Raw genomic sequence first — 144,179 nt, 5'->3', positions numbered from 1 at the left:
TGAGCGACCCAGGTGCCCCTCTGAGTTTCCCTAGTTAAAAACAATGAAAGCTAATTTTAACCAATGTAGGTAGAACAGAAAATTTGTTTTTCTTTAAACACTGGCCTCAAAGATGTGTACAACAATGTTCATGGCAGCCACATTAATTTATTATTATTAATATTATTATTAATAAGAGCCACATCTGGACCCAACCCACAGGGCTGTGCCCAATGGAATGGACACAGGGATTGCAATATGTACATTCCTCCGGTGGAAAACAGCATCTAAATGAGAGTGAAGGACAGACAACGACACAGAACACGGAGGCTTCTCAACTGCAAAATGAAGAGGCCCAACACCATAGAGCACTATATGATTCCACTTTCTTCAAGTTCACAACACAGGCAAAACTAGCGAGTAGTGTGAAAAGTCAGGATAGTGATTTCCTTCAAGGGACAGCAGTGACTGACAAGGCACCTGAAGGGAAATGAAGGGTTTCTAAGGTTTTGTTTATTGATATGCATCCTGGTAAGGATCGATCTTCTTAGTGAAAATCAATCAACGTATACTCTTACGATTTGTGCAGTCTTATGCGTGTGTGTCCTTTTTCAATAAACAATTTTATGTAATACCGTGTGGCTTCAATATTGCTAGGAAGGCTGAAAAACCAGGTGAGGGCTTCACAGCTGGGAATAAAAGCATGCTACAGAATTGGCTGGCCAAGGATGCTGCTGCCATCACTTGACTACCCAGCCATGGACCTCTCCACTAGTCCCTACTGCTCTCCCTGCCCCAGGGCTGACCCCTATGAAGCTCCCTCCCACCTTGCCTCCTGACTGCAAGGCTGGTATAGCTGTGTCTGATGGGTGGATCTGGTTTCTGGAATTTACAACTTCTGTACAGAGAAACCACAGGGAGACACATAAGGCACAAAAGACAGATACTAGGCAGGTATCTGGAAGGCAAATGTCTTCTACCACATCTGCATGGGACTCTGTTCTGGGATAGACACTGATTCAAATAACTTGAGAAAACTTCAGGCCTGGTACCAGATATGCGGAACAACATAAAAGATGTTTTAGGAGATGTTTTGGTCCTAAAGAAGGTCTAGAGAAAGAAGGTCTAGAGAAAGGTCACCAGGTAGGGGGTCCAAGTTGCATCGAGGCAGGGGTGGCTTGGAATCGGATCATTAAATGGCACAACTGATTACAAAGAAAGCCATATTGGCTCTTTGGGATGGTCTGTTAATGGCCATTTTAAAAATTAATTTTTATTTTAAAATAGTTTTAAATTTTTTTTAATGTTTTATTTATTTCTAGGAGAGAGAGAGAGAGAGACAGCGTGAGCAGGGGAGGGTCAGAGAGAGAGGGAGTCACAGACTCTGAAACAGGCTCCAGGCTCTGAGCTGGCAGTCAGCACAGAGCCCGACGTGGGACTCGAACCCACGAACCGCGAGATCATGACCCAAGTGAAAGTCGGACGCTCAACCGACCAAGCCACCCAGGCGCCCCTTAAAATAGTTTTAGACTTAACAGAAAAGTTGTGAAGATAGTACAGAGTTGCCATATCCCCCAAATCTATTTTCCCCTTTTTCATTAACATTTTATTTTAGTAGTGTGTATTTGTCACAAATAATGAACAAACACTGATGCATTATTTTTAAGTAAAGCTCATACTTTATTCAGATTTTCTAATGTCCTTTTTCTGTTTCAGGATCCCATCCTGGATACTGTATTATCTTTAGTCCCCACGTGTCCGTGGGTACCTTGTGGCTGGAATGAGTCCTCACTTTCCTTGTTTTTGATGACAGTTTTGAGTAGTGGTCAAAAAATCCACCAGTTGGGGTCTGTCTGACATTTTTCCCATAGTTAGACCACAGTTATGGGTTTGAAGGAGGAAGACCACAGGTGAGGTGCCCTTCTCTTCACATCACACCAAGGGGCTTTATCACTGTTGACGTTGGCCTTGACCACCTCGCTTGTGTTCATCAGGCTTCCCCACTGTGCAGTTTCTCTTCTCCCCTTTCCATACTCTGCTCTTTGGAAAGAAGTCACCAAGTGCAGCCCTCAAGGTGGGAAGGGTACCTACCTAAGTTATCTGGAATTCATGAATAGGGGAAGTTGATAATCTTTTTTTTTATCACTTTCTAACATGTGGGATGTTTTATATCCCAAATAACTAGTGAATCAGATACAGCGTTTTGACTTTTTTTTTTTTTACCTTGCTAGGTAGTTAGTATTTATCTTAAAAATAACCCATGAATCCAGAGAAGATCAGAGGTGACTGTGTTTTAGTACTTTGATTCCAGGTCTTGTAATGTTAAACCCAGACGTAAGCAACTGGAGTTGTTTATTAGATGTCAGGGGAGGAAAAACATGTATTTAGCAAATACTGAAGAGGGGTTTCAATTACATCAACATTTTAGATGTTTCATATGTTTTCACGGTTGGGTTTTATGGAAATTTCTTAGTTTATATTATATAAAGTCTTTTAATTATGACGAGATGAATACAGTCTTTACCAGATTTAATATTGCTACAGAGAAATGTAAGATGCTACTTTTGGGGGATGGGGGATTAGATTACCTTTAAAAGATTTACAGATTTGTAGTGAGTGCATGATCCCAACCTTTACTCTGTTTGAAATCTGGGCCTATCACCGTGCTACCAAAAAAAAATTTTGTATGCAGCACCATCGTCATTACAAAACTCTACTCATATCTTTACATATTGTGAATTTGCATACAAAAGTTTACTAACATCATTTCTGAATAAGTTTCAGTTTTTGTACTTAAAACCATGCACTTTTTCTTAAAGTATATTCAAATTGGTCTAAATCATATCATAAACGTCTTGTATCTGAGTTTTCTCTTTAATGTCCTGATGATGAGAGCAGGTGCTTTAAAACTGAGGTGCGCAGCCTGGAAGAAACTGTCCTCAGAGCCGGGGCAGGCGGGGATCCTCTGGCCAGATGCAAGAAGGCTCCAGAGATGGGAATGGAGAAGCAAAGCTTCAGCTGTTAGGCTTCCGACCTGTAAATCTGAAGGCCAAGGTTAACAGGAACTAAAATTTCAGTCAAGAGAATGGGCTGAAAACCTAGCAATCGGGGGCTTAGCCCCAAGCGGCAGATGTGTGTTGGAACTTCCTTCCTCTTTTCTGGGCCTCCCATAAGCTCCTGGGTGGTCCTGAACTTGGCAGTGATGCCAGGTGAAACAGATGCCTCACCCTTGGGTTAAAAAGTTGACTTTTGCCTTCTCCATCCCTCACCCCGAGGCATTGCAGTAAACCCTACTGAGAGCAGCCTGCCTCCCGCAGGCACAACAGAATTAGTGTGAGTTCTTGGAATCTGACTGGCATCCTAGAAATAAGAGAATTCTTAGGAAAGACTGAAAAGAAGGTTAATCCAGTCTTTTGGCCATTTTCCAGTCCTGAAATTGTAAAAGTCAACACAGCTGAATTTTAAAACAAGAGCCCCCATTCTTTTACACCCCACCATCTCTGGGGAGCAACCTTTGATATTTCAGACTTGGATGGAAATTAGTTAATTGCGAGGCCTGCTCACATTACTCGGAATAAAAACATGTTTTGGAAATAATGCTTGAAAATACCTTTAGGGTAGCACATGGAATCGTTGACTTTTTAAGATTTGCTTATCATGCATTTAGTGAGCGGCAGTTGGACATGGGTCTGATTTTACGGGTTTCAAGAGAGGCTTTATGGCATTCTCAGTCTGGAAAAATAGATTCTTAGTATTTAGTCAGGAAGGTGAGGGAAGTCAGGAGATGGTGGGAGCCGAATGTGCATTTGGAAACTCCCAGGTAGGTTAAAGAACACGTTAAGCTTAAGCTTTAATACCCATAAGTATCCCGACAAAAGTTTGAATCTGGACTGTTAGAATAAGTCATGTCTCTGTGTGACTAGTAATCACATGCATGACCAGCAATCACACAGGTTTTTAGCATAGCACTTATGGGGTGTAAGGNAGAATCTGAAACAGGCTCCAGGCTCTGAGCTGGCAGTACAGAGCCCGATGCAAGGCTCGAACCCACGAACTGTGTGATCATGACCTGAGTCAAAGTTGTACGCTTAATCGACCAAGCCACCCAGGTGCCCCTTAAATGTTTTCTGATTTATTTCTGAGAGAGAGAGAGAGAGAGAGAGACAGCGTGAGCAGGGAAGGGTCAGAGAGAGAGGGAGACACAGAATCTGAAACAGGCTCCAGGCTCTGAGCTAGCTGTCAGGACAGAGCCCGATGCAGGGCTCGAACCCATGAACTGTGTGATCATGACCTGAGCCGAAGTCAGACACTTAACGGACTGAGCCACCCAGGCGCCCCTCTACTTAGCATTTTAAATAGGTTTTGAACACAAATAAGGCACAGGTAATATGGAATACAGAAGACCACTGTATACTGTTCCATAAACCTTCTCAAATGTTACCACGGCTAATCTTCCTGTCAGAAGCATCGGGAAGAAGTCTTGCAGAGCCCTCTGGCCCTTTGTCACCATCTGCCTCTGTGGGAAAGTGAAGCCTCTGGGGGCAGGGAAAGGGTGGCAAGGAGGAAAGCTTTTAGGTTCAAGGAGCATAAGATGGGTCAGGGCAACTTCTCCCATCTAAGCATCCTACGAGGAGTTGGAGAAGACAGAGCCGCCGGGAGTCTATTCCTGTCCCCATTCTAAATCAGCAGAGACTGAACACTTCCACGCCCTCTATCAGTTCAGGGACATTGTCTTCCTAGGCTGTCTACTTTCCGTAGCCCGTGGCTCCCTGGACAGACGGGAAAGCAGGCAGAGAGCACTGAGGAGATGAAACACGGACCCTGGTTGTGATTGCGTCGCTTGAGCAATCACATCATAAAACCGTTATAGTATCTTTATGAGCTGATTACTGGTCGTGGCTCCAGGATTCGGCTTCCCAAACCGGCTTTGAGTCAACGAGAACTACGAGTCTACAAGCCATGCAGCAATCTGGGTGGCCATGCACCGTGCTGGGAAGGAAGGTGTGCACAGAGGACCGCAGCTACAGGCCCTGCCTTCACGAATATAAGGCCAAATTGAATGAAACAGAAAATAAATAATCTCTTCAATAAACATCTCTTCAAATGCTAAGACGTTTTGGGTATTAATAAGTGACATTAGTGAGGCCTAAATGTATCAGGAAATGGGCAACTGGGCTGACAAGGGGATAAGAAATTAAGTTGCAGAAAGAAAGACCAAAAGATAAAGGTTTTGTTTTCAAAAAACCAGAAGACTGTGAAGGGCATAGGGGGTGTGCATATGGGGATCTGTACAGGTGGGGCAGAGTAGTGTGATTGCTCTTTTCAAATATTTGAAAGCATGTGTGGAAAAGCCTTACTCTGTGTCCTTAAGGCCAACACCAGAATACGCGCAGGAAGCTGAGATAGGAGGAGGGACTCCCCCTGAGCCTTCCATTGGCTCCTGGGCCTTCTCCACCCCTGTGCAGTTAGGTAGGACCACGTGAGCAGCTCTGGTCATTGGGGTATGGGTGGCAGTGACACGTGTCTCTTCCAGACAAGGCATAAGAGATGTGGGCTGTTTATTACTGCAGCAAATCCTATCATATCCTAACTGATACACAAATTATGTGAAAGGATAATTGAGACCAAAAAACCCTTAGTGGTAGAACTAGTTACACAGATAATTTACTATTCATGTTGCCTTTGTCTAGAAATGTTCAAAGCGAGGCTGAATGTGGAACATATAGTAGAAATTTCTGACATGGGTGAATAGATTTGTTTACTTCTGGGGTAAAAAAAAGGGGGGGCAGTTAAGGGCCTTACCTTTAACTAATACATAAAAATAAATAACGTTAAAACATTTAGAACTTAGAAATCTTGAGTTAAACGGTACATACCTCCAGACAGATATTACTTTCAGATAGCAAACAATTTTCTAAATTTAAAAGAAAAGGAAAATATCGGTCAATTTGACTGTTAAAATTCTGTAGATCATATAATGCCATTATGAAACCAAAAGGCAAACAGCTGAGGAAAATATATACCCCAAATATGATAAAATCTCAATATTCTTACTGCACTAGTGGCTTGATCAAGTAACTAACAAAAATAGAAGACCTTAACAGGTAAACTGACAAAAGACATGAACAAAAGGTACACAAAGCCATAACGAGCCATGAAAAAATTGGAATCATCATTGACAATTTTGACTGTTACCAAAAAAATGACACAATGTTGGTGAAGGCGCAGTAAAATAAGCATTCCTCTTTCACAAAGCCGAGAAGAGCAAAAACTGAAATGATCTTTCTGGAGTGACATTTATAATACATATTCACATTTGGTCTTGCAGCTCCACTTCTAGAAACTTATACTGAGGTATTAAGTGATTTCCACGCAAGCATTATATACAATGGTGAAAAAATGTATATAAATACCCGGCAATCAGAGAAAAGCAAATAAATTAGAGATGAAACACTATGCAGTCATTAAAAGCCACATACGACAATATGGAAAGATGAAATAGAAAATGCTTCATGAAGCAATATCAAGAAGGCAAATACATACATACATACATACACATTGTGTGTGTACATGTGTGTACACACACACATGGTATGATTCTAATTTGTAACAAGATACGTAAGCATGAAGACAACACCAAAAGTATTAATGTTTTGGGGCCCCTGGGTGGCTCAGTCGGTTAAGCGTCCAACTCGATTTCAGCTCAGGTCATGATCTCACTGTGTGTGATTTTGGATCCCACATCGGGCTCTGTATTCATAGCATGGATCCTGCTTGGGATTCTCTCTCTCTCTCTCTGCTCTTCCCTGGATCTCTCTCTTTCTCAAAATAAATAAAGACAAGCATTTTAAAAAGTATTAACATTTTATTTTTTGTTTATTTTAAAATTCTCTATTCACTTCTGACTATTCAAATTTTCTTCAGTATAGGACATTGCTTTAATAATTAGAAAAAATGTGTTTGAACATAATTGATAGCACTTGCTGCCTGAAGGGAGTGGTAAAAAGCATCCCTCACTCATTTTGGATGGGTGTGTATATTCCTACAAACTTTCTAAAAGGCAGCAAGTGCCCTAAAATGCTCGTATCTGTGACTCTTCTTGACTTGTATCACTTGTGGCTAGCTATCCTAAGAATTACCCTCCAATGAAAACTAAGATGTTATTTTCAATGTTATTTATAGTGGTGGAAATTGGGGAACTTAAATGTCATAAGTAATGGAATAATTAAATATATTAGGATCTAGAATAAGATATTGTGCAGTCCAGTCACTAAAAATAATGTCTACACAGCACTTTCAGTGACCTGGGAATACACAATGCAATATTAAACTTATAAAAGAAAATTACACATACTCACAAATATGTATTCATAATATGGTCTCAGATATAGGAGGAAAATACGCATTAAAAAATTGTGAGTGGTTGGATTATGGACAATTTTTTTTGGTTTCTCTTTGCTTTTCATACTCCTAAGTTTTTACATCGAGCATATATTTCTATAAGTCAAATTTTTAAAGAATTACAATGCAAAAATAAAAAGACCAAGCTTCTACCATCATTACTGTGTTTTAACATTATTTTCTACACTGAGAAAGAGAAAGGACAGGCCGTCAGCCCACTGAAGTCACCTGCACACTGCTAGAATTGTTCACATCTCGACCTCTGGACACCGGACTTACTGGAAGCATCTGACAGAGGTGACCCCACCCAGGCTTCCTGAACACTTTCTTTCTCTGCTTCCCCTCCCCTTAGGTCACACTTTCTCATACTCCTTCGCTGGTCCCTTGCTATCTCCTAACTGGCAACCGCTGGACTGCTACAGGTCTCTGCCCTTGGCTGCTTCCTTGTTTGCATCCCCTTTCCAGACAATCCCATCTACTTTCATGGGTTTAAACAGCATCTCTACACTGATGTATCCAATGCATGTCTCCAGTCCAGAACGGGCCCCTGGCTCCTATCAGACTCTTGCCAATGAACGTGCCTTCTGGACATCTCCACTTGGATTGCTAATAACCTGTACATGTCCCACATCGAACTCCTGGCTTCTCCTCCATCCTTCGAGGAAACCATCAGACCTACCAAAACCTGCTCTGCCTGCAACATCTCCCTATTGAGGATGCAGCAACCTCACTCTCCCAGCGTCTCAAGCCCAAAGCTTGGAATTCTCTATTCCCTCGAACCCTATCTCCAAACGTTCAACAAGCTTTTCCAGTCCTACCTGCACGGTACATCCAGAATGGGACCGCTCTCTACACCTCCACCATGACAGCTCCGGGCTCCCTGGTGACACCTCCCAGCTGGGTCTTTGTGAGATCTGCTCTCCCAGCTCCCCTGTCTCCCTTCAGTCTTCTAGACACAGCAGCAGAATGAACCCTCCTTCCCTCAAACCCTCACCGCTGGCATCTCACTTGGAGCGCGAGTCAAGGTTCTACGATAGCCTGGAAAGTTCCGCCATGGCCTGGCCGTCTACCAGCTCCCCTAGCTCCTCAGCTCTGGCCTCCTTGCCAAACTTCCAGTATCCAAACCTGGCCCCGCCTCAGGGACTCTGCACTCACTCTTCCTTCACTGCAACACTGGGCAGACAGATGTCCGCAAGCTAGCTCTGGTCTCTGCCCAAAATGCCACCTTCCCCGTGAGGTCTTACCTGCTTGCCCACCATCAGGCAGAACATCTAAGGCCTCTCCCCCTTCCTCATTCCTCTATAGAGCAGGAATCTCTAGCTGGCACACTGCATGTTTTCTTGCTGATTATTTACTGTCTTTTTTCTCCTATGAGGACAGAGACACCACTGTATTCTCAGGGCCTGGAAGAGTGTCTGGTGTGTAAAAAGCATTCAAATATTCACTGCATAAGTGGGGGGCGGCTATAAATGGTGAGCAGAACACTGACCTGGTTTTCAGGACACCTCGTACCCACAGACAACTATTGGGAACTTGGTAGTGAGTGTGACTGTCGTTGCCTTAACTCTCAAACATCAAACGTACTGCTCCCTTGCAAACAGTGAGAAGCATAAAACCAACTAAAGGAAGCTTCTGCCTTCTCCTGGGCAAGTGGATGGCTTCTGTTCCTTCACTGATTTTCTGTTCTTGAGAACAGTACGGGTGCATAGCTTCGATGCTGTGCACTGCTCCAGTCCCCAAGGGGCGTCCTAAGGGGTGTGGTGGGCTAAGGACTCCCAGCAGGAAATTGTCTTGTTTGTTTTCTGAGAAGCCTTAAGTCATTGGGACCGCTGAGGTGATCTCCAGGATGGTTCCAAAGAATGACATAAAGCTTATGCCTGTCCCACTCATGGAGTAATTGCCACTGTGGACCAGGCGCTTTATATCCATTGTCTCTAACGCATACAACAATACCGAGTATCATCATGCACATTTTCCTGAGGCAACAAACACTGAGAGCAAATGCTCTGGCTAAGCCTCAAGACTGTGCTCTCCTTCTACTATCTTCTATGCCTCCCCAAGTTTGGACCTAGTATCCCTGATTCTTTATGTCCTGAAGAATGACCTTGTTAGCTAGTTACAAATAATTTTCAAGATATACACGTTGATGCACTGAACCCTTACCACCTAGATTTAAGCCATACAGAAAACAAAAATTTGAGTCAACATGAAAAACACCCAATTAGCTCATTCATACGTTCATTCACACATTCATTCCACACATATTTAGAGCCCCTACTGTGTGCTGGCACCATGCAAGGCACTAGAGATACAGCATCTAACAAAAACAAAAAAATTCTGCTTTCATTTAGTTTGCGTTTTATTGATGAAAACAATCAGCATAATGAATGAGCAAATATACAGTAGGTATGTCGGAAGGAGGTGAGGCTCAAAGTAGAACAGGGAAAGAGCATGAGGTGCGCAGCGTGGAAATGGGTTTTTTCAAGCTTGTTTAAAACCTAGCAAGAGTAACACGTACTTTCTTATCCGGTTAAACTTTCAAAAGTCAAATGTCCCTAGGAAGTCCCAATCAATGAAACTATGGAAGAATATGTCAAAGGTTCCTGCCGGAGTCAAACACATGCACCCACGAGGAAAGGAGCTACTGTGTGCTGAATGTCTCAACAGCGCAAGGAATTTGCCTTCAAAGTTTTCTTGGACAAAGACGCCTCTGAGCTCACATTCTTTCCTACGGAGTATAATGATGCTTTGCAAGAAGGGGAAACCATTTAGAAGCGGAATCAATGCAGGGCTTCTTGGGGACAGAGAGACACTGGCGACCAAGAGTGTTTGCACTGCACACGGAGCCAATATGGGGACTCAGGCACATGCTGGCATATCATGAACATGGACGGCGTCACTGAAACGACTCCTTGGCCTGATCGATCACTGGCGCCATAAAACCTTAGGACAATGACTACAACACACGGACAAATATCATAGGTTGATTCCTCTTTGGTTTAGTAAGTCCACATACAACAAGAAAATTGGAAAAGAGTGAAAAACGTAATGTCAAGTGTTCTCACAGTGGGATTACTGTTTTCCCAAGGGTTTTTTTTTCCTGCTCAGTAAAGGGTTTAATGTTTTACTATTTTTCTCTTTTAACCAGTCCATTAAAAAGTCTCCCTTTCTTGTAAAACATTAAGAGTGGGCAGGAGTTCATCGTTCCTATGTGTCCAAATCCCCTAGTATTTTCATGAAGAAACAATACCCAAGACGGGGGAGTATCGCAAAGTGTCACCACCCTCGCCCAGTATCACAAAGCTGTCAAGGGCGGGGCTGGGGCGGGGCTCGGGCTCAGGGCTGTGTGCAGCTCCGGCCTCTTTACCAACTAACAAGCACCACAGGGCTGTCATTAAAAATAAAATACCATAGAGGGATGCTTGGGTGGCTCAGTCGGTTAGGCATCTGACACTTGATTTCGACTCAGGTCATAGTCTCACAGTTTCATGGGTTCAAGCCCCGCGTCAGGTTCTGCACTGAAAGCACAGAGCCTGCTAGGGATTCTCTCTCCTCCCCCCCCCCCCACCCTTCCCCCACCTGCACTGTCTCCGTCTCTCTCAAAATAAAGAAATAAACTTAAAAAAAAATACCATAGACACCTAACTGAATACGTAGGGCTGACCCTTAATTATGATCTGAAAACGACTCATTCCTTTTATACAGAAGCCCCCTCTGTGCCAGGCAGCCTGCTAACAGTGGGGTGACTGTGAAGAAGGCCAGCACAATCCCTGTCCACAGGAGCCTGTGGTCTAGCGAGGAAGGCAGACAATTAAATAGGTAATAAAAATGAAGCACAATGATGTTCCCATAGGGGAAGTACAGGGCATTGTGGGAACAAGACAGATTTAAATCTCATGTGTGTGTGTGTGCGCGCGCGCGCGTGTATGTGCATGAGTGTGCATGTGCGTGCACTTGGTCGGCTGGCAGGTGTAGAGAAAGCCTCACCCATCACTGGCCCTCAAAACAGACCCTACTGTATTCTCAATCTTGCCATCCATCCAGACTCCCGAGCAAGGACGCTGGGAGTCACCTTGACTTCTCTTGCTCCGTCACCGTCCTATCCAGGAAATCGTCACGTTCTGGTGGTCAGATGCTTATCATTCTTGAGGCTGCCTCCCTCCTCCAGCGCTAACACCATCTGGCCCAGATCTCACCCCAGCTACCAGCAGAGTCTCACAGCTCCCCTCCTGGGGTTCCGTCTTGCTGTCTTCAATTCTGTCCTCTGTCAATTCATCTGCCTAAAGTGCCACTCTGACCATGTGGCTTCCCCACTGAAAACTTTTTTAAAAGTTTCTTTCTAATATTTATTTTTGAGAGAGAGAAAGACGGAATGTGAGCAGGAGAGGGGCAGAGAGTGAGGGAGACATGGAATTGGAAGCAGGCTCCCGACTCTGAGCTGTCAGCACAGAGCCCAACACAGGGCTCGAACTCGTGAACCACAATATCGTGACCTGAACTGAAGTCAGACGGTTAACCGACAGAGCCACCCAGGCGCCCGTCCACTGAAAATTCTTGATGGCTTCCTGTTGGCTAATGAAGGATGAAGCCCAAACTTATCAATACGGCCCCAGAGCATCCAGGAGTCAGCCTGCTCTAGTTTTCAGCTTCCTCCTGGCCTCTGATCTCCTTCACTTTACGCCCACAATGCCCTCCTCAGAACGCAGACTGCTCTCTGTTGTGACTTGGGGATGTCTCTGCCTTCACTGACGCCCCCTCCCCCCACCCCAGCTCTGGTTGGAGACAGGCTGATGTTCATCCTCCTTGACTCAATCCAGGCATCCTTCTTCAGGAAACCTTCCCCAGCTGCCCCTTCCCAAAAGCTGCATTAGGACTGCTTCTCTCTGTCACATAATACCTGGCATAGTCCACGTGCAATTATAGCCATTCATCCATGGCTCAGTTTCCCTCCCTAGCCTTTGGCTCCCTAGAGGACAGGAATTGCCTCTCTCACCTTTGCATGCTTAGCACCTTGCATGGTCCCGACACACAAAAGGACATCAGTGCATGTTTGTTTATTTTTTAAAAATTTTTAATGTTTTATTTATTTTTGAGAGAGAGAGAGAAAGAGACAGACAGCATCAACAGGGAGGGTCAGAGAGAGAGAGAGACAGAATCCGAAGATGGGCTCCAGGCTCTGAGTTGTCAGCACAGAGCCCAATGTGGGGCTCAAACCCACGAACTGTGAGATCATGACCTGAGCTGAAGTCTGACATTTAAACGACTGAGCCACTAAGGCGCCCCGGTGCGTGTTTGTGTAATGCATGAATGCTTGTATTCCTCGTGGGCAGTGCTCAGCCCAGCGGCAGCCCAAAGTGATAACGATTATATGTGGAAGTAAAACAATGGGGTTTTGGTTTCCCAAATCTGGAATAATTGATTTAAGTTTCCTCAAGTTACTGGTTTTGGTAAGATAGATAATAACACCTAAAAGCTGTCTACATTATCAAAAGATAATGGTTCTCACTGCTTTACTACTGAAGAGGTATCAATGTGTACACTGGTGACTTATGTGAAGTCCTAAAAACTGGCCCCGCACTGGTCCCGGGTCACAGCCTAATGGCTTCTCGAACAGTGTGAGACAAACTGGTAACAGCCTGGCACCTGGGCAGGGCTCCTTGTGACACACTGCCTGGTGATGTCACCGTCCAAAAGAGCAGATAGCCACAATGACACACCTTCACCTTCCTTTCTCTGAGTAGGTTTACCCATCTTCCAAATTAGTTGCTATTTTATAAACACTTGCGGAAACACTGAAAGAGGCCACTGGAAGGAAAGAGGCCTCAGAAAGTGTTTCGAGAGAAAGCTGAGGGCAGCCAGACTTTGAAATAGTCACCAAAGGGAGTGAACTACCGACTGATAATCTGCAAATTTTATAAATGAACATGGACCGTTCTCCAACCAGAAGTACTCTGAACTTCAGACTGCAAACTATACAAGTGTGAAGAAGAAAATGACCAGCCAATCCCTACAAATGCAAACATATATACTAGTGATCTTAATATAGCATATATAGCTATATCTATAGCTTAATATAGCATATGTCCTTTCACGTCACCCCCAGTGAGTGTTTGCAGGATTTGTATACCGTACTTCAGTGGTGTTTATTTATAATATGGGTGTGGAGTAAAATTTCACATCACAACACATTACATGCTTCCATGCGGGCCTTTCCTTCCTGCCTAGAGCTATTTCTACCTTCCTTTCCAACCCCAAATTTAAAAAGTGTATCCCGTCAAGTTGTGACACATTGTTACCTGAGTGGCAAAGAACTTGCTAATTAGAAGTAACCTTCGTTTCCTCCAAGCACATCCGTTAGGTAACAAATTGAATCTACTCTTTGTACTTCTGTAACCTTGAAAAAAAGGTGGGGAAGTTGCTCACCAAAACCATTGGGTTGCTCCCAAGAAGGCTCAGACATATTTTAAAAAACAGTTTTTAAGTGAAGTATTGCTTTTAACTTACAAAAAGGAAACGGTATAGGCTGGTGCAGAACTAATCTAAAAAAAGGTCTTTGGTGAAAAAGCTTCCTGCCCTTAAACACGAAGGCTGTGTGCTGGTGTGTATCCATTCATCTATCGATGGACACTTAGGTTGCTTCCATATCTTAGCTACTGTAAACAATGCTACTCTACACATAGGGGTGAGTATACTTCTTCAAATTCGTGTTTTCATTTTGTTTGGGTAAATACCCAATAGTGGCATTGCTGGATGGTATGGTATTTCTGTTTTTAATCTTTAAGGAAACTCCACACTGTTTTCCACCGTGGCCGTGTCAATTTATATCACTACCAATAGTGCGCAAGGGTTCCTTTTCCCCCACATCCTCGCCAGCACTTGTTCTTTCTCATCTTTGTGATACTAGGCATTCTGACAGGTGCAACGGGATATCTCATTGTGGCTTTGATTTGTATTTCCCTGATTATTAGTAATGGTGAGCATCTTTTCATGTATCTGTTGGCTATCTGTCTGTCTTTTTCAGAATAAATGTCTATTCAGATCTTCTGCTCATTTTTCAGCCAGATTATTTGCATTTTTGGTATTGAGTTGTGGAAGTTCTTTATATATTTTGGATATTAACCCCTAGTGGATATGTCATTTACAAATGTCTTCTCCCATTCAGTAGGTTGACTTTTCATTTTGTAGATGGTTTCCTTCTCTGTGCAAAAGCTTTTTTATTTTGGTGTAGTCCTGATCATTTATTTTTGTTTCCCTGACCTGAGGAGACCTATATAGAAAAACGATGCTAAGGCATCTGATGTTAAAGAGATTACTGCCCATGTTTTCTTCTTTTTTTAAATTTTTTAATGTTTTATTTATTTTTTGAGAGAGAGAGAGAGACAGCATGAGCAGGGGAGGGTTAGAGAGAGAGGGAGATACAGACTCTGAAGACAGGCTCCAGGCTCTGAGCTGTCAGCACAGAGCCCAACGCGGGGCTCGAACCCATGAACCGTGAGATCATGACCTGAGCCGAAGTCGGCCATTTAACCAACTGAGCCACCTAGGTGCCCCTACTGCCCACGTTTTCTTCTAGGAGGTTTATGGTTTCAGGTCTCACACTTCGGTCTAATCCATTTTGAGTTTATTTTTGTGTCTGGTGTAAAAAGTAGTCCAGTTTCATTCTTTTGCATGTAGCTATCCAGTTTTCCCTGCACCATCTACTGAAGGGACTGTATTTTCCCCATTGTATATTCTTGCCTTCTTCATTGTAGATTAATGGAGGATGGTTCTTTTGTCTTAAGGAAAGGGTTAGGGGAGGGAGACCTGGGTATGTATACGTGTTGTAGGAGTGGTATGAGATAAGTGGGGGAAAAGATATTTGCAGTACAATTTTAGCTATAATGAGCTTATTTCTTAGTTACATTGGCTAGGATCATTAAATAACAGAAATAACTATTTCTGTAATTGTGTTCGTATTTTCCTTCAAACAAAATACAAAAATAGCTAAGAGGTAAAAAAGTATCCATGGAGGGCTTATGGATATGCCACTGTAGGTATAATGACAGCATAAAGTAAAACTTTATTTATACGTCAAACAAAAAGAATAGATCATGATGACCCATAAATGTGTCTTTCCAGTGTATTCATCCTATATCTGTGAATTAACATTCTTCCCAAAATTAAGATTAGGACCATGCAGTCCTGATGCAATTAGCCAGAAGGTCACCATCAAAAGTAGCTGTAAAAGTATCTCTCAGATTTAAGTACTCCTTTTCACAGCCCAACTAATGAACACAAACTGAAGCTATGCTTATTTATGCCATAACTACTAGGCGATAACTAGTCAACCCATTAAAGTAAAAACTGGGAATAATCTGAAAAGTTTAGATGTCTAGATTCCTAAGAACAAATAAGGCAAGTTAACCATTGAGGGAGATTCTACATGTGATGTTGAGCTCTCTCTTTCTGACTAGAGTCAAATTTGATGATGTGAGGGGGTAATAGTTTCATTAAAGACATGAACAGGAAAAAAAAATCCTATTATTTGGTGCGGAACAGTCGTGTATTAGAAATAGTGATGGGGGCACCTGGGTGGCTCAGTCGGTTAAGCCTTCGACTTCGGCTCAGGTCATTATCTCATGGTTCGTGAGTTTGAGCCCCGCGTCGGGCTCTGCGCTGATAGTGCAGAGCCTGGAGCCAGTTTCAGATTCTGTGTCTCCCTCTCTCTCTATGTCCTCCATCCTTTGCTATGTGCTGTCTCTCTCTCTCTCTCTCAAAAATAAGTAACATTAAAAACTTTTCAAAAAAGAAATAGTGATGCAAATTTTTATCTTTCCCCTGGATATTGGCCCGCTGACACAGCTGTAAGTGACCTTTGAGCTGGAGGTCCATGCAAAGTGAGACATCCATGGTCTGATCACAGGCTAGTGGGATAAAGCCCTTCTTTGGATTTGGCAAATGCACTTGTGAGATATCTGACAGATTACACATGGTTTGTCGTTGTTTTTGAAGTGTTTAAGAACAGCTTTATTATTTACTTTTTGAATTGTTTTTAATTCCAGTAGTTAGTGGTGTTACATTAGTTTCAAGNCCCCCCCGCCCACCTGCTCTCTGGTGTTCATCAATGCGTTCTCTATAGTTAAGAGTTTGTTTCTTGCTTTGTCACTCTCTCACTCTCCTTTTTTCCTTTACTTATTTGTTTTGTTTCTTAAATTTGAGTGAAATCATATGGTTTTTGTCTTTCTCTGACTGACTTAGATTTCATGATTCTAATAGTTGCTCCAATGCATACTTAAGTTTGCAGAAAATTCTGATATTCCAAACATACTGGAAGTTATATTGACCCAAATAGGCAAAGCAGTCAATAGTTTATGGCAGTAAAGCCTCAAATCTCTTTAATCAAAAGTATATAAACAGTTCCCCCAGGAGCCTTTTCTATACACCTTCAGAGAATTTACTGCCCTCAATTTTCTTATTCAAATGGGGAAGGTCAACTTATTGTTGATTTTATTTTAAGGTCCCCTTTTATCACCAAAACGTTTTCCTCTACAGCACGGGGGAGAAAATGTGTCGAAACAGAGGTAGTAAAAAAAGAATCTACAAGGGAACAAGGGGCCATATTGAGCACATATTGAAAGAAAATCTTTCCGGAAAGGCCATCGAAAGGTCACATGGAAAAGTAGTCCAGGAAAGACAGGAGCATAAATGATACCTAAATATAAAGTCAGTGTGAGGAACAGTTCAAAGTATTTTGATAAAAGAAGGATAAAATAAAGAAGCTAGGGTGCCCTACAGGAGTAAAAACAAAGCAGTCACTCTTAACCTACTTTAAAGAAAATAAATAGGGAGATTTTTCTAAAGAAAAAATAGCAAAAGGCGAAATTAGCTATCATAACTTGTTACAGCTCTTAATTCTAGTGGAGCGAACATTAAGTTCTGCCGTGGAGAGGAGGCCTATCCGAAGGGGCACTGGAAGATGAGGAGATTGCAGAGGGAGGTGAAGTACAATCGGGAAAAAGGGATGAGGCAGCCTGAGTCAACCCCACAGAATCCCTCCTTGAAATGTTTAGGGACAGTAGTGGTGACTACCACAGCATGACAAATAAGTTGAAATGTATGCGATCCCAACCAAAGATAAAAACAAACAAGTAAAGGTCAACAAAAGTTAGGGTCTACACCTACCCAGTGAGCTGACCATTTTTAGCATGATTTCCATTTTCGCCTTCAAGATCTGGCCACATGATGGGTCTAATTCAGATGATAGAATTCCATGGCTTTTCTAATAGGATTGCTACCCTACCCACAGCAGGCTTCAGACAGTCAATCAGAATCAGAAGTACCCTGATTCTTCCAGTTCTCTGACCCATTACTCAGTACTAGAGCCCAGTCAACCAACCGTCACACAGAACCCTCTCCCTGGCTTGCCTTCCACCCACCAAAACCAACTCAGATCTTGTCCCTGAAGGAGCTCTGGTAGGGAGCTCCATTCTTCTTGGAGTGAGCCCAGTCGTCAGTGCAGAGAGAGCTATCTCTGGGCCCTTCTCTCTGCAGAGATAAACCTCTGATCTCCCCTGTGGGGTGAAGGGTGGAATGCTGGGAATTCTGTGAGAATCTGGGTGGAGGAAACGCTACCGTGTTCCCCAGAGACTTTGACTCATACCCTTCCCTGTCTCTGGGTCACCCCTGGCTGCACCCGCATCTGTGGGCATCCTCCAGACTGTAACATCAGCTACCACTTGCGTCTGCCATCATCTCTGTCACCAATGGCTCCCCTTTCTCTTATCCTTGCAGAGTGAAGCTTTTCAAATCTCTAAGCCTCTTTTGGTGGATCCCTCTCAGGAGGGGGCCGCGTGAACATGGACAATCACACACTTTAACCAAAAGTCCCACTAAGTTATTAGCACTTTTCAGCATCTATAATGAATACAATGCTTTTTGGTCACTGGTGCTATTGTTTCTGTGCTTTGCTTTGCCAAGTAGATTTTAAGTTTTCAGGCCCCCGGGCTATTTAGAAGTCTTAACATTAGTGGTGATGGCCAGAGAACAGCTACACCAAAACCCACGTGGCTCATTTTTGAGTCTCATAAAGAAAATCAGGTTTCTGAGCGTAAGCATTCCTTTGTTCACCATTCAGCCTGCGGCACCCTACTCTACTCACTTTCTACCTAATGCCCTGGCCATTCCTCCAGCTCCGCCTCTTCGCCTGATCCTCCCATGCCTTTGATGTTGGTGCTCCTCAGGGATTGTGCCCTGGCCTCTCTTTTCTCACTCTGCACGGGGACAGTCTCACTCACTCCCCTGGTTTCAAGAAACCTCTACGTGCTGAAGACTCCCATGCTTATGTTCCTCAGATTAGATATGCACCTATATCTACCTACGCGTGTCTGCTTGGATGCCTCAAATTTCACATGGTCCCCACCCATCTGTAGCTCTTTCTGAGTTCCCTAGGTCAGTGAGCATCACCACCTGCCACCCAGATCAGAAACCTGGGCTCTATGCCCCATGTCTCCCCCTTTCTCACCTACCCATCCCAACCCAATCCAATCATCCAAGTCCATCCCCAGCCCTCACGATCTGACCTCGACTTACTTCTCCAGCCTCATTTTTTTTTGATGATTCCCATCTCATAGGCACCATGCTCTGTGTTTATTTCCTTCGATGCGCATGGCTCTCCATTAGCCCCGGACCTTTGTGGATATTATTGTCTCTGCCTCGAAGATTATTCCTTCCATCCCCATGTTCTCAATCCACCATCTTTACCTCATTCTTCCTTCAGATCCCTGCATGGAAAGGACTCCAGAAGTCTCTCTGGCCACCCTACCCTCCATCTATTTTGGACTCACTATCTCCTATGGATTCTATAGCACTCTATACTTCCTCATCATGAGTTTTATCATGGAGGAGTGTAATTGCCTCTTTGTCTGTATCCCCCACTTACCTGTAAGCTCGGGGTGTACAATGCCCACGCTCACCTGTTCATTGTTTTCATTGCACTCCAGGGCCCAAGACATGGTGTATAATCCATATACCCTTGTGGCCTGAAGCCATGAAAGAATAAACCAATATTTCATGGACTTTCATTTTAATCTTTGCTTTCCTAATAACTTTTGATTTCTAACATAAAACATTCAAAAGACGAATGATTATCAAGACTAATGCTTTTTTTTTAAATGCCAGAGGTTTGCTTGTTTATTTATTCCAACATATTCAATTTTTTCCTTATGTGATTGACCCGAGAAAGAGAGCCACGCTAATCAGTGAAGTCCCAGATGGGCCAAACAAGGGATTCTACCACTTTCTTGAGTGACCTCCCATGAAGAGATTGCAAAGGTATGGAGATTCTTTGGGAACTGGGAAATAAGTTGTGGCATCTCTTAAGCAAGACTTCTAGATGCAGGTATAGATTTTTAGCCCCCTGGCCAGATGTCCTTACACTACACAATGTTTGTATTTTCCCTAAAGCTATTTCTTGGAAATTAAAGAAAGTGTAGAGATTCATAACTAACATACATTTTTTAAACTATCAGATGACTATGCATAAAAGTATTAGTTGGTTCTTTGTCTTCAAGATTTCCGTGTGTGTGTGTGCGTGTGTTAGGAGGGGACAAGTGGATTAAAATCTTTGTTTATAATTTTAAAAACCCAGACTTTTTATTTTTTAGGATTCTGCAGTCTTTTTTTATGGACCATTATTGGAGGTCAAAGGCTGAAATTGGTGCCTATGTAGATTTCAGAAGAAAGTTCCCCCAAAGGGGTGAAAACCAGAAACCATTTACAAATTAATTCTGATGATTCAGTTTATTAATGAAAATGACAATAAACATTGGGCTGTTCTTTGCCTTACTCAGCACTTAGAAGAAAACAGGTGATTGCTCAGAAAAAAAAAAAAATCAAGGCAAGCTGATCTCGATGAACAGTTGGAAATAGTAGAGGGAAAATGGTTTTTGGCATCAGATTAGACTGTCCCCTAAACTCGCGTCTTCCTCTCTCTGAGATTCATTCTACCAATCTTTAAAATTGTGGTAATAATGCTCCATTTTAGTGGTAGCACTAGAGACATTGCATGAAAATACATGGTGTCTTGTGGCAATGCAGTAAATGGAAGCCAGTATTTCCTTTTTTAGTCTAACAATTTAGCAGGGAGATGAGCCTGTTGCAGATCTAGTGTGTAACTGTCTCCCTGTAAAACGTTTCACAAAGCAAGGCTGCTCATGGTAGCCTTGTGCAAAAGGGAACCATGAAGTGAAATTACAGCACATTCAACTCAATTAAACAAATAGCCCCAAATTCTGTGGGGACAGATCACTACCCACTTGAAGACTCATTTCTAGGGGCCTGTCACAAGGCTTTGTCATTGGCTCCGTTCCATTCAAAGCTTTTACCAGTGACTTGGAAGAAGAACAGAATTGGGAGGTGTAGGTACTGTTATTATTTGTATTAATTATTTATCTTTTGCACACGTCTGTCGTCTTCATTAAAAGACGATACAGAAACGACAGAGTGATACGTAAAGGGTCCTGAATATAAGAAAGGAAGACAGAAGTCCCTGAAGGAATGTCAAAGAACCTTCTAGCACTACCCCATGCAAGCTCTGTTCAGTCTCCTTGCATGATGGCTGCATATTCCTTCTGGTGGTCAACCAGCTTCAGGAATACTTGATATTTCTTGTTATAGTATCTTTTATCCTCAAGTCCAGGGAACACGACTTTCCCAGCTTTGCTCCTTCTAGCCATTGCTTCGGGTACAGAAGGGACATCCCCTAAGCACAGGGACCCAGAATAGCTCAGAATTCTTGCTCAGGCCTCCACACAGGAAACGAGTGCTGATACAGCGCCCTGCCACCCCCATGGCCTCTGTAATGAGGTGGGTCCCAAAAGCAATGGCTTGAACTGTGGCCAGGGAGAGCATGCCAAGATCATTGAGGTCCTGAGACAGGTAACATTTTAAAAACTGAGACAGGGTATTAAGTAATATTAGGGAATTATTTTTAATTTTTAAAAGTATGCTGAAAGGGTATAATGGTTATCTAAAAGAATATCTTTATTTTCTGGGTCAAAATATCAAAATATGTGTATATGTCACTGAAATGTTATAATGTCTGTGTGCTTATACATAAACAATTTAATAGTCAAATAACGTACAGGGGTGTGTGTGTGTGTGTGTGTGTGTGTGTAATGAAGACCAAGAAAAACCCCCAGAACTGAAGGACATGACTTTGCATATTGAAACAGCCCACTCAAAAAATAAAACCACATGAATATATATCATAATGAAGTATTTGAATACTGGAGATTAAAAACTATCCTAAAAATTACCAGAGAGAAAATATAGGTTACGTGTGAGGCATGAAGAATGAGAACGGCATCAGGCATCTCACAGCAACTAAGGGAACTGGAATATAATCCTGGGGGAAAAAATGAAATTGTTACCCACCCAAACTGTCAATTAGGCGTAAAGGTAGATTCAAGACATTTTCAGACATAGAAGATATGAAAAGATCTATTGGGTCAAATGATTTTCAACCAGGGCTCTAAGGCATTCAGTTGGGAAATGATAGTCACTTTAGCAAATGGTGATGGAACACAAAGGTAGACCCCTACCTCACACCATGCACAAAAATTAACCCAAAATGGGCAAACAATCTAAATATAAGACCTACTCCGTAACACTTCTAGAAGAAAGCAGTGGCAATTCTCCACGGCCTTAAATTTGACAAAGGATTCTTAGACATGACACTAAAAACCAAAACAACAAAAGAAAACTAGATAAGTTGGACTTCTTCAAAATTAAAAAATATTGTGGATCAAAGAACATTAACCACAAAACAAAAAGCAATCTATAAAATGGGAAAGAACATTTACAAGTGGTATATCTGATAAAGGCCTACCATCTATAATATATAAAGAACTTTTACAACTAAACAACAAAAAGGCAAACAACCCAATTTTAAAAATAGGCATAGGGTTTGAATAGACAGTTCTCCAAAGAAGATATACAAATACCTAACAAGTACATGGAACAATGTTCAACATCATCAGTCATGAAGGAAATACAAATCAAAATCAAAATGAAATACTACTTCACACCCACTATGATGCCTATAACTTAAGAAAATGGAGAATAACAAGTATTAGTGAGAATACAGAGAAGTTAGAGCTCTTGTTCATCGCTGGTAGGAATGTAAGATGGTTCAGCTGCTATGACAAATAGGTTGGCAGTTCCTCAAAATGTTAAATAGAATTACCATATGATTCAACAATTCCACTCCTAGGTACGTACCTCAAGTAACTGACAGCAGGTATTCAAACAAACGCTCAGGCACGAATATTCAGAGCAATCGCCAAAAGGTGGAAACAACCCAGATGTTTGTCAATGGATAAATGAATCAACAGATTGTGGTGTATACACACAATAGAATATTATTAAGTCACAAAAAGGAATGAAGTACCCATCCATGCTACAATATGGCCGACTCGGGAAAACATTATGCTAAGTGGTTGCTGGTTGCTAAGGCTGGGGTAGGGGAAACTGCTCAGTGGGGACAGGACTTGCTTTTGGGGTTGGAAATATTTTACACTTAGGTAGAGGGGATGGTTGCACAGCATTAGGAATGCCCTAAGTGACAATGAATTTTTCACTTTAAGATGTTTAATTGTGTTACGTGAATTTTACCTCAGTAAAAAAAATTCATGTATCTTTTCTAAGGATGATGCCACTGGAGGATTTCCTCCAATAAAAGAAGTAATAAATTTTAAAAAAATGAGGGAGATGTGAGATCCAGGAATCAGGGGGTTGAATCAAGGAGGCTAAAGGATCTGTTAGATGACAAGACATGGAGATCACATGCCAAGTGTGCGGCAGGCCTGATGTGCACCCAGTCCAGGTGGGAGTTTGATAGAAGGTCCCAAGGAGAGGTCCCTAAGAGCAGAAAATCACTAGATCCCCTAACTTTTGTATGCAAAAAAGATTTATAAAACTGGTAGAGAAAAGGGGTGCCTGAGTGGCTCAGTCAGTTGAGAGTCCAACTTCAGCTCAGGTCATGACATGATCTCATGGTTCATGGGTTCCAGCCCCACGTCAGGCTCTATCCTGACAGCTCAGAGCCCGGACCCTGCTTCAGATTCTGTGTCTCCCTCTCTCACTGCCCTTCTCCCACTCACGCTCTGTATCTCTCTCTCAAAATAAATATTAAAAACACTTAAAAATTTTTTAAAAAAACTGGTAGAGAATTTGGGGTGGGAATTAGTGAGAATACATGAAAAGCTTACAAAAAAATTACAAATTCTAGCGAGAAATGTAAAAGTATACTGTATGACTCAGTTATAAATAGCATTTTCCTAGTCATTGAAGATTTGAACATTGAATATTTATATAGCCAAAATTACAATATAATTATCTAATTATATTGGGAGCATATGGGAAAGGACGTGTGTGTGTGTGTGTGCGCGTGTGTGTGTGTGGTGTGATGTTGACAGGAGAGTTAAAGGGAGTTCAATCCTAATGTTGCAAACTCAAAAGGTAATGATTATAGCTGAAAAAATATCTAGAAGCACCAGGATTAGAATGTTATTTAGAGAGTGGAAGGTAAATGCCTATAGAATCCATTTAAGGAGTTCCAAGCAGTTGCCTTTGGGATGAGGGAAAAGCAAGCACTTCTCAGAACTTTCTGGCACATATAAAAGTTGAGTTTTTAATAACTAAATTAAAAGAAAAAATTTAATGCAAAAATAGGTTGGGTGGGTGCACACTGCATCATGACCCCATTGTGGGACTTGGGTTAGGGACAAAATGAGATCAGGGACCGAGGACCCTTGAGGGGACTAGAGAGGATTTCATCTTTTGCTTTTTTTAAAAAATAATGCTCGACTGAGTGTTATGTGGAAACTAATTTGACAATAAACTATTTGAAAAAAATAAAAATTAAAAAAATAAAAAAATAAAAAAAAATAATGCTCGAAAGACGAAATGTTCACAATTATTAATTCCAGGTTGTAGGAAAGTTGGTAAATTGCTTTGGGATTTGTTCAATCTGTACTTTTCAGTATAGCTAACATTTCTTCAATTAACATATTTTCATGAACTCTGTAATCAGTTACATAATTGAGGATGGAGAGCTACCTGCAAGGCAGTTTACACGCAACTGCTGAGCTACTAGTTTAAAATGAAGGGTCTTTTAAAAAATGTCCGCAGAATTCATAGATATCTGGCATCCTGATCAAGGGATGTATAACAATGGCCCCACTGGGCTCTGTCTTAGTTCTCTGGACCGTATCTGGGGGGCTGCAGTCTCTTCTAAGGTGGTGCATATTCAGGGGACGTTGATGAGGGACACGGGACACGGGCATCCCTGGGCGATGCTTGCAGACGTCTCTGGAAGACCGTCATCTACAAGAGGGGCTGAGGCATGACTGGCCCAGCACAAGTGGTCCTTATTACTGAACACATTTTTTGATCACTTCTATGAGGATGCTGTGATCGCATTTAAATTTCTACTTACCTAAATGCAATTTTTTATACTTGTTTTCTCCTTTAGCGAAACATAAATTACAAAGAAAACCAGGAATCTGTTCAAAAGAGCAATTTCCAAGGTATCACACTGATAGAATTTGGATTCGGTCTTCTGCATTTATCTGCATTATAATTACTGATCGCTGATAACGGCAACCTAATGCTTGACCAGCAGTATAGAGTATTGCTTTCAGTTTTTTAGAGTGGTTCCGAAATCACAAAAACATGCAATGTTTTTGGTCTTGTTGCTTATTTCACAGATCTTTGGAAGCCATTTTTTCTTAATTTAAAAAGGGCTTAGTAAGGAGCAGTAAAAGTATGAACTTAGTACAATGGATAACACACTTTTTCTTATAAAGATATCCATCTGCTTATACACACATACACATGTACATTATATGGATTAAATTACTAGAGGAAATAAAATTTTTAGAAGTTGGAATGTTTTCTGATTAGTAAGCATATCAGCTAGCTTTAGACCATTAATTTTACTTACTATATTAGCTGATTGAAGCCTAAGCTTCAGAATAGTGGAGGATAAATATTAAACTGATTGCAGTAAAAGGGTTTCTCCTTTATTCCCTCTTCTGGAAATAAGGGGAGAGAGATGTAAAGAGAAAATACAAAGTCCCCCTACCCCAGTGCATCGCCATGAAGTAACCAGCTCACAATTCTGAATACCCCCTAGAAAAAGATCATCTCACCCGAACTTCTACATAACATGAATCAGGCAGAGCATACAAGTATCCGTATTTAACTAAGGGTGTATAAATCCGTTTCCCTGGGATCGATATGCCCCGTGGTAAGCTACTTCTTGCCTCTTCAATCAGATTCAATAAACGAAAACTGTTTTTGCGTAACTTTCTAGGAATATGTCCATCATACAAGACAAGGTAAATCTGTGGAAGGAAGCTTCCCAATCACACTGGGCATGTTAAGGAGGCAGAACTGGCTTTTCTAGCGTTTGAATTTCTCTGGCCAAAAAATACAGGTGCGGACTGCCTGCCCCTGTGTTCCTAACCTAGCCTCCCGGTCTCTGCCTTCGTCAAAAGGGTGTTTGAAACAGGGGCAGGCGGGGTGCGGCGGTCCTCCGACACGCCTGCGCGCACGTTTCTTTTTTTTTATTCTTTCTTTTTTTTTTTTTACTTTATAATGCATAGTTTAGTTCTAAATAAGCATGCAACAAAGAAAGCAGTTATGGAGGAATTGGCTACTTTCTAATGAAAATATAGGCAAAAACAAACAAACAACAACAAAAACCACCCCAAACTATAAAATCCCAGAGATCAGGCCTTATACCAGGAGCCAGCCCTGTCCTTTCTCCTGTTTTTAATCAATTAATTTATTTTTCACNCCGCAGGCTTCGGTGCCTGGAGCATCAAGACTCCGCATCCACGCACGTGCAAGGAGGAGATTCCACTCCTCCTCTTCCACACCGGTTGTGCACACACCCACGCCGGGTGGTCGGATGCTGGGCAGCTCTTGGACTGAGCTGGGGGAGGCCCCCGCTGAGGGCCTGGCAGGCGATGCACAGGCCCCACCCCCGTCCCCGGCCGCGGGACGAAGGGCTCCTACCTTCGCTTCCCGCCTGCGTCCTCGCTCCCGGGGGACCCGGGCTCCCGCCGCCGCCGCGCGCCCCGGCCGGCTTCCCCGGTCCCCCTTATCCCAAGCACCGGTCGTGCACGGCAACGGCCCCAGCGCGGGGGCTGCAGCCTCCGAAGGGATGCAACCCAGCTGCCGGCAGAGTCGCTGAGGATGAAACCTGCGACAGGTTTGGCGACCCGGAGGCGCGACGCTCAGCCTCGGCTGCAGAAACCGGCGGGGTCTGCTGCCCCCTGCGGGCCCCGGCGCGCGCGCGCTTTGCTCAGAAGCGTTCCAGAAAGCGGAGCGCAGCCCGGGCACGTCCGGAGTGAAGGCCGCGTGCGCGCTTCTGCGGGCTGGGGTTAAGTGTCCCCGCGTCGGAGCCGTTGCCCCAGGCGCTGGGATCGCCCATCGAGGGGTGGTTTCAGGGCTGCGCCTCTGGAAACTCCAAGCTCTGCATGAAGCCAGCTTTCCACACATTGAGCACTTAACATAATCTACTTTACCTCCTCCGAAGCCCCAAGCCTCTGCAAAATCGGGCTTACGAAGAAGTTTCCTTGGAAGAAAATGTTGGCTGTGCCGATTCCTCGCCCGGTAGTTGTTGGCCGCATCGAACTGATGCCCTTAAACGCACTGATGGCTCTGAACAGTCCATCAGGAAGGAGATTGAAAAGGGAAGGTTCAAACTGAACGGATTTCTACTTGCGCACCGAGGCGCCCTCTGCAGGTTTGGGGATATAAAAGAGAAATAAAATGAGCGGTGTGTGTCTTCCAGGACTCACACTCCGCTTGCTGATGTTCATCCTACAAGCAGAAAGCAAACTGAACTCTGCACAGCCAAGAGGCAAACTCGGTACAAGAAACTAACATGTGAAGACCTGAGTAGATAGTCCGGGGACAGTGGCCCCGGAGTAAGTCGTTCTAGGCAGCACCTTTTAGGAAGTGGACCCGGATTTGGAATCTGCTTCGTCTACCTGTCCGGGGCTTTGCCTCATTGCTGCAAATGCAGCAGGTGCTCTATAAATGCTTATTTATGATTGATGCAATGGTTGATGACTTCGGTGATACTGAGAAGCTGGAGGCTTTCTGCAGCAGTGAGGCCGAAAGGTCTGGCTGGGGCATTCAGTGCCCTGTCAGCCAATCCCTGCCCCATCCAGCCTCACTAGCTGTGTGACACTGGACCAGTTATGAACCTCTCCTCATTCCTTGGCCAGCAAAATGCAAATGATAATAACAGTACCTCCTTCTTAGAGTCGGGATGAGGAGTCAATGAAATAACGTATGTAAAGTGCTTAGGGCGGAGCCTAGTACCAAGCCAGTGCTCAATCTTAAGTGTTACCATTATCCTTTCTGTTACAGCGGCTGCTCCTTCTTCCCCAAAGTTGCAATGCACTAGTTAAAAGCAGTCACTCGAAACCCAGATATCTGGGTGGGAACCTGGCTCTGCCGATATCCACTGGCGTAATGCTGGACAAGTGAGTTTCAATTTCCTGAGCTATAAAGTGGCAATGATTATAATTGCAAAGAATATGATGATTATTTCATGATGTGGAGTTTTACTGTACTTAATTCATAGAGTTGATTGTGCCCAGCGCAGAGTGGACAAGCCTACAGTAAGTGGTAGCCAGTAGTAAAACAATTTTTTTGTTTCATTTTTGTCTAATTATTTTTAAAGGGGGGAGGGGCAGAGACAGGAAGATAGAGAGTCGCAAGTAGACTCCAAGCCGTCAGCACAGAGCCCGATGCGGGGATCCATCCCACAAACCCATGAGATCATGACCTGAGCCAAAAATCAAGTGTCAGATGCTTAACTGACTGAATCACCCAGGTGCCCCAAAATAAATTTTTTTGAAAGGCTATGTTTAGACTAATGACCAATGCTTAATTGTCCTCTGAGGGAATATTAATGTCTTTGTTCTCATTTCACTTTTCCATCCATTTGCTAAGCAGAACGTTAACTCTGAGCAAATTGCCGGTGTCTGAACTCTGTGATACGAAGGTCCGTAACTGTGTTCAGCACTTTGTCTGAGCCCGAAGGGCCTTGAGGACTTTTGCTGATTGATGACTGGTGATTATGGCCTGGGTGGGTGGAAAGCCTGGTCAGAGAAACCAAACACAGTAAACTTTTAGCTCCTGCAATTATTCAGATGTGGTGCTTGGTGTTGAGAAGTTGGTCACATAAAACTGAGGAGTATTTGCAATGATCTGGCACTCCTTGGTGACAGGGAAGGATTGTGGAATGAACAGGGCTAGAGACCCATGGCGGGAAGCCTGCAGTCAGATATTTGGGGGCCATCCCTTGTGTGTACACTCTTTCGGGGCAATATCCAAACACGTTACTGAATTGGAACGCCAACTTAGCAGATTCCTTTTACTCTCTGGCCGCCCGCAGAGACTCAGGAAGCCAGGCTGGAATGATTCAGAAAAGGGTATTTAAAAGTCCAGGGAACGACTTTCTGTTTCCATGCTCTGGGGCTAAGCACCAGAGAAACTGTTCATTTATGAAGGTCAAATGATCTTAAAAAAGAAGAGCCTTACCTCCTTTTCTGCACATGTGACAACATGTTCTTGTTTAAGGAGCCCGGAGCTCCCCGTTTGTGGTGTACCCGACTTAAAGTCACAGCCTTTAGGCTAAAATGTACAGTATTTACCAGCACCCNAGATGCCTTCAACAGCCAAGCAGGTAAAGCGAATCCTGATGAGAGCCAAATACAATCTTTATTTTATTTTTTATGTTCACTTATTTTATTTATTAAAAATTTTTTAGCATATATCCATTTTTGAGAGACAGAGAGAGACGGAGCATGAGCAGGGGAGGGGCAGAGAGAGAGAGGGAGACACAGAATCCGAAGCAGGCTCCAGGCTCTGAGCTGTCAGCACAGAGCCTGACATGGGGCTCGGGCCCACGAGCTGTGAGATCATGGCCTGAGTCAAAGTGGGACATTTAACTGACTGAGCCACCAGACACACTAATGTTCACTTATTTTTGAGAGAGAAAGAGCGAGAGAGAGTGTGCATAAGCAGACGAGGGGCAGAGAGGGGAACAGAGGATCTGAAGTGGGCTATTCGCTTAGAGACCAATGCAAGGCTCAAACCCACGAACCATAAGATCATGACCTGAGCTGAAGTCAGATGCTTAACCCACTGAGCCACCCAGGCGCCCCACCGAGTACAACTTTTAAAAGCATAGTCACTAGCACACAAAGTCATTGTCACTCCTGCCAGCCACACAGAACCACATCCACTGTCACTCTTTCCTCTGAACTGTCTCTACTCCTCCAGACTCAGTCAGAGGAGCTCAGACCTGGCAGATGTTTCCAGAAGGGACGAAAGTGCCGGGGGCCAAATAGCTGGCCTGCCCACTGGGCTAGGGCGCCCATGAAGCTGTGATCAGAACGGGCTATGGTTCATTCTCCTAAGAGGCCAGAGGGGTCGCAGGCTCCAGAGTCCAGACCACCTCTCTGGGCAGCCAGTCCTGGGGCCCCTCTCAGCCTCCATGAGGAGGCTCACGGACTGGCTCAAAACGTCCCTACCTCCTCTCATCTCCTGTCAGATGAGTGTCTGACTCCTGATTTTGGTTCAGGTCATGACCTCACGGTTTGTGAGTTCGAGCCCCACGTCAGGCTCTGCGCTGACACTGTAGAGCCTGCTTGGGATTCTCTCTCTCCTCTCTCTGCCCCTCCCTCGCTCATGCTCACTCTCCCTCTCAAAATAAATAAATACTAAAAATTTTTTTTTCTTAAAAAAGAAAACAGGTCAACATGCTTTCCTAGATTTGACTATCACCCTGAAAATGTATCTTTTGGTATTAATAATAAGCTATGCGGGCTGAAACTTTTACAATCTATCAATAATAAAATGTAAGGGAAGGAATGAATTATGTTTCTATTCTCTCATGGATTCTGACATTACAAAACCATTGTTATATGAGGATTCAATAAAAAATTAGCCAAAAATCTTAGGGAAAGAGCATTACGGAGATGGCTCACGAATTTAACAAAACTGTGCTATTTTCCTAGGTTTCTTATATATTTAGTGACAGCAGTGGACAGGGTGAACTTTCGTGGAGGGCCAGACCCTTGAGATCAGTACCGTTGACACACCCAGCTTTACAGCCCTCGCTTCCTTTGGCTTCTCTAAACCTCCGGTCAGTTCTCCTCTCCAGCTAACCGGTCCCGTGACCTGGAGAGATGGCTGTTTCTCTGCAACCTCCCGTGGGCCCTCTTTCTTCCGTCAGGGCATTCTCACCCCCCTCTCATTCCGATGCCATGCTCCCGCCGCAACCCCAGATTCTGCATCTCCAGCCCACACCTCTTTCCTGGACTCTAGGGCCAGGCAGTGAATATTTTATGCACCTGCTGGACCACTCCGCTCCACGGTGCCGTGCAAATGTACCGAGGCCAACAGTCAAGTTAGTGGGCGCGGCTGTTACCAGTGTAACAGGATTGATGAACACAGGAGGCTGCCCCATGGACTGTAGTTTGACAACACCTGCTCTTGACCTAAATATCCAGTTACTTCTGGAAACTTCCCCGTGGACTTTCACAAGTTCCCAAAAACTCCAAACAGACTCCTCTTATTCCCTCGGGCTCTGTGTTCCTTCTTGATGAACTACGTCCGCCGGACGCCCAGGACAGAAGGGCGGGCACAAGCCTTGATTTCACCCCCAGAGTCGATCCGTCACAAAACCCTATCAATGTTGCTTTCTAATCATCTCCCTAAGGCAGTGCCCTTTCTCTTTCTCCTCTGCCTTCTGTGAGGCCCCCTGCCCTCCCCTCCCGCCCCCCTTCTTCGTACCACCCTCGGCCACCCCGCAGCAGAGGCAGGGTGCCACTCTCCCAATCTAAGCCCCTTCAGTGGTCCCTGCCGTCTGTCGGTTAAAGGACCCCTTGCTGCAGGGTAAGGGCCCAGCAGGACTGGACCCCCCAGTCAGCCACCTTCCCCGCTCCGCCTACACGACTTGCAGGGGCCTGCATCTCTGGCCTCCGGGACTTTGCACATCTATTCCTTCTCCCCGCTTCTCATCCCTCCTGCTTGCCTTCTAGGGCTCCCCTCGATGTCACCGCCTCTGGGGAGTGCTCACCCCTCAAGACTCTGCCTGCTGCATGTAACCTGGGCCTCAGCGGGGCTCAGCGCTCGCCACACTTTACAGCCCAGCTTACGGATCCACAGCGGCCCTGTGTGCATTAGGTGGAAAACTCCCCGGGAGCAGGACTCGGCTCCTACCCACTCGGCTACCCAGCTCCCAGCACAGCGCTGAACGCTGCAGACCCTGAAAAGGCCCAGAAGGACTGCGCACAGCACCGAGCCCGGCTTCCCTCAGGGGCCTTCCCACACCGCGGCTGGACTGCAGAGTTGGTGTGGCTGAGTGGGAGGTGAGGGAGGCGTCATCATGCGGGGCCCGCTCTGTGCGCAGAGATGGTGCCTGTCGCTTGAGCGTCTCCAGCCTCTGGATTCCAAACTCATGTGTGGGGGCTCCTGCTGTCCGGTAACTCAATGGGACCTTAATAATCGTCTGGCCTTCGAGGAGGGGGTAGTGGAGGCGGGGGACGGGGCCTCTCCCATTCCGCTCACACTTTCCCTGCGCTCACAGAAATCAGCCAAAGGCTGAGTCCTGCTTGCTGATTTAATACTTGGGTAGTTCTTTTAAATATCATGGAAGCATTGACCTCATCCTGGGTCCTCTTAAATATATACATATATGTCCAAATATACATACATATCTCCAAATGTATACACACATACCCAAAAATATGCATACATGTATCTAAATATATACTCATACTCAAAAATATATATACATGTATCCAAATATATATACACACATATCCAAATACATATACACATATAGCCAAATATACATATACACATCCAAATATGTACACATATAGTCAAATATACACAAATATATACACATATATACATATATAGACATATATTTTTACTTTTTAGTTTTAAATAATGATACTGCTTTCGATTCTGGGTCTCCCTCTCTCTCTCTGCTCCTCCCCCATTCATTCTCTGTCTCTCAAAAATAAAGTTAAAATTTAAAAAAGGGGGGGGCACCTGGGTGGCTCAGTCGGTTAAGCGTCAGACTTCGGCTTAGGTCATGATCTCACAGTTCGTGGGCTCAAGCCCTGCGTCAGGCTCTGTGCTGACAACTCAGACCCTGGTGCCTGCTTTCAATTCTGTGTCTTCCTTTCTCTCTGCTCCTCCCCCATTCATGCTCGGTCTCTCAAAAATAAAGTTAAAATTAAAAAAAATCAATTATAAACATACAACAAGCTACAAAAATAACACTGAGAGGTTTGGTATCCTCATTACCCAGTACCCAGCTCCTCCAAGGGTAAAAACTTACGTAACTAAAGTTCATTACCGATACTGGGAAACTGCTATTGGTACAACATAGAGAACTAGTCCACAGATGTAGCTCAGACCTCACCAGTTTTTACATATATTTATTTTTTCTTGAAAGATTTTTATGTCTCTACGTGTTTTGTCTCTCCCTAGTACTATGAAGAAAGATTTTTGTCATAATTAGCTTAGAGAATAATGACTTTTAAAGATGGAAAGAATGATTTGGTTTCTCTCTCTGTTTGATCTGTAGTGACTCTGGATCTCAGAACAGAAAGGCTGTTTGCCTGGATCTCGGGGGAGTCTTCGTGCTGAGTCAGTGTAAGCTGGTCAACAATCTGAGAGTTTCTTTCTCCTCTGCTAATATTTTTCTCCAGCAGATAACAAATCTAAGCAAGAGGTATCCCAATGAAGACTAATTTTGTTTTTCAAAAATGATTAAACATCTTGATTTCTGCAAACCCAACTCAATTAAGACAATGTCACCTTGCTGAACACTGAATTAGTCAGTCAGATCTTACTTAGAAAGTGCTTGTGGACTGGTTACATTTTAACCCCTGAGCTAACTGAGAGCCCTGCTATCTCTTTACCGGAGCTGATAAGTATCTCATTCCATAGTCCCAGAGACTAAGGAACAAAGGCTAACAGATTTGAAAGAAAGGTTGGATAAAGAAATTAAAGTCGCCTTCCGATTAATGAGGACATGTTTCCTAGGTGATATGTCCTAATAAACTAACACAGCAAAAGCAGTCTGCAAATTGACATCAAGGGCAATGAAAAACTTGCTTTAGGACCTTTGCAACAAGGAAGATATATTTTGTTTGAACCCTCAATAGATTAATCGATCTATGCTAGTTTCATTTTGAAACACGTGGTCTGATTGGGGATACTCAGAAAATGGTCACGGTAAGTAACTGAGGTCTTAGAATGACAGTTCCCAGGGGGCAGAACAGGTGCAAACATTAGGCCAGCAGCACAAGGTCCATGCAAGGTGAAAACATGTCCCTGGGAAGTTGTGACCTGGCCACAGCTTCCATTTCAGACGGGTACAGGTGACCCCAAACGGGAAACTGCCTCACTCTCCCTGCGAGGTTGACCTGGCCTCGTGTTCAAAACCTACCTCTAAAGTACGTGCAAGGAATTTGTCATTGTAATGCCTGGAGGGAAGGTACTAATTCCTCCCCTCCTGAGGGGTCCTGAATGGATCTCGGTGGCAGGCCCCATCCTGGGCCGAGCTAAGGAAATTAGATTCATCTTCTGTCTTACTTTGATGTCTTTTTGTTGGCTGCAAGTATGGCAGAAGTCTTTGCAAATCTTAGATGCAGAAGTTTCCTGGAGTTCCTTTAGGTAGAGGCTGCGATTTGTACCTTTCATATAATCTTAAAGGAACCCAACACACAGTAGGTGGTCAGTAAATTCTTAATGAACTGGGGGCGCCTGGGTGGCTCAGTCAGTTAAACGTCCGACTCTTGGTTTCACTCAGGTCATGATCTCACGATTCGTGGGTTCAAGCCCCGCATCAGGTTCTGTGCTGACAGTGCAGAGCCTACTTGTGACTTTTCTCCTTCTCTCTCTGCCCCTCCCCTGTTCACACACACTCTCTCTCAAAATAATTAAATAAAAAGAAACAACTTTAAAAAATACTTAATGAGGGGTGCCTGGGTGGCTCAGTGGATTAAGCATCCGACTTCGGCTCAGGTCATGATCTCGCAGTCTGTGGGTTCAAGCCCCGCATCGAGCTCTGTGTTGACTGCTCAGAACCTGGAGCTTACTTCAGATCCGGTGTCTCCCTCTCTCTCTGCCCCCTCACTGCTCATGCTCTGTCTCTCTCTGTCTCTCAAAAATAAATAAACATTAAAAATTTTTCTAAAAATACTTAATGAATTGAACTCAGTAAAAATGCACATCTCAGAATGTATTCAACCTGCTAACAGTATAGAGAGATGATCTCTTTTTTTATCTCTTTCATCAGTTTTTGCCATTCTTTCGAGTTGAAAATGACTGATTTTGAACTAATTGTCTGCAGCTTTGAGCAAAAGGCCTGACCAACATCCTTCCAAGAGTGCTGGTGTGAGACTCCTATGAACTCTCTAGAATAGCCCATTGCTTTATGCCTACCCTGTGCCGTGGAGCTAAATCATGGAGGGCCGTACCATAACGGAAGTCTCTAGGCCCCCACTCTGGTACACACCTGAGCAATGCATTCCTCTTTGCTCTTCCGTTTACACACTACACTATCTAATGGCACATTTAAAAAACTCTGCTTCAGGGGCGCCTGGGTGGCTTAGTCGGTTAAGCGTCCGACTTTCGCTTAGGTCATGATCTCGCGGTTCGTGGGTTTGAGCCCCGCGTCGGGCTCTGTGCTGACTGCCAGCTCAGAGCCTGGAGCCTGTTTCAGTCTGTGACTCCCTCTCTCTCTGACCCTCCCCTGCTCACGCTGTCTCTCTCTCTCTCTCCTAGAAATAAATAAAACATTAAAAAAATAAAAAAACAAAAAACAAAAAACTCTGCTTCATGTTTACCTGTGCTCTCCTGATGCTGATACATGATTAAGGTAGTGAAGAATGTATATGCAGAAGACCACGGGAGGGCAACCTGATTTACAAAATAAAATGTGTAGAATCAAATCATTCTAGAAGCTTCCAGGAAGAAATGGGGCAAAAGGTATACCACCACCACCCAAATAAAAAAATCAAACAGGAAAAGGAAAATTACATGGAAATAGAATTTCTGATGACATTGTTTCTGAGATGCTTTATCCACAAAGAAGTCATAACATATTTAATTTAAAATATTTTTAATGTTTATTTTTAAGAGAGAGAGAGCAAGCAGGGGAGAGGCAGAGAGAGAGGGAGACACGGAATTCTAAGCAGGCTCCAGGCTCTGGGCTCTGAGCTGTCAGCACAGAGCCCGATGTACGGCTCGGGCTCACGAACTGTGAGATTATGACCTGAGCCGATGTTGGACACTTAACTGACTGAGCCACCCAGGTGCCCCAAAATATTTAATGTTTTAAATGTTTGTTTACTTATTTGAAGCAGAGAGAGAGAGAGGGAGGGAGATAAAGCATGAGCAGGAGAGGGACAGAGAGAGAATGGGAAAGAGAATCCCAAGCAGATTTCTCACTGTAAGCACATAACCTGATGTGGGGCTCGATTTCATGAACCGTGAGATCATGACCTGAGCTGAGATCAAGAGCTGGATGCTCCACTGACTGAGCCACCCAGACACCCCAATACTAAAATATTTTAAATGGAAATAAATGCATACTGGAAACATTATGTATTAGTAAAGTCTGGTTTTTTCCCCATAGAACTTTCTCAAACACATCAACATAACCTCCCTAGAAGAGGGAACATTTTAAGAAATGTTGAAACATTTTAAGAAAAACAGTCTGCCCAGTTCTACCTCCTCAACTTGTGTCCATGCTATGTTCCCTTTAGTAAACCAGGCCACTTGGGGACAGGGAGAGATGAGGGAGGCAGAAGGGTCTGAGGAGAGAAGAAAGCTAGGAGAAAGTAGAAAGCCAGGAAATGTGATCAGGTCCTCCCTGCTGCTCACAATAGTCCACCTCATTCTCCAGCACGTTTTGTTCTGGAGATTTCATAGCCTAGAGAGAGGCACGTTTCTTGTTCTTATTTCACAATTAAAATAGAATCCACTGCATCACTCCTAAATATTTTGAAACAGTGAAATAGGAGGGGCTTAAAATTTTTTTTTAATTTTATTTATATTTGAGAGAGAGAGAGACAGTTTGGGAGTTGGGGAGGGGCAGAGAGAGATGGAACAGAATCTGAAGCAGGCTCTAGGCTCAGAGCTGTCAGCGCAGAGCCCAACGCAAGGCTCGAACCCAAGAACCATGAGAACATGACTTGAGCCAAAGACGGACGTGTAACTGACTGAGCCACCCAGACACCCTTGAAATGGAATTTTAAAGCATGTACTATCTGGGGATTGTGTGCTTAAGTCAGAGGAAAGTACAGAATCAGCCATTAAATGGGGACAGGCTCTTTAAACTTAATTTTACCACTCTTGCTTTACTTCATGAGGATGATGCACTGTGAATTTATTTGGGGGAAAAGACCAATATTTTAAAAGCATAATTTATAATCACGGAAAGCACGTGAGTCCACTGGGCATAAAGAAATTTTGATAATAAAGTATTTTAACTTTCGTAGTAATTTCCAGATTGTTTGGTAGGATGTGTGGATATGAACGACAATGTCCTCACTTATGTTAATAATTTAAGGTCTACACAGTCAGGTCTATTAGCCTCAACCGTTGGCAGCTAAATAACCTTGAGAAAATTAACCTTTCTGAGCCCGGGTCCTCTCCTCTAAAGAAGGGATATTAATATTGCTCATGTTTTGAAGGGTGAGTGAAACTGTGCATATGTACCTCTTAGAAGAATGACTGGCCTAGGAAAGTTCTCAGCAGAGTTGGCTATTAGTGTGATTTTCTTTCTTTCTTTCTGACCCCCCCTCCCCCACCATTTTGCCCAAAGCCAGGGAAGGAGAGGAGAAAGGAGACAAGGCAGAGTGGGGAAGACCGTAGGCTTGGTGAGGAAGACAGTAGGCTTGGTGGGGAGTGGAGAGGGATCGGGAGATAAGAAGGCAGCCTGGGGCAGGGAGGGGCGGGACAGCTTTCACCACTTCCCAGCATCTATTGCAGATTTGGCTCACAAACATTTTGTAAGATCCTCCAGCCCAGGTAATGTTTGAACCCTTCAGAGCACAGTGGCGATGGGCGTCTCAGAGAATAATTAACTCCATGGGATTATCTTGTTTGTGGATGCATTTCCTCTCCTGTAAGTCAATAACATCTTGGGATCGGGACACCCAGTTTTCTGGGCACTGCTGGCCGGTCCCAAAATGGGACACAAGGAAGTCGTCTTTCTACTTCTTTTATTTCTGAAATCAGGTAAGAACAAAGGGTGTGCTCATTCTACTTTAGCTAAAATGGTTTTCCTAGCGATATCCTAAAAATAGAATACATGATGGCTTTCCGTGCAACTGATTTAATTTGGCTTTTGATTCATGAGAGTCCCAAATCAAATCTACACGTAAGATCGAAGGATTCTCTAAGAGCTAAGTTTCATTTCTCTGTGAGTGCTAAAAACCGGTGGGCAGAGGAAATAATGAATGACTTTTTAAATCTAAAAGATTGCACCCCAGTGATGGTTGTTGTAGTGGAAATGATAGCCCACGGAAGTGAGAGACCCCAAAAGTTGTGGGCCCCTTTGCCGGGGCCCTCAGTTTGGTTGATTGAGACCATTTTTGTTAGGGTGTTGTATTCTCCTCACTTTCAAAGATAAGCAGTGAACTATCTCTTTGACTGTGTTCTTTGACCAGTCTGTGGTGGTGGTCATCAGTTCTCTGCCTGCTTCGGCTTTAAGTGAGTCTTCCACACATATAAGTTTGCTTCTTATGCTTGGAGAAATCCAGACATTGATTTGCAGAACGATGTGTACATGGAAGAATTCAACAGCTATTCACATAGTGCTTGAGGTAGACCAAGCATGCTTTTATACATACATACGTGTGTGTGTGTATGTGTGTGTGTGTGTGTGTGACCTTAGATACTACTAGCTTAGTTAGCCTCTGTGATAGGTACGGTAATATATTCATCCCCATTTTACAGAAGAGGAAATCCATACGTAGGGAAAATACATTATGTCTCTTTTGCCGCCAACTCCCAAGTCCAGGAAGTGAAGAAACCAGAATTTAAACCACAGCTTTTCTGGAAGGAATCTGGTGCTCTTCTCACTTTTCAACTTTGTTTAAACTTTCTTTAAAATATTCTAAGCATGTCCTTATAGGTTTTTTGCTTTTTGTTTTTTTGGTTTTTTTGGACAGCTTTATTGAATTATAATTCACATACAATTCATCCATTGAAAGCATATAATCCAGTGGTTTTCAGAATACTCAGAGTTATGCCACCATCACCACAATACATTCTTGAACACTTCCATTATCTTAGAGAGAGACTCCATGCCCCTTAGCTGTCACCTCGAGTCCCCCTCCCCATCCCCTCACATCCATCCCTACCCAGCCCCTGGCAATCGCCAATCTACTTTATGTCTCTGAGTTGCCGATTTTAGACATTTCATATAAATAAAACCATATTTTATGATGGTAGCTCTTCATACAAACAATGAAAAGATACTTGAAATTCAATTTTTAAATTCTGCCAGGTAAAACTTTGTAGGTTGCTCTTTAGACTTAAATATATTTGAAGTTAGCAGAGCCATTTAAAGAAATACCAAAGAAATACAGAACAGAAGATCACACAAAGAGTTTTTTTGTGGGCAACGGTCCTTTGTGGGGGTGCAGGTCTCCATCTTCTGTGTTAGCCTGTGGAAAACAGGACCCAGACCGCCTGTGAAGTGACAGTGAGTCACATCAGAATGGGAGAGCAAACCTTTCTGCAATAGAATTAACGTAAGTTTTCTCCAACCTGGCAGGGGAGAACTTTCATAGGCTCTTTTTGAAAGGAAGGCTTTACTCTCTGTGTCTGTGGAGGTGTGTCACCTTTCCAGGGCACAGACATGACTGGAGAGGGGGAAAAATACCCTTTACAGCCATTCTCGGCGGTTTCATGAACCACCAAGACTTTTCTTTCAAACACTCAAGCACGGGTGTACGTATCCACATCACAGGGATTAAACAAAAAACACCCACCACATTCTAAACACAATGCATTTGTTTTGGTGGCAATATACACCTGCCTTTGGCCTGGAATACAAACTTACTCTTCTTATTAAAAAGATGTGTTTAATATTTCTTGGTCAAATGATAAGTTGTATGACACCCCACTGTGATATAGTCCTGAAGTTAAAGAAAATAATGTGGGAAAACTTTTCAAGAGAAAAAGAAAGAGTTGTGTTCTCTTTTGGGATATATCTTTGAGATATCAGCTCCTCGGGTGATCTCAGCAGCTTTTTGCTATGAAATGTAATAACATAATTAAGGTAACTTAATTAAAGGGTAATGGAAATGGAAATTTTCTTGTCCTGGAATCATTTATACAACCCGGCCTGCTCAACTTTCTAAGAACTCTTCAGAAAGTTTACGTCTTTATAGGATATGCTTTCCAGAGTTGCTGTGTTTGCTGTGTTTGTTTTTTAAGTCACATCCCAGTCTATAGAATTATCCCACGCACACCTTTTCTTGGAAATGGGAGCTCAAGTTGAGGGGAAATGCAGGAGGAAGGTGTGGATACGGGTCTAAAGTCTCTAGTTTTCCATAATCCCTTGAAATGTTTTCCCAGTGCTTTCTGGTGCATTAAATTTAAACTATATCAGCCACTTCCTGTTCCATAGCCACCTTCCAGTTTGGAGTATCCGAAATTGGGGAGGACAAATAGCAGAAGGAAGGGAGGGTGGCCTTCAGAACGTGGCTTGTCTCCTGCTCGAATGAGTCTCCCCTGTGCCCCTGGTCTTCCCAAGGTGGGCAGGGAGGGCCTTTCTGAGAATGAGGGGTTGACCCCTAACAATCCTTCCTAGTGGATACTTTTCATAGGTATCTAAACAAGCTCTAGAATGTCTCATCTGTAACAAAACTTCCGGGGTGGCACTCCCGCTCTGGGAAAAGCTGCTTTCACAGCCAGGCTTCTGAAGACTTGCCTTCTCTTGAGGCTCCAGGGCTCCTGTCACTCTTCAACCTACTCAGCCTGGCTTCGGTCCCCACCACTCCCCTCCAGCTGGTCAAGGCCGCCATGTTGCCTAATCCCATTTATGCAAACTTTAGGCAACTTTGCTGTCTTCATTTTGTTAACCTCTTCTGGCCTGTCACCCTGGGAACATCACCAGGGCTCCACACCAAAAGCGAAAAGCGGGGAGGCCATCGTCTCTGGCAGGGAGTCGAGGTGTCTAAACCAGTTTAGGTGCTGCCTGGGGGCCTCAGGACAGAGAACATTCCTGTAGCTCTGGTGGGAACACTCTCTGAGGTGGCGAGGGGCAGAGCAGCCCTGGGACAGAGTCTTGGCCTCAGATTTCACCTCCCAGAAAAATCAAGGCCAGTGTTTGTCCCAGGCCCTGCTTTTTTATAATTTCCTCAGAAATGTCAGATACCTGTCATCATTGTGGAAAAAAATGATTTCTCTTTAATTAAGAGTGACATGTCACTGTACTAAGACTAGTATAAAAATGACCTTGTGTAGTGGTTGAGACTTAGTTCAGGCCTTATGTATTAAAATCATCAACTCACCAACATTTTTGTACCTCATGATGGAAACATTCAGAGGACGTCTGTCACATCAGTTTAAGTAATAGTCACAACCAAAGTTTATACTGTTGGAAATCAAGGAATGGCCTCCATGTTGGGTTTATAGCCAGCGATGGACAAATCAACATCAGTAATTGCTAACCTAGTGGCCCCTGGTGGTCTCTTACTGTTCTGTCATGGTGTGGTGTTCTATAGCAAACAAACCAAATTTATTCTTATTTAAGGTTTCATGCCCATTAATGTAGTATCAGAAATTGTTACATAATTCTAACCTTAACTATCAGTCCAGTTGATCTTTTATTTTTTTTTAATTTATTTTTTCGTTTATTTATTTTGAGAGAGACAGAGACAGTGTGAGCAGGGGAAGGGGCAGAGAGAGAGGGGGGAGAAAAAGAATCCCAAGCAGGCTCTGCACTGTCAGCACAAAGCCCAATGGGGGCTCGAACCTACCAACTGTGAGATCCTGACCTGAGCCAAAACCGAGTTGGACGCTTAACCAACTGAGCCACCCAGGCGCCCTCCAGTTGATCTTTTAATATAACACAAACCAGTAATGGAACTGTTTTCCTGACTAAACATTCTTATTCATGACACCCGTTCTGCTTTCCAAGAAAGCAGCAAGTTTTATTTGGTTGATGCAAAGCAAATAGATGATTATGAAGTCATGATAACTGAACAATGGTGTTGATGAATCTTAACAATTATCCCACTTTTACTTTCCATTTGCAGGTCTCGGAGACCCCCTGGATGACTATGTGAATACCCAGGGGGCATCTCTGGTAAGCCTCACCAAGAAGCAGCTGTCAGCAGGAAGCGTAGAAGAATGTGCAGCAAGATGCGAGGAGGAAATAGGGTTCATTTGCAGGTATTTCCTCCGTTACAGCTCACACGCAGAGATTCTACTGTTTGAGACCCTTTTATTTTGATAGCAAGAAATTTGCTCAGGGATTTATTAACAAAAATAGGATTTGAGAGGAAAGAGGAATTTCATGGGATCGGAGTTTGAAATGACTATTTGTTAAAGTTTATTTGCATCTCTTTTAGAAAACTGCCCCCAAAGGATGTTATTTTTACACATGACATCATCAGCTGCTGTTCTGAGCTATAGTTTTTTGACATCATCACCAGTAAATATTTAATTAGGATCATGTGACTGGAAGTGTCCTGTGCCTGAGGCACCAAGAACATGGATACAGTGATCCAGCATATATAATATATATGATCTATATCACCAGCATACATGATATACATGACCTATATCACCAGCATACATGATATACAGGACCTATATCACCAGCATACATGATATACAGGACCTATATCACCAGCATACATGATATACAGGACCTATATCACCAGCACACATGATATACATGATCTATATCACCAGCACACATGATATACAGGACCTATATCACCAGCACACATGATATACAGGACCTATATCACCAGCATACATGATATACATGATCTATATCAGCATATGATAGCTTGTTATATGGTTGCAGGATGCGATGTTTGACTTTTTGTGTTTATGGTGTAGTCACAGAAACTGGACAAAATGTAAAAATTTTTTAAGAATACAGGCACATAACCAGTGGGTGCTTCAAAAAGATTCAGAGGAAAGAACAATTCCTAAGGGTTGAGAAGGCTGGAGAAAGCCTAAGGGGAACAGGGCTTTGAAGGGTGAGTGAGATGTATTGACGAGGCAGGAGGCATTCCAGGTTCAGGGAGCCTCATGGCTCCTGAACAGGACAGTGAAGAGACCAAGTTGGCTAAAGAAGGGCTTGTGGAGGAGCTGGATCTGGAAAGACAGCTGTGGATGGTTTTGAATGCCAGACTGAATGTCCACGGCTAGATCACGGGGATGGTCAAGGAGGTTGAGGTAAATGGAGAAGTGAGGAAATGTAGAGGCTGAAGTCAAGGCGAAATTCTAGGAGCCCAGAAGTCATATAGACCATCTTGGAAAGGGCAATCTGAGTTGGTTTCCAGCATAATAGCAAATATTCTAGCACTGAACTAGAAAAAAAAAAAAAGAATGAAGAAAGAGCAGAGAAGCAGAGAAGTTGAAACAGAAAGGGAAACTTTGGAGGAGGAGAAGGTAAAGGTGGAGGAAAACACAAAGAACTGCCATGCTGATGTATCCTTTTATAGCACTTCACTGTTAACGGGGCCAAATCCGATGGAAACTAACCATTCTGAGCTTCACGACTCATCAAGAGATACAATTACCTTTTGAGTCTCTTATTTATTAACACAAGTTTACTCTCCTTTAATAGGGGAAAACATTTGTTGTGTTTCCTGATTTTCTTCTGCAGGTCATTCCAATATCACAGTAAAGAGCAGCAATGTGTGATCATGGCTGAAAACAGCAAGAATTCAGCTGTTTTCAGGATGAGAGATGTGATTTTATTTGAAAAGAAGAGTGAGTACAATGTTTTCTTCCTCTTCCTGTTCATGTCCTTCTTTGTTTGCCTCCCCACTGCCCCTCCCCCTCCTTCTCCTCCCCTCCCCACTTCCTCTTTTATATCTGTCCTTTAGCAGATAGACCAGAGAATGGAGGCACTATCATGCAGAGAAATTGAGTTCAGACTCAAGATAAGATTTGGTTGCTAATCCAATATGTCAACTTGAGTATATATTATTTCCCCTTTTAGATTTCATTTTTCTTGATTTGAAAATGAAGGAATTGAACTGACAGAATCCCTTCTGCCTCTATAACCCTGAACATAAGATATTCAACTTTGAAGAGAGGGGAGTCCATTGTTCTCTTTGGTCTTAGGTTTGGACTTAACCCTGGGGAAATGAAAATCCAAGGTGCCTTAAATCTCCAGTAACATTTGTGTACAGACAAAATACTTACTTTCATTTTTAACTTTTCTGATGTGCTTGTGTCACGATCTGTATTTCCCTCAGACTCAGAAATCTGATCTTTTGAAAATGTGCAACCCCAGTTGCTTTTCCATAATTTCCTTGAAAATTCTGGATCAAGGGTCCCATTGTTTAGGACAACAGATGGTCTAGACTCCTAGGAAATTGCGTGTCCTTTTAGATATGCAAAATCCCATTAAGAATGCCTGAAGAGTTAGGTGATTGTGTGACACTTTAAAAACTACTCTGGACTCTGTTGTTGACTAGGAGTAAGACTATTTATGATAACAATGTAGCTTTCCAAATATTCTGTGTTACAGGTTTTAAAGACAACAAGAAACATCCGCTATCATGTGTTCTTGACAATCACCTGCAATATTCTTTCCGATCTCACCACAAAGCTCTAAATAAGATTTTTTGAAGTATTTCCTTAGGTTAGGATTATTTCTATGCATTGGTTCATCTTCCAAGGTCTAATTAGCTGTGTGCCTGTTACACTCCCTTTCTTACCACTATTTATCTCTAATTCTTGAGGTTCAAGTGCAAAGTAAATCTGAAGTTTATCTGTTGAAGTTACTAGTTATTACAAGTCAGTGCAGGGTGAGCTGTATAGGGTTACCTACTAGATATAAAAAAAAAAAAATGGATTGGCAGGATTTTCCTTGCAAAATGCTAACATTTAAATAAATCCTTCGTAAATTGTTAACCAGAAGGAGCTTGGGGGTGATCGCTAGGCTTAGCTTGAATAGCTGAATAGTTGCTTGTTTTCAAGGTGATGGAAAGAAGCAAAAGGTTATACAAACTCTAGCGGGTACATACAAACAGAAGAGAGGTAAAAAGTCAAAAGTCAAGTCATTTTATGGAGCTGGTTTCTTTACTGGAGCACATCGATCCGCTGCTACATTCCCTGCCCGAGTTTTTCTGGGAATACTCAATGTCAGATCCCACTTACATCTGCCCCTCGCCACCACGATCACTGCCGCCACCTGGGTCTAAGCCATCACCATCACTGGCTAGGCCATGGCCACAGATGGGCCGTAACTTCCTTGCTTGATACTCTTCATGCCCTTAGAATAAAATCCAAATACTTAACCTAATACTACTGGGACCTGTACTACTTAAGCCCACCCCATTTGCTTGGTTCACTAGGCCTTTCTACACTGGGCTTGTATCTGTTCCTCCCACACGCTAGGCTCTATTCTGGTCTTTCCGCAGCTAGACTCTTCTCACCTCCCACGTCTCAACTCAAGCATCACCTTCTTTGAAAAGTCTCCCCTGACCCCTGGGGCCTCCAGAGTACCTTCAGTTTACACTTTTGATCATGGAAGTATGTCTACTGCCATCGCTAATCTTAATGAAGATATATTTGCAGTCCTCATACACAGTCTTGGGTTAAAAGCATTTGCTGTAGGTGTGCTAGAAGTACTTGCCCCAGAGAACTGATCAATTTAAGGACTTGGCAGGAAATCATAGAAGATGACACAAATAGACCTTAAATATTTTATATTTTCATAGAAAACACAATTTACATTGACACCTTTTGATGTAGAGTGGACAGTTTTTTCTTTGAATATGGGGCCACCCATAGCAATTATCTGGTGCACTTCCTGCATGAACTACGCTCTGAGTGCACTGTCTGGGATAATTGGCCTCCATCTCTTTGAAGTGAAGCAGGGTCTAGAGACATCTATGAATCAATCTGACTGTAAAATATCTTTGTATTTTTAGGATTTCCCACCCAAAATTATGTAGCCAACTGTATGATTGGTTTGTCCTCATTGGGTTCGATAGCCTTTTTAAAGACTATTCAAATCTTTCAAGTCCTAAAAAGCATTCATCTTAGTTTCTTTTTTTTTAATTTTCTTTACATTTTTTTCACATCATTTCTCAGTTTAGATCCTCTTAAATCAAATATAGCTATATAAAAGGTTTTATGATGAAAATAGTTGACTCTTGTGAGTGTAAAACAGAAGTGGGTGGAGGCACTGGAAAGTGACCTTACACATGCAGCGCACAGGTGGGCATCTGACAATGTGTTTTAAAAGTGGGTGGGAGCCTATTGGCTAATCAGTGAGCTGGTTAAATGGAGGCTAGTTGCGAGGGTCTACTGTACACACTCAAGTGTACAACTCTGGCATATTTTTATATCTAAAATACTGGGAGCCTCAAAAAACAGAAGTGGCTTGGGGCGCCTGGGTGGCTTAGTCGGTTAGGCGTCCGACTTTCGCTTGGGTCATGATCTCGCGGTTCGTGGGTTCGAGCCCTGCATCAGGCTCTGTGCTGACTGCCGGCTCAGAGCCTTGAGCCTATTTCAGAGTCTGTATCTCCCTTTCTCTCTGACCCTCCCCTGCTCACGCTGTCTCTCTCTCTCTCCTAGAAATAAAATAAAAATATTAAAAAAATGATATAGTCAGTTTAAAAAAACAAAACAAAACAAAACAAACAAACAAACAAAAAAACAGAAGTGGCTTGGGTCTCTTCCCACCTCTGAAAAGCCTGCTTCCTACTCTGCCCGAAAAGCCCCGTCCCCATTTCCCTTGACTCTCTCCTCATGTTATTTGTTCTCTCTGTTACCTATGTGACCATGAGGTTACCTCGGTTCATGATTTGTGACCTTGATTACTTTTTGTAACCAGCCCCTCTGACTCCCCTAGACTGGAAGCACCGTGAGGGTAGGGCCACGTGTCTCCAGCACCCAACATGGTACCTGGTAAACAGAGGGGCTGCGGCTTTGAATAAATCCATCAGAGCACCAAACAGCTTGGTGAACCACAGCGCTCACATGGATGTAAAATGCACAACATGGTGTTTCCGGGGAGTAGGAAAATGGTGTCTCGTAGGCGAGTCTTCAACACAACTAAGTGGTGCAGGGTTTCTTCGCAGTGCTTCTTGTGAGGGCTTGACCGCTGTGTGGCTCCCCCTTCAGTCTATCTTTCAGAGTGCAAGACTGGAAACGGGAAGAGCTACAGGGGAACAATGTCCAAGACGAAGAATGGTGTCACCTGTCAAAAATGGAGTGACAATTTTCCGCACATACCTAAGTAAGATGCTCATCTCCATGTTCACCTGCTATATTTACAATGATCCCATTACTTCTTTTTTTTTTTAAGTTTATTTATTTATCTTGAGAGAGAGAGAAAGACAGAGGGAGCATGAACAAGGTAGGGGCAGAGAGAGAGGAAAGAGTGAGAATCCCAAGCAGACTTTGTGCCAGTATGGAGCCCGATGCAGGGCTCAAACCTATGAATANCCAACCGCCATTACTTCTGAATCAAACCAGAATATGTGAATAAACCGGTATGGAAAGAGCCTTATTGAGGTTGATGTGAATGGGTTAGTTATTTATAGCACAAAAGCAGAGAATGGTTGCCTTCCATTTGCTCTTGTGTGTGTACTGTTTTGGAAGAGCTGGAATGTGCAAGGATGCCTAGTGGAAAAGAACAATAAAACCACGAATCCCAGGCTGACTCTGAGAAGAGAGCAAAGATGATCCTGTTTAGGACAAGATTAGTCTAAACCAAACATACCAAGTGAGAACCCTCCCCATGTGTTCACATCAATATTGCAGAGCAAAGGAGCAAATAGAACATAAACCAAAACCAGATTATCATGCACCTTGCCTATTATTATTTTAGTGTCATTCTTTTTGTGCTTTCCCCAGTATGGCATTAGGTGGCATTGACAGTAATAATTCTCANCAATAAAAGGCCCATCTCATAGAGATGGGCTGATAGAATATTCCCAAGACATACTGCTTGTAGAGGAAAAGCGATCAAACCAAATGGCAGAGTCAGGGACTTTAGAGATTATCTAGGCCATCTCGACCCCAGCAGATGTGGAAACTGAGGCCCCAAGAAGGAGGCACTTTATCAAAAACATGTACACGGAAAAACAGAAATGTAATCTGCCATTTAGACTCTAAGACTTGGGCTTTTAATCTAATTTTTATCTTGACACAGCATCTAATTTCTAGAACAGGAAATGAGCTTAACTTTACCCACCCCCACACATTTGGAATCAGACAGGTTGATTTTAACTTGGGATACTAGTTAATTAGGTATTCACACTGACACAAGGGGTATTTTGTTTGACATTGCTGTGCCTCAGTTTTCTCATCTGTAAAATAGGGATAATAACATGTTTCCCATTCAGGGTTTTCCTAAAGCTAAATGAGAGAATGTATAGAAAGATTTCAGTATTTCCCAGTGCGTAGTTCACACAGACAGAAATGGCATTAACTACTACTATCACAAAGTGAAAGGCACCTGAAAAAAGCAGGTATTTGGAAGGAATCAAGAAATTGGCAGGCTTTTGAGGTCTTTATATTTCTACTGACTGTGCATAAAAACACTTTGGCTCTACTTCTAAGATTGTCCATATCATAATAATGGAAATATTAGCTGCTGTACTGAAGCAGCCTAACAGCAGAGCTTTAGAATCAGACCATACAAATGCTGAAGCACATAGCTGAGATGCATTTGGATGATAGAACCTTGAACCTCAGATGGGAATAGCATCTCATTCTGCCTTCCTAATAACATACTGATTTTTAAACTACATTTGACTCTTGGGGCGCCTGGGTGGCTCAGTTGATTAGGCATCTGACTCTTGATTTCAGCTCAGATCATGATCTCACAGTTGTAAAGTTGAGCCTTTCATTGGGCTCTGTGCTGGGCATGGAGCCTGCTTGAGATTCTCTCTCTCTCTGTCTCACTCTGCCCTTCCCTGCCTGTGTTCTCTCTTTCACTTCCCCCAAAAATTATAAAATATATTTGACCCTTGAACAACACAGGATTAGGGCTCCCTGCACAGCTGAAAATCCATTTATAGCTTTTGACTCCCCCAAAACCTAACTACTAATAGCCTCCTGCTGACTGGAACCTTACTGATAACATAAAGGGCCAAGTAATATACATTTTGAATGTTTCACGTATTAGAGACTGTATCGTCACAATAAAGTAGTCTAGAGAAAAGAAAATGTTATGAAGACAATCATAGGGAAGAGAAAGTACATTGCAGCCCGTGCTGTATTTATTGAAAACAATCTGCATGTAAGTGGACCCGTGCGGTTCAGACTGTGTTGTTCAAGGGTCAGCTGCCTAGTCACTGGATTCTTTCCCACACTCCACAGCTATTCACCCGAAAAGCACCCTTCGGAGGGGCTGGAGGAGAACTACTGCAGGAACCCCGACAATGATGAGGACGGACCCTGGTGCTACACCACAGATCCCAGCAAGAGATTCGACTACTGCAACATTCCAGAGTGCGAAGGTCAGGAGCAGCTCTAGGGTGTGTTTACATCTGCCGTCTATCTGTAATGTGCTGTAGAGCGATTCCCTACAGGGATATTATTAATGATCAATTAGTGGCATGTTTGACAAAATCGAGTGTTATATGTACCTCTGGGAAAAGACTGAAAATTTGCTCAGACTCATCCCTACTTATTGACCTTAATTATTTTTATTTAAATGTTGCTTCATATGTACAAGTATCCAACTAGATGTAAATTCTAGACACAATTTTTTTTTAAGTTTGTTTGTTTATTTTGAGATATAGAGAGTGTGAGCAAGCGGGGGGGGGGGGGGGGGGGAGAGAATCCCAAGCAGGCTCCGTGCTGTCAGTGCAGAGCCTGACGTGAGGCTTGATCTCATGAACCGTGAGACCATGACCTGAGCTGAAACCAAGAGTCGGATGCTTAACTGACTGAACCACCCAGATGCTCCTAGATATTATTTCTTATGCTCAAAGCTCTTACCCAGTATAAAGCCAAAAACAGATTTGCAATTAAATCATTAAAACCACAAAATCAATAAAATCCAAATACATTCATTCATTTAATATGGTAGACTTTGCTGTTTTATCAAAGCCAAGCAAAGAGCCAGTGTTTTAAACCAGCAATCTGCTATCTTCATGGACCAACCAGTTGAGTAGTGTACCTTGAGAGTAAATGCTAAAAATTTGAAGAATCTCCTATTGAAAAACTTTTCTTCATTTCCTATTTTCTGCCACATTTATTGGTACCAAAGGGGAATGGATGAGGGCGGAATTTGTGCCGCCATGTGGGTCGTGTCTGCACCCTGTGACAGCTCAATTCTCCCACCTTTGTTCCAGCCACAGAGATGCTTATTGATATACGATGTTATGAGGTCATTTGGCCCTTAACTAACACGAGAGCATCATTTTGTATCAAGTCTGCTTCTGTTTTTCTTTATCATTCCATAAAAATTAAAATCATACATTACTCTGCTGTACTGTTATTCCAATAATTCCAAAAATAAAGAATGAAAATGTAAATAGGAAAAAAAGAATTCCAAACCAAAGTTTCAGTTTTTAAATAATGTAAGAAGGCAAAAAACAACCAGCCATGCTTCTCAGGAGTCCCCCCCATCCCCGCCTTAGCTGCAGGGGTACGTTCCCAGCCCCACAGTGGATGCTTACAACTGTAGGCAGGACAGAACCCTTTATGTGCTATGGTGTTCTTCCCCTGTACTTACGTACAATAAAGTTTAATTTATAAATAGGGCATAGTAAGAGATTAACAATAATAACTGATAATAAAGAAGAATGATTATGACAATATGCTGTATTCAGAGTTACATGAATGTGGTCTCCCTACCTCCATGTCTTACTATTATAGCCTCTCTTTAACTCTTATGATCATGTGAGATAATAACATGCCTACAAGATGAGATGAAGTGAGGGGAAATGTCGTAGGCATTGTGATGTAACCTAAGGCTACTGTTGACCTTCTGATGATAGGTCAGATCATCTGCTTCCAGACTGCGGTTCACCGCAGCTAACTGAAACACAGGAAACAAAACCACAGATAAGGAGGGGCTGTGGCTATAATATAAAATAGAAGGCCTGTCACTTTAGATGAATATTGCTCTCTGGGGAGGTCATGAGCACAAATGAAAACTCAGACACTCAAATTCAACTGACTGGCAGTCATCCACATGAACAGAATAACTTCATAGAAAAATTTTTTAATTAAAAAAATTTTCTAACATTTATTTATTTTTGAGAGACAGAGAGACAGAGCATGAGTAGGGGAGGGGCAGAGAGAGAGGGAGACACAGAATCTGAAGCAGCTCCAGGCTCTGAACTGTCAGCACAGAGTTCAACGTGGGGCTCGAACTCATGAACTGTGAGATCATGACCTGAGCAGAAGTCGGCCGCTTAACTGACTGAGCCACCCAGGCGCCCCATAACTTCATAGAAATTGTTAAAGACTGTTGTTGAAATGAAGACATCAAATATTTAAAAATCCTAGTAGAGAACTTACAGATTTCTGAGAATACATGCACCTTCTCCCCATACACTTCCCACCCACCAAGGACCAGTGCATCCCAGTTTGAGGACAGGGTATTATGGGACTTCTGGATGTGGTCATGAGTATAATAGTTGAGGGGGTAGTGACCAAAATACATGAATTTTACTATTTGAAGGAGAGAATGCCGTTTTCGATTATATTAGAAGAGTCTTTACAGCCAATTTTATTGCCAAGTCAATTGTTGGAAAGTAAAAATGAACAAGTAGCAAGGGGGATTTGAGACATTTCTAGTTTTTACTCTTTTTTGATTCACCCATTTCAGTTTCTTCCTTCCTTCCTTTCCTCCTTCTCCATTCTGCCCAGATGAATGTATGCACTGCAGCGGAGAAAACTACGAGGGCAAAATTTCCAAGACCATCTCTGGAACTGAATGCCAATCCTGGAACTCTCAAACTCCACATGCCCATGGATATATTCCTTCCAAGTAAGTCTCACTGGAAAAGTAATGAGATGTTTACAACTTCACACCTCTAGGAGCCATTTAATGTTATTTAGATATTTTAGCATTCCTCAGGAAGCAAACACATCTGATGTTTTGAATTTGAACGTGTATATCTTCCAACAGGATTGCAACTGAGGTATAAATTGTTGCTACCAAAAATGTGGTGCAGGGAGGAGCAATATCATCTGAGAGTTTGTTGGAAATGGAGAATCTCTGACCCTCTGAATCTGATTTTGCATTATAACCAGATTCCTGGCTGATTCGTATGCACATTGAATTTTGAGAAATACAGATACATCTCACTTGTGTATTTTCAAAGTATTTCCCGCTTCTCTTTATTCCTTTCCTTTTCCTTTATACTGATGAGATTTAAGGCTTCCTAATGTATGATCTATGGACAAGCCTTAGAGATTGTGAATTCCCCAACATTTTATGTGTATTTATACCAGTGCATTTTTATGGGGTGAAGATTTTTAACTTCCACCAGAGTTCCAAAGGGGATCGTGAATTAATAATCGGAATAAGAATCCATGATATAGGGGCTCCTGGGTGGCTCAGTCAGTTGAGTGTTCGACTTTGGCTCACATCATGATCTCACGGTTTGTGGGTTCAAGCCCCGCTTCAGACTCTGTGCTGACAGCTCAGAGCCTGGAGCTTGCTTTGGATTCTGTGTCTCCCCCTCTCTCTGCCCCTCCCTTGCTCGTTCTCTGTCACCCTCTGTCTCTCAAAAATAAATAAACGTTAAAAAATTTAATAAGTAACTAAATAAACATTAAAAACTTAAAAAAAAGAATCCATGATCTAGAAATAATGATGATTCCTGGAGTAAGGTTTTCTGGGTCCTCCTCGCATTAATTGTACTGGAAAATGCCTCCTTCCCTGCAGCTTTTTCTCTTCTGTCTCTTTGCCCTATGATGACTGTAGAACCATAATACAGCTTATGAAACTCATAAGAAATGGGACTAAGCCACAGATTTCACCATAGTTCACAAATGAACTATGAACCAGAATTTCTATACCTCCCATTCCATATTGCTTGTTTAAAACACAGCCATTGCCATTTGCCTTCAGAGAAGAAATACGGTAAAGGCCTCAAGGCCCAGACTGGATAAATTCACTTTCCAGAGACTAGAAGAGTCTTGCTGAAGCCACTGCTGGTTGCTCTCTCCATCCTGACTGAATAGTCACAGCATCAGAGAGGGATGTGAAATAAGCCCGAAGGGCCACAGGCCTGCCGTGCACCTCACAGTCTCAGTCACTAGGTCCCTGCTGAGGTTGCTGGGGCACTATTTGGCCAAGTGCTTCAGAAGCATACCCTATACCTTCAGGTTTCTATAAGCTTAAAGGCTAACAGGACCAGAACTTGGTAGACCAGAAAGACCATTCCTTTAAGTTATGAAGATGCCAACTTCTTGACTATACAGTGTCTAAGAAGACTATCCCTGGTCAGCAAGTACTTTGTGTTTTAAAATGGCTATCATTTGCAGCTGAATAACTGGAATTTGCTTACATTAATTTTCCCCATAGCCAAAATGATAAAGGATTGTGATTTTTGCACACATACATTGTTAGAAAAACAGCCCTTGGAATACTGAGCCAATCTTTCTAATGAGATAGTGATCTCTTTGAGGACTGCCTTCATCCAGTCATTTCCTTGGGCGCCGGACCGTGACTAGCACACGGCAGGTGCTCCATATCTGCTCATTTGAAGTGATTCTTGCCCATAAATGTGAATGCTCAGTGCTGTTAAAATCCTTCTTGCCCATCCAGGTTTCCAAACAAGAACTTGAGGATGAATTACTGCCGTAACCCTGATGGGGAGCCCCGCCCGTGGTGTTTCACCACAGACCCCAACAAACGCTGGGAGTTCTGTGATGTCCCGCGCTGTAGTAAGTATGGCTCATGCCCGGTCCTCAGGGAGCCTCACCTGCTCTGCCCTTGGAATAGAAACAAACAAGATGAAACAAAGAAAAAACAATAACAAACAAACAAAAACAAGCAGAAACCTTGCCTCAGTGCTCGAGTGCTGTGCCTAAAAAGTGCCCTATAAGTCCTGTGGGATGTAATTGCTCTTTGAAAACAATTTATTGATTACTGTAGGTAATTGATCAGAGCTTCTACTGATTATGTTTTGTTATTGTTTTTCTTGCCTCTTCTGAGTACAGTTCAATATAGGTTTTGGGGAAGTCTCTCTGCTATCCTACTTTTCTCTAGTGCTCAAGGAAAACAGACCCATTCTTTCTGGTACATGGATCTGAAATTAATCTGAGTTCCTTGTAACTGTTGCTTTGTAAATAAAGAGATCCCTCTGGATGTGCAGTTTTTTAGTAAGCCAGACTTGTGAGAGAGCAGCAGAAAGATAGTCTTCGGGGGAGATTTGGCAGGAATGACTTGGAAGAAACAATTTTATAATATTTTCCTTCTGTGAGAATCTGTAACAAAGGACTAAACATGTAGACAAGGACAGTCATCAAAGGTTAAAAAAGGTGCAGGAGACCTTGATGGTGGCTTCCTGTTCTTTGATGTGACAATCATGCTTTGAGACTCTGAAGGTTATCAGGTACTCTCCTTTATGAATGTCATTTTCTCTTTATGTCATCTTTTTTTTTCCTCTCAAGAATTTCTTGATTTCTGAATGCATATGCTTTTCTTCGGAGATAATTTTTGTCTTCTTTCAATGGACTCCTTGTTGTTTGGCTTTATGGAATATTGGGTGTTCTCCAGTTATGTTTACTCAGTGACTAATTTATTCATCACAAAGGAAGTTGTATCATTGGTATATGTGACTCTTACTATGAATGTGAACCGAGCAGAGAAAATGTAGAAAGAAGCCATGGGTCTTGTCTTGGGAAGAGTTCCTCATTAGATGATCTCATAGACTCTACCAAGTCAACTTCTTTTGAAAATGATAGACAATTTTCAAGTGCCAGATTCTAAGAGAGGATGAGCAGAAGACAGGCTGACACTCCCTGCCTCCATCCCTCCTACAATATCCATCTGTGCATTCTTTATTTTAAAAATATTCATTATAATTTATTATCCCCATTCAAGCAACACCACCACCAACTTTGGGCCCAACGTATCAGTGTCTGAAAGGCAAAGGTGAAAACTACCGAGGGACGGTGTCCGTCACAGTATCTGGACATACTTGTCAGCGCTGGAGTGAACAGACCCCTCACAAGCACAACAGGACCCCTGAAAACTTCCCTTGCAAGTAAGTCAGCCTCTGGTCTCAATCCCTGTCTGCTGAGTGGAATATGAAATCCCACTGACTTGGCCTTGGCTTTGGTACTAGAGGAACCTACGTTAAAGTATTCTGGAATGGAAACTGGCTAAGTCATATGCAAGGGAAGTGAAATTTTACACTGCCTTTCCTCTAACACTCATTCTTCAAGTGTAGTTCCCCAGACCAGCATGACTGGCATCATCAGAATTCGTTAGAAATGCATATTTTTGAGCCCAGTCCAGATCCACTAAATCAGAAACTTGAGAATGGGTCCCAACAATATATTTTGCAAGCTCTCCACTAAATGCACAGTAAGGTTTGAGAATACTTGAATTCTACAGCTATGATGTATCCTTCTTGAGACAGAAACCGTGTGGAAAAAACCCATTGTGTTTTCTTCATTGAGCATAGTGCCTAGCACACAGCAAAAGACTATTTTGCTTGACTATCCACAGCCAAGGCATATAATTCCATCATTTACCAGCAAGAAGCATCAGTGCCCTAATTCTGTGGATCCTGTAGAATCTCTCTGTGCTTAAGTTCCCACCTGTTATTTGGTTTGTGTCATCCTGGAGAAATAGCTGGATGCCTCCCCAATATCACCATTAACAAGCATGTGTGCACCATTATTTTTTGAACCTGTTTGGAAAGCCGGACTCCCAATCACTTCTTTTTCAGAAATTTGGAAGAAAACTACTGTCGCAACCCTGATGGAGAAACGTCTCCTTGGTGCTACACAACCGACAGCGAAGTGAGGTGGGAATACTGCAAGATCCCGTCCTGTGAGTCCTCTCCACAGTCCTCAGAACAACTGGATACTCCAGGTAAGGAAGAGGAATGAGAGCTTACCGAGGGCCCCAGGGCATTCTGGGTTTTTCCACTTAACTGGTGCCACAAGACACAGTAGCTTTGTTTATCCTTTCATTCTGCTCTGTTCAGAGAACGTACTCTATGATTTCAATGATCTTCAATCATTGAAAATTCAATCAATTTGTTGAGGCTTGTTTTAAGGTCAAAAATATGGTCATCTTGGTGAATGTGCCCTGAGCTCATGAAAAGCCTGAAGCTCTGCTGTTGTTGGGTAGAGTTGTGTTTTTGTTTGTTTGTTTGTTTTTTTTACAGATAGTTTATTGTCAAGTTGGTTTCCATATAACACCTGGTGCTCATCCCCACAAGTGTCCTCCTCCGTGCCCATCTCCCTCCTCCCCCCCCACACCCATGAGTCCTCAGTTTGTTCTCAGCATTCAAGAGTCTCTCATGGTTTGCCTCTCTCCCTTTTCCCCACCATTTCTCCCCTTCTTCTCCCCCATGGTCCTCCGTTAAGTTCCTCCCAATCCTCCTATACGTGCAAACATATGATATTTGTCCTTTTCTGCCTGACTTATTTCGCTTAGCATAACACCCTCAAGGTCCATCCATGTTGCTACACAAGGCCAGATTTCATTCTTTCTCATTGACATGTAGTATTCCATCATATAGATAAACCACATCTTCTTGATCCATTCGTCCTACCAAGGCCAGTCAGGACGAGTGGGTTAGTGTTGTTTTGCCCTTCGGAATCCGTCTTATTTTTTTTTTTTAATTTCTGTTCTATAGATTTCTGAGAGATGAATGGTGAGGTCTCCAACTTTATCTATGGATTTGTCCATATCTTCTTGGTCTTGTGTTTCTGTATTCTCGAACTCTTTGTTAGACATATATACACTTAGGATTGTTATGTCTTCTTGAAGAAATGATCCATTCATTATTATGTAATGTCTCCCCTTATCTTTGGAAAAACTGCTTGCTACAGTCTGCTTTTGCTTGTAGGGATATAGACCTTACAGCTCCATTTTCACTAGTGGTTTGTATGATATCTCTTTTCTCTCAGCCTTTTAATGGAGATGTTTAGCATTTGCATTTAATGTAGCTTTTATTTTTATTTACTTTTAATTTTTAAAAATATTTTTATTTGTTTTTGAGCAGAGACAGAGACACAGAGAGAGAGAGACAGAGTGAGCAGAGGAGAGGCAAAGAGGGAGAGGGAGACACAGAATCTGAAGCAGGCTCCAGGCTCTGAGCTGTCAGCACAGAGCCTGATGCAGGGCTCAGGCTCACAAACTGTGAGATCTTGACCTGAGCTGAAGTCAGACACTTAACTGACCGAGCCACCCAGGCGCTCCTAATATAATTGTTAATGTAGTTGGATTTAAACGNATGCAGGGCTCAGGCTCACAAACTGTGAGATCTTGACCTGAGCTGAAGTCAGACACTTAACTGACCGAGCCACCCAGGCACTCCTAATATAATTGTTAATGTAGTTGGATTTAAACATTGTTTATACTCGTCCTGTTTGAATTTTGTTCCTTTTACAATCTTTCTCTGCCTTTGTGTTCACTCAGTATTTTTTGATTCTCTTTTATCACCACCATTTGCTTATTGGTTAAACCAGTTTTAATATTTTTACTATTTTTTCCAATATTTACCATATACATCTTTAACTATCACATTCCACTTTCAAATGATATTACTTTCCTTAATTTGAAATGCAAGAACCTTAGAATATTGCATTTCCATTTCCTCCCTCCAAAGTGTTATGCTACTATTCTCAAAGGGCTCACTTCTACTATGTTATAAATCTCACAATATATTGATACTATTTTTGCCTGAATAGTCACATTTTAATGTGAGTATAAATTAAAGTGATTATGTGTGTGTGTCTGTCTGTCTGCATGTATGCATCTATCTATCCCATTCCTGATGCTCTTCATTTCTTTTTGAAGATTCAAATTTCTATAAGGTATCATATTTCTTCTAGAAAGAAAAATGTAAACTTTAACATTTTTTGTAGTACAGATCTGCTGCTAATGAAGTCTTTCAGCTTTTGTATGTCTTAAAAAGTCTTCATTTTGCCTTCAGTTGAAAAAATAATTTTGGTGAGTGTAGAATTCTAGGCTAAATTGTTTTTCTTTCATCACTTTCATTATATTTTGTTTTGAATAGTTTCTGACCAGAAATCTTATTTTTGTTCCTAAGTATTTCATACTTCTTTTTTCTCTGACTGCCTTCAAGATTTTGTCTCATCTTTGGTTCTCTGCAGTTTAATTATGGTACGTCCACATGTGTGAACCTGCCTGAGGTTCTCTGAGCTTCCTGTATTTGTGGATTGTCGATTTTCATTACTCTTATAAAATTCTCAGCTGTTATTACGAAAATATTTTTCCTGTTCTCTCTCGTTCTGTTTTCCTTTTCTAGACTCTTTTCACATTACCATTTCATATTACCTCATACCTCTGATATATTTGTTTTTCTTTCCCCTCACATTTTCCTCTCTTTGTGTGTCAGTTTGGATAATTTCTTTTTTTTAAGTTTTAGTTTATTTATTTGAGAGAGAATGAGTGGGGGAAGGGCAGAGAGAAAGGGAGGGACAGAGAATCTGAAGTGGGCTCTGTGCTGACAGCGGTGAGCCTGATGCAAGGCTTAAACTCATGAACCACGCATGAGATCATGATCTGAGCCAAAGTCAGACACTTAACTGTCTGAGCCACCCAGGAGCCGCAGTTTAGATCATTTCTATTTACTTATCTTCAAGTTCTCTGATTCTTTTTCAATTGTGTCTAGTCTGCTGATCAGCCCATCAAAGGACTTCTTCATATCCAACATCATGTTTTTTATTTCTGCCATTTGCATTTTATCCTTTCTACTTCTGCTGAAATTCTTCACTTATTCATGTATATCGTTCACCTTTGCTATAAGATGTTTTAGTGAATTATTCATAGCTACCTCACAATCTCTAAGAGTCTGTTTTAGTCATCTCTGAGTCTGGTCCCATTAATTTCTTTACTACTGACGTTTTTGGTGTGCCTTGTGATTTTTTTTTTATCAAATGTGGGACATTATGTGTAGAAGAAGAGTAGCGATTACAGTAAATATTACTTACGCTTTGAAATGGACACCCTCCTCTCTAAGCATCTTGTGTGGGTAATTGAGTCAATCTAATCAGAAGATGAACAGTATTTCAGTTGACATTGTTGCCTTTAATTAAGCAGGTTTCACATTCTGCATGTCCCCTTCTCATTCCTTACAGTACAGTTTGAGGGTGCTCACGAGTTTTCTTGGGATTCCTTATCCAGTCTCAGTTTTTAGCAGACACTACTAAAATGCTTGCACCACAGAGGGGTCTTGCTCTAAACCTGACTTTAGTGATAGACTGCTGTTTCTTGTTGTTCAATGCTAAGCTTTTGGTGGAGGTAGGCACTCTCTACCTTCCTAATCTACCCTAAGTTGTAGATGGACTCTGTGCACTTGCCTTTGAAGGTAGTGTTTTCTTAATGTTCTTGCTCCTTCTTTCCATGGAACTAAATTCCAACTTGTGTCTGTGGTGGATCTTAAGCGGAAGAGTACCAGACTTCTGTTCTCTGTCAGTGAAGGATCCTGGGCACCAGAGAATTCCCTGTCCCTTTTCCTGGGGAATAGGTTTTTGCTTCTCTCCCTCCCTGAGAAGCAATGACATTTTGCTGGTGCTCTTGGATGTGGAACTATTTCTTATCCCATCTCCTAGCAGCTTAAGGCTTTGGCTTTTTATGAGCAAAAGGCCTGGAGAAACACACACCAGGATTTCATTTCTGCCCCCACTGGAAGCTAATCCCCATGTGTAGCTTACACTACTGAATGTGCCTCTGGGCTCTTACCCAATTATTCTCTTGAGCATCCAGTGGACACATCCAGGGAAGAGAACTTGCACATGAGTGCAATTTCCAGTTATAAGTACTTTGGCCCATTTGTTTTTTCCTGAATTTTAAATTCAATATTTACAGGGAAAGTCAGGTGACTCAACTTCTATAGTGTGATGGAGCTATTGTTTTCTTTGCAAGGCCATCTGACTGCCAATAGGGAAAAGAAAGCAAAGTTAATTTCAAGAGATTACTGTTCTGTTCGTGTCACAAATTGCTTCACATATCTCTGTTCTAGTCATTACTTAGTTGATTCCTTCAATTTCAGTTTCAGTACCACCTGAACAAACTCCTGTGGTCCAGGAGTGCTACCAGGGCAACGGACAGAGTTACCGAGGCACGTCATCTACTACTATCACAGGGAAGAAATGTCAATCTTGGTCATCTATGGTACCACACCGACATATGAAGACCCCACAACGCTACCCAGATGCGTATGTCTTTAATTTTAACCATGAGAGGAACAGTAGCCAGCTTAAATCTCTGTTAGAAGGTCCATGCTTTAAGCTATCTTCTTAGAACCAAATTTCTCCTGGCTCCAGCATGTGAGGCAAAATGTCTCAGGCCCCTTGCCTTTGACCAAAAGCTCTGAAAGTAGAGACATTAGAAACTGGCTATCTTTCCTAAGTGGTTTTGTGAAAGAAAAAGAAGATGTATAGAGGTGTTGCAATCACACCAGTAGAAAGCTCAGGAGAACACATGGCCAAAAACTTAGAGAGAGTACCATTCTATAATGCCTGCTAAAGATCAATGGGATCTTTCAACTATGGAATTTTATCATTCCATACTGCAACTTCTGAATATATATATATATACACACACACATATATATATACTTTATATATACACATATATATACTTTATATATATACATATATACTTTATATATACATATATATGTACTTTATATATATAAGTATACATAAAATGTAATATATATCCCTTAAGTTATACTGACACATAGGTCCTGACCACAAGTGGTCTGCAGGGGTATGAGTTGCCAGGACGTGAAGGGAAAAAGCAGAAGGGCAGATGAGAGTCAGGAAGGATACAGATGCCAATAAACAAAATGGACAGGTAGATGGACAAAGGCAAGCATTTCTGCTGTAAATATTTATAAAATGTAGGGAAAAACTATTTTCACATGATGGACAACAGGTGCCACAGGGCTGAGAACTTTTAGAAAGGGAAATAAATTAGTACGTAATAAATTAGTTTTAGGATTATTGAAGCAGCAGGGATTTTGTAGACTGGGTCATAATAAGAAAGGATCCATGATGAGATGAAGCTGAAGGAATATGCACAGTTCTCATTAAATCATTGACTGAATATAAAGGTGCACCTGCACAGGGAAAGATTCCACAGTTTTCAGGACAAAGAACAAGTACTAAAGAAAGAACAACTAGCAGGGAGTGGTGAGGTAAGTGGAGATTACGGGACTCACACAGCATTGGGAGATTTTGTGTTCAGAGATTTGAGATTCTGACTAGCCAGAGAGGAGAGACGTCATGGGATACCATGAAGATTTCATCAAGACTAAAGAAGTCACACTTTAGGGGTAGACTTAGTGTATTCCTAAAATAAAGTCTATTCTAGAAACACCCCAGCAAAGCCTAAAAGCAATCCTTAAAGGATGAAAATAATCACTAAGTAAATGAACTATTTGCCACAAGTAAACTCAAGTCTCTTTAGAGAAAAACAACAAAATTTAGTCACTAGGTGATATGGCATCTAATGATGTCTGGCATAAATGTAAAAATTACCAGACATGCAAAGATCATTAAATGCGATCCAGAGTCAAGAGAAAAATTAGTCAATACAAGCAGATCCAGAAATGATCGAATTAGCAGACAGAATTTTTTAAAAAGATATTGTAATTGTGTTTAAGAATTTAAAGGAAAATATGAATATAAAAGAGAAAAGTAGATATTCTAAAGATATAGGAAAACTATAAGAGAGCCAAATGGAAAAGGCAAGATTTAAATATATATATCTCAAATGAAAAATCCAATGGATGGCCTTACCATCAGGTTAGACATTACAGAAGAAAAGGTTAGCTTGAAAATAATGCAATATAAGCTATATACCCTGCAGCACAAAGTAAAAAAAAAAAAAAAGAAAAAGCTGAAAGAAAATAAACAGAACTTTAAGGATCTCTAAAAAGGTATCAAAAGGTCAAATATAAGTGTAAATCAAGTCCTAGAAAGAGAGGAAAGAGATATTGAAACAGAAAAAAAAATACTTGAAGCAATGATGGTGAAATTTTTTCAAAGATGAAGAAAATTATTAACTTATAGGTTTAAGAAGCTCAATGAATTGTAACTAGAATTTTAAAATTGTATCAAATATTTAAGGAGAAATAATACTGATCCTTTATCATCTCTTACAGAGAATAGAGGAGGGAACACTTATCCACTCAATTTGTGAGGCCAAAAAATGGAGATACAAAAAGTAGACAAGAATATTGCTAGAAAAGATAGAACATGATCTGTTGTGAACATAGACAAAAGACTTAACAAAAATTAGTAATCTGAATTCAGGATTGGTTTAACCTTTGCAAACAATCAAACTAATCCAATGTGTTAACAGAATAAAAGTGGTAAGTCATGATTGTATCAATAGATGTAGAACAAAAATTAGACAAAATTTAACACTCATCCATGGAAGAAAAAAAAAAAAAAAGCAAACTATGACTAGAAGGGCATGTCTTCAATTTGCTCAAGGCCATCTATAAAAAAACCTCTAGCTAATATATTAATGGAGAAAGATTAATGCTTTCTCTATTAAGATTGGAGACAAGAAAAAAGAAATAAAGAGGCTAAACTTTAGAAAGGAAGCAGTATATCTATCTTTATTCACAGAATACTAGATTATTAATACAAAATCCTAAGGACAAAAATAAGTGAACTTTACAAAGTCAAAATATACAAAAGTATATACAATATCAATATTCAAAAATCCGTTGTATGTCTATACACTGGAAATAACGAATTGGAAAAGAAAGATTTTAGAAGAATGTCACTGATAATGGCATCCAAGACAAAATATTTAATGATAAATTTAATAAAGTGTGTACAAGAACTACATATTACTTACTACAAAATGTTGAGAAAAATTTAGAAGATCTAAATATAGATATACTATATTATGGATTAAGAGAGTCAATATCAATTCTCATCAAATTAGTCTTTGGATTCAACCTACATTCAAGGAAAAATCCTGCAGTATTTTTGGGTTTTTTTGTTTGGAAAAAGAGACAAAATTTGTAGGCAAAGGACTAGAATGACCAAAAGAATCTATAGCAGAAGAACAAAGTTGGAAGACATACCCACCCTGATTTAAATACTTACTATTAAAGTACAATAATCAAGACACAATAGTAATGGCAGAAAGGTACACAAATAGAGAAACGGACAGTCCAGAACCAGACCCACATATCCATGGCCCATTGATTTTCCATATGATGGCAAAGCAAAGCAGTATAGATGGAAAATCTTTTCCAAAATCATTCTGGAACAACTGGATATCCAGGTGGAAAAACAAAGCCAAGCAACCCAAACATTGATTCTTCTTACCTCAAATTTGAGAAAGCTCTCAGACCTGAAGGTGTAGGCTAAAACCTCAGCTGAAATATAAAGCTTCCAGGCAAAAACATAAAAGAATATTTTCATAACCTTAGCAAAGGCAAAATTTTTTTCAGACGGGACCTAAAAGGCAGAATAAAGAAAAAAGAATGTACACTTTGGACTTTAACGAAACGAAAACTGCTCACCAAAAGTCATTGTTAAAAAAAAAAAAAAAATAGGGGCGCCTGGGTGGCTCAGTTGGTTAAGTGTCTGACTTTGGCTCAGGTCGTGGTCTCATGGTTAGTGGGTTCGAGCCCTGCGTCAGGCTCTGTGCTGACAGCTAGCTCAGGGCCTGTAGCCTGCTTCAGATTCTGTGTCTCCCTCTCTCTCTGACCCTGCCCTGCTCACACTGCCTCTCTCTCTCTCACTTTCAGAAATAAATAAAACATTAAAAAAAATTTTTTAAATAGATAAGTCAAAGGCTGAGAAAAAAATAGTCTTAGTTCATATATCTGATGTATGGCTTATATCTAGAATATATTTAATACAAAAACAATCTAATAAAAATGGACAAATAACTTCATTAGGCATTCAACAGGGAAGATATACAAATGGCCATTAAGTACTTTAAAATATTCTCAATGTCTTAGCCATTGAGAAAAGAAGAATTGGTAAGCACAATCATCAATGGCAGTGGCTGTTAATGAAAAAAGGAAAACCAGACAACAATAGGTGCGCCAAGGTTGTAGAACAACTCTAACTGCCCTGTGTTCTGGGTAGAGTAGGAAATGTACAACCATTTCATGCGGAAATCAGTCTGACGGTTCCTTATAACATTCCACCACATGCATCTACTCTATAAACCTGTGGTTCTATCCCTGAATTTTTACCTAGAGGAAATAAAAACATGAATCCACAAAAATATCTACCAGAATATTTGTATCAGAGCAACTTTATTCATCATAGCCCTAAACTGGGAACTGCTTCAGTGCCCAGCAATAAGAAAAATGAAGCAGTACTTGGTAGTGTATTCATACAATGGGTACCATTTAACAATAAAAGGGAACAAGCCACTGATACTCTCAAATAGCTCAAAAAATTGGACTAAGGAAAGAAGGCAGATACAGAAGAGTATGTACCATAGGAGTCTGTCTATATGAGGTTCTGGAAGAGGTAAATCTAGTTTATGGTGAGAGAAATCAAAAGTATTCTCCCCCCCCACCCACCACCCCCTGGAGGGGCAGCAGAGCCAGATTGAACGGTGACCCAGGGGAGCTTTACTGGTGGGCTGGGAATGTCCTGTATCACGATAGGACTGTGGGTTATACAGGCATACGTGGTCATCAAAACTCAAAACTACCTTGAAGGTCTATACATTTTGACCTGTATTAAGTATACCTCAACTTTAAAAAGAGAGAGAGAGAGAGAGAGAGAGAGAGATCAGGACCCTGTTTCAAAAGGTAGAAACTTTGACACATTGACTTGCTTGGAGACCCACTGAAGGGCTTTTTCGGATTGTTGACCAGGTCCTGAGATATCACTTGCTGGTCGTGTCCAGAGACATAGGGCTGGATTCCCATAATTCGTAGTATGTTTCAGATTTTCTCAGACAGCAGGTCGTGGGTCTAAACTGTAAAGAGGATTGCAAAGCTGAGAAATCTCAGAGGCTGGGGCAGTTTTTTTGGGGGGGGGGCAGGGGACTGATCTGCCCAGTGTTCCCAGGCTCCTCACCTGCTGTGCCTCTTCCTGACTCTCCCATAAGCCCTCAGCGCTGTTGGTGCACATCTCTCTCCACTCCTTCTTTAACATCGTCTGCCTCCCTCCATCCTGCGTGGCTGCAGCGAGGGAGTCCCCAGTCCCCTCCCCCAGCCCCACCTCTGCATTTCCCCAGAAGGCATCCTTTAGAAACACATCTTCATCCTCGGGGAGCTAGTTTTCCAGGAAGGCGTTCCTTCAGTCTTTCAAAGCCCAAACCTACTAGATCTACCTAATAGGATATTGACGGTAAGTCCATGCTGAGTGCACAGCATTTTAGCAACATTGTGAACCAGGAAGCTGGAGGGGGCTGGCCTGGGAGTGTGGTCACAGCGTCACTCCTTGGGGGAAATGTTTAGTTCCTACTCACATAGCTCTGTGTATTCATGAGATGGAGACAGAGATAGAGATGGAGATGGAGGTAGAGATATATATTCATATGTGCTTAAGAAAAAAATCTAAAATGTCCACTTTAAAATCAATATTGGTTATCCCTGAGGAAATGTATGTAACATTCCCAGGAAAAGGAGGACATTCAGGTACTTTCTTTTATACATTTATGTATTATCTGTTTCTATATGGAGTGCATATAAATTATATTATTATATTATTAAAGTAAAAATTATAAGGTATGGTTTAAAAAGTGTTTTTAAGTTTATTTATTTTGAGAGAGAGAGAGACAGGATGAGTGGGGGCGGGGCAGAGGGGGGAACCCCAAGCAGGCCCCGCACTGCCAGCACAGAGCCCGACACTGGGCTCGAACTCATGAAACTGCAAGGTCATGACCTGAGCGGAAACCGAGAGTTGGAGGCTTACCTGAGCCACCCAGGTGCCCCTATAAGCTAGACTTTAAATGTCCCCAGTTGTTCAGAAGTTGGGAACCATGTGTGCTTGTCACAATTATAATAATAATTGGCACCTGAGGTCTATGTAATGGCGCTATTTCAAAGTCACGTACAAGTCTGAGGGCACGGGCGGCCCCGGGAGATTCTCCCCCTCTCATGCCCTGTATTGTGGACTTCACAGCGGCCTGACGATGAACTACTGCAGGAATCCGGATGCTGACAAGAGCCCTTGGTGTTATACCACCGACCCCAGTGTCCGCTGGGAATTCTGTAACTTGAAAAAATGTCTAGACACAGAAGAGAGTACCACCAAGTCCCCGACTGTTCCCCAGGTTCCGAATGCAGAGGGCACTTCCGAGTCAGGTGAGAAGTCTGTGCCCTGACGTCTACACACCTGCGCACCGGGAGGAGGAGAGGTGGCACATCCCTGTTGTGGCACCTGTTCAGGGCACTGAGCGCCGGCTGAGGGTCGGCCACCGGAAGCCAGAGCTACTGCCCGTGTGCCGTGGGTGGGCCGTGTTTTAAGGACTTGCAAACTAATTGGTGGTGACGGATGGATAAAATTCGAGTCGAGTAGATTGAGGGGTCGATCATGGCAGCACTGGCCGAAATGGAATCTGCTAGAACACCCAACACTCTGCCTCCTCTATGGAGAAGTAGAAATGATTAATTCGGTTTTAAATGTACTGAGTTAGGAGGGCTGGAAGGCAGTCAGGTGCCTTCCCACCCGGGAAGGTGGATATGTGGCTTGCAGGGTGCCTGGGCCTGAACACAGGAATGTGGTTGTCATCTGAGGCGGGAGGTAGAAAATAATTACACTATCCTGTGCTTCCGTGGCCCTGGGAGTGTAGCTCTGAGCGCTTAGCACCTGCTTCTGGGCTCGTCTTCCCTCGGCCTCAACATGAAAACTCAGGGGTCCGTGGCTCGTCTGGCCAGGTTCGGGTAACCCAGACTCCTCCAGAGGGTACTGACTCAAACAAGAACTTGGTTGGAAGGTGAGACCCCTCTCCTTGCTGAGATGGGCTTTGTTCCTCTGAAATGCTGGAGAACCTCACCTCCTCTTCCCTTGAACAGGCTGAGTGCACCTGTCTGTCTCGGTGACACCCTAGGCTCTGTGCCCATCTGCATATCCCTCCCAGATAAGACTTGAGATGACCTGCCAGGGTTCTCCCACATGCCTGCCTCACCTTTGGTGCGTGGGGTAACTCCCTTCCCCCCATCCTGGCAAATGCTGGCGTTCCAGGCTGCCCAGCGCACCCCCCTCCTTGGCAGAGAAGCTAGCCAGCCCAGCATTTGCTTTTTGTATTTTCCAAATGGTCATCAGAACGATGCTGCCCTGGGTCCCCTTCTAGGTATGTATCATATTTTCTGAGGGGTCTCGTGGAAGCCCCCTGCCCCGAGGCTTGAGATGAGGGTGGGCCTGGGGAAGAGGCCCCAAGTCATTGCTTCATGAACCCCTTCCCCGCAGAGGGTGGGAATTCACAGTACAGCTCCAGCCAAACTAGAAATTTTTAATATAATTTATTGTCAAATTGGTTTCCATACAACACCCAGTGCTCATCCCAACGAGTGCCCTCCCCCGTGCCCGTCACCCACTTTACCCTCTCCCCCACCCCCATCAACCCGCAGTTTGTTCTCAGTATTTAAGAGTCTCCTAAAAAAATAGAATTTTTTTATACCTTTTTCAGTCTGCACTCTTTTTATCCCTGCTTGATGAGAATGAGGTGCTCGAGGGTCATCTGAACTACCTGCGTCTTGTAAAGCCTCCATGTGCTCTGTCTTACCAGTCACCTTGTTATAAAATTGACCTAGTGTCCTAACCCAAGTTCCCATGCCAACATCTTGGCTTGCAATTATTTCCCAGGCAGCAAAATTTCCAGTGACATTTTAAACTAGGCAGTGTTCACTGTGACTGTCCGCATTCCATGGCTCTAAGAATGTGATGGCAGAATCTGTCGTCAGCACACACACCTTAGCATCCCGGAACGGCACGGGACGCGTAACCACCCATGTTCTTTCCCCTGCAGACTGCATGTTTGGAAATGGCAAAGGATACCGGGGCAAGAAGGCAACCACCGTTACGGGCATCCCCTGCCAGGAGTGGGGGGCCCAGGAGCCCCACAGACACGGTATTTTCACACCTGAGACGAATCCACAGGCAGGTCTGGAAAAAAACGTAAGCCACTTTCATTCGGACTCTGTTTCGCCTTCCGCTGAGCAGTCTTTGCAAACAGGATTGGTCCCGTGTCGCAGCAAGTGGGCCTGGACCGGTCCTTGGGGGCAGCAAGAGGATTAGGAGAGATCTCAGGGACTGAGCCTGGGGTAACCGGGGTCAGCACATGGCAACTGCACTTTCCACCGGCAAGCAGACTGGGTTTGTGGTCACTGGGCGCAGGGGCCTCATTTCGTCTGTGACATTTCCTGCCCGCTTTTAACATTGTGTGCTGTTTCTACTTTCTAGTGTTTGTCTTCTACATTCTGGTGGTCAACGATGTCTTTTGTGACATTTTAGTCAAATTTTTCTAGAAAAAAATGTGGATGGTCCATGAGGACCCCAAGCAATAGGATTTCTCCCAGTCCCTCACACTCTGCGGATAGTTTATGTTGGGGGTTTGCACAGGAAAGGAAAAGAAAGACATCGCCTTCCTGTGGCTTGACCCGTGGAATGTGCACAGTTGCTGGGAACAGATTCTGGAACAAGAGCAGACAGGCGTCACTGGGGAGGACATTGCAGAAGTGAACCTAGGGATGGGTCAGTCGTGTCCCACGGTCCGCTTTTGCTATTGCTTGGTCTCTAACAGGCCCACTGACACAGCTGCTGGAGGGGGAGGGGCCCTTTGAATCACCTCTACCCAGGGCGCCTGGGGGGGCTCGGTCAGTTGAGCGTCTGAGTTCTGCCCAGGTCATGATCTCATAATTCATGAGTTTGAGCCCCACGTTGGACTGGCTGCTGTCAGCACAGAGCCCACTTCGGATCCTCTGCCCCCCTCTCTCTGCCCCTCCTCTGCTCATGCACGCTCCCTCACTCTCAAAAATAAAATAAACATTAAAAAAGTCTATAGCACCTCTACCTTAGTCCCTCGAGGGCTCCACCCTCCCTCCAGGGGAGCCCCTCACAGGGGACGTGACCAAAGGCAAACTCTGAGTCAGAAGCTTCCTACTATCCTAAAAAATAACTTTGCCCCCCACCGCAAAAAACTAGAAACATTACCTTTAATCTTTTTTAAAAAATATTTTAACCTTTATTTATTATTGAGAAACAGAGAGAGACAGAGCATGAGCAGGGGAGGGGCAGAGAGAGGGGGAGACCCAGAATCTGAAGCAGGCTCCAGGCTCTGAGCTGTCAGCAGAGAGCCTGGTGTGGGGCTTGAACTCACAAACCATGAGATCATGATCTGAGGCAAAGTCGAATGCCTAAACAACTGAGCCACCCAGGTGCCGCCTTTTAATCTTATTTTAAGCATATTTATTTTGAGAGAGCCAGAAAGATGGAGTGGGGGAGGGGCAGAGACAGAGGGGTACTGAGACTCCGAAGTGGGCTCTGCACAGACAGCTCAAACTCTCGAGCTGTGAGGTCGTGAGCTGAACTGAAGTCAGACGCTTAACCGACTGAGCCCCTCAGGTGCCCCACTACATGGCTTCTCAGGGCAGCCGTGAAATGTGTGAATACCTTCTCTGCCCCCCTGTGCCCAGCCCTCCATACACCTGCCTTGTGTTTTCAGTACTGCCGCAATCCTGATGGCGATGTCAATGGTCCTTGGTGCTACACCACGAGTCCAAGGAAACTCTTTGACTACTGCGATGTCCCGCTATGTGGTAAGTTGCTTTCCTTTTTGGAAGGAAATGGCTTCTCAGATAAATGCAGCATCATCTCCCCGATACAGATTAGCAGAAGGAAGGCTTTGAGCTGAGTGCGTCAGGTGGGCTGCCCTCTCTTCATCATGGGCCTCTTGAATCTGTCCTTCTGGTGACCCCATTGGTTAGTGAGTCCCCCTTCGCTAACACCTGACAAAAATAAAGACACAATCTTCCAAAAGAGCAAACTTAAAAGTGATCCGATCAGCCCCAGGATAGTCTCACTGAATTCTCTATGTCCCGCTTGGGGTGCCTGAAAAGCAAATTTAAATCCAGTCCCCAGACAGGTGACTCTCTCTTTCAGTGGCTGAGAAGAAAAAACGCACAAACAACATGACCCAGCTAAGCATACCATGTACATTGTAAACCTATAAAATGTCATCCAAAGAATTCAGTGAGAAGTAATGTAGACTTTTACGAAGCTCCGAATCTTCTTCCTCCTCAGGTTTCTATTTATAACTCACACATTAGCCACATAACTTAGAGAACTCTTGTCTGGGTTCTTTCCTCATTTCCCTGAGATTTTTCAGGAGCCAAAAGCTTGGGTCAGGGAGAGGGGGAAAGTCTGGAATGACAAGTCCACGGGAAGGTCTGGAGAGCAATGTAAGCCTCTTTGATTTGGATCCTGTGTTATTTTCTGCAGACCTGTCTTTGCAAATAGAAATTGCGCTGGTTCCAGAAAACCAGCCTGGACCGTCCCATTGCATGGCTTGGTCACATGTGATTGTGTCTGCCATGCGGAGGGACTAGAGCTGGTGAGGGAGAAGCTCCGGCTGCGGACTCACCGAAAAGTGTGCAGCGGTGGTGGTGGGAGGAGTTGGGGGTACAGGTGAAGAGCATGGGAGCCGCTTTGCCAGGCTTTGCACCTGGGACCCTCCTGGGTAGAGCAGCGGGGTAAAAGGAGCGGCCAGGGTGATAGGCAAGTTTCCCCTCGGCTGCTGTTATTCTGAGCTCTGGATTTGGGGTGAGTTCATAGCTGAGTCTTTCTTGAGTGGGTGTTTTCTCTGTTCTGCAGAAGCCCTCTTGGTGGCCTCTGTGTCTGAAAGTCTCTGAACGGGGTTAGTGCCTCCCTTCGGCTGGCCACTGCTGATCCTCCGCTCTGCCCCTTCTGGTACACCTGGCTGCCTCCCACAGCCCAGGTTCTCCACGCTGGACGGGCCGCCTGCTTGGCAGGATTGCTTTTAACTTGTCGTATCAGCATGACCTTCCTGTCAGGGGCTCCACAGCTGTGCCTGGGATGATGTTCCTCGATTCCCAAGAAGGAGAAGTACAGCAACTTCGCAGGTGCAGCCCTTGGCCGCCACCAGACGCTCTAGCCTTCTAGACGCTAGAGCTGTTTTAGGCATTAGTGGGTGGTGCCAAGGATGGAGCACTGCCCTTATTGCCTAGGAGGGAAATAGAGAATAAGGGCAAGTGGATGTAAGTCATTCCCAGGGTGTTGGGTTAGTCTTGGGAAGCTTCTGGAAGCCCTGTCCAGAGGCTGGCTGAGAGAAGGTTAGGACAGTTATCTTCATTGCATACAACCACACACAAACACACACACACACACACACACACACACACACACGGGTACATATATGTACACACAGAGTTTCACACTAGAAAATACCAGTAGTGACTTTCAATGGGTACGACAACTATGCTTTTCAGTAAATTTTATGTGGTTCAGATGGCACTGAAGAAGGAGGAGGAGAAAGAAGAGAGGGGAGGAGAGGAAGAGGAAGAAGAAGAATGAGGAGGAGGAGGAAGCAGAGGAGGAAGAGGGGGAAGAGGAGAAAGAGAAGAAGGAGGAGGAGGAGGAGGAGGAGAAGGAGGAGAAGAAGAAGGAGAAGAAGAAGAAGGAGAGGAAGAAGAGGGAGATGATGAAGATGGAGATGAGAATGTAGATAAAGCACATGGAGTCAGAATAACATTTGTGACAGGGTGCCCTCAGCAAACTCTCACTGTTAACACCTAACTCTATTTAATCCTTCCCTCCCCCCCCCCAAATAATACCAAAGCACTTCTATTTTTCTGAAAGGAGAAGATTCTGCGTTGTCTAATGCCACTTTTGAAATTGAGAAAAAAATGTACCCCCAAAGATGCTTGTGACCTTGCTGTTTAGTTTGGGCTTTGAGATGTCAAAATCTTAGTGCTTTGGCCATGACCTGCTGATCTCTCTGGAGTTGTGTGACACAGTTGCTACCTTTCATTTCACTTCTTTACGTGTGATTCTCTTCTCCACTTTGTGTCACAGTGTCCGGTTCATTTGACTGTGGGAAGCCCCAGGTGGAACCGAAGAAATGTCCTGGAAGGGTTGTAGGTGGATGTGTGGCCAACCCACACTCTTGGCCCTGGCAGATCAGTCTTAGAACAAGGTAACATTTCCACTCTCCTATGTAAGCCCTGTAAAACCTAATTTCACATTAAATCCACATAGCTCAGGTCATCATTACCTGCCTCTATATTCTTAGGAGGAAGGAAAACTATGAAAATAAACAAAATTATATTTTTCTAGGTTCTCCACTTTGAAAATAGCCAGAATTGGAATAGTTTCCTTGATCTGGGTATCTACTGTCAAACTTTGTGGATGTAGCAATTCACACCAAGTTCCAGTATTTCTGGAAAAGTATTGGAGATGCCTGGAGGATTTTATTGATGTCCATTGTCTCTTTGTAAGACAAAGGGGATGGGGTATTTTTAGAAGTGTGGTATGTTGAGGGAGTCATGGACAAAGTTATCTATAGTCTTTGACTGATAAAGATTTTTTTTTTACACTTTTGTGAATTATTGAATTTATCAAAGAGTGCTCAGCCATTCACAAGCATATCCTATGTCTTCAGTGCAAGATAGTTCAGGACCACCATAATTTGAGAGGGATCAGTTCTGACCCATGGCACCCAGAAAGTTTGGGTGACCGTTTCAGTGGCATGGGCTTTTAAATTCAATTTTCCTGGATGTCTTGTATAAAGTGCATGTGTGAAACAGGCTAATCTATCTTCTGTGTTGCTTTGTTTTCTCATCTCTCCACCAGGGCAACATTTCTGCATTGAATTGCTGTTCTAGTTGCCTTCCCTCCCTACATTTGGGAGATGTGTACTCAGTATATTTCATTCTTTGGTTGAGTTGGCTTTTCTTCTCTTCATCTTATCATTCATTCACTCCTTTCTATACAAACCTTCACCTTTCACGCATTTCAAGTTTTTTCTTTCCCAAACCGTGCTGTGGTCTACTTCCTGACTGATCATGCAGGCACTTATAATTTGTATCCCTGTCATATGATGGATTGATTCACACCAAAAGGGTAAAATGAGCAGACTCTCACAAATCACAGCTATTTGGGGTCACATTTGGTGCCCTGAAGAATGGCTCAGGCCTTGCATAGATCTTGTCATAAAGAAACAAAAGAGGCCTCAAGGGCATGACCTTAGGCTGGCCACTTCCGTTGGAATCTGGGGCCCACAAGTCCAAGCCATGGACATGGATGTCCTGTTGCAGCCACATGACTTTGCTCTCCTGTGGACAGGCTGTACCTGAGCCTCACTCCCCCTGCATCTAAACACTGGTGAGGATGAGACCTTCTGGAACATACACTACTGAAGCACAACTCAAAGTTCTTGCCATCCTGATGATGGGCTGCTAGTCTTCCTTTGGGAACATCAACTTTGTCAAAATAGAGTGAATCCTTCTTTGGGGCTTGCAGTAGAACATAGCATCAGATTTGAACTAAAATTCTGGAAGTTTTCCTTCTAGATTTGGAAAGCACTTCTGTGGAGGGACTCTAATAGCCCCAGAGTGGGTGTTGACGGCTGCCCACTGCTTGGAGAGGTATGTCTGGGGGACATGAAGACTTGTCTTAAAACTCCCTCCCTCCCCCTCTCCTCTCCTGGTTTCCTCCCTCTTTCCTTTCTCTGCCCCTTCCTTTCTCCCTTTCTCCCTTCTTTCTTTCCTTCTTCCCTCCCTCCTTTCTTCCATCCCTCCCTTTTTCCCCTTCCTTCCTTCCTTCCTTCCTTCCTTCCTTCCTTCCTTCCTTCCTTCCTTCCTTCCTTCCCTCCTTCCCTCCTTCCATGGCAGTGACCCTAGGGACCAGGGAATGGACATGAAGACTGAATCAGAATCTCCAGGGCCAGTGTATGAGAGAGAAGGGGAATGTTTCTAGGGAGGGTGGGTATGTATGCCTGGGTCAATGCAGGACAGACCCCCTCACCAGGACAGGCATCGGTCCCCCCAGGTTCTCCTGACACAGGTATCTGTCCTTGTACTGACTTCACTATTGGTTTCATTCCTCTTCTGTGGTCAGGCCAAAAACAGCTTGAGAACATTCCTTAGTGGCCAGATTCAGGTAAACAGTGAGCTTTGCTTCTTGCTGCTCAGAGGTTGCTGATTGTGGGTAGAGAGATAAGGAGAAAATGCCATGTTTATGACTCAGAAGGCCACCCAATAAAGGGGCTGGTACATGACTTTGCTCTGAATGTCACCACCTTTCCTAGATCCTCAAGGCCTGCAACATATAAGGTCATCCTGGGCGCACACCAAGAATTACAACTTGAAACGGATATTCAGGATATAGAGGTGTCCAAGCTGTTCTTGGAGCCGACACGTGCAGATATCGCCTTGCTGAAGCTAAGCAGGTACTGGCCCCCTCTCCTTGGTTTTTACCCCAAGATCAGTGATAATGTTGGTTTATGCCTGATTTTGCGAGCGTAACAGAGTTGTGCGTATGTGGGGAGGGGGAATGGGGGACACCGTCTAGGACATGACATGAAAAACACAAAGGCCTTGGGGAGCAGAGAAAATCTGGGTTCAGTCCCATTCTGCCACACATTAGCTGTGCTCTTGAAAAAAGGCATCAGAAAGATATCACATGATTTCACTCATATGGGGAATTTGAGAAACTTAACAGATGATCACAGGGGAAGGGGAAATAAGAAAAAACAAAGAGGGAGGCAAATCATAAAAGGCTCTTAAATACGGAGAACAAACCGAGGGTTGATGAGGGGTGGGAGGAGGGGAAAATGGGTGATGGACATTAAGGAGGGCACTTGTTGGGATGAGCACTTGGTGTGGTATGTAACAGATGAATCACTGGATTCTACTCGTGAAGCCAAGACTACACTATGTTAACTAACTTGAGAATAATAATTTTAAAAAGGCATCAGGAATCAGTATCCTTGTGTGGAAAAAGAGTGAGCTGAGATCTAAGTGCATAGTTTCTCCTGAAGCTCTCACTTAATATTGGCCAGTCAGCTAATATACATCCATAATCAGAGACGTATTCAATTCTTCCAGGTTGACAGTTCTTTCAAAGTAATAATATGTTTGGGGGAAACCAAATGAAATTATGTGTTTCATTTCACTTAAAAAGCTACGATATAGGGGTGCCTGGGTGGCTCAGTCGGTTGAGCATCAGACTTTGGCTCAGATAATGATCTTGCAGTTTGTGAGTTTGAGCCCCACATGGGGCCCACTTCAGATTCCCTGTCTCCCTCTCTCCTGCTTGTGCTATCCCCCCCAAATAAATCATTTTTCCAAAAAGCTACAATATAGACACAGACACAAACACATACACACACAATTCACAAATGCAAATTCTTCCTCCTCCTATCTTTGTTTTTGTTTTTTTGAGAGAGAGAGAGCAAAAGTGAGTGAGGGACAGAGAGAGAGTAGGGAAGAAGCAGAGCTCACCAGAAGCAGGGCTCGTGTTTTTACCCAAAGCCAGGCTCAAGCTTACCTGAACTCATGAACCGTGAGATCATGACCAAAGTCAAAGTCAGATGCTTAACCAACTGAGCCACCCAGGACCCCTTTCCTAACATTTGGTGTTACTTTCCCTGTTGAAATAGAATTTTAATAAGTCTGACAAAATGATAAATCTGTTTCTGTTAAAGTTAGTGATATTTGGAAACAGGTGCCAATGGAGAAGGCTGACAAGACAGCTATTTTGAGAATGGGCACATTTGGGCTGGTCAACAAGGCACACAACACATGTACCGTACCTGGTGGGTTCCAGAGGGCATGGGACAGGCCCAGATGGGCCAGGCCATCCCAAGGAGAAAAGTTGTTTTCTGCATTGCACTGTGTCAGTGGAGCAAGGAAAGACCAGCTCAGAGGATTCTGGGGGCTTTGGGCTGGTGGCATCTTGTGAGTGACCAATAGAAGAGCGGTAGAAGAATCTTACCTAGCAGGGCAGCCCAATGTGATATTTGATGTTTCTTTCAGGCCTGCCATCATCACCTCAAAAGTGATCCCAGCTTGTCTGCCCCCCGCAAATTATGTGGTTGCTGACCGGACATTATGTTACATCACTGGCTGGGGAGAAACCCAAGGTGAGAGAAATTCCCTGACTCACACGAGGAATCGGTTTAGACCCATAGCCTATAGGAGAACATGACCATTCGCGCAAACTCATACCACGTTCCCTGAGGTCCACCGTTCCTGACTTTGGCGGGGTTCCCACCTAAGTCTCCATAATTCATCATCGTGGGGGATGGGCGAGGGACGGAGAGTGGTGCCTCTTAGGACTGAGTCTCTTGGCCCGTACATTCCACGTTCATATCACATTCATAGGCAAGTAGGGTTTTCTTTTTTAGCAGACCTGAACATGAAGGGTGTTTGATTATTTTTCAGGTAGAGTTAGCCAAACTGAGCTCCCTAACATGGTGTGACACACAACAACAATTATAGTTAAGCTCATCTCCCCAAATCCCCACATGCCTGTTTGTAGGTGTTTGTAGGCTGTTTGGTGGTGGGACAGACTGACAGCCAGGGGAAAGGAAGGGAGTTCCCAGCCCCAGGATGGTATTCGGTGTTGGGTGATGGGGGTGTGCGTGGAAGAGGAAATGCTTATGCAAGACCTTGTATCGTCACCCGTGCTACATTTTGGGGACCCCATCTTCTCTTTGCAGTATGCCCTGATAGGGATTATGTTCATCAGACTCAGGCCTCAAAACACTGTAGGAATGTCTTAGATCTCTGCCTTGCTTTCTCAGAAGTGTTGGTGAGGGCTCCAGAATGGGAGTCAGGAGCTCTGGAGGGTAGATCTCACTCTGCCACTCTTTGGGCAAACCAAACAAGTCACCTTACCTCTTTGTACCACTCGGCCTGGAAGCCCTCACCCGTAAAACCCATGTTTTCAAATTGTGTTTCACATGGTATTTTGTATTACCTTTCATTTAAGCAAGGTTTTGTGGTTTTGGAAAAATTGTTAAAAATGACCGGTCTTAGTCACTTCGAATCTGCCTTCCTTCTTTCTGCACTTTTCCTGCATTTCTGAAACCTCACCTCCTGAATTTTGCACATACCCCCCTTTCCGTACTTTGGAGGCTGTGAGCATTGAGAAGCAAAGGGAAACTTCACAGATGAAGCGTCCCTCTGGATGTGACAGTCTATTCTGTTGTTTTGCATTTAAAAAAAAATTTAAACACCACAAAACCCTATGAGTTCAATATTTTTGTTTCCATTTTTGGAAATGAGGGATCTGAGGCTCAGAGAAGGTACAGGGCAGTCCCTTGGGAACCGCATGCACAATGGACAGACAAGGGGGCAGGCTGGTCTGAATCAGAACCCTGACTCCCACCCATTGGCTGCAGGCACCCTGGAAAGACATACACTCTTATTGAACCTGTTTCCACAGCTGGAAAATGGGCTGCAGGGCTGTGGCGGGGGGGAACAATGAGAGGTGTGCAAAAAGCACTGAGCATGGCCAGGTCTCGTTGATGACAGGGAGGATGGTTGTTCCTGTATACACTGCTTTCTCTCGAACACAGCAGAAAATCCCATGCGAATGGGATGAAACCCAGAAAAACAAAATTCTAACTGAGCTGCAGGGTCTGCTGATTCTCCTGATGGCCCCGGGCCCAGGCCTCTCCCTCCACTCAGTGGGTATGTGGGCACCAATGCACATCCTTGGTGGCTCAGATGTCATAGTGGCTGTGGCTCTGCAGGGAGGGCTAAGAGAGACCACTTGTCCCACATACGTGCAGTAGTCTGGACCAATCACTGACTCAGACCTGCGTCACCTGCACCAGAAAACCCCCTCATGGCCAATAGCTGCCAAGGATGGATCCTCCACAGGACGAAGGGATGCAGGATGAAAGGTTGCTAGGCAGCCAGAACACCAACAGATGTCCTCTACAGTGTCTAACTGATTAAAGCACGGACTTCAACTTCTATAGACCACAATGGGAGTTCTGGCTCTGCCATGCTTCATGTGACATTAGGAAGTGATTTAATGTCTCTATGAGTTTAGTTTCTTCATCTGTACCATGCTGTAAGGTCACTGCAAGGATTAAGATAATGCATATGAAGAGCTCAGCGCTTTGCAGATGGTATTTTAGCAGCTCCTGGGCCTATTACGTGACCACCACCACCACCATCATCACCACTACCTCCATCATCATCATCACCACCACCACCACCATCATCACCATCATCACCATCACCATCATCAGTAAATATCACATAGCCTGTGGGTAACTGAACCCTGAGGGAACGCAGGCCTTCCTGACCCACTAAAGCCCATTTGCTGTTTCTTCTATTTCACCCACCAGCCACAATTTTCTAACTGCCATCCTGTACTAGCTTCCTCCATCTATCCTGGCCTCACCCTCCGGTCTACTGGGAAAATGATTCTCAGTGAACTCATTGAACCAGGAGGAGTCACAAAGCAGAAGTCAGGCCTGTTTACCGATTTTCTTATGTCAACAATAACATCAGATCAGTGTTCTCAGCTACTCAGTGTGAGGTCAAAACTCTCCCGTTCTCCCTTTCAGTCTCCAGACATTCCCTGACTTGATATTTCAGAGCAAGGCCAAGGGGCCCATGCCAGTTAGCCCCGCATGAGCAATCACAAAGTGCTTCCGGGGCTGCTGCTTCTTTCTCCCCAAAGCCCCCGTATCAGGGCGTCATCCCTAGGACACCTTCAGCCTCCTGGCCCTCAGAAACACCATGTCTACTGTGACCGCAGGATGGCAGCACTTCTGCACAGACCACATCCATTTCCCGCCAACTAGTGGTGGGTTTTGTCACCAGCATCAGGATGTGTCTTGCTCAGAAAGCAGATTACAAGAGCAAGACACCTGAAGAAATTAATTTTCAGCAAAATATTTGGAGAAGGCTGGTCCCTCCACACACCTAGTCGGTTCAAGTAATGTGCCCCCTACCCGATGCTTCCTCGGGCCCTTCTTCCACCGCGGCTCTGCCCAGCCAGGGCTGGGTCAAGCCTCTCCTTCCCACGTGGTAATCCCCCTCCACGCTCCTGTCAGCTCCAGATCCAGGGTAAGTATTCCAAACTCAACGCAGTTATCCAAGTTTAGTCAAAGCCTCTGGAGAAGAAGTAGCACCCTGTCTCTTGGCTGTTCGGTGCTAGCAATGACTTTTTGCAACACACGTGAAAGCTGGGCTTGCAAAATTGGAAAGCTGGATTCTTTGTGACAGCACATGTCCGGGTGTGTCTATCTGGAAAAGCAGCATTTCCTCTGGCTATTTGGCAAATGTTCCGTTTCAGTTTGCCAAAGTAGGAAAAAAAGCAGTTTTTCACAAAAGAAATACAAATAAGAAAAGCATATGGGAGAGTATTTATTCTTCCTAATTGGAAAATAAATGCGAATTAGGAAAGAAACCAGGACAGTTTTCACCTATTGTATCAGCAAATATTTTTATTTATTTATTTATTTTCAGCAAATATTTTTAAAAATCTATTAAGTACTCAGAAGTGCAGGGTGGAGGCCCTTTCTTTCTAGCGAAATTTTATACTGTCATATACTTTTAGAAAATAATTTGGCAATGTTAACCGGGAGCCATAAACACATCTATATAATTTCTGGGAACTAGGGTAAGAAAATATTAAGGAATATAAATAAAATGCATGAACAAAGATAACTACTGTAGGAACCCAGGAGCACCGTGTGAAGAAGCTGGCCAATGATGTCACACACCCCACTTCCAATCCCGGTGCTTCCGCTTACTTGCTGGGTGATCTTGGGCAAACCACACACCCTCTCCCAGCCTCAGTTCCCTTCACTGTGCAGCAGGAATGACGAAAGTGTCTATTTCGTGTGACTGTTGTAAGGGTTAAATGAGATACACCACCTAACGAGCTTGTGCCTGAACAAGTTTATACCAGTAAAAGGCAGCTATTTTGTTTCATATTGTGGTAACATATATATAACATAAAATTTACTATTTTAAGTATTTTGAAAAGTACGATTCAGTAGCATGTAGTACATTTACAATGCTGTGCACTATTTCTGGAACACTTTCCTCACCTTAAAAGGAAACTGCACACCCAGGAAGCAGTCACTCTCCATCAAGATACTAATTACGGGCACCTGGATGGCTCATGGAGCATCAGACTCTTGATTTTGGCTCAGGTCATGATGTCATGGCTGTGAGTTCAAGCCCCACATTCGGTCCAGGGCAGAATGTGGAGCCTGCTTAAGATTTCCTCTTCTTCTCCTTCTGCCTCTCCCCTGTTCATGCTCTCTCTCTCAAAACACAAACAAAAAATCCCAATTACAAAGATTGCAGCATCTGAAAAAAGCCCTTATTATATAACATTGTGTGAAAACAACTAGGGTATAAAATCATGCAATATGGTATAAGTAGTAAAAAAAAAAAAAGCATCTAAAAAAGACTGAAAGTGAATATATGATATAGTAACACTTGTATTTCTCAATCTCTCTTTACGTATTAAAAAAGATTTCTTTATAGTTAAAAAAAAAAAGAACCAAAGAAACATAACACGAAATCCAGAACACCATAAAGAAACCCAGATTATTAAATCCAGGTCTTGGGAACATGAAATCTTATATAACATTTATACCCTCAAGAGGTAAAAAGAATTCCAATAGTATTAGGAACTGAGTTTTTTTGTTGTTGTTGTTTAATTTTTATTTTTGGGAGAGAGAATGTGAGCAGGGGAGGGGCAGAGAGAGAGAGGGACACAGAATCCGAAGCAGGCTCCAGGCTCTGAGCTGTCAGCACAGAACCCAACCCGGGGCTCAAACTCATGAACTGTGAGATCATGACCTGAGCAGAAGTCAGCTGCCTAACCAACTGAGCCACCCAGGCGCTCCAGGAACTGACTTCTTTATACAACTTCATGGTCAAACAAGAGATCTGTCACCGCTGTTCTGTTGTTCCAGAAGTTTCCTTGTGGGCATATTTTGGATCTGGCAGCCATTTCCTTAATCTTTTTAAACACAGGGACCTTTGGCGCTGGTCTCCTCAAGGAAGCCCAGCTACCTGTGATTGAAAACAAGGTGTGCAATCGCTACGAGTTTCTCAATGGAAGAGTCAAATCCACAGAGCTTTGTGCTGGGAATCTGGCTGGGGGCACCGACAGTTGTCAGGTAAGAATAAAGTTGTCTTCTGCTGTCCTGTGCTGGCCTCTTAGATACTTCCGCCCCAAAGTGGCAAATCCGGGAAGGCTTTGTCCACTGGAGGCCACAGTCCAAATGCTACCCAGAAACATTTTAGGTCTGTCCCTGAGTGCTGATTGAGATAATCTAAGGGGATTCCTTGGGCCCTGAGTTCCAGATCAGTTGTAAGGGGGTAGTTAAGTACCATCACTGTCAGAGGTCACACACCTGGGGAGTATGTTGGAGGATGGGATTCCCGTGGTGGCCTTACCAGTGGGAAGGACTGAAACACTTCAGCACTTGTTAAGTACTGAAGATATTCAAATAACGCATTAAGAAGTTTCCTTCTAATTGGAAAAGAATGTTCAAGTGCTCAGAAAGCTTACATTTGGAAAACAGAAGGATGACATCCCCTAATAAAAGGGGGCTGGTTTTTTCCTCACGTGATTCTTTTCTCTCTCTTTACAGGGTGACAGTGGAGGGCCTCTGGTTTGCTTTGAGAAGGACAAATACATTTTACAAGGAGTCACTTCTTGGGGTCTTGGCTGTGCCCGCCCCAATAAGCCTGGTGTCTATGTTCGTGTGTCAAGGTTTGTTACTTGGATTGAAGGAATAATGAGAAATAATTAATTGGACGTGAGACAGAGCGAAGCGTCAACACATCTAGAAGCTGAAGCACGGGTAGGGAATTTAGCATGCTCGGAAATGATTGACAATAATCAAACCAAGACACTGTACCTATACCACCCACTGCTAAACCTCGACATTTTTTTAGTATTATTGTGGATAAATTGTTCCTGTCCGTGGACTGCTGGATTCTGTAAGAATAAAGCAACACATTTATAACATTTGTTGAAAATAAACTCTGTACTTCTTTGACTTCATTTTTTTGAACCTCATTGTTTTCTTGTCCTTCATTTATCCTACCAGTTTTAAACAGTGTGACTCCACCAGACTTAGGCGATTCCTCTCTTTCTCACAAGGAATAGTTGCAAAAGGGACTGAGAAGCCTGTGAGATCATAGAGAAGAAAGCAGAGAAGTCCTAATAAGTCACCCACACACTTATCATGTCTGCAAAGGACGGTTTGACATACATTTTTTAACATCTTTATTTCTGGCACCGAGATGGATGTTTTCAAAGCTGCAGCATGTATGGGGAGTCATGAGAACAAATTCTATTCTTGGGGATGAAATCTGTTACTGACAATTTGACGTTAGCCGAGCACAGGGGATACTGGGCAGAGACTTGTGCGCAGTGAAGGGAACCAGGCCACGGCAGTGTAATACAAGACCCGTAGAGAGCTGGAGTGCTATTCTGGGTCACATTTGAATCTAGGAATGGTACCAAGAGCCTGTAAAGGAACCATGGCCGTAGACTGAAGGTAGAGCACTTAATTTCCATCGCTGTCTTTCCAAAATGAAGTGCGCACTGTCACGCGGGAATGGTGTTTTCCAGGGATGCGTGTGCAAAAGGAGGACAGAGAATAAACCTTGATTCTTCTTGACAACTTAAAATGTTTTATTGTTACCAGAACCAAAATATCAACTCAAAATGCAGTTCAAAGTTGAGAGTATCAAGGAGGGACAGTCGTCTTATAGCAGAGAGAAATGCAAAGATAGCAAAAACGGAAGTGTGCACGAATAAAGGGTGACTGCAGCATTAAATCCTCAAAGGGCAGTGTTTATTTCATGGGAAAATAAAACATTCATGTTCAATTCTATTGTGCTTTTAGGATTCAGAGCTTAGTTTACAATTAGCACACACATTGTACCCATTGTCATGTGTTCACCAAGAATTTTCTTCTTCATTGGCAAGACTTCCCCTCATGCCCATTTTGTCTGTCCACCCAAAATAATTCACGAAAAAATTCTGCATAAGATATATACTGAATTGGAAGATACCACAAATATAACATATAAAGTAGAATAGCAGAAAAAAGTAGCAGATATGTATTTAAGTTCCACCTTTCAAGTCTCAGTAACAAAAAAGAAAGATCAAATCCCTTATTAGTGTCTATGACATCACTTATAAAGCTTCCACTACTTCTTTTAAACATGGATATAAATTGACCTTATTTTTAAATTAAAATGCAAGCTGCTTCCCAAGACAAGTTAAACGTGTCAGGGTTGAATGTTTCACCCTTGACCACGGGTGGCATCATAGAACTGAACTCATAAAATAGAAGATAAATATCCCTTCAAGATTAAAATCTTAAGACCCATGAAACCATAATCCATGGATTTTGTTCAGTACAGAGCTGAGTATGTGGCTCTATCACCTCAGCCTCAATCTGATTTAAGAAATAATAGAGCCAAATCCTCTAATTGTACGACAGATTTGTTCATGATTACGGAACGAGGCCCAAGCATGCCCGCAAGCCCAGATGCTACAGCGGCTTACACAGCACGAGGCGAGAAGAGAAAGGAAAGCCTCGGGACCATGTGGCCCAAAGTCCCCAGACTCAGTTTTTTCACAAGCGGATTTCCCAATCTTCATCCTCTCTGGTATCTTCAGAACACTCAGCTCAGAGCTTTAGTTCGTTGATCAGGTTTGATGAACTCACTTCTGTACACTTTTCCCAGACCTCTGGTTGGCACATCCTTCATCTCGGATGGAGCACGCGGTCGCGAGAATTTGGTGGCCAAAGTTCCTCTTGTCCCTCTGTAACTGGGTCACAGACGCTGCTCCAACTTAAGAAAAAAACTCTGGGGAAGCTGCACGCTCAACAGGCTCTTTGCTAAACCAGCCACATACTCTGTGCTCCCAGAAAGTTCCCTAGCGCTATAAATCCTAACTCATCCGACTTTATATAAAAATACTCCGGGCAGTCTGAATGTCTTTGTACGGTATGATGAACAGTTGGAGCCACATGGCATAATGAGGCTAAAATGGACAACACACACGTGTTTGCAAGGCACGCTGGTTCCTTGAGAGACGTCAACCTAGAGAGCGCCTTCCTTTTGTCTTTGGCAGGGGGGCCTCAAAGGTGCGAGCTGGAAACTTGAGTTTTCTTTTTCCTGCCACATTTATAGGAATATGGACTAACAAACAAGGAGAAAAGAGAAAGTCCTTACGAACCATGATACAACAAGTTAAACAAATGTCTGCTCAACATTATAGTTGGCTTTGATCAAACACACGTATAACATCTCATAAAAGCCCAATTCAAAGGCAACAAAAAAAAATGGTCATCAGGCCCATTTTTTTAAATTGCTTTCAGACCCTAGGCAGGGGTTAATCTTCATTGCAGCGTATAAATTATTTATGTGACAGCACTGGATGCCACTCGCCCTGACCTGGTCCCTAAACTCTGAAACAAACCAAGCAATTGTCTAAAATGACACCATTAGCAAAATGTTTCTCTCTTTTGAGTGGAGCAGGACCTTACAATGGTATCACGCTCAAGAGGATTTCACACAGTTTTAACACCTTTTATAAATTTCTTACTTTTGATTAACAAAATGGCAGTATCTCAAAGAGAATCTTCCATCTCACTCCAAATTTCAGATAGCATTGCTCTAGGGAGAAATATAGATAGAGCTTTGGATGAGAAATAAGTCATTACTCATCACTTGATTTCCAAACAGGAGTAAGAATCTGTTTGGATTATTTCATGGGGCAAATGCCCACCTGTTCTCTGACTGTTAAAAGTCAGCTACTGAGATATGAGCTGATGGTTTTATTTTACATACACTTATGAGCTTTTCTCAGGCAAGTTCTTGGCTGATGAATCAATCTTATGTTTCAAAATAGCATCAAGAAACAGGACAATAAAACCCAATGAAATCATTGTATAAGTTTTAAAGGTTTGGTAAAATACTCATGAAGGTTTAAAGGTTTGGTAAAATAATTCTTAGCAATGGTTGCCTACTTCTGGGGAGGAGGATGGTGCCTCATTAAAAAGGAATTTGAAGAGGAAACATCAAGTAGTCTACAGCATAAAATAATAAACCAAAAAGAGAGAGGGAGGCAGAATCTGAAGCTGGTTCCAGGCTCCAAGCTGTTAGCACAGAGTCCGACGCAGGGTCGAACTCAACAACCACGAGAGCATTACCTGAGCCAAAATTGGATGCTTAACTGACCAAGCCACCCAGGCGCTCCAAAGCTGGTATCTTTTTTTTTTTTTTATCTATTTATTTATTTATTATTATAGTTTACATCCAAGTTAGTTAGCAACTGTGAACCTTTCTAAGCATAGATTTCCAAGTACTTAAAGGGATGAGGATAAGAACTGTAATTGCACAAAATTGTTTTGAGTATTAAATGAAATGACATGTGTGAAACCACCCATACATCGGTACTTAAAAAGTGCCAGCTTCTAACCTCTTCCCAATCTACATGTGAGGAAAATAACTGCTGTCAGGTTATTAACACTACAGTCTTCTTATAAATATTTTTGATACAAAAAATTTTTAAGTTTAGAGAGCCACATCTTTAATCTCCATGCCATTATTTAGAAGACTGATTTTATTTTTAAAAATCAGCAGTTAGGGGCGCCTGGGTGGCTTAGTCGGTTAAGCGTCCGACTTTCGATTAGGTCATGATCTCGCAGTTTGTGGGTTCGAGCCCCGCGTCGGGCTCTGTGCTGACTGCCAGCTCAGAGCCTGGAGCCTGTTTCGGAGTCTGTGACTCCTCTCTCTGACCCTCTCCTGCTCACGCTGTCTCTCTCTCTCTCTCTCTCCTAGAAATAAATAAAACATTAAAAAAATCAGCAGTTAAATTATCTTTTTAATTATACAAATAATATAAGGCCATATGTTGTAATGAGAAATTTAATCAAATAATCAAGTCTACAGAGTGTAAAAATGAGGTCTTCTACCCAATTCATTTCTATCCCCAGAGGGTCTATATTACTATATTAGATATTTTGCTACAAACTCTCATATTCATATCTTGTCTATTTTTATTATGAAATATTTCCAGCAGAGGAAATCGGAAAGAATTTGTGTAGTGTGAATTTTTCTTGATATAACTCTTTATGTTTATGTATCAGTTGGATATTAACTTGCCCTACACACCAGTTAGATGCCCTACTCCAAAATTTAATCTCTCTCTTCCTCCTTTTCTATCTTCTTTCTATTGATCTATTTTTATCCATCCATCCACCCATCCATCCATCCATCCATCTACCCATCCACCCATCCATCCATCCACCCATCCATCCATCCATCCATCCATCCATCCATCCATCCATCCACCCATCCACCCATCCATCCACCCATCCATCCAATTCATCCATCTATCCATCATCTCTTTCTCTCTCTTTCCATCTTCTATCTTCCCATCAAGCTACAGAGAGGATTTGCTATTGGTTTTATTTTTTAACAAATCCTGTAACACGCTGTTCAGCAACTTTTCACTTGTAATCTGTCCTGAAGATCTTACCATGTCATTCTACACAGTTGTATCTCACTTCTTTTCATTTCTACATAGTAAGCCATATGATGAATATATTATCATCCTCATAATCAGTTTCCTACTGATGCACATTTAAGTTATCTCTACTTTGTCAAATCACCCATTTCCCTTCCTTTAGATTTTTTCTGAATTTTAACACCTTACTTAGAAACGTTTCCCTCTTCATAACCACATTTTAAAAATATATTCTTTTACAGTTTCGCCTTTTTTCTATTAACCTTCTAAATCAACTTTGAATCTTGTGCTTAGGATGTGAGATGAGGGGTTGATATTATTTTCCCCCCACAAGAGTTTAATGTTCTCCACATTCTTTTTTCCTCAGTAGTTTGAAATGCTGCTTGTATTTAAGATGCATTGAATTCCATACAATACCTGTCAAGTTTCTCTACGTCATCCACTGTTTCTGGCAAGGCAATACCTTTGGTTTCGGGCAACAGCATCACGAGCCCGCCGCAGACAGATGCCAGGATACCTACAGAATAAGGAAAGGCAATAGCACATGAGGAACGCACAGCTGGCCCATGGCCTCCCTTCCTGCTCACCCTGGAGCTCAGCCTTCACCAGCTAACCAGCTAACCTTCACCAGCCCTTACCAGCCGCAGCCCTCTAGTTACCTTAACTAGCTCTCCAGTTTTCCTCTGCCACTGCTTGCAATGCTCTCTACCTTCCTTGGACTCTGTGCGGTCCCACTATCCCCGGACCCTTGCATAAACCTGTTCATTCGCTCGCTTCATTATTATGTATCTGGTGCCTAAGTAGGAAGACCTCACCTCCTGCTTCTCGGGGAAAATAGCGGCCACCACGCAGGACTCCTCTCATCTTCCTTTTACCCATAAGAACTTTGCTGGTTCCTCTCCCTCCCTTTCCTTTCGGGGTCATGTTACACGGCTGGACTTGTCCCCACTTCATCCCAATGGCCATCTCTTGGAGTCTTTCTGGGCTCCTCACTGTAGCGATAAACCCTCTGGCTCCAGTGTCTATAACCGGTTGGTGGAGACATGAGCCGTATGACAGATTCTCCTCTTTCCAGACCCTTCTATCAACCTCACATTATCCTCCGGTTACCATCCCTGCCTTTTCTGTTCTTTAGAGCCGAAATTCTTGAAACGCCATCCTCCGCTATTTTCTACACATCTTCACATCCCACAGATATGGTGGTAAATGTTTACCAACCAATCCTCCCGAAAATACAGCCCTGATTTGCAGCATTTGTGGATTTCCGTGGTGTGAATACCCTCACCATGGGCATCTCTAGCTTCTGCCACGACATCACAGATCGAGGGGGTGGCAATGGAGGGGCAGTGGCAGCATGTGGTATCGTATCTCCCCCATAAGGAAACACAGACCAAAGCAGTCCAAAGCACACAGGTAATAGGGAAATGTATGTGAATTAGGAAGTGATGGGGTTTGAGTATTTATTACCTCTGTTTTTAATAGATTCAATATAGGGAAGTTTGAATAATGGCTATGCTAACACCTGGGCTCAAAAATCCCTGAAAACTTCACAGTTGGCCTTGGCAGGGGGGTGCCGGCCGCGGTCCTGTACCACCTCTGCCTGGTCTCTCTGTGGTCCGCCCTGTGCCCTCCAGACCCACTTTGTCTGCTGGTCGGGCCCCACAGCAGCACCAGCCACTGGTGAACCCACTTCCCTCCCCTGGCCCCACTTCTCTCTGGCCCCTGAACCCCTCTCGCATCCCTCTTCCCCTCCTTGAGGCTCTGATCCCTTTGCCATGCAGGACACTTTGTCGCTCATCAGGGTTCTGTCTTGCCCAGGCCCTCTCCTTTCCTCTAACCTGGTCCTATTCCTGGGGTGGGGGTCTCAGCCCCTCCCACGTCAGTGGTTATCTACACTCAGATGGCCTCCATATCTCTGTCACTGGGCCACGCTTCTCTCCCAAGCACAGGCCCCAAAGGCTACTGGCTTTCTTGCGGGAACTTCCTGTGACCCACACCCAGACAGGTTCCTCCGTGTCCCGTGGGCCAGCTCCTATGGCGTTCATCCAACGAGGGCCTGGCTGTCTCCACTTTTCCCAGCCAGGAACTTGGTCTTCCCACCTCCCTCTGCCTCTGGGGAGCCCCTCCAGGGAGCCCCTCTGGGGAGCCTTCTCAGTCACCCCTCTTGCCAGTTTTACTTTTTTTCTTTAAGTTTATTTATTGTGAGAGAGAGGGAGGGAGAGAGAGCACAAGTAGGGGAGGGGCAGAGAGAGAGGGAGAGAGAATCACAAGCAGGCTCTGCATTGTCAGCACAGAGCCCAGTGNCCAGTTTTACTACTACTGTATTTCTCAAATCTCTCAGTGCCCAGTGCTTCTAGTGTCATGCCCTTAACCCCCAGCCTCCAGCCAGGATCCCTTCCCTGCAGAACTGGTGGCCCACCAGCACCGTCTCCTTCCAACCCATTTGTACATCAGCGTCCTGCTTTTAAAATGTAAGCCTAATGCTGTCAATCCCAGCTTAGATCTCCTACCTTACACTGCTGTTTGGATAAAGAACAAACCTTCATAGGACCAGCAAGACCCTTCGTGATTGTGATCTGGCCCCGCCTGCCCCCCAGCATCCCTTCTTTCCCACGCACCTCCCACTCCCACCCCATACATCCTGCATCTGCCCTCTACCTCCCCGGCTCCCAGACAACAGCTTCACCCTTGGGTGCTAGGCCTTCCCACTGCCTGGAGTCCAGGCCCATACTTCCCATGTGGGTAATTTCTACTTCTCTCAGATCTCAGCTGGGCACTCTTCCCCCCTCCTCCACTCCATCAGGTGTCCCTTTGCTGTGTTCGCCCACGCCCTCTGCTTTCAGTGTTTAGTATACTGTGATAGGACTGATGATTAGGAAGGAAGTGTGGCTGGCTCCCCAGCCACACTCAGCAGGTGGGGCAGGCAGGACAGCACTAGGCTGACTTTCCCAGTACTTGACTGCAAACCAGGCTCAGACCCTGAAGGACTGCACCCCAGCCCCCCACCCCCAGACCACTGGTCTTGGTTGATCAATGGCACTCTCTTTGCTTTTTCATGCTGGCCAGAGTCAACAGTGGGCTTGCTCATCAGATCCCACTAAATAATTTGCAATAATCTTTTTTTTAATTGGGTGGTGTCACGTGGTTAGGAGCTTTACCGCCCCCAGCTAGTGAGCATGGTTAGGGATTTTGCATCACTCAGGACGTATGTCCTCACGGACTCAATATTTTCATTGCAATTTAAACTGCGAGCAATAAATGGATCACAGTCTCCACCAGGAGTGAGGGCATCAAGATGGAGGGAAGGTAGGGGGAGGGGGCCAGCCTGGGTTCTTTCTTGCTGAATGGGGTAGAGGCAGGTACGAGACACAGGCAGAAAGGGGAGCACAGCACTTGAGCAGCACTGGACTGAATTACTCTAAGCCCCAGCCCCTGTGCTATGCTATCCCCTCTGGAGGCCTGTGGAAACTGGAGTAGGAAGGAGAGCATGAACTTGAAGACCATCACAGAGGTTACAGTGCACAGACAAGGGATTCCGGGCACAGACTGCTTCACAGCCAAGCAAATGAAGATACGATATCTAATAGGTATAGAGTATTTACAAATCTAATTAGTTTGTAGACTTATTTGAAACAACCAGAGGTCCAAATCGGTCCCCTGAAAATTAATGGTGTGGTCCCCCAATATCAAGAGTTTTATAGTATTGGAATTTAACTAGGAACTTAAGCAAAGAAAGGTAATGACTCATCACGACATTTTCACATAAAATAAATGGAATTCATTTAGGGTTTCACATATCACTGTAATCAGACTGGCCACTCAAAACTCAAACAACTGTCATAGAAAAAATTGAATGAGGGCGCCTGGCTGGCTCAGTCAGTTGAGCATCCGACTTCGGCTCAGGTCATGATCTTACAGTTTGTGGGTTCAAGCCCTGCACTGGGCTCTGTGCTGACAGCTTGCTCAGAGCCTGAAGCCTGATTCAGATTCTGTATCTCCCTCTCTCTCTGACCCTCCCCTGCTCATACTCTCTCTCTCTCTCTCTCAGAAATAAATAAAAAATATTAAAAAAATAAAAAATAAATAAAAAATTGAATGAGCTCATTAATAGCAAACCTAGTAATCACTATAGAGTTTTATTAATACAAAGAATAATGTATGAAATAAGTTCTTACCAAAAATGATAAGAGGTAGTTCTAGCCAAATGGCCGCTAGCCGGAAGAGCAGAAACGGGGCTATGATTCCCCCAAAATCACATAAACCTGAGCAGAGAGAAACTCCAAAGTTTCTGCAGAGTAAAACATTGTTTTAATTACAAAAATATTTAAATATATTCAAGATAAGGAAAACATTCAGGTACATAAGTAACACAGCAATCTTAGTAATATTTTCTGTTTCTATAGTTTTTAACTTGGAGAACTACTACCTACTCTCCTATTTTGAAGCACACCATTTCCATTCTGCTCCATTTCACATCTGGGCAAATGCTGAGTCACCACTCAGGAGAGCCAGGGGGTCTACAGCGTTGGTGGAAATCATTCCCTCACCAGCGGCTCACTACCCAGCCCGCTCTGCAATGCTTATGGGTCACCTTGGCACCCTCACTTGACAGTAATCTGTGCCCATGAACACTTCCCCCAGGAAAGGAGGCCAACGTGCAGCCCATGCTCACTGTTTCACTTTGCCCTTCATTAATCACTCACAGCTGCAAGACGTGGAATGTGGTCAGAACAGAAGCTGTAGCCTTTAAACAGGGTGATGCTCATGAACACAGTTTTGACTCACGTCTAAGCAAGTACGCTAACCAGATTTTCTGATCCCACAAAACCAGAGCTATGTATAAAGATACTGATATGAGAAATAATTCTATCAAAAAAATGCAGAAGGTAGCAATGCAGAAAGCAGCTATAACTCAAAGTGGATCCTCTTACTGGCTGAATTCAGCCTGGGCTAATATGTCACCAAGTTAAGGAAACTATTTCATGATTTTTACGTCAAAACATTTGGCTGCAGAATTACTTAGGAGAAACCAGGACATATGGGTTGGAATTACCGTAATGTTGTTGGGTACAATTCTGAGTTTACCAAATAAACAATTTCAAAGGCCATGGTTATCCCTAGTCTTCCCAGGGTAGCGACTGTGGTTCTCAACCACGGTATTCCTGCAAATAGAAAATGTGGAAGGGAAGAGTTAGGGGTTTGCTTTCAATGAAATATCACAAAACAACAAAAGGGATCTATTTAGTCTTCTCCCAGCCCTAAGTCTTTGCTAATTTTAAGCACAAATGACAGATGTCTTCTCATATTGTAGCCAAGTTTTAACAGCAACAACCAATGGGATGATAGCTCATATTTAGTGCGGTAGTTGTCTTTCTGAGCAGGGTTAGATGACGGAAATACAACTCAAGAAGCAGCCACTATATTGAAAACAGTGCTCCAGGCACTGCCTTCCTAGGGGGCCCATGTGCCCTGGCCTTTTGTCTGGAAGGTGGTCGTCTTTACTTGGGCCCTTGAGAACCATTACTGCAGCCTGGTGCCCATTTGGCCTCTCTCTCTGTTCCCATCCCTTAGTGATAACACACAGAACATCTGTTCCAAGCAAACCAGGAAGAATCTGGACCTGAAGCTGATGTTGCTTCCTAGAGGGTAGCAAAGGCTTTGTGGACTGGAACCATCAGAAGGGAACATCTATGCCTTGTGTTATCGGTAGGGTGTATGTTTCTTATGTCTTCCCCATTCCCAAGCTTGCAACTTTCCCAGAAAATCATCTAGAAGAGGCCAGATTCTTAAATATCAGTTGGTTCAGCCATTTAAAAATGAACTGTTTTAGGGGCTGTGCCGGTTATGTGAGGAGATTCTCCGTTCCTCCAAAGTAACTAAGGGAACAAGGCCAAATTCCTTCATTAAATATTTTCTTTCTTTTGAGTTTTAAAGGAAGAAGGAATAAACCATCTTTGCCTTAAAAAGTCAGTGCTCTAAATGTCTTTAAGAGCTGTGCAATTTATGCCATCCATCTTTAGTGGACATGGGTCTGAGGGTATGTGACTGCAGGGACAAGCACGTATCTGCTCTCTCAAGCAAAGGTAAGGACATTCTGACTTCCGTCTCTCAAAATAAAATGTTCCCCTTTTATATTCATATTTATTTATGCTCACTCAGCACTAAATGTTCCTCTCGTCTCGTAGAAGAATTAATGCTCATTCCCGAACATACGAGTTTTTGGTAGAATAGTAGGCAAGAATGCAGAGGATGAAAGAAGAGAATCAAGTTTGGTAGATTCACGTGTCTTCTCTACAGAACAGCAAACAACTAAAAAGAAAGAAAGCTAAGACTGAAGAAATAAAACCATCGCCTAGGAGGGCAAGCACCGAAAAAGATGGTTTAAGAATCCAGATCACTGCTGGGAGGCTCTGGTTTATTACATTTTGATTGCAAACCGGCCGAGGACATCCTGGTGCACTTGACGTTTTTCCCAGATGAGGACACCTGTAGCTCTCATGTTAATAGTTACGTCAGGGGGTGAGGAATATCAGAATTGCACTGATGTGCTAGGCTGCCATCTGCCCTGGCCCGGAACAGGGGTAAACATGTGTTTTATTTAGGCTTTGCCTTTTCATGAAGGCCAGGAAGGGGGAATAGGAAGTGCATTCCACCCCAGCCTTCAATGGGCAGGTGGTGCCGTGCCAGGGGCCGGGGAGTGGAAAGTGGGAGCCCTTGCCCAGATTCCCTGGGTCCCAGCCCAACCGGGCAACCTCTCGCTGTTCTCGGGCTGCAAAGAATGTTGCCTGCTACTGTGGAAATGACTTGATTATCCAAGTTAAATTCTTAAGTTAGAGGGGGTTTTTTTCCTACTGAATCAAGACTACTCTATAAGTGAGCCCCGCTGATAAATTTCATGGCAATTTAAGTTTACGAATGAGGCTATGACTGTTTGCCAGAAAGAACCAAATGAAAACCAAGAAACCAAATTAAAACACACACACACACACACACACACACACACCATGTGGTTAGCTCAGTGAATACAGACAGCTAACAGGTCAATTCAGCAATACGTTCAGAAAACACTGTCAAGTGGCCACCCTTGGGGAGCCCTGGTTTCTCCTACATGCTGACTTTACTCTGAAAGACTCTCCTTCCGAGCAGCAGAAGCCACCATCTAATGACCCCGAGCTAGACATTTTGGTGAAATGTGTAATAAAACAGAAGTCCCAAAGGCACTGTACTCTTCATTAACTAAAAAGTGAAGCGAAAGCGATTTGTTAGGAAGTGTAAATTACATATGGATAGTACGAGTGCAAACAAAAACTTCTGATCATCCATCCCAGTAATATGCTAAGTTTGTCTCAGAGAGGCAATAGACACCTTTCAGGAACAATGACAAAAAAACACACAGGCAATTTAAAAATGAGTAGTGACACTGGACCTATGCTCCGTGGAGCCCTGGGAACACAGAGAAAGATGGTCCCTCAGAATAGGGATTTGGTCAAGGCCCTGCAGATTACTGGGAATAATACCTCAATTTTTGACGGAAGGATGCAGGATTTTATTTATTTATTTATTTATTTATTTTTTTTAATGTTTTATTTATTTCTAGGAGAGAGAGAGAGACACAGCGTGAGCAGGGGAGGGTCAGAGAGAGAGGGAGTCACAGACTGAAACAGGCTCCAGGCTCTGAGCTGGCAGTCAGCACAGAGCCCGATGCGGGGCCCGAACCCACGAACCGCGAGATCATGACCTAAGCGAAAGTCGGACGCTTAACCGACTAAGCCACCCAGGCGCCCCTGCAGGATTTTAAATAAACACTATTTTATATCCCCTCTGACTACACCATCTGCTTTGAGTTCCGAAATAAAATGTAGTGAAAAGTCGTAGTGGAGATATGTAAATTACAATGCACTGGCTTACTCTTCACTTCAAGAGAAATAAAAGGCAAAAATTCTATTTTCAAAAAGACTACTTATCAAAACAGCTAGGTTTATACCCATCCTAAACAAACCCAAAGGAAAGATGCAGACGGCTATGGAAAAAGAAAACCTAGTTCTCAGACTTCAATTAGAATTCAGAAATTTGGGTCAAAAGCAGTGCCTCAAGTGAAGAGACAGCCAGAAAGACTTTCTTTTTCCAGAATGTCATTCTTTAGACCATGGAAAGTTGTGCTCAGCGGAGGCAAAGCTGGTTAAGTTGTTCTTCAGGAGATAATTTTAGAGCTTATTCCTCTAAAAGGCTAATCTGCATTCTGCGCAGGGCCCTCCTCCCGTTCATGATGTCAGGAACGACTGAGAGGAAAAGTCTTTCTAATGTTAATCCAGCAGCCCAAGTAACCAGGTCCAAAGCCTCCCTTAAGTAGAAGTTAGGACTCCCAACTTCAGTGAGGAGGAGCCTCTGTTAACGCTTGGTGCTCACAATGAGCTTCAGGGATTTGAACTTATTGTCAATCATGGCTGATGTAGGCTTTTATAAAAGCAGCTAAATCTGTGAATGTACACATAAGATGTGTCCAGAATAAGAGAAATTACTTTTCAGTATCACTGGGAACACTTCTAAAGTTGAAATCGGGAAATTAGGTCTTCGAAATAAAACTGACCAGACCAGACAGAAAAGTCTATTCTTTGCCTTATATTTTTCAATTTATGAGCATTCCCTACAAAATAGCTTGATTCCCACACATTTGGTTCCTCCAACGTTGGTGTGGACACATGGCCTAGAATGCTTACTGGGATCACGCTGAATGCAGAACACAGCAAAATCAGCCCAACCGGTCTGGGGCCAGAGAGAATTTTCCAGGGAAAGATTATATCACGAAATGATGGGGCACCCATAAATCATTAACCTTTCTCCACATCTTCCTAATTTCATATGCAATAAATACTTCATTCCTATCTCATATGCAATGAGAAGACCTCGCTGTAGGGAATTAAACCCAAAATGATACAGTGTCAAAAAGGGAAGCAACAGTGAGGTCTCCTGTGTTCCCCATTTGCCACGCTCCTAGTTATATTGTGCATTGTTCACAAGCACAGGAACTACATTTATCTTGTTCAGTCTCTGTTCCCACTCCTAATTTAGTGGTGATGATTAATAGATACTACATAGACATGTACTGATCAATCTGAGTTACGAAAATTCCTCAGCTCTTAGAATGTTTGAATTCAGTATAGTGGGTTGAATAGTGCCCTCCAGAGTTCATGTGCACCCAGAACCTAGAATGTGACTGTATGTCTATATGGATCTTTGCAGATGACACAGAGAAGAGAGAGTCACATGAAGATGGAGGCAGACATTGGAACGATGTCAAGGAACACCCAAGTTCGTGGCAACGGCCAGAAATTAGGAGGAGGCAGAGGATTCTCAATCAGAGCCTTCAGACAGAGCATGGGGTTGCCCACACTGGGAGTTCAGACTTCCAGGGTCCAAGACTGTGAAAGAATACATTTCTGTTGTTTCAAGCCACCCAGGGAGTGGTACGTTGTTACTATCGCCCTAGGAAACTGGTATTCTCACGGAAAACGAGATCCGTGTAAATAATCAGTTCTGTTTATCATCAACCATTCCAATAAGACAGAAGACTTTACATCTTAATATTCTGGTCTGAAGAGGGACAGTTCTGTAATTTTGTTTTAATAAGGTTTGGGGACTTCATAAACCTTCACATCATTAATAAATTCATCTGTAAACGTCTATTTTCACTTCCACAATACTATCCCTTCTTTCTTGATCCTCAGGTGGTTCTCCAAAGAAAAGACAGCCTCTTTGGGGCCGACACAAGCACTACCAGGGAATCAGCCCTCTCAGTACCCCCCAGCCCACATACCCTGGAGCACGGAAATAATGAACTTGCTCTAATTCCGACACATTCCCTGGGACTTTAAAGGGCTTCCCTGCCCAGTGTCTGCTGTGTCCTGCGGCAGAGATAACATGGGTTGTGTTAACCGTGCAGCTGGGGTCACCCCCCACCTCTGCAGCGTGCACTGGTCTCGAGCCCCCATGAACTCTGACATCTCCCTGAAATCACTCTTTCCATCCGGGCCGCCTGCCACAACCTTAACTACTGCTCTTGGCGTCTCTCTCCTCACTGCCACCATCCAACCTAACGCGGCTAGGAGGAAGCCCACAGGACCATGCCCAAGCTCCCGGCATTGCCCATGAGGCCAGTCACTGCTGGTGGCAGGCGATCCTCAGCCCCTTTTTGTGGATATTCCAGCAATAACAAAGAATGCGTGGTCCCAGGACCCCCGAAGATGGCTCATCCTTCTGAGAGCTATGCTGTACTGTGGACAAATCTCTCCTACCCTTCCCTTCTGTCCAGTACATTTCCTTTTTCTTTGTTTTTAAAGCTTATTTATTTTTTTAGTCAAATCTACACCCAATGTGGGGCATGAGCTTGCAACCCTGGGATCAAGTCACCTGCTCTTCTGACTGAGCCAGCCAGGCACTCCTGTCCAGTACGTTTCTTTTCCTTCATATGTGCCTAGTTCTCGCCTCTAGGAAGCTTTTCCTGACTACTCCATGCATACCACTCTTTGCACCTATTTTTTTTTAATCACTTAGAGCCTTCAGAGAGATTTCTTTTTCTAAATTTTGTACTGTTGGCTCTTGAACAACAGGTTTAAACTGCATGGGTCCACCCACAGGCAGACATTTTTCACAGCGTTGTACTATAAATGTATTTTCTCTTCCTTATGATTTTCTTAATAACATTTTCTTTTCTCTAGCTTACTTTATTGTAAGAATACTGTATATAACACATATCGCATATAAAATACGTGTTAGTTGACTGCTTTGTTATTGGCAAGGCTTCCACTCAACAGTAGGCTATTAGCAGTTAAGTTTCTGGGGAGTCAAAAGTTATATTGAGATCTTCGACCATGTAGGGAGTCAGCACCCCCACCCCTGTGTCAAAGATCAACTGTAAATAATTCCATTATTTCATTCATCATAGTGAGTTGTGAAAGCATGAAAGTATCTATATCCCAACATGCACCCCGATGTTTACAGCAGCATTATCAGCAATAGCCAAGTTATCGAAAGACTCCAAATGTGCATCGACTGATGATACTGGATATCATATAGATATGCAATAGAATACTACTCAGCCATAAAAAAGAATGAAATCTTGCCATTTTAAATGCACCAATGTGAAAGGAGTTGGAGAGTATTATGGTAAGTGAAATAAGACAGAAAGACAAAAACTACATGATTTTAGTCATATGTGCAACTTAAAAACATAAGACATAAACATGGTGGGAAAGAGAGGCAAAGAACAGACTATTAACTACAGAGAACAAACTGAGGGCTGCTGGAGGGGAGGTAGGCAGGTGGGGGGACAGATTCAATGGGTGATTGGTATTAAGGAGGGCACTTGTATTATAAAATTATTTTTTTAATGTTTTTATTTATTTTTAAGAAAGAGAGAGAGGGCGGCGCCTGGGTGGCTCAGTCGGTGGAGCGTCCGACTTCAGCTCAGGTCATGATCTCATGGTTCATGGGTTTGAGCCCCACATCAGGCTCTGTGCTGACAGCTCAGAGCCTGGAGCCTATCTTCGGATTCTGTGGCTCCATCTTCCTCTGACAATATCTCTCTCTCTCAAAAATAAATAAAACATTAAAAAAAAAAAAACAAAGAGAGAGAGCTTGAGCAGGGGAGGGGCAGAGAGAGAAGGAGACACAGAATCCAAAGCAGGCTCCCAGCTCTGAGCTGTCAGCACAGAGCTTGACGTGGGGCTCGAACCTCAAGATCATGACCTGAGCCAAAGTCGGAAGCTCCACAGACTGAGCCACCCAGGCACCCCAGGAGTGCACTTGTGATGAGCACTGGGTGTTGCACGTAAGTGATACATTGCTAAATTCTACACTTGAAATTATTGTGGAATATAAACAAAAACTTGGAAGAAAAAATTTTAAAAATAAAGTATCTATATCTCTTACTAGGTTGTGAACCTTTGGAAGTCAAGAAGTGTCTTCCTTTCCTCCTTTAGTAACCCTGGTGTTTTGCATGGGGCCAGTGATATGGTGGACACTCAGGAAATATGGTAAATGTGGTCAGCAATATCATGAAAATAAGTCAAATAAATCAGCAGCAAACTACATGACTACAAGCTAGATTTTGCATGACATCTATTGCATCCATAAATGCACCTGAAGTGGGAAAACCGAAAAGTCTATGGAACCAATCACTACACTCAGAGTCGTTACACTGATTAAGCAGAAAACTGAATGCCATCACTACAGCTTGCCTAGCACTCAGACTTGGATGCAGTGGTACATTTTCTGAGGACAAGCCATTCGTCATGCTTGATTATTTTGATTTAAGACTATTTCAAGGTCTCGAGTGCCCCCAGATTCAGCGGCCCATTACCTTCTGGTAAGAATGCAGTGACAAGACACGCCACCCCTGCCACCATGTTGCTTCCGGCAAAGGGAAGGCGGCGTCCAAAACGCTCAATGGTCAGTAAGATCAAGAGGGCTGCAGGCAACTCCACGACTCCCGAGATGAAGAAGTCAATATACAGGTTGCCTCCTATAATCCCCAGGCGCATGACGAGTCCTTGATAAACCACCGCACTTGTGAACCTGGGGCGACATTGAAAGATAACGGAGATCAAGTAAGACATAACTTCAGCCTGACCTACAGATGGGGACACGTCACAAATTCGGTAACAAGGTTTTGAGCTCATCACAAGTCAGACTTACCAAGCAAACATAAGAATAAGTGTGCACTTCCTCATCTGGGGAGTCCTCACCAGATCTAAAAAGGATGGGTTACTAACTTCCTCATCTGTGACAGTGATCTATGTAAGAGAAGCAGATTTCAGTAGCAAATACAGCAAGAAATACCTACATATTATATAGCTTTTCATTGACCAGATTCAAAGCCACCAAGTCAAACGATCTGACTCAACTGACCAGGGTCTTTCCACTACTATGTCCTAAACCTGAGAATGAAGAGGTTTGATTCCCTAGCTGTTTTAAAAGGTCAAATTCACCACGACATAGTTGCCGCACTGATACCCGGGCATGTATCAGCAGTGCCACATTCTAATCTGTCTGACTAACCAAGGAAAAATGGTGTGTTTTAAAGTAAATACATTTGTTCATTTATGAAACCGGAGAAAAGAAATGTGAAAGTGGCAAAAGCAGGGGGGATCCACAGGAGTGTTTCTATATTGAATATCAACCTGATGTTAACAAACAACATACTATTAAGTTCAAGAGTAAGCACAGCACCAAAGAGATCAATTTGCTTCCGTCCATTTCATGGAACCCAGCATCTTTTTGAGCCAGGAAAATACAGCTCATCTCTACTCGGCCATCCAAGAGGTTGGTCTTTTCTTTAATTGCATTAAACACATATTGCTGTTTGCCTACTACGTATAAGGTACTAATAAGGGAAACAAAGCGGAACCACAGACCTTGCGTAACCACAGCTGCTCTGGTCTAGCAGCCGAAGGAATCCTACCACAGTGCCCTCACGCAACAATTCCCACGCTCTTGCACATGGTTTCCTCTACCCTTTGACTTCCCCAGTCCTGATTCCAGCTCCACCAGGAGGTCTTTCTTAACCTCTGGTAGAACTGACAACGCACGATCTGTGGCTTTACTCACCTGCACATCTATTTCTCTTTCTCCCTCCATGAGCTCTGGGGCTGCAAGAGGGCACTGACTGCACTCTAGCACCACGCCAAGTGGCTGGTCACCCAATGTTTGGGTGATGACTGAGTGTGAAGCAAGAAGTCAAGTGCCTAGGCCACGCCTGTTTCCTCGGAGTGCTGCCCTCAGTCTTTGTCCTACTGAGTTAGAGCTCAGGCTAGTAGAGACAGGACCCCTACATTCTGCTTACTCAACTCCATATCTGGTAAAGATTGAGTGGAAATTTAGGCAAAATTTCCCCCAAGACTTTGAGACAAAAGTCTCTCTGCCAGCAGTCACAGGAATTTGACGCCAAGCACGCTCACACTGATAGTACTCTGTCAGTCACCTAGTTGAGCGTTACCCTTGATGGGTCAAACAAAGCTTGATATCTCCTGTCTATGCTTGCTCTAAGGAAAGTGTCTCTCTCTCACTCTCTGTCTCTCTCTCTGTCTCTCTCTCTCTCTCTCTCTCACACACACACACACACACATACACACGCAGAGGAAAACTGCAAAATGAATGTCTTTGGGTCACTTTCTCTTCCTCAGTCTTTCCGATACTGTATTTCTTCTATACCGAGACACGTATTTTTTCACATTTTAACACCTTTTAAATTGGGATGAGTCCTACAACTAAGCTAATAAGAAAACAATATGTTTAATAATATGTTTAATAGAATGTTTTTTTTCTTACTCAGTGGTACATAAAATGATGGGTTTTACAATCAATAGGGTCCTAGAGTCAGGGAAACAATACTAGTTTCCATGACGATACCTGTGGAAGACTGCTAATGGATTCCACCGTCCACTCTTTCCTCCTCCCTTTTGATAACAGAGTCCACTGAATTTTAGTTGGGCACATGGCTTCCTAGCTAGAGTCACATTTTCTAGCCTCGTTTTCAACTGTGGGTGGTTATTTGACTAAGATCTCNAGGAGGGAGGGGGCATAGAGGAGGGCACTTGTGGGGATGAGCACTGGGTGTTATATGGGAACCAACTTGACAATAAAATACTTGTAATAAAAAAAAAGAAAAGACAAGAAAACAAAATTTTAAAACGTTACCTATTACTATATTTATCATATTGAGTTATATTTTTTCTATAAATAAAATTTGTAAAAACAAAAAATAATAAAAAGGAATGGCTTTGCTTCTCCTCTACTGCCTTCCCTCTCCTAAGGGATGGAAGGAGAAGATACTAGTGAACCAGCTTCTATTATACAACCTACTGCAGTTGATGGTGGAGAAACAAGGTAACCGGGTCCTGGAGGCCCTCATGGAGCAGAGCTGTCTTCCACTGCTGGGCCTGCTTACCTCTGGGTGGGCATGTTAAAGACCCTTATCTTCCTCCTTTCCTTCCTCCCTCCTTCCCTTCCTTCCTTCCTCCCTCGCTCCCTTCCTTTCCTCCCTCCCTTCCTTCCTCCTTTCCTTCCTTCCCTTCCTCCCTGCCTCCCTTCCTCCCTCCCTCCTTTCCTTCCTCCCTCCCTTCCTTCCTCCCTCCCTTCCTTCCTCCCTCCCTTCCTTCCCTTCCTTCCTTCCTTCCTTCCCTTCCTTCCTCTCTCCCTTCCTTCCCTTCCTTCCTTCCTCCCTCCCTTCCTTCCCTTCCTTCCTTCCTCTCTCCCTTCCTTCCCTTCCTTCCTTTCTCCCTCCTTTCTTCCTTTGTTCCTTCCTTCGTTCCTTCCTTCCTTTCTCATTCTATTTTTTGGGTCTCTGTTACAGAGAATGAATGAATGAATACAGTGCTTATTAAAATGTTCCCTGAGCTACTCTTCTAAATCCTAAGACCCCAACAAAGGATTTTTAAAATCTATCTTCACCTTTGCTGCTCCAAAAATAGAGCAGGAATACCAAAAATGAAAGATCTTAGTTTATTATAACTATGTATCATTAAATGGTTGGTTATCAAACATTTTCCACAATTATCTTGTCCACATTAAAACGGTTCACTTCTAAGGAGCATGTAATATTTGTTAGATTCTGGGCTATTTTACATGGATTATTTCACTTGATTATCATCAAAACGCTCTAACATCAATACTTTTATCAATTCTGTTTTGTAAATTAAAAAAAAAAAAACAAGGCTTAGGGCATTAAAGATTAAATGGAAGGTAGCTGAGCCAGGATTTGAAATCAGGCAGTTGATGGAGATCCTTTTTTCTTAATCCTCCCACTGCACTGCTGAATGTATGAAAAGCTTTTTATACTAGAAAACTTCTTTGTATTTGATGGTCACTTCATTTTTAGAGAAGGACATTACACATTTGGCCAAAAATCTACTAGCTTATAGATAAAACACTCTTTTTTTGGGAAAGTTGAGTGTGACCAAAATAATTTAGATCTTGAATATCTTTAAATTCAAGATCGAAACTACCCGTAATGTGAGGGCAATGTTCCTCCATGGATATATCACTTAATCCAATGATGCTTTTCTCTTCACTTATGGTTCTTCCACAGCTCAGACTTCGGTTGGCTTGGCTGTGCTCATTCAGACTACTCCCTTTGCTCTGGGGAGCTCCTGAGAGCTCTGCCCATCCACACATCTCCACTGCTGCTCACCCAGAACACACAGGTGGGCGGCAATCTTTTCTTTTCTAAAGCAATATTTGCAACGATTTGTCATGGGTTCTCTTTCATTTCCTCTTCAGTCTTATTTTCTCCCTATAGCTGTGACTTCTATCTACAGGGTAAGACCCTGTACAAATTCACTTTCATTCCTGTCCCAATGTCAACACCCCAAAGTTGAAGGGAAATCATGTATCATATATTTTAAAATCTCTGGTCAAGTCAGGTAGATAATTTGACATTTAAACACCTCGGTAGACTTTTCAATTACTCACAGTTCATAACTATTTCTAACTGATAAAATAACAGCATCTCTTGCCTTCATGTTAGCTCTGCAGATATCACTTTTTCTTGATCTTATCTCCAGCTGTTTAAGTTACTGTACGGCCACAGAATTTTGACATGTGAGATTTTGACAAGACAATAAAGGTCTGATGGTCTGACCCAGAGGTTGACAAACTTTTTCTGCAAAGGGCCAGATTATAAGTACTTTTGGTTCTTTGGGCTATATATAGCCTCTGTCAGAACTACTTAACCTTGCATTATAGTATGGAAGCAGCCATAGATGGATACACAAACAGATTACTGTGGCTGGATTCCAATAAAACTTTGTTTACAAAAACAGGTAGCAAGCCAGATCTGGCCCACAGGCTGTAGATTGCAGATCTCTAAGCTATACCATCACTGCCAGAGTAACTTTATACCTATCACAGAGAACAAGAAGTTGAGGCACAGGAAAGAGAAGTAGCTTGCTCTGTGAGGACACACAGATAGGAGGCTGACCCTGAGTCTGTATATTGCTAACGATTATGCTATGCTGTGTCTATAGTATGCAGAGTCTACGATTTAGTTTATTATTTAAAAATATGCTTGTATCACTTCATTAATAGTTCTTACAGGGTAGTGGGATTGTGGTGGTTTTTTACTTTCTTCCTTTTTGCTATCAATAGTCTCTTAAAATTAAAATTTAAACCCAGAGCACTTTCCTAAAAAGAAAAAATATAGCTCACCTTTATTTATGTATTTTTTGATGATTTTTATTTATTTTTGAGAGAGAGAGACAGAGTATGAGCAGGAGAGAGGCAGAGAGAGAGGGCGACACAGACTCCAAAGCAGGCTCCAGGCTCTGAGCTGTCAGCACAGAGCCTGATGCGGGGCTCCACGTCATGAAACGTGAGATCATGACCTGAGCTGAAGTCAGACACCCAACGGACTGAGCCACCTGGGCGCCCCTAGCTCACCTTTAAAGTAATGGATTTAAGTTATACCCTAATGTACCTTTTTTTACTATTGACTCAGTGTTACTCTCCCTTTCTCTTTCTTAATGGAACCCTCACTGCCCCCCACCCCCAGCCCCTCCACTTCACCAGTCTGTGCTCTCAGGGGAGCTGATTTTGTTTCCTTCTGTAGGGCAGGCCTGATTACCTAAGGGTAATTCTATCCTCTGTGCCAGTGACTGGGCATGGGATCCAACTTGAGTCAATGAGAAATGGGCATGTGACCCAATTTGAACCAATGAGACATGGGCATGTGATCCAATTTGAACCAATGAGAAAAGACCTTGAGAAAGTCCCTCACTGACCTTAAGTCAGAGCTTCCTGAAGGAATCTTCTCTCTGGATTCTCAAGGAATTAATGAGAAAATGGTGGGCTCAAATAGATCTTAGCAGCCATGCTATTCCTAGGAGGGAACCGGTGTAAATCAGAAGCCACCCAGGCAGGAGAGTGGAGAGGAAGGAAACCATGGCTGGATGGGGCTGTTGAGACCCGGGTCTAGCCAACCCTGACCGCGGCTGTAACTCTAGAATTCCAGATACACGAGCCAGGAAATGGGCTTCCTGTCTAAGCCCATTTAAGTTGGTTTTCTGTAACTTGTTGCCGAAAGCAGAATTATCAGGAGAATTCAGGGCAGAACAATGCTTTGGCACTAATAATCGAATATTTCAGGCAAAATAATTTTGTGTTAAATAATTAAAAATAATTGCTTTCGTATTCCAACTTAGTAAAAATATTTAGTATTAGTCTTAATTCCAGAATGTTAAGATTTAGAATCAAGCAGTCACATGATCTTTGCTTTCCCAAAGCACATGTTTAATGCCTAATACATATCCTCTATTAAAAGAACATGGAGTATGGATAAAACCGAAGGTAACTAAGACCAAAAAACCAATCTTGCCTGTCCACTGAATGAAGGGATTAATAGTACTTCCAAGCAAGTGAGCATTTTGCCAATTTAAGAGTAAATCCAGCTGGTTTTTGATTTACTGACATGTTCTCCATAGTGACGCAGATATTCTGAAAGACGACCCACTTTCTGGGTGTCCAAAGACCTTGAGAGACTAAATGCAGTATCTTGGATGGAATTCATCCAGTAAAGTCTTGGCAACTCATACGCAGTGGCTGCTGCAGCTATTTTTTTTTTTACGGCAACTTCTAGCTCTGTACTTTGAAATTAAGCTGTGTTTATTTTCTGTTGCCAAAGGGTTACTAAATTTCACTTACTCTGAGTCAGATATAAAAGAGTAGAAAGGCTATATTAGGTAATTACATATACATACTTCAATTTGCTTTATTGAGATATAACTTTCATACAATAGAATTCAGCAATTTCAAGTGTACACTTCAGTGAGTTTTGACTAATGGGTGGAGGCGTAGAAACCCCCACCCCCACCATCGCCATCGTGAGATGGAACGTCTCCGTTACTCTCAGGAAGTTTCCTCCTGACTCTACAGTCACCCTCTTCCTCAACTCTTAGCCCCCGGCAACCCCTCATCTGTTTTCTGTCATAACAGTTTTGCTTTTTCTAGAATTTCATATAAATGAAGCCACACAGAATGTTGTCTTTTGTACCTAGCCTGGTATTATATTTCATCCTATGGTTATGCCATCTAAGTGGTGTCTGCCCACTTCAGTTTGGAGCAAAGGAAGATGGGAGAGCCTCTTGGTAACATTTGTGTGTTTAGACTCTTGTTGCCTAGCGATGTCACTCATAGAAAAAGGTGTTGCTTGGGGCGCCCTTGTGGCTTAGTCGGTTAAGCGTCCGACTTTCGCTCAGGTCATGATCTCGTGGTTTGGGTTCGAGCCCCGCGTCGGGCTCTGTGCTGACTGCCAGCTCAGAGCCTGGAGCCTGTTTCAGAGTCTGTCACTCCCTCTCTCTCTGACCCTCTCCTGCTCATGCTGTCTCTCTCTCTCTCCTAGAAAAAAAAAATTAAAAAAAAAAGAAAAAAAAGAAAAAGGTGTTGCTCACAGGTAGGTTGCACATGTTGGTTTCCTGATGTGCATTTACTGAGTTGAGTGCTATTTTTTCCAGCTGTCTCTTAATGGTCTTTTAGCTCTTCCAAGACTTTAACATTACATTAACAGTGATTCTGCTTATGTTGAAAGTATATTTTGTTCATCTTTCAGTGATCAGTCCAGCTATATTTACAATCCTTCCTGGGGCCTTTCTGAAACCGTTCTTCAAGTTGACATTTTAATTTTAATTGCCAAGGAAGAGAAAGACATTATAAATTACCATCTGTTCTAAATATGGTGTCAGAGTTCCCCTGATGTGGGACTTGTTTCTGGTCAAGAAGGACAACCAGCCAGGGGGTGTCTGGGTGGCTCAGTTGGCTAAGTGTCCAACTTCAGCTCAGGTCATGATCCCATCGCTTGTGGGTTCGAGCCCTGCATCGGGCTCTGTGCTGACAGTTCACAGCTCAGAGCCCGGAGCCTGCTTCAGATTCTGTCTCTGTCTTTCTGCCCCTCCCCGCTTCAAACATTCTTTCTCTCTCTCTCTTTCTCCCTCTCTATCTCTTCCCCTCTCTAAATATAAATAAACATTAAAAACAATTTTTTAAAAAAAGGACAACCAGCCTGGATCAGGCCAGAGATACACTGTTTTGCTCAGAATGTTTTCTTCCTGGCACATTACTTAAATTCTGTGGACCTTACTTCTCTCATCAGGAGTGTGAGGATAGTAACCATTACTTCACTAGTATTTTGAAGATCCAATTAGATAATCCATCTACTCACGCGAGCACACACACACACACACACACCATACATGGCACACACACAGTGCTCAGTAATGGAAGCGGACAGTATTGCTATTGCCTTTTTATAACATTTCAGAGGTATTTACTTCCAAATGATGATTCCCTTGGCACTTTTTTTTTATCTTTTCAGTTAGTAAACTCTAGCTGATGCCATAGTGCATAAGTGGAGATGCTTTTAAAGATACCCTGCTCTGGAAAACAGTGTGGAGGTTCCTCAAAAAATTAACAATAGAACTACTCTATGACCGAGCAATGGCACTGCTAGGAATTTATCCAAGGGATACAGGAGTGCTGATGCCTAAGGGCACATGTACCCCAATGTTCACAGCAGCACTCTTAACAATAGCCAAAACATGGAAAGAGCCTAAATGTCCATCAACTGACAAATGAATAAAGAAGATGTGGTTTATCTGGAATACTACTTGGCAATGAGGAAGAATGAAATCTGGCCATTTGCAGCAACATGGATGGACCTTGAGGGTGTTATGCTAAGTGAAATAACTCAGTCAGAGAAAGACAGATACCATATGTTTTCACTCTTATGTGGATCTTGAGAAACTTAACAGACCATGGGGGAGGGGAAGGGAAAAAAAAGTTACAAAGAGAGAGGGAGGCAAACCATAAGAGACTCTTAAATACTGAGAACAAACTGAGGGTGGATGGGAAGGAGAGGGGAAAATGGGTGATGGGCACGGAGGAGGGCACTTGTTGGGATGAGCACTGGGTGTTGCATGAAAACCAATTTGACAATAAATTATATTAAAAAGAAAAGAAAAATAAATAAAGGCACCCTGTTGTGAATCCCTTTGTAAAGAGAATGGTCAACCCTTTTTCAAGTATTTCTTTTTACATGGGATTTTCTTAAGTATACCAGATATATTTAATGTCAGTTTGGCACTGTTGGTCTCCCAAGCCTCAGGCCAGATAATTTTTTGAGAATGTGCACACAGTGGATGATACTCAGCAAATGTGCTTCTCTAAGTGTGTGTGGTCCATGCATCGGCAGTGTGGCCATCCCCTGCGAGCTCATTCACCACACCTTAACCCAGATCAGGGAATCAGAATCTGCTTTTTTACAACACCCCAGGAGACTAGTGTGAGAAGCACTGATAGTCAGTGCGCTGTCCTGCCTCAGTGCTGTCTGAGTTGACTCTTCCCAGGCTGAGAATAGAGCCCCCCAGACTTTAGAGGGAAAAACACGTTCTCAGGACCTGCCAGGGTGGGGGTGGGGCAGGCACAATGTCGGGTGTCTGCTTCTCCAGCCTTGCCTTACTTAACTCTGTGGACCTTAATGTGCCTTACTTAACTCTGAGCAACCTTTCATCTGGGTTTTCCCAAAAGGTGGATTTTCCATCAGTTGCCATATTTCACAAGGAAAAGGAAGCCACCTAAGAAGGAGGCTCATCGTTTTCTAGAGCCAGACCCTGTCATTTAACCAGTCATTACTGGTTCCCTAAAGCTCTGGTCTCTTGAAGCCCTGACTCTCTCAGAAACCTGTGAGAATTAAATATTACTTGAGGATTTGGAACTCACTGATTTGGAGGACCAGGGGCCGCCTTCGAAGTTCAACTGCCCACAGGTGTCTCATATAAGTGTCAGAGGCCAGAAGGCAGGGCTGGGTGGGAGGAAGTCCACGGATGCCTGCTGGGTACCCATGCCCCCACCCCCTTGCCCCCTGAGTCGTGCACTCCCCGGTCAGTGAGATGAAGGCTGGCACCGGAAGGTCCAAGGGTAAGTGTTTAACACTAGAAAGCCTAGGCCAGCTTATAGGTGGCTATAGTGCTACCTGGCATCCATAAAAGAGAATTTGTCAAATAACCCATAGTGCTTCAGGAATTGTTTAAAACCTCATTCTACTTTAAAACAAGAGTACACAGGGGAGCCTGGGTGGCTCCGACAGTTAAGCTCAGTCATGAGCTTACTTAGTAAGTAAGTTAGGCTCAGATCATGATCTCATAGTTCATGGGTTTGAGCCCCATATCAGGCTCTGTGCTGACAGTGCACAGCCTGCTTGGGATCCTCTCTCTCTCCGTCCCTCCCCAACTTGTGCATGTGCTCTCCCTCTCTCAAAATAAATAAACTTTAAGAAAAATAAGAGTAGATAAAATATTAACCATATAGAGCTCATATTAAAGGGAAAGTCTGTATTAAAATTACGATGAGTCTTTGCCTCTTATTAAGGTAGCTAAAGACACATCTCAGTCACCCAGACCGATGCCATCCAACAAAATTACAGTGTGAGTTACGTAGTTCATTTTAAATTTTCTAGAAGCCACATGAAAAGGGGTGAAAATAAACAGGGAAAATTAATTCTAATAAAATGTGCCATTTAATCCAATCTATCCAACATGTTACCATTTCCATAGGTAATTAATATGACGTTGTTAACGAGGTATTTAATGTGCTCTGAGGTTCACCACGTGGCCTGCTCTCACAGCTCACTTCAACCCAGACTGGCCACATTGCAAGGCCCCACGGCCGCACGTGGCTAGTGGCTGCTGTATTGGACAGAGCAGGTCCCAAGCACCCTGGCCAGCCGGGCCTTCTGTAGGGTGTCATGCAGAGAAGATATTTATTCCTTTCGCTTGAGACTGGCTGGGGAGAGAGCCTCCCCTCCGTTCCCCAAGCAGGCACGCTGCCTAGAACAGCAAAAGCGCATCTCTCTAGAGGTCCCACCAGGGGTCCAGAGTCCAGACTCAATATTAGCAAAGGTTAATGGGTTGCAGCTGTGGGTCACGTGTTGGAACATTTCTTCATTTCTTAAAAACAAACTGAAAGAGGTTTTTTTTGNTGGGGGGAGGGGGTTGGGGGAGGGAGACACCAAAATGAGCTGCTAGGGGCTCATGACAGACATAAACAGAACATGTCTGTCAAACTCTACAACAGCACCTATAAATGTCAGTGACAATCACTGAAACAGAAACGTTCTGAAGATCACATTTTAAAGGACATCCAGTGTCTTATACTGAAGTAGCAGGCTTGGATTCACAAAATTTTTAGTTCTATGAATACGCAAATTGAGCATCTAGGAGTCACTGGTTAGCCAAGGGCTTTTTGTTTTTAAAGGGGAAAAGCTAGTGAGTGAATTAAAGTCATCTGATAATGTCACAAATGAAAGCCAAAACCACACGCTCATTAATCTTATCATTTCTTTTCAGTCTTCTGAATGCTTCAGAAATGGTTTTAACAAGAACACAACCTTTAAGATGATAGTAACAGGATAGAAATNGCTGTTGCCCACGTCAGCTCTCTTTTCCAGATGTTCAGGTATTTGCAGGATTCCAGGAAAACGACAACTTCACCCAGTTAGATTCCTGGCAGGTGTCTTTCTGCCCCGGTCCGTGAGCATAAAGAACTCCCGCCCCTGTTCTGGGTTGGCAGCCCCTTCTGGACAGGCCAAGGACAGCCGGGCGGCACCAGGCTCTGCCACACAAGCGCCCAGGGCCACGGTGCTGGAGCGAGGCCACGACGCTCTTCCCTGAGAGCCTGCGGGTTGACGTCACTACGTCCCGTACGTCCACCAAGGGAGGTGGTCTCTCTCTTCTTTTCCCTCCTCCGGCCCCTCCCTGCCTCTCCGCAAGGTGAGGTGGGGTCCCCACCGAGCCCCCGGGTGCCAGCCATGCGCTTGGTTCCCGGGCATCTCTTTGGGGCATTTTGGGCGAATCCCTGCCCCGAACTGGCCCCAGCCCGCTGGCTGTGCGGAGGGAGACGCCTGACGCCCTTCCACCGGCTCCGCGACCCTGTGCGCCTGCGCACGGCCCTCCTTCCGCTCCCAGGGTGCACCGAAGCCAGCTGGGAAACGGGTCTTCATCATTTCTACTAGATCTTTCCATAACAACGTTTCCGATGTGTGTACGCTTCGACCAAATTTATTGTTTTCCTTTCCTTTTCTTACCAGTTATAAAGGTGACGCCGGCTTGCAGTAATCATTTGAGTTGAAAAGCATTTATCTTCCTGAGTGAGCGTTTCTCAAATTGAATCCTGCACTCTTGATCATTTGTTTCTAGCTTAAAAGGGTCTGTGGTGGTACTTTATTAGCACTGTTTGCCAAACGCGTTTGCTTCCCTCCCTCCACCCTTACCCCGTTCCGAGGGTATGATAAGATTGGCCTTCTTGTCCCCTTGTGCCTGGGTGGGGCCACCTATCCAAATCTGCCAAGGACTTGTGGGCGTCTCAACGCTAAAGCAGGGACCCCTAGATTTCTCTTTCCTCTGACGGTCCAGGCAGTGGCTGCTAGGACGGCCTGGAAAATAGGCTGAGAACCCCGCTCTGAGGAGAGGAGCCCCCAGTGAACATACGGGGCATAGACAAGACTTGGCCCTTTATTGTTTTAAGCCACTAAGATTGGGGGAGTGCTCACTACACACATGCCTGGCTTATCCTGAGAGACCAAGAGTCTGCAGATTTCTCGAGTTTACCCAAAAGACCTCGGGGCCACACCTTCTTCCTGATGGGAATTTACTATGCTAAGCACTAAATTTCTATTTTGAATCAAACTTAGACTGGCTGATTTAAATTGGGAAAAATTGCAATCTTTCTGATTTTGTTTCCCCTAATTAGTAACGCTTTTGACAGGATCGCACCGTAAAAACCCCTAAAGGGAAATGAAGACTATTTCTACCGCGTTTTCAATTTGTAGGCACTAATCAGTTTATCACGGAAATAAACCATGAAAGTGTAACACTAAAGCAGAGAGCCCTGGCAAGAACTTCCATCCTGTTGAAGGTTTCCTGCTAAGAGCTTGTGCAACTGCTCAAGTAAAGAAAAAGTTAACAAATCAAATTTCAGCCCCAGGTAGATCTCATGAAGGTGTTGGTGGATCTAAAAATCATGGTCTCTTTTTACATTTCTGAAGTGTGCTCATACACGTGAACTCACTTTAAGAGCTACAGAGAGGGCAGATATTACTGCCTCAGAGAGCAAATCTTATTTTTTTAACTGTGTATTTATTTTTGAGACAGAAAGAAAGAGAGAGGAGAGCATAAGTGGGGGAGAGGCAGAGAGAGAGAGGACAGAGGATCTGAAGTGGGCTCTGTGCTGATAGCAGAGAGCCCAATACAGGACTCAAATTCACAAACTGTGAGATCATGACCTGAGCCCAAGTCGGACACTTAACTGAGCCTCCCAGGCACCCCTGCAAATCTCATTATTTAAAGGAATGCTGAGTATTTGGAGGAACAATCCTATCCCTTCTGCCTTTGTGTTACTGGTGTCCAGGTTTGAGGAGTACTTCTGCTTCATGCCAGGGATGAACAGAATCATAAAGTGTGCTGTAGAAGAAGGATTTGGGGCACTTACTAACAGAAATATATTTATTTTTTTCTTTTGAGAGAGGGAGACAGAGAGGGAGAGGGGCAGAGAGAGAGAGAGAGAGACAAAGAGAATCTTAAGCAGGTTCCATGGCCACCGTGCAGAGCCTGATGCAGGGTTCAATCTCACCACTGAGAGAGCATGATCCCTAATGAACTGAGCCCCCAGGTGCTCCACGTATTCATCTTTTAAGGCCGAGAGTATGAAGATGACTGGTAGTGTATGTGACTCTGGCCTCTAAATGCTGTGACTCATTACCTATTTCTTTATCAGATGGAGCTGTGCACATGTGCTTTCACTGATAACACCTGCGACTCGTCTGGATCCTGGCTCAAGTCTGCAGCACAGATGCATGTATTTAAGCACGTATTTAAGTTACCAATTATTTTGTCCCTTAAAAACAGGAGACAGGCTTTAGCTTGTAAACTAATCCAGACTCTGAAACAAGAACTTGATAAGTGATGAATTTGCTTATTAGCTGGGGCTCAAAACAAAACAAACAAACAAAAACTGGCTCAGCATTCAAACAAAGGGTGGATCACTGCTTCTCAGTTGGAATGGTGGGTTGCAGGAGAAATCAGGCAAGACTGTGGTAGCTAAAGCCATAGCTAATAGGGGAATATCTTTGCAGCCCTCGGATGTAGAAGAGTATTTTTTAAACAAAACCCCTAATACAATCAGGATGCAAAAATATACACTCTTAAGCTTCAAGCTTTAAGAATTTTTGTTCAATGGAGAAACAAATAGGCAAAGTTAAAAGTAACTAAAACATTGAGGAGAATATACTAGGAATATCTAAAACCAGCAAGAGGTGGTGGTTTTTAGAATTGAAAAGGAGATCCTATAAATTGAAGGAGATAAATACCAGAAAACCCAACACACATGGACAGGGATATGGAGAGGCAATCCACAGAGAAGGAACCCAAATGGCAAAGTGAGATGCTTGAAGATATACTGAATCTCACTAGTAACCAGAGATGTGCCATTTAAAACATTCAGGAGGCAGGCCAAAATTAGAAGATCGGAAGATATCAAATGTGCGTGGGCACCTGGACACTTGATCGGCGTACACAGAAAGCAATCTGACATGATTCATGCCCTTCACTCAGGGCATGAAGCCTGCACGCATCACAGGACCCTGCATTACACTCCATGGGGAACCTCCAAATCCTGCCTTTGGTACCTCAGAAACCCCTTCATTTCATGTTTATTTGCTTGCATTGGTGGATGCTGGGAAATGTTTCCGATGACAGTCAAGTCCAACTGAATAGTCAAAAGACTAGTTGAAATGTACCTCCATAAATATCACAATCGTTGGTGCATTCTGGAATTTGCAAGTTCCTCCCTTTTCATGATTTGCAAAAAAAAAATTTCATACTGTTACTTAGTGTTCAGTGGTATGTCCTTTCTTTTTTAATACAGAACAATCTTCAGAGAGGGATGAGATGCTTATATGCACAGGCCACAAGCAGGTGGTACATACCATCCCTGGAATTCTGTTTCTGGAGGTTTTCGATAATAAAGCATGTTCAGTCTCATGGCTTGACCCTGAATCACGGTAATGTGCATCAGTGTTAGCCTGTTCATATGATTTACCCTAATTTTGAACTGTGAATTGCTTTATTATATTTCAACAAATATATAGGTTTGTTTTCATCATTAACAGCTATACTGATGAAGATCCAATCAGAATACCTTCCTATTTATAAATAAATGCCATGGATATAAAAACACACTGAAATGGTTTCCAAACACTGCATGTGAAATCTAAGCTGTCCTTCAACTTTAAATGACAAGGATTTAGATTTAGTCCTATTAAACTTCCCTATATGATGAATGTGAGTATAGTTGGATAAGGAATTACCAGGCACAGACACTGAAAACAGCTCAAAAAAGACAAACGAAACAAAAAAGCAACCACAAAGAATTGGAAAAAAAACACAAAGCATCTTGAATGCCCGTGAAGAGACATTTTTTGAAAGTGAGTATTATACGGAGGTTGTTTGAAGAGCAGATGTTTTGAACACAGCGCTTGGTAACTATTTGCTGATTAAATAGATGTACAAATTGCAATGAGTACCAGCTACATTGGGTGAGTCACTGTCCTTTTTCTTCTGGGCAGCTTCATGTCAATGAAACTCAAATGGATTTTCTAAACATGTGACTACCAAATAAAATATTCTACACTTCACTTTGTAATGTGAAAAATATTTTCACGGCAATGATCAGTGACTTGTTGAACTTAAGAAGCTGGTTATGTTTAGGCAACAAAGCCTACCAAATAGTTTACAGAACTTGGGAAGAGTGGATGGTAAAAAAAAAAAAATACATGAAGTAGACCCTACAGTTCACTCAACTGCCATCAAAAAGTCTGTCCCCTGCTAATTTTGGAGCAGTCTCTATAAATACAGCATGTAAACGGTCATAAATGGCAGAGTGAATACTTCAATTGTCTTTTTTTAAAGTTTATTTATTTTTGAAAGAGAGCACTAGTGGAGAAGGGGCAGAGAGAGAGGGATACAGAGAATCCAAAGCAGGCTCCATGCTGTCAGAGCAGAGCCTGATGCAGGGCTCAAACTCATGAACCGTGAGATCATGACCTGAGCTAAAATCAAGAGTTGGCTGCTTAACCGACTGAGTAACCCAGGTGTCCCTTCAATTGTCTTTAGTAAAATTTGCCTTAGGTCTCAAAGACAACAATTTAAGCCTGGAGGCTACACATAATGATCAGTACACGAGGAGAAGTACTTAAACTCTATTGCCAACTGTCCCATAAAAATAGTCAGGCCGAGCATTCATTCTGTAAACCTCCCTCATTCTTCCTCAAGATCTAAACTATTTGCATGTGTTAGCTCTGAAATGTAAGCAGGAAAGAAATCCAGGATTCACCTTTGAGGGTAGCAAGGCAATGGTACACCAAGTCACTCAACTCTTCCTACCTAACATGTAGAACTTGTCCATGAGGTCAGTGAAAGGGCAGAATACAATGAACCTGAGTTTACTGTATTGAATAAAAAACAGAATGACTCTTGGAAGCTGCCAAGATTCTATGTTTATGAAGACTTTGAGAGGTCCTTTGGCTTTTCCTGAGAACATCACATAACTTTAACTGTGACAGTTCAGACAACAGTTGTTCAACAGATGGGGACTAATCCTCCTTGTCCTGACAGATCAGTGACTCTTATCCTTCCTTAGTATTAAAACTTCGAGTTAATGTCAGAGAATATAACAATTGCCCATGATAGGAATTGTGCTTTTAATTTCGGTTGAGACCACATCATGACATAGATTCACTACCAACCCAATAACACCTTTCAACTCATTAGTTATTATTAAGAACACGTGCATCCACCTTCATCTGGAAAAAATAGTATGTATTTATCCAAGGTATATTAATTCACCCTACAGATAAAGCTTGACTGCAAATGGTTTGAGGACTCATGCAGTTATTTCCATGGTCACCAGGGATCTGTGGCCCACTGAGACAGGCTGTCACATGATTATCCCATCTGCCACGAGGCTGAAGTTATAGTTCAGGTGCTGGGTGACAATAGTGTGTTAGCAACCCTGCTGATCAGGGTTTTCTATCTGGTCACCCTCCATGCCGTTACTAGGGAAGGTGACAAAGTTTTGCTTTTACATGAAAGTTTCCTCTAGCAGAAAGAGTGTCCTCGGTTCTGGCCATTTCCCCCAACGTTCCCTAGGTTCTTGTCCTGGGAAGGACATAAAGACTTCTGCACTCTCAGCACTCCTTTACCCAGCCACATTAAGAAGGGCGCATTCACTATGTGGAGAAGGAAGGCTTCCTCCCAAGCATGTTCCCTTTCAACAGCACCAAATTCAAAGAAAAAAGAAAACAGCACAGGTCTGCATTATTTGTTCCCAGACAAGGAATCTAGCCATCCCTGGATTGAGTGGGCCTCGTCCCCTTTGCATCTGCATCCGCATGAGGAAGTGTTGCTATGACAACACAATCCATGTTCTTCATCCAGCCATCTGGGTGCCCTCTCAGGAAAGAGACAATTAATCCCATGAAAAATCTAGCACCTGACATCTTTTTCATACCATTTTCCTGGATGGGAACCTCGAGCGGAGAAAACAAGTGGATCTTAGTGTGCTTTCTCCTGGACTCTTTGGCACAATTGCCTCCTGTGTTTATTCGCATCAATGGAGCTCATCTGTGTACACCAGCAATCAACTTGGCCTTGGAGAATTTAAATGACTTCACCTGCGCCCCAGGCTGCATCTCTTTTCTTTGGATTATTTCCTGAACAAAGGCAACTTTTCTGGTGGGATGAAGATTTAGCAGCCAGTATTGTCATGGTAACAGCAGCTCTGGATTAGGAATAATGCCCAGAATTCCTGCCAGGGAGCTGGATACACACAGGGCTCTGGACATTGTACCCCTCCTCGCTTTCGCAGCAGGGAGCACTTTCACAAAGAGCTAGTATTTCCTCATTTATTCACAGCAGGGAGGCACAGAAATTGGGATTGCACAGACTGATTTTGCCAAAAACACAAGATGGGGCCAAATGGCGCAGGATCAAAATGCTTGGAAAAGCTGACCATCTTTCTTGCTCACACAGAGCGTGAACATTTCAAAGACGGTATTAGAGGGCCGTTCTCTTGGCAAATGCTCAAAAAAGAAAAAGAAAGAGCAAACCCACTCCCCTATTTATTAGAGAGAGATCCAGAGTCAAAATAATTGAATTAGGCGTGTTCACAATGCCCACAAAAGAGAGCTGCCATTATTAACAGAATAGAAAAAGCCTGTGAGGCATATTCATTTTGCTTTATATTGGAATTAATTCTGTTCATCATGCTGCCAGGGCTCGGGCTAGGCAGAAAGAGGCAAATGCCCCTACAGGGTGCTGGGGCTGGAAGGGGAGGGCAATTCCTCTCAAGAGTAAGGATCGGCCTTTGAGAAGGAAAAAGGGAGGAGTCCCTGATTCCCAGATTCTGTAACTGATGAGTGACTAGCTGAGATGATTCTGAAGGTCACCAGAGCTTGGGGCTCTCTCCCAGTATCATTACCCACAGAGTCTTGGCTGGGAGGTTTGCTGGGGTCTCAGTAGTAGGGACAGCAGGTCACGTGCGAATGGACAGGGCCGTGGCTCTGAGCCTGGCCATGAATGGGCCTAGGGCCTGCAGGCGGAGAGGCTGGTGCAAGGGAGGGCGTGCATGAGTCTCCCATGGGCTAGCACTGCTGTCTGTGGTCTGGGACGTGTCTGGAGAGGGGGTTCTTAGCAGCAGCAGTCTCTCGAAAGAGCAGGTGCCAGTCATCAAGAGAATGCGGCATCTGGCTTTCAGAGAGCCGATGAGTGGCTATATAAGCAACAGGCTCCTTCTTTCAAGAGAAAGAAGGGCAAAAATTAAGCAAGGGTCAGGGTCTCAAATAGGCTAAGGGTTCAAATAAGACTTCTTTTTTAAAGTTTATTTATTTTGAGCAAGAGAGAGAGAGCATGTATGCAGGGTGAGCCGGGGAGGGGCAGAGAGAGAGGGAGAGAGAGAATCCCAAGCAGGCTCTGGGTGTCAGTGCAGAGCCCAATGTGAGTTACGATCCCATGAAACATGAGATCATGACCTGAGCCAAAACCAAGAGTCAGACGCTTAGCCAACAGAGCCACCCAGGCACCCCAAATAGGCTAGGGTTCAAGATCAAATTAAGAATTAGAATACAAACTGGGGAGTAAGGAAGCTGAATAAATCAAGTATGTACAGCTGTTTCTGTGTTTATCAGATGTCAGTAAAGTGTTATTTTTAAAAAAAGGAATATCATTTCATGTTGGAACTTCAAGTAAAGGCTGAAAAAGTTTAAAAAAAAGAAAGAGGAGAGAGAAAAGAAACGAGGGATTGAAGTCGAGAGGGTCAGAAAGAGAGGGGTCTGGTGGGCCCTGGGGCATGGCCGCCTGCATCTGACTTTGGGACCAGTCCAGCAAGCAGCCTTGGAGCCCATGCTCTAGCGGGGCCAGGAATCCCTCGAAGGCATCGAGGATCATGGGCGGGCAGGCAGCTGTGAAGCCCACATATGTAAACCTTTGTGTCTTCCTCTGAGCACAACCAGGTGGGCAAGGACTGACCAGCTTGTCCCAGTTTGCCTGAGACTTTCTCGGACTTTCCACATCCCGGGAATCCCCCCAGTTCTGGGCATATGTGGACAGCTGGTCACCCTACTAGCCACCGCCTGAGTCCACTGTCCTGGGTTCTATAGATCCCATTACCTGCTAGTGATGTGTCATGAGGCACCAGGATTGATGGGCTGGATCAAACACACGGACTGTACGTAACAGTAATGCCGTGCTGTTTCCTTTCACACTTCTAACTGATGTTTTTCAAGCATTACCTTGTATCTAAATGAAATAGTTAAGAGTCTGACAAAGGTGTATGGCCCAGTTATTTCTAGAGGAAGTCTGGAAGTTGGGTGTGAAGAACTGGGAGAGGAAGGGGGACCCTGTCTCTCTGGGGTTCCCCACTCCAGAAGCTACTCTTTGGGGAGGTGTCCTGAAAACCTGCCTTACTTGCTCCAAAGCTGCGATCTCATTCCACAAGAGACCTGTCACTTGGGTTCCTAGCTCAGTGAAAGCCGTATGATGCTCTGGAACATCCTCCCCTCGATATTTGTACAGGTTAAATGAGAGTCCACTGACCTGGAAAGAGCTTAGGCAGAATTTCCTTTCGTGGAACGGGCTTACAATTTAATCACCCAGTTTGGGAAGGGAGNGGGGAAGCAGGCATTATTTTTCTTCATGCAACATTTTACCCTTTCTGTGCAATACTGTCTCATTTTTCAAAAGTTAAAGAAGTGGGAACTAAATAAATAACCCATTTAAATATAGGTCATTTGTCAAACTCAAGCTATTTGTGAAAATGTATTTAGGTAGAGTGCTATTCAATTAACTCTCAGCTCCAAAGGTCCATTCTATGTTAGCTATATGAAGTGTCCTGCTATTTTGTTTATGCATTCAAGAATATTCTAAATGAAAGTTAATGTGGTGGCATGCATATTACAGCAGTAATTTTTATCTGTCATTTTAAAGGACGATGGCTTTGCCAGTTGGGACCATCTATTCTGTGCAAGGCCAAAGAATGAAGTTGGAATTCTGTGAAGGGAAAGTGATGTATGACTTTCCGGTAACTTTCTTTCCAGTATCCTTCATTATTTTCTAGACTCACGCCTTTCCCACTCTTCACATGGGAACTGGACTGGAGCCCCCCCTTGGGCACTGCTTGGGCCTGAATTACTTTCTCTATAATTGAATTCCATGAAGAGAGTTTTCAAGTCCCGAGATGGCAATTAAACACAGCATTAGCAAAGACAGTGCAATAATTGGACTGAAATTCCACACAGCCCACATGGGCTTCATGACAGCCAGAACCCTGGTGTGGTTCCTTCTTTGGAAGAACAAAGGTTAGAAAAAGTCCCCCCTGAAAGGAAATGTCATAAACAGATATTCCCAAAGCTGGAAAGTCCCTCTCTGGAGCGATATTGGTATCTGTGTGATAGCTTGTTATAATAGAGAAAGATGGCAGCTAGTAAGAGTTGGAAATCACTCTGGTCACTGACGTAATCTTACACTTACCCTGACACTATCTGATGAGGTCTTAGTCTCTTCTGTTTTCTATTTCTTATATATTTACCTACAAGTGGGATCATCGATGATGATCCCTTTGGGATCAGAAAGCTCAAACATTATCTCTTGATGTCACTTAAACATGCCACCAGGGACACTGCCCACGAGTGTATTTATGCATGAATGGGTATCAATATAACAACTGGTACTTATATTTTAACAAGTTGTAGATTAGCTGTGAACAATGAACTATATAGGCATAGCATCAAAATAGGGAAATTGCAATCAAGTCTTATCAGTTTTGGGGGCCAACACAGAACAACAACATCACTAACAAATATGGACATACTCAGTTCTACGCTGTTAGAGGCTCTTGTTAATGAGAATTGCAACATAGTCTTTTCCATAAGCACATCACATACAAAGACAAGACATGGAGGAGTACGGGAGGAGAGGGAGCTGTAGGAGAAGGGCTTGTAAAATCCTTTAGAAAAAAAAATGAAAGCACAAACATAGCCACAGTTGCTACCTATGCAGTTGTTTAGTCTGGGTCAGTAAGTAAAAAAAGCTGTTTAACCAGTGTATTGATGCTGCATAACCACCATGAATCTCAGCAGCATAAAATAATAAGCATTCACTTAGCTCACACGTTTGTGAGTTGGCTGAGACACTGCTTATCTAGGTTGGGGAAGGTTTGCTAAATAAGCTCTACTCCAAATGTCTCTCAGTCTCCCCTGGGGCCAGGAGGCGAGCCTGGGAATATTCTTCTCATGGTGATGGTTGAAGCACAGAGGACAAGCCCACATTTCTAGATGCCACTGCACCACATCTGGTGGTAACCTGCCGTTGGCCAAAGCAACTCACATGGTCAAGGCCAAAGTCAAAAGGGCAGGAGATAGGTTTCACCTGCCACGAGACCAAAGCAAGTCACGCTACCATGCCCAATATCAGTGGAACCAAGAAGTATTTTCATCCAATGGAAAGGAGGGGAGAGGGCATGAATATTTCAAACAATAATCTAAACTACCACAATCCACTGTTACCTAGATAACCAAAAACGTGTTGAATCCCTAAACCCTACTCTGGCAACTGAAGCAGTGCTATTATGATCAGCTACATTAGTTAGCTACATTTGGTCGCAATAACAGACACCCTCAAATCTCCAGAGCACACTGAGGCACATTTAGCCGACTGTAGTTTACTGAGGAAACAGCTGGTGTGGGGCTGTATTCCCTGGGGCTGTAGGTCAGCTTCTGCAAGTCTGTTCCAAATTGTGGTTCTTCTCATTCTGAGACCATGCAGAAGGAGCAATACCAGTTTGGGATATGCCATCCTTGTGGCAGAAGGAAAGAGCCAGAGAGCTGTTGGAAAAGCATGATGCCTTTACAGCTTCTGCTCTGAACTGGCACCTGGCCAATTCTGTCTTTTGGGCCATCAAGTCAGATGGCCAAGCCTGACTCAGTGGGGAAGAATGTCTGCTTACCAGGGGCCCTGCTGCCAGTCACACAGCCATGGGAGGGGGGTATAATCCTCTTACAGAGAGGGGTGAATAGCTGGGAACAAAAACATGGTTTATCACAAATAGTACCACTTCCTGATGAGAAAAGGTCACTGAGCAACAATCCCAGCTCTCCACCAAGTACCTAGTCTACTACTACCAAAGCCTGAGCCTCTTGAATTCTTGCCCACTTTCTCATCTATTTTGACACACATTCAGTTGTTAGGGCAATGACCATCTCTTCAGACCAGCATTGCTATTCAACGCCTCGGTCAATCACACACATAGTACTGGTGCATGCCTACTGCATGAGAATGGAAAGTTGGATCGATTGGTAAACTTACTAGGTGTGAGGAAAGAAACAACACACTACAAGTGGCAGGTAGGAAGTAACGTCAGACTGATGCCAAAGGAAAATTTAACTGTAACATGTGAGAACCCTGCCCGGCATGGCCAGGGCAGGAAACACTTCTATCACTGACACCCTTCCCAGGTCAGAGGATGGCTGTGGATGCCCTGAAAGACATTAGGAGACGTTGCTGTACCATCGCTGTACCTGGGCTGTAACTACTGTGGTCTTGCCAAGAGTTTGGTTTTTATTTCTCTAAGTGTGCCTTAAACACCGCAAAGGCACCCATGTAAGTGTCTACGCTAACTGCCCTCCTGAATTGGCTGAGTGCCTCGCGTTCAACATTCAGCCCCTCCGCTGATTCTCTCTATATATACTTTGCTTCTTTCCATTTTCTACATCTCTTCAGCTTCCTAGAAGTTCCACCCACTTGCCTCATTTGCGTTGGCTTTATATTTTTGGACTTTTCTTTTCAATGAATAATAGCTCCACTGTTGGTATATTCAGAGAGCCTGATGTTCTCATCACCTGTATTTCTACCTTCCAGCTGTGGCTTTAACAAAGTCAGAAGCCAGCTGGGAATTTTAGCAAATGGAAGCCAGAGACCAGAGAGCCAGAGTTTATTGGCCCATGAGATGAGTAACATTCATGTGAAATATAAAGAGTGGTTATTGGTCAGCCAAACCTCAGAATAATCCACATGGTTGACGTTGGAATGAAATCCATCATACCTATTTCTTCCCATATCCTCCCTCTATTTACAAAGCCCAGAGGATTGATGTAATCCTAGTGTGTGCTGAATTTAGAATACCTTCTTTGAAACAGAGCATTGTTTTAAGCTAGGTCTTTTGATCCCTGTAAAATAGACCAAGGTCATCGGTGCCAGCGATGGACCAGGCTGCAGTTTGGAGGTGGCTGAGGAAGATAGCATAGCTGCCAGGTCTCCTGGGGCCACGGTGCCTCGAGCAGATCCTTTACAGTTCATTCTAGCTTCACTGCAATCAATGATGTGCACCCTTAGGATGAGGTGGGAATTGGAGAGGTCTTGGAAGATGTGGTAATTTACATGATAATACCTTCTTCCAAAAGTCAGGGGTTACTAAAAAAGGGTTCTGTGGAAAGAGAAAAGGCTATGATCCTTGGGCATGGGGGGGGGGGGGGTCCTTGAGATTATATCCAGAGAGCAGGGATACCAGTTAAAGCAGCAAAAGGACACAGAAGGTTTGAAGTGACATGTAAACATCAGGTTTCAAGGTGACCCTGACATTGACATGGGCAATTAGTTCTATTAATTGACAGGGTTACAGAAAAACGATAATAGGATCCTGCTTTGCTTTTGCCATTGGGGCTCAAGCCAATGCACTCGAGTGCAATTCACTACTGGCCAGTATTTCTGCGTATTGTAAAGATGTGTGTTGTGCAAGATTATGCTTTATGGGAACATTACCATCTCTGAAATAGAAAACTGTGATTTGGTCTATAATTTCACCGAATTCCTCTATTAGCAAGGGGATTCAAACTGAAATGTTCATTCCTTCTCTTTTTTTAAGACAATACTTTGCTTTTCTGCTTATGTTCTACAATTTTAAAAGGCTGGAGATGGATAGGTTCAGTTTGAAGACATTTGTTTCAAAACTCAAAGCACCCTTTGAGAAGTGGGTGATTCCAAGAGTGAGACCAGAAACTACAAGATGAGCCTGGGAAAATCTCATTGCGCTAATGAGCAAAGAAGCATTCTGAAACTTCTAGAATGTGGCAGAGGGAGCACAGAACCAACAAAGATGAGCCTTGTCTGTCCAAAGATGGGCCAGTTTGAGCATAAATCAGGATAATAACCATAATTGAGAAGGGCCAACTCATACACAGTAGTAAAATCCAGATGTTCATAATGAGGCTTAAAAAACCCCCACAACACACAATCCATTGATTACTTTTGGAGAATGCAGTGAACCAACTTGTTATTTTGAAAACAAAGAATTATACATGTATCCTGCCTTTCCTGTAAGACCTGTATCTCAGAGTCACCAAGTGTTTGATGGGAGAAGTCAGTCTTTGTGTAAGTATTCCAGCAATAAATGAAGAGATAATGAAAACGGAAATACTGTTATTTGTGACCTCTGATAAATAATCCAGGCGATGATGATCAGTGGCAGCTAACATCACAAAAAAAGAACCAGGCAGACGTGAGGTATCTCTTAATGGAAATGTACTAAACCACTTATAAAGTAGGATTGCTAGAAGTATCAGACCTAAACATAATTAAGCTCTAGATCTACCTACCAACTGACAGGGAACACAAGAGACAGAGGGCCAGATTAAAGGATCCTAAGGATGTAATCAACAAAATTTAGGCTGCAGAAACATAGGAAGGAAGGAAGGAAGGAAGGGAAGGAAGGAAGGGAGAAAATCCTAGCATTCTTTACTGCCAAGGTTGTAAGGTAAAGAAAAGAACAGGAACCTATAGATTAAAGGCTTGTGAGCCAATCACAATATGTAATCATCAGAAAATGGTGGTTAGGGCACTAAACTCCTAGAGAAACTCATGTCTGGCTTTAAACCCGACTTTCAAATGGAGCGCATCTAACTAAAACCAGAGTTAACATGTTTTGGAAGCCACAGGATCCGTCATTCATGATCTTTCCACAAGTGAAACCATGAAGAGCATGGCACTACTTCCCTGGTGAAACGTCTCTACAGTGTTCATGAATTCGAAGTGGGTCAGTGGGTCTATGGGCATGGTGTTGAGCTGGACCCCACCGGATGTGTAAGAGTAGCTGCTTCTGGGGATCATCCTGTGACCTCTTAGCAGTACTCACAATAACACACCACATGCCTAGTCAAGTGGCGTTTTCTTTTGGAAGCCATCAGCACAAACTGGTGTTGTTGTTGTTGTTGTTTTTAACCTTGATGTAGAGCTTACATATGCTTAGCACTGGGACTACGTGTGCAATATCTTCAGGATGCTGCTGAGCGAGGAGCAAGAACATTTATTTGACTATTAAAACTGAATGCAGATTATCATACATTTGATCCTGTTATGAAGACCAAAGCTAATGGGATGAGAGCAAGGTACGAAGGCAGCGGGATATTTTTTCCATAAAAGGAATACACAGCCCAAATGTGCTCAGAAACAAGGATCGCTCGCCTTAATGGTTAAAACAGATCATGTTTTTTCTTCACCACACATTGTATGATCTATAAGCCCCAAGGTGCATCACCGTAATCCAGTGACAACCAATCAATTGAAACCTTCGTAAACACAGATGTTCCTGCTTGCCGCTGAATGTAAGAGTGAAGGAAAAAGGCAGAAATCTAAATATCTCCAACCAAGTTCTGGAGGCTGGGGGAGGTGATGATAAAATGAACATAGCCTGTTTTCTATCAGAATGTTCTATCAAAACCAACCGAGTGCTACCAAATATATATATATATTTGGTATATATATATATATATATATATATATTAGCAACCTAATATTCTTCAAGGCTTATATCAAAGATTCGTATTTTCCAAAAATTCTTCTCTCATATCCCTTTTATAAGAATTCCTTTGTTATTCACTTAGTCTCTGCAGTTAAGTATTGCCACATCTTTTTATATATTATTCTCTAATTATTCAAGTGTCACTTCAAATTATCTGTATGTCCTCAGAGGAGTATCAGATCTTCCAGAGAACAAAGGATAAGCTTTAGTCCCCACCATTTCTCTTAGTTTAATGACACTGAGGCACCCCAAAAGCCTTTACTGGACAAAGGAAGAAGAAAAAGAAAGGAGGAAGGAAACGAGGGAGGGAGGGAGGGGGCGGTAGACCAGCCAGCATGTGTTAAGTCAAAAGGCTGAACACTACATTCTTGCTCCAGCTCTGATTCGAAGAAATAGTATTTCCAAGACTAAATTTAAAGACAAATCTTTTGACTACACTGAATATCAAGGAAAGATTTATCGTTTTTGTGCAATTAAGATGAATGAATGATTTCATAGCATGGGGTCCACAGTAGGAGAAAACAAATACAGAAGTTAGGGAAGCTCAAGTTCAGCTCCAAAATTACTACCTTAAATTTAAGTAGTTACTTAAAATAATTTAAGTAACAAGGTGCAACTATGAAATTATGGACTAAGCGGCCAGTTGAGCTCAACAATAAGGTCACAGCTCTTCCTCATGTGTCTTCTTTAATGCACCTTGTCATTCTTTCCAAGGTGGGTTTTTTTTTTCTGTTTTTAAAGCCAAACTAAAAATGATTTAGTCAGATGTTTGATAATAAGAGACAAATTCCTTCACTCACTTTAAAAATATTTGTTACTAGTAATAAATGAAATTACCTCTGAGTAATTTGGTGAGAGATATTTCCCATTGCATTTGGCAATGTTCCTCAGAATTTTTAATGCTTTATCTCCTTTCTTCCGAGTAATCAGCCAGCGAGGAGATTCAGGAACGACCCTGGCAAGAAGAAAACTTTGTTGAATTATGTCGAGGAATTTCAAAACCTTAAAAGTCAACAATTTCACTTTCCCTCTTAATATAGATCTCGCAATTAGATACAACTTTAGGAGACTGAGAATTTAGAATATGCTTTTTGAAACATAGATTATCTTGGAACGTGTATAATGGAAGGGAAAAATGCTCACTTGATAATTGGATCATTAGTCATAATAAGAATAATCAGCATTACATTATTCTTGTAAGACCAGGCTATCCTAGAATACAGTGTCCTCAGTTACACACAGCAAAAGAACTGGGATTTAAGGGGCATTTAGGAATGTATGTAAACTGATCTCCCCATATATTAAAATTAAATTAGAGAAATGATCAAAATGTATTGACTTCAGTAAGAGTCAAATGCATACACCTGTAGCTCTCTGATAACTTAATTTTCTGATGTTCTCAACATGTTCTTACTCCTCAGAGGATTCCTGAATAATATTAATTTGCTTAACAGAACATACATAGAAACAAAAGCGATTTTGTTGCATTTAATTTGCATGTTAAAATATCGGCAGATACTGTTCATTACCTTACAGTGTTCGTGAAGATATTACAAAATAACAAAACATAACCAATACTCTAGAGTTTTGTGTTTTGGTACTTAATTAATCTATTTTAATGAGAACTACTAGTCAATTCATGAATAGTCTCTATACATTCTCAAACACTCTAGAAATTCTCAAAGCCCACAGCCACTCTGGGGATCTTAGAAAATCTCCTTAATTACTTTCATTTCCCTGTTGGTTTAGAAAGTGCAGATTCTACATTTCTGTGCAATAAGAACAAATTCAATAATGACCAAAACCACTTTACCAGTAATAAAGGAGGAAGAGAAAGCTGGGCAGCGTTATGGCTAGCTGAATCCCTTGCCAGCTGGGGATAAAGTAGGCAATTCCGGGGAGAATTATGATTCCAAGGGTGAAGAACATTTGGACTACTATCCCCACAATTCTCCTTTGCTTTGAACCTACTATTTCTGTTACTGAAGGAAAACAAACACAGAAGTTAGGGAAGCTCAAGTTCAGCTCCAAAATAAACACACAGAGACGTTACATCTGTCATATCCATCGGCATTGTTAGAACACCACAGAATTCTTTTTTTTAATTTTTTTTAAAGTTTGTTTATTTACGAGAGAGAGAGACAGCATGAGTGGGGGAGGGACAGAGAGCAAGGGAGACACAGGATCTGAAGCGGGCTCCAGGTTCTGAACTGTCAGCACAGAGCCTGACGCAGGGCTTGAACTCACGAACCATGAGATCATGACCGAAGTCGATGCTTAACCAACTGAGCCACCCAGGCACCCCACCATCACAGAATTCTTAAAGACACTAAAACTTCCATGCGTGCTGGAGCTGCATTTTCTGGTCACTCTCTTCTCTGCCAGTTATTGGCAAGCACTGGCCACACTGACCTTACACACACAGCCCAGCACTCTTCTGGGTGTACGAAAAATCTATCTGTTGATTTAGGAAGGCTTAAATGATGAATGTTTTATCAATACAGAAATAAAATACACTGGCTAGATTTCTACCACAGTATCTCTAAAGATTTGCATATCGTATTAGGAGATTCTTTATAAGCATTAGACTCTACAAATGAATTTTTTCAAGATCACAAGAGAGTGTCTACTAAATAATAGTTCTCTTGGCAGGGTCGGACTTTCCATTTGTGTGATATCTCTTTAAAAATCACATGGAGGGGCGCCTGGGTGGCTTAGTCGGTTAAGCGTCCGACTTTCGCTTAGGTCATGATCTCGCGGTTCGTGGGTTCGAGCCCCGCGTCGGGCTCTGTGCTGACCGCCAGCTCGGAGCCTGGAGCCTGTTTCAGTCTGTGACTCCCTCTCTCTCCGACCCTCCCCTGCTCACGCTGTCTCTCTCTCTCTCTCTCCTAGAAATAAATAAAACATTTAAAAAAAATAAAAAAATAAAAATCACATGGGGAATCTTATCGCTGGCATCCTTCTCCACCCAAACGAACCCATTTCTATCTGTCATTAATTCTATTCCGATCATCTTGGGATTTGCTACCTTGGTTGTGCCCTAAGATCGCAGCTTTGAAAACCCACCTAGACTTAGATCTCCTTAGAAATGCTTTATATTCCATATCCCTTCTGCCCCAGCCAGCGACAGGCAACTTCCTGGCACCCTTTCTCCTTCCCTGCCCATACAAAGATCTTCAAAGGGTCCTCAAGGTGGGCACAGCTTGGGGAAGGATTATCTAGCAGTAATGGAAGGGTCTAGAAGCCTAGAGATCTGGAGCAATAATCTAAAAGGAGCTTTTGCCTCTCCCTGGTCACGAATCCACCATGACCCTTAAGGAGGTGACTGGTCCTGGACCACTGGCAACAGAGCCCAGGGAGCATCCAGGACTTTTCCCAGTAAAATGAGCAAACGGCAAAGAGAAGTTTTTCTTTCTTTCATACCCAGAATGTCAAACTCTCTAGTTATGGAAGAGAGCAAAGGTTCACAAATAAACGTCTTGTTTTTAGGTCCTACCTCCTTCACGGTAAAAAGTTCTCCACTTGTACAAAAGGCATAGAATTAAGAGAGAGTTATTTGGGAACGCAGGTTGTCGTCTCAAACTACATCACAGAAATGCACAGAGACTATTTTAAAGATGTTTCAAAGAACTGCTTAAATTTTTATAAAAATCAGTCTCCGAGAGAGCAAACAGTAACTCGTGATAACAGTATGGCAGTGCTAGGAAGTGGTTGACCCCTCTATTTTGCGATATTCCATATTTGGCAAGGTGGCATTTTGCCAGAGTCAGAGGCTCACCCCGGCAACCGTCCTATCTGCAGAAATCATTGCTGGGGGAGCCGCGGAGCCTCGTCATACAACCCCGAGGAAGACTCACTGGCTGGCACCTCCCGGACACCTGACCCTGGCTGTCAAAGAGACACGGAGGCGTAGTAAGGTCTTACCAATCACGTAGCAAGTCATCCATGTCCCCTTTCCAAACACACCTTGTAGGAAGCGGAAGATCACAAACACAGGGAAATTTGGTGCAAAGGCCACCACCACACCGGTGACGCCAACACCGAAACAGGATATCAGGTAAATGACTATTCTGCCGTACCTTTTTGAGAAAGAGAGAGGAAGAAGTCACCTTTGGCGTTTTCTTCAACACAGTGACAAACACTATCAGTATAAGTGTTGCTACAAGAGGCTTAAGGACAGAAATTTTGTTTTCAAAGCTGCATTTTTACTACCCCGTACAGGATTGCTGAAAATTCTGCGTTTTGTTTTATAGCAAAACCTGGCAAGTAAGGACACGTGCCCATGAAATGGCATTATAAAACGGAAGGCACAGAATGCATTTTTGGGGATTGCAGTTTCCAAAAGCATGGCTCTCCCTATCACATGTGGTCACCCTGGAGGGACAGCTTTGATGCTTTCTAGCGTTTTTGCGGGTGGAGTTGGAAGGAGAAAGGGAGAAAGCCCCAGGCGGGGGCTTCAGTCTTGGGCGAACCGTCCACCAGCCATGGGACCTCGGGCCCATTTCTTAAGCGATCCAAGATTCAGATTTTGTTTGCTTGTGGGTTGGTGGGGTTTTCTCCCCTCCCTTCCTACAGTGAAGTTGTAGAGACTCAAATGCGATGCTGATGTGAAAGCTGCTTACAAACTGTAAAGTTCACAACCAATGTGAGCTGTTCTTAAGTTTTGCATTTTATTCTCACCGTTTACGTGGCTATTACTAAAAGCATAGACAAAGGGTACAGGTTACTGTGGGCAATATTCTGGGAGTCTGATGCTAAATGGTTCAGTTCAGCTGTGCCAAATTACTGGCTGGTGAAAGTCTGTCGACAATGACCTTTACAAGATTTGATTCAAAAATGTTCTCCCATAGAAATTCCCACCAAATTCACACATGCAGCATCTTGCTTAGGTCAGCGGAGCAGAGACAGAAGCAGTTCTCATTTATTCAGGCTCTAAAATTGACTGTCTGTCCTTCCTGCACTGTCCTCTTGTAGATATGTGGCCTATTAAATTGTTTCTGGTTCTTTCCTCCAATGACATAAAGCAGAGACGGAGCCGACAGACGACTGGCCCTGTGGTGAGGCAGAATCGTTCATGGGTCTTCTTCTCCAAAGCGTGGAGTCATTTCTGCGGACAGACGCTCAGGCCCCTGCTGGAACATAGGTAGGAAAAGCCTCCCTCCTTTAGCTGAGTTCTTTTGTTTGGAGGTATGTTTATTGATTGTGAGAGAGAAACATGAAGAAGAGGCAAAACCTAATGTCTAAATCAGGAAGATTAACAACAAGAATAAAGAAATATGTGTTGAAAATACATCACTCAACTCCAAGTCATAGCCAGCTAGGAGAGAAAGTGATGTGTGGGGAGATTAAGAAAAGAAAGATGAATGTGAAGGGCTATAAGAAGAAACCATAGAAAAAGACACGGATAAAAGACAGAGAAAGAGCATCAGACTCAAGGATTAAGGAGAAACATGCAGAAGACGGGGGTAGGGGGTCAGAGAAGAAAAATAAGAGAGAGACGAAGGAGCAGAAAAAGAAAGTAAAGGTTCAACCCACTTTGAAGTCCTGATCTGGCCAAGTTCAGATCGTCAATTAGCTAAAGCATTTGGGGCATTTTATTGTCTCCAATTAGTTAATTAATTGCTGTGGGCAGTTCTCCAAGAAGTACCATTAAGCACTGTGCACCGCGAGCTGGGTCACAAGGACCCACCGAGGCTGGGCTTAGAGTGACCACAGCAATATTCAGCCAGACACAGCCAATGGCCAAAGCTTTCCTACCCCTGTCCTAAGGGGTATAGAAGGAATTATTAAATTATTGCACATATTTTCATAGTTAGAATTGGGATAAAGGAATAGTTAAGCATGAATAAAATAACCAATATCAAGAATGTCTGAAACAGGAATATTTGAATAGAAAGCATGACTATCTTTAATATACATACTCACCATGTCTGCCATTAACCTGTATATTTATGAATGTTAAATAATAGATAAAATTCTTTTAACGGTCTTTGGGAAAACTCTTTTNACTGAAACATATTGGGAAGGGGCCAACTCAATGACTAAATTAATCCAGACCACAACCAGTGAGTTATGGAAGCACAGGGATCAACTCCGTCCACAGTGTCCAGCCAGCCATCCGTCTGCCCTGTGATAAAATTACTGCCTTGCTGGTGTTTCCACTAAGATGCTTTCAGATCCACTGGGAGTGGCCCCATCCACTTGTACAGTTCAAGGAGTAAGGAGATGTAGTTGAAGAAGGAGAGAATTAGTCTAACCAAACAAGTGTGAATGTCACAGGTAGAGAAAATAAGATTTTTTTCCCCAAGTTTAGCAAAAATAGTTTTCTAATGTTTAACATAAAATATTTTCATCTCCACACTTATGCATCATGTCAATGGCTGTCATATCCGTGCCTACCTGTCTGCCGCATAACCCAAGGTGAAGGCTCCGGCCAGGAAGCCCAGGTTTAGGATGGCTTGTGTGAGGTCCAGCATCCAAGCGTTAACACACACGAGGTCAAACTGGGAAAACAAAGGACATGCATGGGAGACACGTGACCATGCCTATCCTCAAGACATCTGATCTTCTGTCTAGATCTATGATCATTTAACATTTTTTCCCAAAAACTCCTTAAATTTTTTAAATGTATCACATGCATATTTTTGTATTGGTATATAAGGGTTGGGTTTTTTTGTCAGTTTCAATAACTGCCAAAGATGTAATCTACTATATACAGCAGTCTAAATACTGAAGCCATTGGATACCTACCATCACCCAGTAAAAACAAGTTCCTTAGTGGTCTCAATCTGAAGTCGATATTTTTTTCTCTTTGAATTCTTGTTTTCATCACCACATACTTACATTCTTGTACACTAAGCAGAAAATATGGTTTTGTGTTTTGTGTTAATGTGTATTGCATTAACGGTGAGGTGCATAGATACTTCTGTGTGTAAAAATTATATATATAAATTGGCTTTTAATTACAAATTTTTCTCTGTGACAATGCCTCAAAATATTTGTATCCTTTCTGATTGGGTTATAAGTATAGTTACCAAACTGCAACAGATGAAAATAGAAAATATATGAATCTGGAAAAACAATTACTGCACAGGAATAACATTTTGTTGGAAGTGCATCTCTCTGTTTCTAGAAGAATGTTAAGAAAGTCTGGGGTTTTCCAGCCAGTTCATGTCATCCGTGCAAGAAGACTGTTTATTACTAGAACTAGTTAAGGCTACACATCAATTCAGTCCATTTTTCATTTTTATAAATTTATGTGCCAGGAAAATATATTTGTATAAATAAATTATTAAGAACAGAGAGAGTTTTGGTAGAGCAATGTTACTCGATTCTTCCGTCTCCCTCTCAGCCATGTGCCACGACTCACAGAGCAATCTAAGCATCAAAATTAGTTTTACTTTCCTATTAACCAATATGCCCTTTAAGTCCTCCGATGCTCTTGCTTCAAGGAAAGAAAAGGAGACCACCACACTTACAACAGTTGTTTAATCAAATCATTAAGGTCAGTTATTTTCTTTTCTCATGGTCTTCTTCACACCCAAACCAATAGTCCAAACTGTTCCGCTATTTCATTCCCCACAGGTTTTAAAACATCAAGTCAGTGCAGTGCATTATACTGAGATGGGAGAGAGGTAGGATTCCTTTAGCAAAGTGAGGGAAGGAAATTTAGGAAAAAGGACCTGTGTCCTCATCACATGCTTATTCTCACGCCCATCCATTCTGGACCTCCATGAGCTGAGACTCTGGCAATGGAGTCCCTTCAATGTATCCAGACCCTTCACCCTGTGAAGGTCTTTGCATACCTCCAAATGCATGCCCACCCCAGCTTGAAGATCACTCATAAATACACATTCATAAACAAACTATCACACTTATTTATGGAACCCAGCTTCTTGTCTCAGTTCTATAGCTAATGACCTGTCAACACAGCTGGGAAAAAAATGGGAGCATTAGTAGCTGACCCACCTCACAGAGTTGCTGAGAAGATTTATAGAGATTAAAAAAGTAAAAAGATTTCCATATACGCAGAGGATAGCAAGTTGTGGTAACTTAAAGGAGTTTTATCATCCATTCAGGAACTGGTTTCTTAAGGCATGGCAATTTTATTGTATGTAAACTTGCAGATGATTAAAATTAACTGAAATAGTTTCCCTGAATTAACTATGTAGAGAATGCAATTAGGACAGATGCATGCAGAAGAATGAAAATGGACCACTTTCTTACACCACACACAAAAATAAATTCGAAATGGATGAAAGACCTACATATGAGATTTGAAACCGTAAAAATCCTAAAAGAGAATACAGGCAGTAATTTCTCTGGTGTTGGCTGTAGCAACATTTTTCTATATAGGTTTCCTGAGTCCAGGGAAACAAAAGTAAAAATAAACTCTTTAGATGTCAACAAAATAAAAATTTCTGCACAGTGAAGGAAACAATCAACAAAACTAAAAGACAATCTACTGAAAAGGAGAAGATATTTACAAATAACATATCCGATAAAGGATTAGTCTCCAAAATGTGTAAAGAACTGATACAACTTTGGAGACATTTCTCCAGAGAACATACACAGATGGACAATAGACACATAAAAAGATGCTCAACTTCACTCATCATCAGGGAAATGAAAATCAAAACCATAATGAGATATCACCTCACACCCGTCAGAAGAGCTAAAATCAAAACCACAAGAAACAACAAGTGTTGGCAAGGATGTGGAGAAAAAGGAGCCCTCTTACACTTTTGATGGGAATGCCAACTGGTGCAGCCACTGTGGAAAACAGTATGGAGGTTCCTCAACAAGTTAAAAATAGAACTGCCTTATGATCCAGTAATCGCACTACTGGGTATCTACCTCCTAAATACAAAAACACTAATTCAAAGGGATACATGCACCCTATGTTTTGCAGCATTACTTACAATACCCAAACAATGGCAGCAGCCCAAGTGTCCATCAATAGATGAATGGATGAAGAAGATGTGGTATGTATACAATGGAATAGTATTCAGCCATAAAAAGAAGGAAATCTTTTCATTCGCAACATGGATGGAGCTAGAGTGTATAATGCTAAGTAAAATCAGTCATTCAGAGAAAGACAAATACCATATGATTTCATTCATATGTGGAATTTAGGAAACAACAGAGAGAGAGAAAGATAGGAACCAAGAAGCAGACTCTTAACTACAGAGGACAAACTGATGGCTACCAGAGAAGAGGTGGGGGTGAGGTGGGGAATGAGTGAAATAAAGGATGGGGATTAAGGAGTGCACAGGTCATAAAGAACACTTGAGTGATGTATGGAATTGTTGAATCACTGTATTATACACCTGAAACTGATATAACACTGTATGTTAACTACACTGGAATTAAAATAAAAACTTAAGGGGCACCTGGGTGACTCATTTTACTTCATACAATTCAAAAGTCACTGCGTGCCAGGCCTTAGATTAGCCGATTTGTACACAGCTGTCACTTTGAAACCCTCCAGCAATCCAGACATGATTATTATCATCATTATCATAGGGCACCTGGGCGGCTCAGTTGGTTAAGCGTCCAACTTCAGCTCAAGTCATGATCTCACGGTTTGTGAGCTGGAGCCCACAAGGGGCTCTGTGCCGACAGCATGGAGTCCTTGCTTCGGATCCTTGGTCCCCCGCCCTCTCTGCCCTTCACCCCTTGGTGTGTGCATATGTGCACACACTCTCAAAAATAAAACATTTAAAAAAAAACTTTTAATTGAAAAATAAAAATAAAAACAAACAAAAGAATGCAACAAGAAAAAAAGTATATCGAATCTAAGAAATCAAAGAGGCAACTTAAATGCCAGAGAAAATACACTTTGCTTCAGGAAAAGGAGCAACCAGTGTCAAACGTAAATTCCCCAAGAGTGGAGGTCACCTCCTCCAGCTGTGCTTCAGGTTACTGGATTAGCTGGGGATGCAGGGAAGCTTTTCATAGACAATACTGTGAGGCAAGAGCTATCCTTTCAACGAATTTGTGCAGCTGCTTTTGAACTGTATGAATTAAAATGCCCCCCCAAATATCCTTTAAGTCCACAAAAAATTTTCCAATAGAAAACTGATGATCTTTTTCACCCTCCCATAAGAGAAACTATCAAAAAGGATTTTTTCATATTTCATATTAAAATAAATATTTTTCTTTAAAAAATTTTTTGAGACAGAGACAGAGTGTGAGTGGGGGGGGGCAGAGAGCGAGGGAGACACAGAATCGGAAGCAGGCTCCAGGCTCTGAGCTGTCAGCACAGATCCCCATGGGCGGCTCGAACCCACAAACTGCGAGATCATGAACTGAGCCAAAATCAAATGCCTAACTGACTGAGCTACCCAGGTGCCCCAAAATAAGTATTTTTCATATCTTAATTGAAAATAAATGTCTAAGTGGTTAAAGTTCTGTGATGACATTTTCTAAAAAACTGTGATGCCATCTGGGCTACATGTTGCCCGCTCTTTGTGCTTTGTTCGGCATATCAGAGGCTGGAGGTGTGGAAACTACATTTCCCAGAATCCCTTGCCAGCAAGGCTCTGAGTTCCAGTTCCGCCAGTGGGGGAAGCAGTAGGAAAGTGCAAGATCAGAAGGCTGGAAGCAGGTAGTGGGGCTTCTGCTTCTGGATATGGCAGCAGCTGCAGCTCCCAGTGTCGCAGTGACAACAGTGGACTGTGGCTGAAGAAGTCAGCCAGCATTTCTAACCACGCCCTGTCCACGTGGGGGCAAAGGGGTAGTGGCTCACAGGCACTGTGAGCACTGTAATGCCCCGGGGCAGGGCACGGGATCCGCAGGCGCTATCCTTCCTGATCGCTTCCCTCTGTGCTTTCCTAGCCCTTCCAAAACAGTTCAAATCCAAATCTTTTTACTAAATCCCTTCCTGCTTGATATCCCTCACCTGGTTTCTGCTTTTATGACGAGGAACCTGCTATCTTTCAAAAGCATAAAATAAATTAAATCATGTGCCTGTAAGGAAATGCACACAAGCACACATACACTTGTTTCCAGTACAAGAGCCAACACAGCAGGTACAAGCATTCGGAGGCTTGGTTTTGACTCTTACTCTTATATTCAGGAGGTAGCTCCCTGCCTCCTGGGACTGGCGCTTCCTAAGCTGCTCTTAGCTCACCTCCTGCTACCCCAACAGCTCTGGGTCTGTGATATGTTTTCATGTTTAAAGAGAGGTTAGCAGGCATGGAAGCCGATGAGCTTCACAGGCCAAGGGCTTTTTCCTAAAATTAAGTACTGAAAGTTTGTTGTAGTTCCCAGAGAGACCTAGAACCTACCTCTTTTTTTTTTAAATATTTTTATTTATTTCTAGGAGAGAGAGAGAGAGAGACAGCGTGAGCAGGGGAGGGTCAGAGAGAGAGGGAGTCACAGACTGAAACAGGCTCCAGGCTCTGAGCTGGCAGTCAGCACAGAGCCCGACGCGGGGCCCGAACCCATGAACCGCGAGATCATGACCCAAGCGAAAGTCGGATGCTTAACCAACTAAGCCACCCAGGCGCCCCAGACCTAGAACCTACCTCTTGTCAAATGTACTGAAGTCTGAATCAAAGACACACGTGTTTATGTCTTTCTCCTAAGGCAATTTATCAAGAGCAAATAGACATTTCCTTTTTATCTTTTAAGGATAAAGACATTTAAAATTATTTTTAAATACTCATTAATCCATGTGTACCCATTCTGTTCATTACTAATCTCCAAAGTCACTTTTACACCAACAGAATTTACTCCCCTTGGCATGAGCAGAAAACCGATCTGATAAAAGACTCCAAGAACTATTCATGTAATGTTGAAAGAATTCCGTTGCTTCATTTTGCAGAAAGCACAACTCCAGCTTCATTAGATACTTCTGAAGGACTTCTAACTCGGGATGTTTCTTAGTGTTTCCTAGTTGTTACAATCCAAATAGACATTCTGTTAATTTCAGCTACAGTGACAAAATGCTGGGACAAGCTGCCATTCAACACCTGTTACAGTTTTGATTTCTAAATCACCTTTAAGGCTAGAGCAACAGAATAGCTCCATGATACAAAGTCAAAGGTAACAAGTAAGGTACAAACGATGCAGCTATGCAAAAGACCTAGAATCTTAGAGGGGACCTGCTTGCTCCTGAAGCCACGGAGAGTGGACCTGGATAAGCAGCTGCTGGCTTTTCCACAGATGCCTCTAGAACAAACTACCATGTAAGAAGGTCTAAGGTTAGAGGGCATCACAGTCTCTGACTTCAGTCATGTCCCTGAGGAAGAATGCTCATTAGTTGTTTGTACTGTTGTGGGAGAAAGGGAAGTCTCTGACGACAAGTGACCAGACATATGTGCCTGTGTTTCTGTTTTCTTTCTTTCTATTTTTTTTCCTGTTTCCATTTTCTAAGGATGAGTGATAAATTGAACCATTCCTAATCAGCTTTTCACTCAAAATCAGTGGCCACTAAACTCAATGGTGTTAATAAAAACACCACACATTCCTTTGGTTTGACATCAGGTATGGGGTGCCCCTGGCTACCTTTAACCTTGGCCAATTACATGTCTACCTCCATGGGCAGGTTCCATTTATTTTTATTTTTATTTTTTAAAATGTTTATTTATTATTGAGAGAGAGAGAGAGAGAGAGAGAGAGAGTATGAGTTTGGGAGGGGCAGAGAAACAGAGGGAGACATAGAATCAGAAGCAGGCTCCAGGCTCTGTGACCACAAAGTCTGACGCAGGGCTCAAACTCACGAACCGTGGCATCCTGACCTGAGTCGAAGTCAGATGCTTAACTGACAGAGTCACGCAGGTGCCCCAGGTGGGTTCCATTTCTAATCAACACCAAGCCACCCTAACAGAGTCCAAGAATAATTAAAAAATGTAATCCTAAAGAAAAAAATGTGGGATGGGCTTCCATGAGGGGAGAGGATAGCATTAGTAATTCTAGGCATAATGAACATTTTTTTACATGCTCCTATGGCTTATATGGGAATCTTAACGTGAAACAGTTAAAGCTTTTCTGACATGTATGAACCATCACAATGAACTGCAGCTGTAAGAAACTCATTGTCACGTGTTTACAGATAGCCTCCAGGGGGTGTGCTCAGCATTCTACAGACAAGGCTGGACCACTGGCCTCTGCCTCTGCGAGGAGCTTATTACGTAGTTTAGAGAGCAAGGTCAAGGTAGGTGAAGCAGCTGTGGAGCATCTGAGATCAGAACTGAAAGGGGCAGATCACAAAATGCAGGAGGGCCTCTATGAAAGAAATGACAGGTGGGTTCAGAGCAATCAGATACAGGTGGGATATAAACAGATCCTTCAACAATATTAGAAGGAAAAACAGGAGAAAAGAAGGGTATTTGAGCAGAGTCATGGGCAGCCCAAGGCACAGGGGCATGAATGCCAGTGAGGCTCAGATCTGCCTACAGCATGCACATGGGCATGCCAAGCTCAGCTCTGAGGCTGGGGAACCACTTGCCCCTGTTCTGGGCAGTGTGGGCCCAGGGGGTGGGACAGAGAGTTTCTTTTTCAAGGAACCAGAGAAATCAGGAGAGTTAAGGACAGAGGGAGGAAGTTTTAGAGGACAGAGGAAGAAGCTGCCAGGTCGCAAATGGAAAGGCCCAGAACAGATGTCCTGGCCCCAGGAGGGAACAAGATTCCAGGGAGATGAGAGCCAGACTAGGAGACAGAGGGGAACTAAGATTTGCCACGGGTCTGGCATGGGGAGGTGCCGAATTTGATAACAGGCTAATATAAGCCATCCCCTAAGCTGTCCTCCAAGGTTAATAAAGGCCGTGCTTTCAGGTATGGCCAAGTAGATCCCCCTCAAACTATAATGAAAAGGTGTTCTTTCAGTACCTGGCGTTTTGTCTGGGCTTGTGAAATTAGGAAAAACACAAAACTGAATTTACTTCACTAGTAATAAGGCCTGGTCATTGATAAACTTATGCTTTGAGACTCACCCTCCAATCTTAGGAGCTCAAACCGTTCTACTTCTTTATGAGAAGACAGGCAGTTATTCATCTTAAAACAGTGATGATTTCTTTACACAACTGAGGATGTCCACGGACAGGAGAAGCATGAGACGCTCTGCTATGTGCCTCCTCCTATGAGGCAGAGGAACCACAGTGCGGGGCCAGCCTGCTGCCTGGTCTACCATTGCTAGCGGTGTGTCCTTAACATCTTCAACCCTCTATGTCCCCATCTATAAAAAGAGGTTAAGGACAGGACTAATGATAGCAATGAAATAAACTATGTAAAGTACTTCCCCCAATGCTTGAGACATTATTAAATGTCTGATAAATGCTAATACTTGCATTAGGATTAGTGATGCAATGATAATGATAATAATACATAACATTACTAGTGGTTTTAAAATGTGGTTTTCCACGCAGCAATTTCTTACTTGACACATCCCCAAAGGCAAGGGAATCAAGAGCAAAAATGAACTATTGGGACCTCATCAAGATTAAAAGCTTCTGCACGGCAAAGGAAACAATCCATAAAACTAACAGGCAACTGACAGAATCGGAAAAGATCANCTGGCCACGTGTAGCAACATGGATGGACCTTGAGGGTGTTTTGCTGGGTGAAATAAGTCAGGCAGAGAAGGACAGATATCATACGTTTGCATGTATAGGTAGATTAGGAGGAACTTAATGGAGGACCATAGGGGAGAAGGAGNCTGAAAAAAAAAAAAAAAGTCTCAGGCCCCTCCAGACCAACTGAGTCAAAATCTAGTCTAGTAAGTGAGCAGCTGAGGTCAAAACCCTCTAGTGTAGTTTCTCAGCTCTGTGAATGCTTGACAGGGGGATACTTGAGTTTTGCATACTGTACTGGATTGAATAGTGCCCCTCCCCAGTTTTCGTCTATCTGGAACTTCAGAATGGGACCTTGTTTGGAAACGGGGTCTTTGCAGATGTAATTAGTTAGAATGACTTCATACTGGTTGCGGGGGGGTGGGGCCCTAACCCAATGACTGGTGTCCTTATACGAAGAGAAATCAGAAACACAGACACATGCAGGGGACAGATGGGAAGGCGTAGGCAGACGCTGCTAAGGATTGCCACGCAGGCCTGCGTATTCGCTTACTAGAGCCACCAGGGCAGGGTCCCTCGGGAGGTGGGCTTTAACGGCAGAAACTTATTTTCTCACCAACCCTGGAGGCTGAGATTCTGAGACCATCGGGTCCACAGCGGTGGTGAGGTGTCCCACCTTGACTTCTAGACAGCCACCTTCTCCTCATACCTCTGCATGGGCCTCCTCTATGAGTGTCTGGGTCCTGACCACCTCTTCTAATAATGTCACCAGCCATTTGGATTAGAGCCCACCATGATAACTTCATTTCAGCTTGCTTTCCCCTTAAAGATTCTATCTCCAAATATAGTCACAGTCTGAAGCACGTATGAGTCTGGCATGGATATATCTCAGCCCAGAATGGCCGCCAACACAAGTTAATAGCGAGCCATGGAGCAGATTCCCCTCCGGGAGTTTTCAGACAGAGCGGGCCTCCGAAGTCAGGTTTCAGGCTTTTGGCCTCCTGAATGAGGAAAGGATGAATGCTGTTTTCCACCACCCACTTCGTAGTCGTGTGATATGCCCGCCCTGGGAAACTAATACACATCTCCATCAGGGTGTTTTCAAAGTTTTTATATAAAATGAAGGATTAAAAAAAAAAAAGGACAGTTCTTCCTTCCTGGTCCTAGCTCCCTGGAGTTCATGGGTGAGCTCCACCCTGGGTCCAGATCCACATGGCTGCGTTTCCCTCAGTGGCCAGTCCTGCTGAGGTAGCTCCATGGGGAAAGCGTGGCTCTTTTCCTCAGTGGACAGGCCGGCCACCACTGCTGCTGGGCCGAGGAGCTCGGTGTGGAGGCCTTCTGCGTGTGAGGTGGCCGACGGTGCTGGCTTCCCAGGCAGAGAGGGCCTGACATCCCAGACTGGAGAAGGAATGGAAGCCTTGTGGTCAGACTGACCGATGGGAGATGGGAGGGAGCCCCACCCCGCCATGGCTGGTCCTCCACGTGGCCTCAGGGGAGACACTGAAGGCTGAGCACCTGGCGGTGTTTGCTGTGGAGCTGTGGCCGGCCTGGGGCTCCATCCCCTCGGATCTGCCCTCCCTCCTTCACTGCATCTTCTCTTCCCTCCTTTGCTCTTCCCTAGATGGGGCTGCAGCTCCTGATAAAGTCACCATGCAAGCTCTGGTCCCAGGCTCTGTTATTTAGGGAACCCAGGTAAAGGAATGCTTCACAAGCAGCTCATGACCCTTTCAACAAGCACGACTGTATTCATGACTCTGTATGGAGGGGTCTAGTCAGAATGATACATCTTGATAGATGAGTCATCGGTTTTGTGCAAATAGTGTCAACCACAGCTCCTATTTTCCGTGAATTAACCAGCCTTAACTGCCACCTTAATTGAGTGCAATTCCATCTAAAAGGAAAGATCCAACCAAGATGTCATCCAGACACAGCTATTTGAGACTTCACTCTCTGGGCTCTCACCCCGTCCATGCTGGAGCCAAACTCAACCAGGTTCAGGAGTGTAGCCTCAGAGCCAGGCTTACCAGCAGGTCCTGTGGCCACAAACCTGGTATTACCCGGTGTGCCACTTTCTAGAAAGGGCGTCCTGTGCTAAACCAGGACATGATTTAGGAACTGAGCCTCCAGCCTGGCTCTGACCATCTGGGTATGAGCACCTTCACCACTGGGAGCAAGAATGATCAGAAAGGGACACATCTGACCTGCTACAACCGTGGAATAAAAGAGACCCTTGGCAGAATTATAGAGAAGTGACTCAGACCCCACATGCAGGAGACTAGCCGTTTTCTCCCCCAGTATCTACCACTGCCTTCTCTAGTAGCACTGCCAGGCTGACTTCTGGGGACTTACCCCATGTGCTGTGAACAGGAATGGGGACTGTCAGTCAAGAAGCTCTGCCCTCCCTTGCCAAAGCCACCACATGGCTTGAGTTGGGTTGAGCTGAGGATTAAATGATGGAATCAACATTTATTTGCTTGACACTCTGTAGACATTCAATAGATGCTTGTTCACCGACTGGTCCAGGCAATCAGTTATTCCAAGAAAATGGCATAAGGCGATGAATATTAGTACAGGACTTTTTAGACAAAATGGCTCATGACTGATGATCAATGGTACAGAACCAAGTCCTGTGGCCNTTTTTTAAATATTTTTATTTATTTCTAGGAGAGAGAGAGAGAAACAGCGTGAGCAGGGGAGGGTCTTCCCATCTAGGGAAGAGCAAAGGTGTCTTAATCAAGACAGATTATGCGCCTACAATCTCACAGACTTCAGTAGGTCACCTGACAATGAATGTTCTGGGAAGATGAACAAAACCACTGCACTTGCTAATGAATGTCTAATATATTAACTTTCATGGGAGGTTCCAGAGGGTTGTTGTTTCTAGTCTTGGGGTGCCTGACAGCCAGAGTCCTGTAGCTCCACTTCGCTGGATTCTAATATTTTCTTTTCTTTTCTTTTTTAATGTTGTATTTATTAGGAGAGAGAGAGAGACAGCAGGAGCAGGGGAAGAGCAGAGAGAGAGGGGGACAGAGGATCCAAAGCAGGCTCTGAGCTGACAACAGCAAGCCCCATGAGTGGCTCAGACTCACAAACTGTGAGATCATGACCCGAGCCGAAGTCAGGCATTCAACCAACTGAGCCACCCAGGCGCCCTTTGCTGGATTCTGATATTTTCTAATGGAGATCTTACACCTTCACTGTGAAGACAATGAGGCTTTATACTTATCCTTTCTTTTCACCTTTGATCTTCAGTAAATAATTGTAATCAGGTAAAAGCTTATTTTAATCAGGTTTATTCTTTTTTTAAAAAATGTTTATTTATTTTTGAGAGAGATAGAGAATGGGGGAGGGGCAGAGAGAGAATTTCAAGCAGGTTCAATGCTGACAGTTGTGAGTGGGGTTTGAACTCCCAAACCATGAAATCATGACCTGAGCTGAAGTGGAACACTTAACCAACTGAGCCAACCAAGCACCCCTAATCATGTTTATTCTTTTTTTTTTTTTAACGTTTATTTTTTAGAGAGAGACAGAGCGCAAGCAGGGGAGGGGTAGAGAGAAAGGGAGACAAGAATCTGAAACAGGCTCCAGGCTCTGAGCTGTAGGCACAGTGCCCAACATGGGGCTGGAACCCATGAACCACAAGATCATGACCTGAGCTGAAGTCAGAAGCTTAACCGACTGAGCCACCCAGGCACCCCTAATCATGTTTATTCTTACTGAAGATACTTGCTGTTCTGTTGATTTCTTAAGCTCTGTCCGAAAATAACATACCCACACTTTCTGATAAAGCCAATTTCTAAGAAAATAAAAATAATGAACAAGGGGATTATAGTCCTCAAAAGAAAAAATGACTAAATTCAGAAGAACAATGTAGAGCGACAGCTAAATGGGGGGTTAGGCTCACAGTAAAATGCATCTCTGTGAGCAGTTTAATAGAAATATTTTTTTTTACTAGAAAATAAGCCATTAAAGTAAAAAGTTACAGTATCTTGGTAAATCATTCTTTTTATAATATTAAATGACCTAACACAGTGATTCTCAAAGTGTTTGAATCAGAAAAAAAGCATCTTCTGGGAGCTTGTGAGAAATGCAAATTCTTGGGGTCTACCTTACACCCACTGAATCAGAAACTCAGGTGGGGCCCAGAAATACGTGTTGCACCCAGTCCTCCAGGGGATTCTAACGCACACTGAAGTGTGAGAAACACAGAATCTAACACCCTGTTTACATTAGTAAATTTTCAAATTGGACACTCTGATGTGTACCATTGGCTACCTTCAGGGAAGTCCAGATACCATGACAGGCTTCTTGAAAGAACATAGGGGCCCTGTATCAGCTTTGCTTAGTGCATTAGTCTTCAAATGCTATGTGACAAATTTACCACAGACCTAGCAGCTTAGGTCAACACTCTGTCATTGTCCCACAGCTCTGGAGGTCAGAAGTCTGGGCAGGCCTGGATGTGCACCCCCGCTCAGGATCTCACACAGACGGTGGCAGCCAGGCTGGGCTCCTATGTACAAGCTCTGGGAGGAATCTGCTTCCATGCTCATCCAGCCTGTGGGGAGAACTGAGTTCTTTTTGGTTGTGGGATTGGGGTCCCATTCTCTTGCTGGTTGTAGGCTGAGGGTTGTTTTCAGCAACTAGTGGTGACCATCAGGTCCTATCCATGTGGTGCCCTCCACCTTCAAGGCCAGCGATGGTGTATCCAGCCCTCTCTTCTTCAGGGTCTCTCTGAACGTCCTCATCTAATAAAATACATAATATGTGCACAACCATCTATATTTATGCATATATAGAGAAAATGTCAGAGGGAAGAGCACTCATTAAACTAATCAAAAAGTTCTGAGTGGTTGGGTTGTAGGTAATATTGTTCTCATA

The 144,179-nt window shown here is 43.2% G+C and overlaps 2 protein-coding genes across 2 annotated transcripts; one reads left to right on the top strand and one right to left on the bottom strand.

Annotated features, from left to right (window-relative positions):
* Positions 1-37,673: 37,673 nt before the first annotated feature.
* PLG (plasminogen) lies at positions 37,674-81,850 on the top strand. The gene is made up of 19 exons (XM_077755065.1): positions 37,674-37,722; positions 41,757-41,892; positions 43,346-43,452; positions 46,825-46,939; positions 49,030-49,169; positions 51,535-51,655; positions 53,444-53,562; positions 54,725-54,887; positions 55,578-55,723; positions 59,880-60,045; positions 65,959-66,140; positions 67,805-67,953; positions 69,500-69,593; positions 71,869-71,989; positions 73,365-73,439; positions 74,102-74,242; positions 75,831-75,937; positions 80,817-80,962; positions 81,440-81,850. The coding sequence occupies exons 1-19, from the start codon at positions 37,674-37,676 to the stop codon at positions 81,599-81,601; spliced, it is 2,439 nt and encodes an 812-aa protein (XP_077611191.1). The 3' UTR covers positions 81,602-81,850.
* Positions 81,851-82,632: 782 nt separating this feature from the next.
* On the bottom strand, positions 82,633-131,288 carry SLC22A3 (solute carrier family 22 member 3). The gene is made up of 10 exons (XM_077755148.1): positions 131,185-131,288; positions 128,710-128,864; positions 126,599-126,767; positions 125,623-125,740; positions 99,040-99,137; positions 98,705-98,919; positions 91,400-91,508; positions 90,522-90,634; positions 86,764-86,863; positions 82,633-84,014 (listed from the first exon to the last, which is right to left on the bottom strand). Exons 1-10 carry the CDS (start codon positions 131,259-131,261, stop codon positions 83,954-83,956), a joined length of 1,215 nt encoding a protein of 404 aa, XP_077611274.1. The 5' UTR covers positions 131,262-131,288; the 3' UTR covers positions 82,633-83,953.
* Between the last annotated feature and the right edge of the window lie 12,891 nt (positions 131,289-144,179).

The sequence above is a fragment of the Crocuta crocuta genome, unplaced genomic scaffold, assembly GCF_008692635.1.
Source record: "Crocuta crocuta isolate KB4526 unplaced genomic scaffold, BGI_CrCroc_1.0 scaffold11, whole genome shotgun sequence".
NCBI lineage: Eukaryota > Metazoa > Chordata > Mammalia > Carnivora > Hyaenidae > Crocuta > Crocuta crocuta.
This window is presented reverse-complemented; position numbering and strand designations above follow the sequence as displayed.

Coding starts and splice junctions, on each gene's coding strand:
- PLG (XM_077755065.1), top strand. CDS start 37,674: ATGGGACACAAGGAAGTCGTCTTTCTACTTCTTTTATTTCTGAAATCA. Junction 55,724..59,879: donor AGAACAACTGGATACTCCAG/GTAAGGAAGAGG, acceptor CTTCAATTTCAG/TTTCAGTACCACCTGAACAA. Junction 69,594..71,868: donor CTGCGATGTCCCGCTATGTG/GTAAGTTGCTTT, acceptor TTTGTGTCACAG/TGTCCGGTTCATTTGACTGT.
- SLC22A3 (XM_077755148.1), bottom strand. CDS start 131,261: ATGCTGGACCTCACACAAGCCATCCTAAACCTGGGCTTCCTGGCCGGA. Junction 90,635..91,399: donor TTGTACCCAACAACATTACG/GTAATTCCAACC, acceptor TTTACTCTGCAG/AAACTTTGGAGTTTCTCTCT. Junction 84,015..86,763: donor GACGTAGAGAAACTTGACAG/GTATTGTATGGA, acceptor CTTGTTTGTTAG/TCCATATTCCTATAAATGTG.